Source organism: Jaculus jaculus, chromosome 18 (genome assembly GCF_020740685.1).
Source record: "Jaculus jaculus isolate mJacJac1 chromosome 18, mJacJac1.mat.Y.cur, whole genome shotgun sequence".
In the NCBI taxonomy this organism is placed as follows: Eukaryota; Metazoa; Chordata; class Mammalia; order Rodentia; family Dipodidae; genus Jaculus; species Jaculus jaculus.
Window position 1 is genome coordinate 20,164,857 of NC_059119.1, and position 112,974 is coordinate 20,277,830.

Below are 112,974 nucleotides of genomic sequence, written 5' to 3' on the forward strand. Positions count from 1 at the left end.
CTCAGCATTGCTTCGCCCTCCGCAAGATTTCCACCTGTGACGCCCCTACCCGGTGCCATCCTTGTTCCTTGGACACTGGTATCTGGGGCCCCGATCTCAGACTCAGCCAAGCCTGAGCAGCCACGGGGCGAGGGGGGGAACCCCGGGCTGCCCATTCACTCCTATATATGGTTACCCCAGAGTGGGAGTCTCATCCCTGAGCTAACGTGTGACCTAATCTGCCGACAATCTTGTCCAGTTGGGGCCCCACTTGGGCAGAGCCCACAGCCTGGAGCGTGTCCACTTGAAGGCAGCCATGCTGGGAGAAGACATGTCAGTGGTTGGAGGCGGGGCAGGGACAAGATGACCGGCCTCGGGGCATGGGAGCATGACCCAAACCCCTCCCCCGTCGCTGTGCCCCACGCCTGCGAAAATGTCCAGCTTCTCCCCAGACGCCGTGTAAACAAAGCCACAAGCGCCTTGCTTTGCAAAGCTCTTTTAATACAGCAGTGGGAAGGCTATATTTCCATAGGCAAGCCGTATACAGAGTCTCCAGGAATAAGGCACACAATGGAATGCCACCCGAGGCCCACCCTCTGGGGAAGTTGGAAGCCTTCTCCACTTACCCCCTGGGCAGGGCCCGCGGGCTCTGTTTGTCTTCTTAGCTAGACACACACACATGGACAGATGCAGACGCGGACGGGGTCACCACTGGCACCTCCCTAGACACCGCCACACCCCTCACTTGGTGTTAGTTGGTACACTGGCTACCACGTGGTGAGGTTGGGTTAGATGCTTGGTTAGACTAGGCTCAAGCCCGTTAGATGTGGGACGGCAGGTGTAAGGACTCTGGTGGACAGACTCAGGATCAAAGTGGGGCCCTGAGGCATGGCTCAGATGAAGAAACTGTCAGGAGGAAGAGGAGGAAGAGCCACAGGGAAGCCTGCCTCCTGCTTCCCCATCCCTGCCTAGGTCTTGCTGACTTGGTCAACGGACTGGCAAGACCGCAGAGGGCTGCCTCATCAGTCAGTCACTTCCTCTTCGCCTTGACCAATCTCTGCCCCCCCAACCATGAAATTAATAAAACCTTAATAACAGGATAAGAAGAAGTTGCAGGAGAACAGATTATGAAGTCGTTTGCCGTCCTCAGTGGCAGAAGCACAACGGTTCATGGTTCCCTTTTTCACTATGTTTCTATTAATAGCTCCCCTTAAAATACACATATGTATAAATACAGGTCAAGAGCATATTAATAAGCCTAAGCACTTGGATAATACGCTGGCTACTTAATACTGATATTTTCATCCAAAGGAAACAACAGAGAATAACAACATGGCTTAAAGAATTGTGAAGATTTTTTCTTCTCATCAGAATAATGTACCAACTTCATATAATAATTCTATGTAGACAATATTTTCTTCTTAATGTCGTTCAGTTTGCATACTTTTTACAGACCAAAGCAGAGTTAAAAAATAAAAACTAACAGGAAAAAAGAAAAAAAAGTTCTCACCATAAATATTTTCTTGCAGCTCAACCAGAAGGTTTGCAAAATACTTCCAGAAATCTGTTTGATATTGGATTGCCCTTCTAAAAGTGCTGATGTTTTGAAAATACCTCTTTTTGTTGTTGTTTTTTTTTAATCTCGAAAGCATTAAGCAATCCTATTTTTCTTTCTTTCCTTTTTTTTTTTTTATAAAAGATCTCCAAATATATACAGACAAAAATCACTGTGAAGACTTTTTTTTGGGGGGGGGTGGGGAAGCTACCAAATTCAGTGTCATTAGAAAAACTGGTAACCATGCAGAAATTTTAACATCTATGAAAATTTTTTTTTTCAAAATACACACATAGTATTTTTGTGGTTTTTTTTTTAAAGGAATTCTGTGTCAAGTATAACTCAAAATAAATACAAATTCACAAGTAGAGCTATTGAATACTTCATATGGGGTAAACACCATTCTCTCTCAACTAGATCGCTCGATCTACTGACTCCAAACGATTGTCCCTTTTGAACATACTACAACTTTCTTGTCCCCTGGGCTCCCAGGTCCTCTGAGCGTTTTGTTCTCACAGCACCTGGCCTGGTCAGTGCCATCTTGTGGCTGGCCACAGCTCCCAAATCCAGCTTGGACATTACAAGGTGCGAGTTAGGGCTGGAAGGCAGCCTCGGGCAAATGGCAGAGCAAGGGTGGCCAGCCCACAGAAAAGGACACCTTGGGGTCACGTCCCACCTCCTGCTGGCCCCAGCCACTTGGAGTCGTCTTTGTATTCCTTGTCCCGGGGTCCTCACACCCAGTTTCTCTTTGCAGCGGAGACAAGCACACTGGTCTCTTCAGAGGCCCAGCAGGGTGACTAACAAAAAGCTACTACCTGGGGTGCGGAAGACATGGCCACCAGCCACCCAGCTCATCCCATTGCAGCAACTGGGCTGAGGTGTCCTCGAGCAGCGGTCCTCAGAGGTGGCTGGGCGTTGACCGTCTGCACGGCGCCCCTGGTGGACAGCAGGGTGGTGCCCAGTGGTCAGGGCCGCTGCCAGCACACACTTATTAAGTGCTCAGAAGGTATGCCCCACCCACACCCCCCAAATCTATCCTGCAGCCTGCGGGCTCCAGGCGCGCCCTATCTCTTTCTACCCACTCCCTGGACCCTTGGTTAACACTTCACTGTAACTCCTCAAATTTACAAGGCGTTTTCATTAAACACAGGAGGCAAGGGGACACTGCGTGGGTGCCCTCGAGCCATGGTAAACACTAAGTTTCAGGCCCATTTCATGGCCTGATTCTTTTCTTTTTCTTTTCTTTTTTTCCACAGAGGCATAGTGTTGGGGCAGGGTCAAGAGACCCAGTCCTGGCAGCTGGTTCTCTCCCTCCCCGGGGAGAAGAGGAGGTAAGGCAAGCAGGGCTGGCTGGGGGCCGGCCAGGACAACACGTCCCCCTGGCCACGTGATGCGCCAAGAGGCCTCTGCTCCCTCGGCACGTAGAAAATCAGTCTCTGTTTTCCACATGAGAGATTCTGTGGCCCTCTTGGGCTTGCAGGGTGTCAGGGGCCTGATGGAGACCCAGGTGAGGAGGCGAGGTGGAGGGGGGTCCCTGGCTCCACTTCCGCAGGGGATGAGAACATCAGACAAGACAGGCTGCAGGGAAGGACTTATTGCTCAGCCTGACTTCCTAAGAGACCAGTCGGGACGGTGTGGGGGACAGCGCAGCTAAATGTCGGGGGGTCTCTCCCTCCCCCTCCTCTACCTCTAGGTTCCAGGAGAGGGAGTGGCTGGCCTGCTCCTATACATCAGAACTCACGGGGCCTCTTGCTCTCCTGTGCCCCTCTGTTCCTGACCTACGGGGAAACTGAGGCTGGAGATGAGAGGTCCTTATACTAGGTGACACAGGGTGTCTCTAGAATAGTGGGTCTGGCTCCTTCCTGCCACAGTGACTTCAGTGCCAGAGGCTGCAGCGTGGGGGGGGGGAGAGGCCAGAGGGAAGGGACAGGATTGGGGCTGACCAAACCCAAGCCTGCGGGACAATGCCTGATGGGAGTCGGTGCTGTCCAGTGTCCCCAGGACACATCTTGGAGCACCATGTCCAATACCTCCTGCCCCGCCCTCCACTGGACATTCCCTTGGGGGGGTGTTGGGGGGGGCAGATGTAGTGAAATTCCCAGGTGCGAGGCAGTAACAAGGGCGGATGAGGATCTGGGGCTCCGTGTGGCTAGGGACAGAGGCCCACCTCCCAGCAGCTGCTACCACAGGCCTGTGCCCACCACAGCTGTGGACTGGGGACTTTTCGCACAGGACAAGCTGGAAGGGCCTGGAGGGGAGAGGGCCTTGCTGGTGTTGGGGAGGTGGCCCCCCCCCGCAGGCCTCAGGATTCACAGTTCCCTTAGTGCACGTGTGGCCAATACGAAGCTGTACACCCCCAAGGGGACTCTGGGGAGGAGAGCCCGTGGGCACAGGAAGGCCTCCACCAGCTTCTGTCCTTCCGGGGAGCCCAGGCACACTCTGGAGAGCCCCCAGCTCCCGCTCTGCAGCCTGAGAGTCACGCCAGCCACGCTGTCAGTACACGAGACGAGGGCCCCAGGAGCCCCCCAACTCCCCACCCGCCTAGGCCCACAGGCCTGTGAGGTTGTCCCTCGGGTGGCACGGGGCGGCAGCAGGGAGCTGTAGGGCAGTGGTGGTCACTGTACGCGGCGACAGTAGTAGCCCAGGACTTTGCATTTCTCGCACAGGTGCTGCGGGTGCTCCTTGCTCTGGTCAGACACGTCCAAGCCATCGGGCTTCTCCAGGGGTCTCTGCAGAGAGAAGGAAAGGGACCAAGGGCACACTCAGAGAGAGAGAGAAGAGAAGAGGAGAGGGGAGGGGAGGAAAAGGGAGAAGGCCTGCAATCGTAGAGGTGGCTCAGCTGTGCCCAGGCATCCTGCCTCTCACCTGTCTGCAGATATCTGTGTCTGGGAGGCACAGGCTGAGGCCTTGAGCTGGAGGGCCAGAGCCCAGGCAGGAGCCTGACACCTGGAACCCCGGGCAGACACAAGGCCTGCTCATCAGCCCTATCTGAGCACCTGACGGACGAGGAAACTGAATCCCAGGGCACGGGAGGCTCCAGCCCATGGCTTCTAGCCCCTTGTCCCTCCTGCTCCAGCAGCCTCAGGAGTGAAGAAAAGATGACCCTTTGACATTGTCAAAGACCCCCAGCCTTAGGGTGAGCCAGTCCTTAGCTTCCTAAAGCTAACTGGGGGAGTCTGAGTTCAACGCCATCCCAGCACCTGGCCTATGCGTTGAGTGACTGCATATATCCAACCTGTTTTTTTTTTTAATATTTTCAAATTTTAATTTATTTATTTGTAAGCAGAGAGAAAGAGAGAGAGGAGACAGAGAGATAATGGGTGCGCCAGGGCCTCTAGCCACGGCAAATGAACTCTAGATGCGTGCACCCCCTTGTGCATCTGGCTTACGTGGGTACTGGGGAAACGAACCTGGGTCCTCTGGCTTCACAGGCAAGCGCCTTAACCATTAGTCCATCTCTCTAGCCCCCCAACCTCACTGTTTTCTAACACAGAAACTGAGGCCTAGAGGATGGAAGGGCCTTGCCAGACCTGTGGGGCCACTCATGAAGATGTGTGCTCCTCACCTATCAATGGGCCCTTCAGAGCACTTTGTTTGAAGAGTTACAGGGGATTGGGGCATCTTGGTTCTTGGTAACCTTGGCTTGTGTTTGGCATACTCCAGCTCAGTTCTCATGACCTGGGTTTCTCTATTCCCTCTCTCCCTCCTTGGGGTACCCTCAGCAGCCAGCAAAGAGCTGGTGGCTCCCCAGCAGATGGCCAGAGACACTGCTTTCCTTCCAGCTGCAGCCCCTGCTGAACCTCCTGCATGTGGAGGCATCCCCTGCTCAGACTTGGGGAGACTTGGGGGATGCTGGTTAGGGCCAACTGGGAGCCACATGCTAGAGTGGGAACTTTAGGTTGCTGTGGGATACGGGGTGAGAACCCGCAGATGCCCAGGATGGCCAGGGGAGGGCAGCCTGTGGCTGACAGAGCAGTTGGGTGAACGAAAGTCACCGTGTTCAAGAAGGTGAGGGTGGGAGCTTCCGGTATGGTTCTGCTCTTGCTTCCCACCAAAATCCAGCCCTGAGCTTGTGCACCTTAGTGGTGAAGAAAAGGTCTGGAAGAGGAGGAGGAGCCTGGGCTTGGATCCCAAGGGCTGGCCCACCTGCCGTTCAGTCTCACCAGGGGAGAAGAGCTTGGCTTCTTGACAAACCTGGTCCCAAATGTAAGCAGTATGACCTTGGGGTGGTCACCTGAACCCTCTGACCCCCCTTCTGGTTCCCTTCGGTAAAGCAGGATATGAACAGAAATTTTTCATGGAGTTGTTCTCAGCAACAAAAACTAGAAAGAAGGCAAGTCCCAGAAAGCAATGATGGCGTTTCTTCTTAGCATTAACGGAAGGGGGCACCGGCTGGCATAGGGCCCAAGTGGGAGGCAGGTGAAGGACTTCAGAAGGGCACCCCTGGGCTGGAGAGATGGCTTAACCATTAAGGCACTTGCCTGCGAAGCCTAAGGACCCACATAAGCCAGATGCGCTGCTACCCGTTGGCAGAGGACTCTAGCCTCTGCTGGTCCCTCTGTAGCCTGGACTGCCGGTGAGTCAGTCACTGTCTTTACCTCGGTGTGTCTGTGCGCGTGCGCGCGTGTGATGTAAGTGAGGTGGCTTTGTGACAGGCATCTGCTTGATGGGTTTGTATTGAAGGTATGCGGGATATGCAGAGTGGCTAGTGCCCAGAACATAGAGAGCAGGACACACGTTAGCTGTTATTAATGTCATGTATGATCAACAGTGTATTGAGGGGGTAGGGGCAGGCTGGGGGCAGAGGTACCCACGTGGTCCCTGTGAAGAGGCTCTTGCCCTAACCTCACCAACCCCAGCCCTGGGCTCCTGTGAGCTGCAATCCGCTTTGGCCTTGGCCTTGGCCTGCATGCTGTGGCGCGCTGCGTGGGTCCTGGCTGCGTGCTCAGTCTTGTTTGGTTTGCGGCCGTCGCCAGTCCACCAGTGGGGAGCTTGGGGGAGCTGTCAGGACAACTCCCTTCGGTGGAGGAGAAACGCCCAGCATCTGGGACTGATCTGCCAGGGCCCCCGCCCCCCACAGGGAGGTGGACCCATTAGTGTTTTCTTCTCTTCTGTGGGGGGGGGGGGCGCAGGCTTGGCAAGGAGAGCCACAGCTGGAGCCTGACAGGAAACAGATGTGGAGGCGGGGGCGGGGCTTGGAGGAGCACAGGCTTCTCAGGGGATGATGTGGCCCAGGTCGAAGCTGGGGAGGGGTGGGTAACAGCCCTTCTCCATGGGGGGCTGGGGACAGACTCCAGTGTCTCCTCCAGCTCTTCAAAGACGTAGGGATGCTGGGGAGATGGGGAGGGTTGCAACACCTCCAAGTGTCCTCCTGAGAGGAAAGCCTGAGAGAAGTACTGGGGGGCCGGCAGGAGGAGACGGGGGTACTGAGGTGGAAGCTGACCCCAAAGCTGACAGGCTGGGAGCCCTGGCTCAAACTTCATTCTCTCCGTGCCTCAGTATCCCCGAGGTAACACAGTAGTCGCTCAACAAACACGGGCCGCATGGCTGGGACAGGGAAGAGCGAAGCCCCAAGCTCGCAGAAGTTCGTCTAGACCGGGTTCTCAGAGGGCCCCTGCTCAGAGCGGGGGGGGGGGGGGGGGGTGGTCGGGAAGGCAACTTGGGCTTCGCTGGCAGGATGGGTGGGGGTGGTGAGGCAGCTCTGGAGGTCATCTAGGGATGGCCTGGCATCGTGGAAGGGACACAGTGAGGAGCATGCCCTCATGACACGGGGACAAATGCGGGGACACTAACACCTGACGGGAGTTCCAAGCTGCCACTCTACCCGGGTGGCAGGGTGGGTGAGACCCTGGACCCACAGCTGCCTACCTCCCGAGGCTCTGCCCCAGACAGCCACCTGACCCGTCGACGAGAACCCCGGCTTCTGTGCTGACCTCGGGTCAATCACTTCCGCCCTTTATGCCTGATTGCTGCCTGCGAACTAGGGAAGCATGTAGGGCTGACCTCGGGGGCTGTGTGAGAAGATCCACAGAACCTTCTAGTCCCTAGAGGTTACCGGCTAGGAACCCAGGTCAGGGAGGGCTAAGCTGGGACACAAACCTAGGCCTCCCTTGCCAGGGGCCCCAGTTCAGTAGACTATTGGCAAACATACCAGTTTACCCAGAATTGCCCCCTCCTTTCCTGGGGACCCTCTCCAGACTGACCCCTGTGGGCAAGCAGGGGGAACAGTGCTTGGAACTAAACCAAGAGCCTTGCTGCCCCAGGGCTCTCTCAGGGGTCCTCAGGCTCTGGTCACCGGCCCACCCCGGCCCCTTCCACTCTACCGCTTCTTCCCCTGGCTGTGTCCTCAGAGGCCAGGGACACTTGCCCCTGTGCTCCCTTCCTCGGGTGGCCACCCCTCACTCAGGACAGGTCTAGCTGCCCTGCTCCTTTGGGTGCCTGAGCAACAGACAGCATCCTCCTTGAGTGGCTTTCTCTCTGTGGCCTGCTTGGGTGGGTCTTGCGGAGAATGAGCCATCTCCCATCTCTTCTCACCACCCCATCCACTGAAATCACCAGATGCCCACCGGCCCCTGCTTGTCCGGGACATCACCTATCATCTGCTAACTTTAAGGTCTCAGCTGGCGTGGTGGCGCACGCCTTTAATTCCAGCACTTGGGAGGTGAAGGTAGGAGGATCGCCATGAGTTCGAGGCCAGCCTGAGATTACACAGTGAATTCCATGTCAGCCTGGGCTAGAGTGAAAACCCACTTTAAAAAATATAAAGTCTGCCCAGTGTCTCTGCTCTCAGAGTCTTGGTACAGTGGTCCTTTATCCTCCCTCCTGCCCTGGGGAGCCCTCTCTCCCTGTTCCCATGAGACCAGACAAGGAAAGACCAATATGAAAGAAATCTGACCTCTTCCTCACTAGAGGAAATTAAACGGAGCCCAATAAGGGGTGTGCCCTGCCCGCACTCTTTCTTCCCCATCCCGCACCCAGTTCCACCTCAGAGGCCCCGCCCACCACGGGATGCTCCTCCCCGCGCCCACCCTGAGGCCCCGCCCACCCACCTGCTTGTGCGGGTACACGTTGATGTGGCACTTGATGCACTCCTGGCCCATGTTGGCCCAGGAGTTCCCGCTCATCCATTTCCTCTTGCACTTGGGACACTTGTACTCGCCGAAGCAGCGTTTCTTGCCCTGGTACGGGGTCAGACCTTCACCTTTGGGGCGTGCCTGGAGGACAGGAAGCGAACATCGGGATTAGGGAGCCGGAGGCCAAGGTGAGGTTTCCAAGGACCCTTCCTTCAGTCTGTAAATCCTGCCTTGCTGTGAGCAAGCACTCTGGTCGCCGATCCAGAAAGTTCCAAGGTCACTGCCATAGCACACGCAGCTTATCCCAAGGTTGGGAGCCCCACCTCCACGCCTCCCAGGACAGAGGAGGCGGGGCTGAGGGGTTGCTCAGAGTTAAGGCATAAAGCACTTCCTTAGTACAGATGTCATAAAGGGGTGGATGGATGGACGCAGGTGTTCTCTGTCCCACCCAGCAGTGTGACAATACAAGTACAGAAGCTGGTGGGTGACTAAAATGGTCACCCTTGGCATGGGCTCCCCCATCTGATGACCACCATCATCTTTTTTTTTTTTTTATTTTTTTTTATTTTTCGAGGTAGGGTTTCACACTAGCCCAGGCTGACCTGGAAATCACTATGTAGTCTCTCAGGGTGGCCTTGAACTCACAGCAATCCTCCTACCTCTGCCTCCCAAGTGCTGGGATTAAAGGTGTGTGCCACCACACCTGGCTCTACTTTTCCTTTTTTTTTTTAAAAAAACAACTTTTTATTTATTTAGTTGACAGAGAAAGAGGGAAGAGGGAGAGAGAGAGAATGGGTGTGCCATGGCCTCCAGCCACTGCAAACAAACTCCGGACGCCATGTGTCACCTTGTGCGTCTGGTTTGCGTGGGTCCTGGGGAATCGAGCCTGGGTCCTTAGGCTTTGAAGGCTAGTGTTATGTATACACAAATACACACGTGCTCCGCCCTGGAGTCAGCCTCATCGTCCTCTGAGCCATCCCGAGGCTGTTCCCCGTTTACAAACACACCGAGCATGAGGGTATGTCCTCGTCAAAGGGGAACGCTCTGCACATCTCACTCATCATCTTCCAGTTCATTAACTAATAAAAGTCGCCCTGCACTCCCTTTTCTGCACATTTGCTCACACCACCCAGCCCTAGCCAGCCACATGGATCTACTTCTCATCTCCAGAATATCCTATTTTAGAGATGAGCATGCAACTGGGAACACACAGTAATTGTCCTTTTGTGTGCGGCCTCTTCGCTTTGTGGAATGTTCTCAAGGCTAATCTTCTGCATGTAGATGCCATGTCTTATTTACCTACTCATGCCATGATACTTACTTAGGTTGCTTCTAATTTAGGGTGCTGTGAACCAAGATGCTATGAACCTTCATACACACTGTAAGGATGGGTTTAAAACATTGATGAGGGCGGAGGAGAGAGCTCAGACAGTATGAAGTGCTTGCCTGGCAAGCATAAGGACCTGAATCCACCTTTAAAAAAAAAAAAGCTGGGGGCTGGAGAGATGGCTTAGCAGTTAAAGCGCTTGCCTGAGAAGCCAAAGGACCCAAGTTCAATTCCCCCAGGACCCACGTAAGCCAGATGCACAAGGTGGCGCGTGTGTCTGGAGTTTGTTTGCAGTGGCTGGAGGCCCTGGTGTGCCTATTCTCTCTCTCTGCCTCCCTCTCTCTCCAGCCCAACTACAGGATTTCAAAGGGTAAGGGTCCACACTGGTGTGGGATACTCAGTAGCTGACCCTGAGCCTCAATTCACACCTTTCACGTCAGTCATCTTTTCTCACCACTGCTCCCACCACGAGCCCTGACCTTTAAAAAAAATTTTTTTTTATTATTTTTATTTATTTATTTGAGAGTGACAGACAGAGAAACAGGCAGATAGAGAGAGAGAGAATGGGCGCGCCAGGGCCTCCAGCCACTGCAGAGGAACTCCAGATGCGTGTGCCCCTTGTGCATCTGGCTAACATGGGTCCTGGGGAACCGAGCCTCGAACTGGGGTTCTTAGGCTTCACAGGCAAGCCCTTAACCGCTAAGCCATCTCTCCAGCCCAAGCCCTGACCTTTATTTATTTATTTATTTATTTGAGAGCGACAGGCACAGAGAGAAAGACGGATAGAGGGAGAGAGAGAGAATGGGCGCGCCAGGGCTTCCAGCCTCTGCAAACGAACTCCAGACGCGTGCGCCCCCCTGTGCATCTGGCTAACGTGGGACCTGGGGAACCGAGCCTCGAACCGGGGTCCTTAGGCTTCACAGGCAAGCGCTTAACCGCTAAGCCATTGCCCCAGCCCTTGACCTTTTTTTAAAAAAAAATATTTTATTTATTTATTTGAGAGCGACAGAGACAGAGAGAAAGACAGATAGAGGGAGATAGAGAGAATGGGCGCGCCAGGGCCTCCAGCCACTGCAAATGAACTCCAGACGTGTGTGCCCCCTTGTGCATCTGGCTAACGTGGGACCTGGGGAACCGAGCCTCGAACCGGGGTCCTTAGGCTTCACAGGCGAGCGCTTAACTGCTAAGCCATCTCTCCAGCCCAAGCCCTGACCTTTTTGGACTTTGAGTTTGAGACGGGTGCGAACCATGCTGTCCCTGTCATGACCCAATGTGGCCCCCGCCTGGCAGTGACAGCATCATCACCTGGTGGCTTGTGGGAAAGCACAGAGCTCAAGCTCCACCTGAGACACACAAATCGGAGCCAGGGTTTTCACAAGCGCCCGCTGTGGTGGGTTGAATGCCACACCCCCCACAAAGCCTCATGAGTTTTGGATACTTTTGGTCCCAAGCTGGCGGCAGGTTGGAAGGTGGAGCCGCGCTGCAGGAGGTGTGTCACTGGTGGTGGGCTCTGGGGTGTTACAGCCCAGCTCCCCCTCTCTGCAGCCAGCTCACACCTGCGGCTCTCTCCCAGCTTCGACGGCAAGATGTGATGCGCAGCCTCTGCTCTGCCATCTTTTTTTTTCCCCTGCCACAATGAAACCTCCTCCTCTCAAGACCGCAAGGCGAAATTAATCCTTTGCTCCCATCAGCTGCTTTTGGTTAGGAGTTTTGCCCTAGCAACTGGGAGGTAACGGCCACACTCACCACTAAGCTTTTCTTGCTGTGATCATTACTTTTGCTTAAGGTGACAATTGCCATGTGTGGTGGTTTGATTCAGGTGTCCCCCATAAACTTAGGCATTCTGAATGCTAGGTTCCCAGCTGATGGAGATTTGGGAATTAACACCTCCTGGAGGCGGTGTATTGTTGGGGAGGATCGGGCTTATGGGTGTTATAGCCAGTTTCCCCTTGCCAGTGTTTGGCACACTCTCCTGTTGCTGCTGTCCATTTGATGTTGGCCAGGGGGTGATGTCCACCCTCTCTGCTCATGCCATCGTTTTCCTTTGCCATCGTGGAGCTTCCCCTCAAGTCTGTGAGCCAAAATGAACCTTTTTCTTCCCCACAAGCTGCTCTTGGTTGGGTGATTTCTGCCAGCAATGAGGACCTGACTGCAACACCATGCTAACCTTCCTTGAGTGACCAGAAGCAGAGCAGGCACAACGGTCATCAGCCCGTGGATCTTAATCCTCACTCTGTGACCTGGGACAAGTTAACTCCCAAGGGCAACGGAAGGAGCCATATAAAGAACTGTCCTGGGGTTGGGGTTCCGGCATTTTCCTCTAAAGCCTAGTAACTTGGGGGTCAATTCCCCAGTATATAAGTAAAGGCAGATGCCCAAGGCGGCACACATGTCTGCTTGCAGATAAATAAGGAGGGAAGGAAGGGAGGAAGGAAGGCCTCGAGGGAGGGAGGGAAGGTGGGTTCTAAGCATTAAATGAGATGATGCCTATAAAACGCTGAGAACAGTTCCTGGCACACAGATGATGCAGGGGGAATAACTGGTACTGTGATTATTATTTATTAATACAGAGCAATAGTGATATATAAGATAATTCTTTTCTCTGTTAACTGTTTCTTTTTAATATTTTTGTTTATTTTAATTTATTTATTTGAGAGTGACAGAGAAAGAGTCAGAGAGAGATAGAGAATGGGTGGCTCAAGGCCACCAGCCACTGCAAATGAACTCCAGACGCATGTGCCACCTTGTGCATCTGGCTTACGTGGGTCCTGGGGACTCGAGCCTCGAATGGAGCTCCTTAGGCTTCATAGGCAAGTGTTTAACTACTACGGCAGCTCTCCAGCCCCAACTGTTTCTTTCTTTCTTTTTTTTTTTTCCCCCAGAAACATTATTATCATTTGTTGATGGTGGACTAGAATTCCAGGCAAAACAGTAAAAGAAGAGAGACATGCTGAGCGTGTAAACTTAAAGTTGGAAGTAAATATGACACAACCCTCTGCTTTTGGGTCCCACTGCCCAATGTTTCTGGGATCCTCACTGGCCTTGCCAGCAGCTGTGATCTCCTGGGAGCAGGTCCGTCTGGGCTCCGGGCAGGTCTGACAGAGAGTCATGTTGTTGATGGAAGCGCCCTCTGTGGTCAGGAGCTGGTCTTTCTGGTCGTGTTGGAGAAAAGAGGCCACCCTGTGGTTCTGTAGGCCTCCGGTTATGTGTATCTCTCTGAGCCCTTGTGGGGCCAGCATCTCCCCCTGCCTGGAATCTGGTGTCCCGGCTCTAAGCAGCCCATGTCTACAGCCTTCCAGCTCCTACATTGAGAACTAGGCATCACTCACACGAGCTCTTCCTCCTGTGCTCTCGGGAGCATGTGCCTTCCGTGCTAAAAGGGAAGTGAAAGGAGGTTGCCCGCAAAGCCAAAGGACCCAGGACCCACGTAAGCCAAATGCACAAGGTGGCTCATGCGTCTGGAGTTCGGTTGCAGCGGCTGAAGGCCCTGGTGTGCCCATTCTCTCTGTTTCCCCCTTGCTGTCTCAAACAAATAAAATAAAAATAAAGTTTAAGGAAAAGGGAAATGACGCTGGGTGTGGTGGTGTATGCTTTTGTTGTTGTTGTTGTTTTGTTTTTTTCAAGGTAGGGTCTCACTCTACCTCAGGCTGACCTGGAATTCATGATGTTGTCTCAGGGTGGCCTCTAACTCTCCATGATCCTCCTACCTCTGCCTCCAGAGTGCTGGGATTAAAGGCGTGTGCCACCATGCCTGGCTTGGTGTATGCTTTTGATCCCAACACTTGGGAGGCAGAGTTAGGAGGATGGCCATGAGTTCGAGACCAGCCTGAGACTACAGGGTAAATTCCAGGTCAGCCTGGGTTAGAGTGAGATCCTACCTTGAAATCTTCCCCCCCCAAAAAAGGGAAATGAAGGCCAGAGACACCTTGACTGAAGTGGGGGTGTCTGGGACCCATCCCCAGCAGGTTCACCCGGAGATCTGGTTCTGTAGGCCCTTTGCTCAGAGAGTCAACAGGAACTGGAGCCCATCCGCCCACTCTGTAAAGTGCAGAGGGCAGGGTTAAGTCCTCCCAGGACGTTTGGAGCCAAGAGTGGGGTCCAGGCCAGGATTAGAGGTCCACTCTGCGAATGAGTCTGGGGATGGCTCTACTTCAGAGATGAGGGGCAGGGAACCCACACAGATAATGGGGGGCAGAGTGTGCCTGAATTCGTTAGAAACAGGGAACCAGGCACGAGAGAAGAATTCAGGGTGACTGGGGAGGCAGGCCACAGCTCAGAATTAGAACTCAGCTCTTGTGGAGCTGTCTGCCAGGTAGCCAGGGACAGGGTGCCCAGCGTCCTGCAGGCCCAGGTGTCTCAGCACAGCACTCCCCTCGCTGGTAGGTCAGGCCTCGGAGCCCCCCTGTGGACACCCCATCGACACAGGACAAAGCGAGGACCCTGGACCCCAGGGCCACACCAGATGTTGATGAAGGCCTGTCTCCTGGGTGTGCTGCCCTGACAGGTGCCTTAGCTCAGCAGGCACGCTGCAGCGCTAACTCAGCAACCATCATCCTTTTCGGCACAACGCTCCTAGAACCCAGGGAGGGTGCTCAGCTGTTGGAGGTGACAGAGTTGGAGACTGAGGCACGGACATTGGTCTGAGGAAGAATGTTCCAGAAACAGGAGGGAGCCCTGGTAGTCACTGGGTTCTCTATCTCTGGGCAGGCAGATTAAGAGGGAGAGAAGGTAAAAGAAGGTGTCAGGTGTGTGCACTTTCTGGAACATTCTCATGGAAAGGTGAAGGAAGATAGAGGAAGGGCTCCAGAAGCTCGGGGTGTGCTGGCAGAGGGCAAGGAAAGAGGGAAGAGGTCAAACATCATGAGGGACCACCTGTGCACTGGGCGTTTTGCTCAGGGCTCCTGGCGACTTGCTGCAGAAGCCTGTGGACAGGGAATATTTTCAACCCATGAGACAACTGGCGACAGTGAGCCTTGGGGAGGCCTAAGGACATCCAGGAATGGAGGCAACGAGCAGCTGCCTCTGCCACAAGGCCATACGCGCTGCCTCTTCTGCCTGTCACACTTTCCCAATATGTCTCTGTCACAAGGGTCAGGGCTCTGCTATATGCATGGGGAGATCCCCAAACAGGGTTCTTTTTTTTTTTAATTACTTATTTATTTATTTGAGAGCGACAGACACAGAGAGAAAGACAGATAGAGGGATAGAGGGAGAGAGAGAGAATGGGCGCGCCAGGGCTTCCAGCCTCTGCAAACGAACTCCAGACGCGTGCGCCCCCTTGTGCATCTGGCTAACGTGGGACCTGGGGAACCGAGCCTCGAACCGGGGTCCTTAGGCTTCACAGGCAAGCGCTTAACCGCTAAGCCATCTCTCCAGCCCCCAAACAGGGTTCTTATGAGAAAACTCCGAGAGCTTTCTAGGCAGCCCAGCCCAAGGTCGGACGACCTGATGTCCTCCTGCAGGGCAGACATGGCCTAGAGCGGCAGGCGAGGGTGGAGAAGCAGCCGAGGGAAGGGGAGACAGGCCAGCGGGCAGCGGGCAGCCGCAAGGAGCTACTTCCTGGAAAGCCAGGTCCCCGCGTTGCTTTTGCTGCCCACTGTGACAGCAGGGCCCAGACAGAAGAAGGCAGTTTCCATAGAACACCTCCTTCCGAAAAGGCAGGGCTCTGCAGGGCGCTGCCACCGGCCCCAGCTTGGCCGGCTGCCAGACCCCAACAGGCTCTCGTGACCAAGGTCCCAACCACATAACCCACCTCCTCACCACCAGCTTCTCAGGACTCACTGGGGCTCAGAAATCACTCCGGCGGGCACTGATGGGAGACCAGAGAGGGAGGCTCAGTAACACCCAGGGATCGGGGAGGGAGCTAGGGGAAGGAAGGTTCCTGGACCTCCCGATCGGGGTGAGAATGATGGCTGAAGAGCCACCTGGCAAACGGGAGGCTCTGCTGGGGTGGGGAGGGACGAGGGCATATCTGAGCAAGGAGGGGAGAAGCCACCAAGACAGCGCCTTGGGAAGAGGTGGGAGACGTCGGCTCTCTCTGGACACGTCACAATGACTCTAAGCTGGCTTCCCATCAATTCGTGAGCTCTCTTGAGGTTGGCTGAGAGGTGGCAAGCTCCCCAGCCCTGGGACTATGTAAGTGGAGGTTGGGCACACAGGAAGCTTGCCAAGGGGACTTTTTCCCTAGTTGGACAGTTGAGCCTGGTGGCTCTGAAAGTACTGTCGGCTCTGTAGTCCTCTGGACCTTGGAGCTGGTGAGGACCAGTGAGGCAGGCACAGAGAAGGCTCAGGCAGGCATAGCTCTTGCTACTGTATTTCTACCGGGTGACTTAGCCATAAGTCTCTAAAGTCTAAAAGGGGGGGGGGGGGATTATCTTCCGTCTCTCAAGCAAATCCATTTCTGAGTGACTATCCTAAGGCCAAGATCAGAGATGTGGACCAAAGGGGTATTTGCAAGGATGCTCATTGCAATATTATTTACAATATTTAGAACAACAAAAGAAAGACGGAGTGGCTGACATTCCACAACAGTGCTCTCGTTCCCCAGGTTACGTTACACCCATTGGATGCCTCACAACAAAGCCATTAAGCCATGATTTTGTCGTTGTTGCCGTTACGTGTCCGGGAAAATACTTAGAAAGAAGGCCGGAGATGGGACGGGCTATCAGTCTTACCCCTAGCTGTGAAAAGGGAAAACAGACAAGAGACCAGAGGGAGCCCTTCAGAAAGTTCCAGGAGCTGCCCCTGGCAGGAGGCTCTAGGGATGGCTTTATTTCTTCACATGCTTTGAAACCGTCTTTCAGGGTTAGGCCCTGACTTGCAAGATGCTAATGGCTAACTCACTCACTTCCTGGCTATGCCGGCCCCTCCAGCCCACCAGGGGGCGTCCAGTACTTTCCCAAGGTGGTGGAACCTTGCGGAGACAGTGAAGGGCCCTGTTCTGTCCACACTTGTCCCTGTGGGCATGGACATTGGGGTGGGCACCGACTGGCTCTGGTTGCTGGTTCTGTTGGACCATGATCCTGTCCCCAGCACAACTTTGCTCAGGTATGAAGGCATCCCTACCCCATGACTCCATCCCCTCCCCCATCTTAGGGGAAATCAGGAGTAGGCATGCACCCATTATCAGTCACTCAGCCTGAGTAGTCACCCTCCCCCACCCCCTACCGCTGCCTGCAATCCCTCCAGAGGGAGTTAGCCTTTGGATTTTTTTTTTTCTTCAAGATAGGGTCTCACCCTCACCGAGGCTGACTTGGAATTCACTATGTAGTCTCAGGCTGGCCTTGAACTCACAGCAATCCTCCTACCTCTGCCTCCCCAGTGCTGGGACTAAAGGCATGCCCTTTGAGTGAAGCCTGGTCCCTTTCTTTTTCCCACAGAGATGTCCACTGTGCGGCCTTCGGTAGACTGAGGTGGATGCTGGGCCCAGAAGAGGCAGCAGGACCTGGTGTCCAGGGTTGTGGCTGTCCCCTCCCCGCAGGGCACAGCTTCAGGCTGGATTCTGCTCTGGATGTCCAGTTCCAGCTGTAGGCCAGGCCCCCTCCCAGCCCTGTACAACGAGAATGACTGGACCCAGATTTCAGAGGCCACTGAGGCACGGCGACATGCTGATGTCACACACCCGCGGCCGCGCTGTCCAGGTGGGAGAGAATCCAGCTACGAAGCCGGCGGTCGGCCTGGGACCTGCTTTCTCAACGTCCAGCTCTGTGTCGGAGCAGCACAGAGTCCGTCAGGACAGGACAGGGAGAAGCAGGAAGAGATTGCTGCCGCCATGGGTCCTGGGAGGCTGGAGGAGCCCCTCCCCTCTCTGGACCTTGGTGTCCCTGTTTCTAAAATGAAGGGTGGGAGGAGTCTCTGGGTATGGCCACTTGATTTCCTGGAGTCCTGTCACTCAGCACCTGTCATCAGCACTGGGCAGCTCACTGAGACGTTCTGGCCTGAACTGGAGGGGTGTCTGTGTGATCTCCTGCTGACTAGGTGGCCCCGGCCTTGAGGACATCAGCCCTGGGTTTCAGCAACTGCGGTGAGCCTCCCACAGCGAAGCACTGGAGGCCAGCAGAAGCTGCATGGGGGCTGAGCATGGGCTCGTGTCTAGCCAGCGACTCTGTGGCTTGCTGGCCCTCTTTGGGACCTTCCCTGGAGGAGGCTGGAGTGTCTTTCTGAGTGTCTCCTCTTCTTTTTTGGTTTTTCAAAGTAAGGTCTCACTCTAGCTCAGGCTGACCTGGAACTCACTCTGTAGTCTCAGGGTGGCCTTGAACTCACGGCGATCCTACTATCTCTGTCTTCCCCTGAGGGCTGGGATTAAAGGTGTGCGCCACCACGCCCGGCTGAGCCTCTCCTCTTGTTGCTGCCTCTCATGAACCCATTAGGTGCGGCTACGCTGGTCATGGGCAGGAGTGGGGGGATGTCCCATAGGCCCCGACTCTTGGAGGCAGTTTCTTCATTTTCCTAGTGACAGAAAAAGGAAGCTTTGGAGGAGCTTGGGACCCTGGTGTTCAATGAACATCCACTAAGCACCAAGCACTTCCTAACCTGCCATCCCATAGCCCTTCCAAACGGCAGGAGAACCAACAGAGGCTAGGAGCGGCCCAGCCACTTGCCTGGAGCTCCACTGCTACGCAGTCAAGACTTGAGCCACACCCACTGACTCCGTAACACTTTCGACTGGTGCCTCGCTTCTCCCTAAAATTGTGAGAAAATGAGCACAAGCCTGCCTCCAGTCACATGACCCCTCCGACCTGTCACCCCTGGCTGACATGTCGACATTCATCCATTCAACCAAAATCTATTATACACCCTGTGCCAGACTTTGTGGAAAATTCCAGAAACAGGGAACTGGAACAGAAGAGAAAGTTTCCCCTGCCTTCATGGGGCTCCCAGTCTTCCAAACAGGATAGCCTTGAGACCCTTCACTGGGTCACACCCCCGGCCGAAGCCCAGATCAGATTCCTATCTCTGGGACAGCTAGCAGGGGCCACCCTGGCCTCCCAGGTGTCAGGCACAGGGCCAGTGAGTGCATGACGCTGCCTCAAACTCGGCACTCCACCCTGATCGCCTATGAGGAAACTGAGGCCCAGGGCAGCGAGCTGTCTGACCTGTGCGGGTCAGATCTGGGGGAGTCAAATGCCCACATTTGTACTTTTCCCTTGTGCCTTAGGGGACGTGCCAAAGCCCACCCCACCACTCACATGCCCACACAACATGCCCAGGCAGGCAGGAGGCCCCCGAGCCGCGGCAGCCCCGCTCGCTCGGGCAGCTGCAGGCTGTTTGACGCCGCCGCCAAGGAAGCAGCCGGAGGCAGCACAGGTGGGCTGGGCGCAGGCTGCAGGACGCCCGGAGGGAGGACGCGGAGAGAGGCCAGTGTGGCTTCCTCTGAGCCTCAACAGCCTCCTTGTCTGAGCACAGACGTTTGTCCGCGTCCCCTTGCCAGCCCCCTCCCATTTCTGGGTTCTTGCCACGGCCCAGCATGGGCCCAGAAGGCCTAGGCCCCTGGGCACCCACCCCTCCCAACCCACCAAAAAATGCCCTCCTGAGCCAGGGTCTGTGAGAGTGCAGGGAACAATGGGAGCTTTCACGGGGACAGGAAAAGGCCTCAGGAAAGCCCTGGGGAGGGGGCTGGGGAGGTGAGAGGAGGGAAGGGGCCGAGATAGAGAGAAGACAGGGAGGAAGCCGGGGAGCTGGGAGAGGCCAGGGCGCGAGGCTACCCGGGGCGGAGGGAAGGGAAGGCAGGACTAGAGGAAGAGGAAACACGCTGGAAGGGACAGAGCCCCACAGCAGCCACAAGGAGACACCCCCACCCAGAGCACCCCACACGCCTCCAGGCCGTGTGCCCAAAGCAGCGGGCTCCCTCTCCAAATCCCGCGCGCGCAGCGGAAGCAATCCCTCTCAAGCAAAGCTCTTTGGAAAGCAAGACATGTAGTCACAGTGCGCTGCCACTCCCTGGCTATCTGTTTCCTGCCCCTGGCTTCCCTCCACCCGAAGCCACAGGGAAGGGATCGGGGCTGAGGGCAGGGAGGGGAAGAGGGGCCAGCCGGAGGGGCGGAAACAGCCGAATCACAGGCCCTGCAAGAGATTCGCCTTTCCTCCCTCTCTTGCCTGGAGACTCAGGGTCTACTGGGACGGATATAAGGTCTGCGGTCACCCTGTGGTGGCTTGCTGGTGGCCACGGGCCACTTGGAGTGTGGGAAGCCATTTCTCCTTAGTGGGCTGCCAGGTCCCTGTGCATTCAGTCCAGTTGTCCCTGTGTGTCCAGCAGGCCCAGTCTCCTGACTGTTCCCCTCTTGTCCCATTATAACCACAGCCTTAGTTCAGCCGGTCCTCTACCAAGGACCTTGGCGGCTAAGATGACATGCACGAAGCAATCGGACCCCCTCTCTCATGCTCCCTTCTTAAAATTTACAAGGCTGGGCGTGGTGGCGCACACCTTTAATCTCAGCACTGGGGAGGCAGAGGTAGGAGGATCGCTGTGAGTTCCAGGCCAACCCGAGACTACATAGTGGATTCCAGGCTAGCCTGGGCTAGAGTGAGACTCCACCTTAAAAAAAAAAAGCAGGGTTGGAAAGATGGCTTAGTGGTTAAGCGCTTGCCTGTGAAGCCTAAGGACCCCGGTTCGAGGCTCGATTCCCCAGGTCCCACATAAGCCAGATGCACAAGGTAGCACATGCCACCATCATTTGCAGTGGCTGGAGGCCTTGGCACCCATTCTCTGTCTATCTGCCTCTTTCTCTGTCTGTCACTCTCAAATAAATAAATAAAAATAAACAAAAAACATTTTTAAGTAAAAATAAATAAATAAATAAATAAATTTACACCATAGGTCTGGAGAGGTTGCTCAGTGGTTAGGGTGCTTGCTTGCAAAGCCTAATGATCCAGGTTCGATTCCCCAGTAGTGACATAAAGCCAGATGCACAAAGTGGCACATGCATCTGGAGTTTGTTTGCAGTGGTTGGAGACCCTGGTGTGCCCATTTTCTCCCCCTCCCTTCTCTGCCTCTCGCTCTCTACATGCAAATAAATAAATAAAAATATTGTTAAAAATTTACACCAAAGGGCTGATGAAATGGCTCAGTGGCTAAAGACACTTGTTTGCAAAGCCTGGAAGCCCTGGTTTGATTCCCCAGCACCCACATAAAGTTTGATGCACACATGCATTTGGAGTTGGTTTGCAGTGGCAAGAGGCCTGAGGTGCCCTTCACCCCTTCCCTCTCCTTGCAAACAAATAAAAGAACATGTCTTAAGTTTACATTTGAAAAACTCAACTTCCTTCAAGCAACAAGTCTACCCCCATGCCTCTGCTCTCAGCTCTTGTGGTGCCCCAGGCCCTTGACCTTTTTCTATTATTCTTCAAAGGCAAAACTCAAAGGCTACCCTCCTCATCTCTCAGAGGTTCGCTGCCCTCCTGGGGTGTTCTCATTCTACTGTCCCTGGCTAGCTGAGGACCTCCAGCTGCCTGTTTCCCAAACTCCCAGGGGACTGTGTGGCCTGCACCACTTGCCTGGCTCTGGGTCATGTCCTGCTCTGACCCTGCCTCCAGCAGGCCAAACTCAGAGTTCATCCCACACTTCAAGAAATTTTGCAAACTATTCCCTGGCTCCTCAAAGCCTCTGTGTTATCAGACAGATAGACAGATGGACGGAGAAAGAGATAGAGATAGGTACTGCGTGTTGTTTCTCTCTAGGCACAGTCCCAGGCTGGGGCTCTGAGCCCATGGGCAGCTGGGGCAGGCACATGACATGAAGTGGGAAGTAGTGAGCAGAGAGGGCAGCTGGCCCTGGGCGAGGCTCTGCCCAGCCCCAGGATATTCCTCCTGGGCTGCGATGCCCACCGTGGCGCAGGGACCTGCCATCTCCTAGGCTTAATCTTTAAAGGAGGCCCTCTCTGGGAGGCCTGGCTGCATGTGGATGGGGAGGAGCCAGACCACCTAGCGGGGGGGAGGGGGGGGACCCTGCCCCAACCCTAGGGCCAGGCAGAAGTGGAAAGACCACATGAGGTTGGAGTCAAGTGGAGCTCTGGGTGCAGGGGCCACAGACAGCTGTGGGAGGAGGGGACGGGGAACCCAGCTCAAAATAGCGAAGGGGGAAGGGCACGGAGGTGGCCCTCTGCCAGAAACAAGATCTGCTCCGCTTTGGCCAGCGAAATGCTTAAGTCAGCAGTTTGGGGCCACTCTGGCAGAAGCCCCGCCTGGGGCTCCCCGAGCTGCTGGCTGCGGGGCCTGCCGTCCAGCCTCAGCTCCATGCTCGCATAAATCACCACCTTTACCTGACTAGCTCTGGCAGAAGGAAAAGAGAGCTGTCCACCTCGGAAGGCGCTGGGTTCGCACCAGGGCACGTAAGGAGACCCTGGCAGATAGGCAGCGATGGTGTCAAGGTGTCTGTGTGGCGACGCCGGCCAGGCGCTGGACTTGTGGCTTCACGGTGACCCTACTTCCAGCCCAGAGAGCTCCCAGAGCAAAGCAGCAGTCAGCCTGGAATGCGTGGCCCTCCGGCCATTGTCCCCTCCCCCTCACTGTTGTGTGAGCTCTCTGAGGGGCTGGTTCAGCGGGCTGTGGACTGGCATCGAGGTCACCTGTGGCAATGCACTCAGGCACAGCAGAGATTAAGAGGCCCCTGTGGCCAGCCCAGGCATCCAAATGCCAGCTCTTCCCATGATTCCCCTGTGCTGGCTAGTGTTGGAAATGAGAGAAGAGGCCGCTGGGTGCCAATTGGACAGCACAAAGCTAGTGTTCTGTTCTCTTCTTCTTCTTCTTCGGGGAGGGGGTCCTGCCGAGAAAGAGCTGCTCTCCAGGGGCCTGTCCTGGGGGGCTGGGGCAGGGAGGGCTGGCCTTTCCCCACTGGCACCCTGCTTCTTCACCTATGGGCTGGAAAGACGCTGCAAAACAGACCCCGCCCCGCCGCCCCCAAGGGCAAGGGTGCTTTGCACAGGTAGCTCGGCAGGAGGTGGAAGGAAGGCGAGCCCCCAAATGCTCAGTTAGAAGTAAGACCCTCAGCGCTCCTGCTGCAGGTCACCTCTGGGGCTCCTATGAGGGATCCAAGGCAACGAGAAGGTGGCAGATCTACCCAAGGTCACACAGCTAGGTCGGAGCGCAGCTAGCACCTGAACGCAGGAGAGGTTTGCTCCACTATACCACATGCTTTTGGAGCCATCTCAAACTCCGTCAGGTTTCCCTGCCCTTGTCTATGGGCAGCCCCACCACAGTTGTCAGGCTGGTGCCCAGAGGAAGCTCTCTTCCCAGGGCCGAGTGCTGACAGTCTCACAGAACCACCCTGGAGTGTGTGTCTTGGTCTTTTTTTTTAAACCAGGAAGCGAAGGCTCTTTCCTTCCCATAGCCACACGTCTGCGAAGTTGACTCTTGTCTTCCTGACCCCAGGAACCCAAGCTGCGGATCTAGAGCCGTGGCTGGCTGTCCATATGGCATGCCAAAGTAACAAGGACCACAGGCCCCACCTTTGGGTGGGGGTGGGGAGTCTCTGAATCTGTAGGTCTGTGTGGACCCAAGTCCCTGGATCTCTTAGCTCGTCTCTCAGGAATACGGTTGCTGATCAGGGGACCCACTTTGGGAAGGGTCACCCTCCCTGGGGTTCACCGCAGGCAGTGGAAGTGGAACCATGGGTCAGATGCTATCCTCTTGCCACCCTAAGTGCCCACTCTACAGCCTGGGAGACAGGCTTGCTCAAGCCACGGAGGAAGGTGGAGGTACAGAACCCAGGGCTCTGCAGCCCAGGGGGAAGAGCTGCCTGCAGACTGGACAGCACAAGCCTGGGGCTGGATGGAAGGACCAGGTCTATCTTCAGGGCAGGGCGGTGGTGTGGTGTGTAGTTGGGGGAGAGGGGCTGCTGGCTCCCTGGCCCGGCCTCAGCCCCAACCCCAACCCCAACTCCAGACCCGTGAGTCCTCGACATCTGGAAACCATCACAGGAACAATGATCGGGGAGCAGACCAGACTGCTGGGGGCTGCGGCCTGATTGTTTGGAAAGCAGAGGAACTGGGGTAGCCCTACCTCTCGCTCTCAGCTCCCCACAAGTGTTTGCCTTGGCACTGACACACACGGCTCCCAACGGGTCCAGCTGTTGCGAGCAGTCAGCTAGGGCAAGAGACACGCGGGACTCCTGGCCAAAGCTGTTGTCCCAAGGCCTGGATGGAATCCAGAAGACCCCAGCTCAGCCCCTGACTGTCTGCGAGACCCCTGGCTCGGAGCTTAGCTCTGTGGGTTCCAGTGTCTCTGCAGGGCCTGCCTGCCTGCTTCTCATGTACTGGCATGTGCCTGTCTGGCTTGATGTCTGGGCCCAAGATTCAACCCCTCCCCAAGCGCCCTGCATGTCCTCTGTGAGCTGGAAAATCTACACAGGGTGCATTTACCCAGACGGCTCCGTTTGTCCTCTTAACCAGCGTGTTGGGTCGCACTGTATATGAGGCCCTGAAGTAGTGAGTCTGGGCCCTCCCCAGGGCCTTAAGGTTCACAATGAGGTGGACAGGCCTATCCTCCTTCCTGCCTCAACACACCCACCACCATGACGGATGGCCAGAGATTCAGTTTCCCATCTTTCAGTGAGCGGCGAAGGCAGGCCAAGAGAGACAATGACTCATCCGGGTGCTAACCCTCGGAACTTCTTCTAGGCCATGAGCTGAGAGTTCGCATGGCCCACGTGACTTGGTGTTGGCATTCTGGGCCTAAAAATGCTAAAGACAACTTCCAGAACAAAAGTTCCACCTGTAGCCAGCACCCAGGCTCACGAAGCAGATGGTTTGAGTTCTGGCTCTGGCTTCCCTCCTCGTTCCAGCTCTAATCATCCTACTGATCTCAGACAGGCCCTGCGCCTTCAGGACATGAGCCTAGGGCTGGCGGATGGCTCGGTGGGTAAAGCACTTGCCACACAAGCCGTGAGGACCTGAGTTCAGAGCCTCAGGACCCAGTGGAAAGCTGGATGCTGTCACGCCAGCAGGTCTATGATGAGATGGGAGGCAGAGTCAGGAAAGCCTCTTCGGTCAGCTAGCCAAGCAGTGAGCAAGAGACCCCGCCTCATCCAAGGTACATTACAAGAGTCTGACACCCAGGGCTATCCTGTGACTTCCACGTATGTGCTATGGTACATGCCCACCGACACACCCACCCACCCACGCAGTGAGATTCACAGAAGGAATGAATCAGGCTGCCCACGTGCTTCAGAACTGCAACTCTTACTCCAGCAAGCCCTCCCTCCCAGGCCTCAGGGACGCGCCCCTGCCCGTCTCCGCTACCCACGGCCCCTGCACTCGGTGGCTCTCTGTAAACGCACCCAGAATGCTCCACCAGCTTCGTGTGTCTGTCACTTCTCCCTGCCCAGGCACAGAGGCCATGGAGGACCCTGATTTCCTGAACCCAGCATGGGTGCGGCGCAAAGTGGGATTGCCAGGGTCTGGTGAAAGGACCAGTGGTCACTGGGACTTGCCATGCTGAGAAATCAAAGGAGAAAGGCCAAAAAGGTTGTGAGGAGTGGGGGGACAGGAAGGGGGGTGGCCACAGCCTGGCCACTTCCTGGACAAGCATGCAGGCCGATGTACCCGCTCCTCAGTGTGGCTATTGTCCCTGATAGCCCAGAGAGCCAGCTCAATGGGGCCTCTGTCCCTCTGTAAGCGGGCTGCTCTGACTTGGTGGTGTCCCATCAGGCAGCTGGGAGGCGAGGGTCAACACTTCCTGTCCCCGCTGCACATGTTCTGTTCGGGGTGGTGGGGGAGGAGGACTTTCAGACAAGCACCCATCTGTGTTCCCCAGAGAAGAGCTGCCCAGCTGGGGGAGGAGGCGGGAGAAGGGAGAATGGCACTAAGGGACATTCTCAACCCTGGGCCTCAGCCCCTCCCAACTAGCCTGGGCCCTCACTGAGCTAGATCACAAACCTCCTCTCCTCAGGGCCTTGGTACTTGCTGCTCCCTCACTAGGCACCCCCTCCCAAGGGTCACAAACTCACATCTGTTCTCGGATTCAGCTCTCCTCAAGTTGCCAAATCCTTAGAGGCGGCCCCTAGCGACCCTACTTGACCATGACCTATCCATAGCATATCCATGCGGGTCTCTCTCTGCTCTGCGTCACCCCCAGCGGACATAAGCTGCTCTCCGGTCTCTCTTGTTCACTGCGGGGTGGTGCCTGGCACACGGTAGGAGCTCAGGGAGGACGCCACCAAGAAACACGAACAGAGAAAAGGGATCAACTGAATATTGACTTGTCTACTGAGGGAGACGCCAGAGGAGGACACAGCCCTATGTTTTGGGCTGGGGGTAAGGAGCCAGGGGGGTGTGGGAGGCACTAGGGAAAGTCACAGAGCAAAGAGTTCCCTGTGGATGGAGCAGCTGAAGCACAGCCCTGGGTGTTGGGAAGCCTGGGAGCTCAAGGCCTCGAGGGGCAGAGGCTAGGCCACCTGAGGCCTAGATTCCATCGCCAAGCTGGACTTTACCCCAGAAACAATGGGAAGCGAGGGATGGGTTTAAACTGGGGTGGCCAGATACCACTGGCATTCTGAGATCTCCTGGAAAGAGGCTGGCAGAGGGACTGGACGTGAAGACACCAGTTGTCGGCTCTCCACGACTGAGGAGGTGTGGCATGGCCTGGAGAGGGGCTGTCAAGGGCAGACAGGAGGCACAGTTGACAGGACATGGGGTGACCTTGAGGGAGGGAGCACGAGACTCCAAAACAAGTCTGCAGAGTCCTCAACCACTCTGCATGCTGTGCAGGCCAAGCAAGAGCTCCTCTGTGCCAGGGGTGGGAGGCAGGATGGGCTATGGCTGCGTTATACCCACATGGAAAAAGGGACCTGGTCCTGATTGGGCAGCAGGAACAGTGATGGGTGGGACAGACTTCTGGTGACCTGCTCAGTTATAAACATGTCACTTGGGCTGGGACAAGGTACCGTGGGACAGGGTTCATCCAAAGCTGGTGTGGAGGTAGAATAAGGCACCCTGGGGCTCTAGTATCCTTTCATGTCCATGCATATACCTCCTTCCCTGCAGATAAGCAGACCACATCTGAAGTGGAGTGAGGTCTTCTCCATCCTGGGACCTGACCACATGCTCTAAGGCCTCCTCTCTCCACCTCCCCAGAGGCCTGGCGCCACATCTCAGGAAGGGCTCCTCAGTCTGCTGCTGTCACAGCTCCTGTGATGTGTCTGCCCACCTGCCTTTCTAGGGTCAGCTCAAAGGTAGAGACCTCATGGAAGTCCCCTGCAGATCCCCTGTCCCCAGTTATCCTGTAGCTGGCCCTCGGGCATCTTCAGTGACCCTGATTAGGTCTCTAGCCCTGTGGCCCAGGAGGCAGAAATCCTAGGCATGAAGAGGGAGCCATTGGGGATCCTAGAGAGTGGAAGCCCTCAGACAGAGGGTCCTGCTCTGTTTACACAGGCTCCAAGTCTGCACAGAGCGTGTGCCCATGGGCAGCATGCCGGGATGCGTGCACAGGGAGCGATGCGTGCATGCCCTTCCGGCACACCTCAGTTTCAACCGGCCCTGTCTGTTAAGTCTGCTGAAAGGAGGTGGGTGGCCAAGAGTGAGGTAGTGGCTTTGTCAACCAACTGCAGGACCATGAAGGGGCAGTTGGCACAGTGAGAATAAGTCCTGACTACCAAGCTGGCACACAGCTTGTGCCTTCTGGCAATATGCACAGCAGTGGTGTGAGGGCGTGTGCGGCAGGCACACTCACACTCAGAACTGTGTGTGCATACGCGTGTGCAGGCATCCTCTGTGCCCATCTCCACAGTCAAGGCGGGATTGGGGCGGGTCCCAGGCTGTTCAGCCACAGGCAGCTCTGGATTTCTAACAATGACAAAGAGCTACATGGAAATGGGGAGTCATGCTGAAAGGGGAGAAAAAGTACGGAAATCCTTTTGAAAATATCTCCTGCAGGGACTGCTTGTGGCCCTACAGAATGTACTCTATCCACCTGGTGGCCCTACATCCCCTCATCTAGCGAGGACACAGCGAAACGGAGCTCTGGCGACACAGCCTTGGGGACCCGGCCTTGAACCCTGCTAATGCCACTGGTCAGCAATGAGAGCCTGGGACCCTCACCTCTCAGCATCTTAAGATTCCCATTATTCAAGTGAGGAGAGCAATGGTTGAACTCATGAGTGCAAACTTTGGAATGTAGTACATAGCAGCCATCATTGTCATCATAACCACCATGATCATCATCCCCTCCACCACCATTGTGACCATCACCATCATCACCACCACCTCCACCATCATCATCTCCTACACATGGCCATGACCATTATCACCTCCACCATCATCATCTCCTACACATGGCCATGACCATTATCACCTCCACCATCATCATCTCCTACACATGGCCATGACCATTATCACCTCCACCATCATCATCTCCTACACATGACCATGACCATTATCACCTCCACCATCATCTCCTACACATGACCATTACCATCATCACCTCCACTATTATCTCCTACACATGACCATCACCATCATCACCACCACTTCTACTATCATCTCCTACACGTGACCATTACCATCATGATCACCTCTACCATCATCATCTCTTACACATGATCATTACCATCATCATCATCAACACCTCCATTATCATCTCCTACACATGATCATTACCATCATGATCACCATTATCATCTCCTAGACATGACCACTACCATAATCATCACCTCCACCCTTATCATCTCCTACACATAACCTTACCATCATCATCTCCTACACATGATCATTACCATCATCTTCACCACCTCCACCATTATCATCTCCTACACATGACCATCACCATCGTCACCACACCCCCACATCATCTCCTACACATACATGACCATTACCATCATCACCACCACCACCACCATCATCTCCTACACATGACCATCACCATCATTACACCACCTCCACCACCATCTCCTACACATGACCATTACCATCATCACCACCATCTCCACCATCATCATCTCCTACACGACTATTGCCATTATCAACACCACCACCTCCACCACCATCTCCTAACATGACCATTACCATCATCACCACCACCTCCACCACCACCATCTCCTACACATGATCATTACCATCATCACCACCACCTCCACCACCACCATCTCCTACACATGACCATTACCATCATCACCACCACCACCAGCATCTCCTACACGTGACCATCACCATCATCACCATCTCCACCACCACCATCTCCTACACATGACCATTACCATCATCACCACCACCTCCACCACCACCATCTCCTACACATGACCATTACCATCATCACCACCACCTCCACCATCACCATCTCCTACACATGACCATTACCATCATCACCACCACCTCCACCACCATCTCCTACACGTGACCATCACCATCATCACCACCACCTCCACCACCACCATCTCCTACACATGACCATTACCATCATCACCACCACCTCCACCACCACCATCTCCTACACATGACCATTACCATCATCACCACCTCCACCACCATCATCTCCTACATATGACCATCACCACCTCCACCACCATCATCTCCTACACATGACCATTACCATGATCACCACCTCCACCATCATCATCTCCTACATATGACCATCAACACCTCCACCACTATCATCTCCTACACATGACCATTACCATGATCACCACCTCCACCACCATCATCTCCTACACATGACCATTACCATCATCACCACCACCTCCACCATCATCATCTCCTGCACATGACCATTACCACCATCATTATCACCTCCACCATCATCATTTCATACACATGATCATTTTCATCACCATCACCACCAGCAGCAACATTCCCACATGTCCATTACCATCACCACCACCACCATCATCACCAGCATCACCAACTTCACCATCATGACCATTTCCATACTCATCATCACCACCACCGTGATCACTATCAATATCATCACATCGTCGTCACCACCAGGACTGTCACTATTATTGCTGCCATCATCATCATCTTTGCACGCATCACCACTACCACCACCACCACCACCATTCTTTTGTAAAATCTCATACCCGAGGCCTTAGATTCTCTCTCCTCGACTCCATTAAACTTTTGAAAGCCTAGGAAAGCTCTAAAAAAAAAGCATAAAATCTAAACCAGAATGACAGTAAGGGAGTCCACCCAGTCTCCTTCAGTGAGCAGGCTCTGCTGTGAGAGTGACAGGGCTGGCAGGACATGTGGTCAGCCACTGCCCTTCCCAGTTTGCCAGGCTTACCCATATGGAATCTCACTGAACCCCCACAGGCACTCTGTGAGTCACATCCCACTGGCCCCTGGCATGGAAAGGCCCAGAAAGGTGTGGGGGCTTTCACAAGGTCACAGAGAGTGTGAGGACAGGATACCAATCCTCGCCTAAGACCTGACTCTTCATAGCCTACTCTCTGTCTCCTAGCTCCAGGCCTGATAGTTTGTAACATGGTGATGCCAGTCTTAAGAGAATGAAAGGCCTAAGGAGGAAGGGGGTGGCATGTCAGGCTGAGAGAGCCATGCTAAACCTGTGGAATCACCAGGCTACTGGTGGTAAGTGGGTGGCAGGGCTATTGTCTCTCATCTCAAGGAAAACCGAAGGTCATCCTGGGCCTACAGAATTAGGATGGTTCTGCGCAAAAAGCCAGGCCTGGGAAGGGCTGGCTGAAAGGACAGGCTGACAGCTGGGAGACAGGGTACCAGTTCTGTCAGGTAAGTCATGCCCTCCTAGGTCTGCTTCCCTATCTGGAATCAGGGGGTGGAGGATGGCGGGGTGTTTCAAAGGTCTTGGATGCCATAGCTTCTCATGTCACAGTGTAATGGACCACTCCAGGCACTGGCAGCTGTGTCATGCAGAGATGGACACAAAAAGCAACAGAGGGCTGGAGAGATGGCTTAGCAAATTGGGCGCTTGACTGAGAAGCCTAAGGACCCATGTTTAATTCTCTAGGTCTCACAAAAGCCAGACACAGAAAGGTGAGGCAAGTGCAAGGTCACACATGCCCACTAGGTGGCGCAAGCATCTGACATTCGATTGCAGTGGCTGAGGCCCTGGTGCACCAATTCTCTCTCTTTATTGCTCTCTCTAAAATAATAACAATAGTAAAAGCAATGGAGAGGTGCTGCAGGGGGTCTATCCTGCTGCCCTGCCTGCTGCACATTAGAATGTGTCCCTCGCGCTGTTCAAACTTCCACTCCCACATTGGAGTTGTTGGGGGAGGAACCGGGGCCACTGGAGCTCCTTGGAGGTCTCTGCTCTCCCTGACCCTGCCGTCATCCCTTCCAAGAGTGGCCCTCCAGGCTGGATGGAGTGGCTCAGACCTAAGCTTACATCATCACCATCATGTCTCAGGATGACAAAGGCCAGGCCCTGGGCCCCCTCTGGCCACGGGCCCACGTGGACTGACAGATCATCACGACCAAATGATAGAGGCACAACAGTGTCTTCTTGGATTCACTGGAATTTGGGGTGATGATGTGGCACCATGAGACTTGGAGACGCGTCATATCAAAGAACCACAGCATGCGTGTACAGGGACACGTGGAAGCCATTGTGAACCTCAATTTGAAATCACAAAACCTGGGGCTGGAGAGACGGATTAGTGGCTAAGGCACTTGTCTGTGAAGCCTAAAGACCCAGGTTTGATTCCCTAGTACCCACGAAAGCCAGATGCACAAGGTGGTGCATGCATATGGAGTTTGTTTTCAGTGGCTACACCCCATGCTGTGCTAATTCCCTCCCTCTCTCTCTCTCCCTCTCTCTCTCTCTCTCTCTCTATCTATCTCTATCTGGGTCTTTCTCTCTAATGAATAAATAAATAACATAAATTAAAAAAAAAAATCATGCTGGGCGTGGTGGTGCATGCCTTTAATCCCAGTACTTGGGAGGCAGGGGTAGGAGGACTGCTGTGAGTTCAAGGCCACCCTGAGACTCCATAGTGAATTCCAGGTCAACCTGGGCTAGAGAGAGACCCTACCTCGAAAAACCAAAAATAAAAAATAAAAAAATCACAAAACCCACAGCACCAAGAGTCAGAGCTGGCAATACGTAGCCTGGGCCCAGAGATCTGGGATGCAATGCCCACATGAGCGGAGCAGGGTTCCTGGACTTTCCTCTGCACCCACAGGCCCTCAGAAGGATCTCACGGCTTGCTCAGGTGCAGGCACTCCTGCCTGGGTGCCATAACAGTTCACACTTGGTAAGACCCTTTTGCCCTAGTTGCTCACTGTAATCACTGAGATAGCTGGAAAACTACCTAGGGCCCCGCCTGCTCCAGACTACCTTCCAGTACCACCAAAGTAAAGAAGGCAAAACACCCAAGGTTATACTATGTGAAGCCTGGGATGGAATTTATTGATCTGGCTCAACCCTTCCTCAATAATCAGGGCAACAGACACAGAAAGGACGTATAGTGTGTTCCCCAGTCTACACCAAGGTCAAGCCTCTACTTGTATCTTAGACCCTTCTTCTCCCTCCTCAGAAGACTCCTATCCCAAGGTGCATCAAAATATTTTAGCCACCATGCAAGGTGGGGCAAAGTGAGCCATGTAGCAGTGCCAGCTTCTCAAGCCAACCCCCTTCCCCACCCCCAGAAGCTCAGTGCCCGCCAGGCTGCTTCAAGAGAGGGCTACAAAGTTCCTCAAGGCCAATCCTCAATTCCAGGAGGCATGGTGGTCAGAATCCAGGGAGGACCCTTGCTGTCGCTAGCTGGCCGTGAGGTCTTCGACAAGTCTAGTGGCCTTTCTCTTGGTCTAAACAGACTCAAGGTGGGAGGCTGGACAGAGGACCTCCCAGAATCCCTTTCGGTTCTGCTTCTCAACCTCACGTCTGTTGAAGGGGATGGAATCCCTCAGTGTCTTTTACTGGTATGTTTCTGGATCAATTAGGAAATCAATTCTGTTTAACCCAAAGCATTCCAGTGGGCACTTTTGGCATTTTTCCCTGCTGTGTGGTAATGGAGATTCTGCAACAAATGCACTCAGCTTGCTCAGAGGGAGCTCCAGGCTTCCTGCACTGGCTGAAGTTGCTCCCTTGTCCCTTCCTGGTCCTAGGTCTGGAGATCTCACCGATCCTGTCAGCGTATGTATCTGAAATTCCACCCCCAGTCTGATGGCCCCTGGGTCCTAAACAGCCTATCAGGGCAGAGGCTTCCTCCAGCATGGTGGGATTTTCCAAGCAAGACCCTCTGCTGGCTCTGGGGGAAAGCCCATGAAGCTGACTTGAGGCTGGGGGAAGTGAGGGCTGTGGCACCGAGGGACAGTGGTCTCCAGTCTCTACTGTGCCCAGTCATGTGCCTCAGGCCTAGGGCAAGGCCCAGGACCTGCATTGCTTTTTTTTTTTTTTTTAAGGTAGGGTCTCAGTCTAGTCCAGGCTGACCTGGAATTCACTATGGAGTCTCAGGGTGGCCTCGAACTCACGGCGATGCTCCTACTTCTGCCTCCCGAGTGCTGGGATTAAAGGCGTGCGCCACCACGCCCAGCTTTGCATTGCAGTTTTGCAGTGTTGGGGATTGAATGCAGGCCCTTGTGCGTGTGAGGCACGCACTCTACCCTTTAGGCATAGGCCCCTTAGCGAGAGGCGAAGTCCCTCATGTGTGGTGCAGTCGCTGGTCCCAAAGTCGACACCTGTAGGCAAGCCTTCAGATCTCCACTGTCTCTCTAAGAACAAGCTCACGTCCAGGAGATCCACACCGCAGCCCAAAGACACAGACTGGGTACGTGTTGCTGAGGTCACGACACAAATGGGGCGACAGGCATAGCAATGGTACGGGGCATATTCAAGGTCACCACCTAGCTATCTCCCTGCCCCCGAACTCCCTTCACTCCAGACACCCCAGAAGTCAGCAGCACTGCCCTGTCCTGTCTCCAGTCTCCAACTTACCTAGCAAGGCTTGAGGCCTTCCCGGCACTCCGGGGGGATGCGGGGGACAGGCTGGCCATCGCTCTGGTTCTCTGGGGCCTAGGCCAGTGGTCACCAGTGAGACAGGGCCAGGCTCCTGCAGGCCTGGGATGGTTGGGGAGGACTCCTGAGGGAGGTGGCTTTGAGCTGGGCTCGGAGGGCAGACAGGAGGAAAGAGACCAGGGAAAGGCAGCCCAGGCTGGGACACCACGCCAGTGCAGGCCTGGTGGCTGGGGAAGCCCTGAGTGTGCATGTGTGTGTGAGGCTTGGAGGGTTGGGGTTCCATCCCCTTCATGCCAGCCCTCCCCTCACTTTACAAATGACGACAGGTGAGCAACCAGGGCCCAGTGGCCTCACCAGCAACCCTCCCCACCACCAACACTCCTTACTGAGTGCCAGGGAGGCCAGGCCCTGCATTAGCTGCTGCACCCATTTCACAGACACCTGGAAAGTCACGTCACCTGGCCAAAGTCACACTGCTGGGCAAACAATGCGGGAGTGAAAGCTGAGTTCAGCCGAGGGGGGCTCAGCTACCCTGAACCCTACCATCCTGCCGTCTCTGAGGTTGAGGGGATCAAAGGCCGGCCCAGCTGCAACCATGGGGCCTGCAGAAGCAGCGCTACCCCGAGATGCCCCCGGGTTAAAGCATTGTGAGAAGTCCAATCCAAGAGCCTGGTATTGGCTGCCCTTAGCAATCCTTCTACCAGTCAGTATATACGACAGGAAGAATCAGGGAAGACTGCCTGGAAGAGGCGACCCCGAGGAGCTATTTAGCCCTAGGATGTTAGCATGGTTTGGGTGACCCCCAAGGGTCCATGTGTTGGGAGTCTGGTCCCTGAGGTAGCAGCTTTGGGCCGTAGTAGAACCCAGGAGGAGGTCTGGAGGCCACTGGAGTGTTCCTTGGAATGGTAACAAGGTGGCTTCATGTGATCCCTTAGTCATCTGAAAGGCAGCCAAGTGTGAGCCTGCCTTGCCTCTCTCTCATGTTCCCTGTTGGATTCACTCACCTGCTCCCACACATGTTCCTGACACTGCCATGGCCGCATGGTGATGTAGCCAAGAGGTGGCCCTTGCCTGAACCCATGCTGGGTCATTTCAACTTAGCTGCCAGGATCATGTTTTTAAAAATATTTTATTTATTACTAATTTGCAAGCAGAGGCAGAGAGAGAAAGAGAGACAGAGAGAGACAGAGAAAGAGAGAGAGAACAGGTATGCCAGGGCTTGCCACTGCAAATGAACTCCAGATGCATGTGCCACCTGTGCCTCTGGCTTTACATGGTCTTTGGGCTTTGCAAGCAAGTGCCTTAACAGCTGAGCCATGTCTCCAGCCTTAAAAGTTAGCTTATTCATTCATTTATTTATCTGAGAAAGGGAAAGAAGCACACACACACAGAGAGACAGACAGAGAGAGAGAGAGAGAGAGAGAGAGAGAATGGACACACCAGGGCTTCCAGCCACTGCAGAGGAACTCCAGACGCATGCACCACCTTGTGCATCTGGCTTACACAGGTCCTGGGGAACTGAACCAGGGTCCTTTGGCTTTGCAGGCAAGCGCCTCAACTGCTAAGCCATCTCTCCAGCCCTCAGGATCTTTTCTTAATAAGCCTCTTTAGAAAGTCAACTTGGATGGGGCATGTGGTTACAGCAAGAGCAGGCTAAAGCCAGCGTGTCCCGGGGCCCCCGGGGCTGAGGCCTGAGGAGCGGGGATGGACAGCAGGGCGGGGAGGGGCTCCTCGCCACTGTGGCCCTCGGAAAGGAGAACCAGCAGCCGCTGGTGTGAAACTGCTCCCAAGCTCCTTCCTACCGGGCCGCCGGGCGGGGGTGTGGGACACAGGAAGGAAGGCTGCCCGCAAACCCCGTGCCCCACCCCCTCCCCACCTCTGCAGCTGTTCCCACTTGTCTATGTCGAGCAGGGTGAGGACTTGGCGAGCCCATCATTCTGCGGGGGGCAAGGGGGGGGGACAGTGGGAGCCGACAGCCCACAGGTGACATTGGGTAACTTCCAGCCACACCCCATCAGCCTTCCTTCTCGAGTGCTACCCTAGATAGAGCAGAGACCCTGAGGCTCATTTCTGAAACCCCCAAGTAGAACCCCAGGTTCTCAGAGCCATCCTTGGCCCCTCCTGAGTACCTGATGACCACAGACTCATCACCTGTCCCCTCTACGGCATCCCAGAGGTGGTCCCCAATCTGTAGAAAGAGGATGGAAGTGAAGACCCTGAGCCCTGGGGAGACCCCACAGCTCAGAGGCATGCTTCCAGACCTCTGGGACTCTTCAAACCACTCAGGAAGAACTGACAGTGACATAATTATGAAGAGAGCCATTGATGAAGACACAGTAACAAGCGCTCACCCACGAGCTGGGCATGCTCATGAGCAGTTCAGAAGAAGCACCACCCTCCCAGCATGCCGTAAGACTGGACTTTGCAGAATCCTCATCTTTTAAAACATGTTCTATTTTTTTATTTATCCGAGGGGGGGGGGAGAGAGGGAGAGAGAGACAGAGAGAGAATAGGTGCACCAGGACTTCTAGCCATTGCAAATGAACTCCAGACGTTAGTACCGCCATATGCATCTGGGTTACGTGGGTCCTGGGGAATTGAGAACCTGGGTCCTTAGGCTTCGCAGGCAAGTGCCTTAACTGCTAAGCCATCTCTCAGGCCAGAATCCTCATCTGTTTTTTTTTTTTTTTTTTCGAGGTAGGGTTTCACTCTAGCTCAGGCTGACCTGGAATTCACTCTGTATTCTCAGGGTGGCCTCGAACTCATGGTGGTCCTCCTATCTCTGCCCCCCGAGTGCTGGGGTTAAAGGCGTTTGCCACCATGCTCAGCCAGAATCCTTATCTTAAGAGGGAACCATGCCTAGAAAGATTGGTTGGCTTTTCCCATGATGCATAGTGGAGTCACAGGCAGCACTGGGGTGAGACCCACCAGCTTTAGGGATCGAGTTTGCAGCCCCAGCTCTGTGGAGGGCCTGAGAGAGGAGCGTGGGAAGGCCAGACCACACCTGGATCTGGGTCCCTCCCAACAGCAGCACCTACTCAAGGCCACTCTGCCACTGAGCAACACCCATCCTGAGACCATTCCCTGGGCACTCCTGGCATCCCATGTCTTGTGCCAGGCTCCAGCACACCACAGCCCAGGTCCCCAGCCAGCCACCTAAAGTTCCAGAAGCATCCCTGTACTGTTACCTGTGATTTCATTCTGAGCTCTGCCACCTGCCCAGGGTCCCCCAAGGAATTCACAGACATAGGCTGTTCACCTGCCTTCCCTCCCCTCTCCTCTTCCTCTTCCCTTCCTTTCCCTTCCTTGCCTTCTCCCTCTATAGATTTTCTTATATGGTGAGTTTTTTAAATATTTTATTCATTTTTATTTATTTATTTGAGAGTGACAGAGAGGGAAAGAGGCAGATATAGGGAGAGAATGGGCGTCCCAGGAACTCCAGCTACTGGAAACGAACTCCAGACGCATGCGCCCCCTTGTGCATCTGGCTAACATGGGTCCTGGGGAATCAAGTCTCAAACTAGGGTCCTTAGGCTTCACAGGCAAGCGCTTAACCACTAAGTAACCGCTCTAGCCCTCTCTCTATAGATTTTTAAACAATATTTTATTTATTTATTTGACAGAGAGAGAGAGAGAGAGAGAGAGAATTAGTGCACCAGGGCCTCTAATGGCAGCGAACTTCAGACACATGCGCCACCATGTGCGTCTGGTTTTACATGGGTACTGGGGAATCAAACCTGGGTCCTTTTAGACTTTGCAGGCAAGTGCCTTAACTGCTGAGCCATCTCTCCAGCCCCTATAGATTTGTTTTCTTAAATAGCATGTAGTCCTAGCTCAGGTGCTGTGGGAAAACCCTCAGTGTCCCTGACAGTTCATTGACAGGTCTTATCTGTTTTGTTACGATGATGAAATACCAGAAGCTCAATACTTTATAAAGAAAATGGGTCGGTTGAGGCCACGGGCTTGGAGGCCGAAAGACCAAACACCATAGCTGCAGCCCTGGCAAAGGCCCCATGGTGAAGGGTCCCAACGCAGGACCACAGTGAGGATCAGCCGCAGCGTGGAAATCCAGAGGAGGAGAGAAGTGGACTTGCTCTCTTCCCCAACAACCTTTTCCGGAGGACAAATCAGGGTCCCAGGAGTTACCTCAGTCCCTCTAACCGCTTCCCACGAAGCCCCACCTCTTAAAGGCCCACCACATTGACACACTGGGGACCAAACCCCGAACATGTGAGCCCTTGGGGACACATTCAAATCAGGTCCAGACCACAGCTGGTCTGGGCAGGCCTGTGGCTTTAAAGCTCTTCCCTCCTCTGGGAAGTGGAGGAAGGAAGCAAGGCTACTTTAAGAGGAAGGAATTCTGGGGCTGGTCAACCTCCTCCGACTCCCCTCAGGCCACTCAGCTCGCAGCTGCCAAGGGCCCTGAGGAGAAGCTCTGGGCTCAGGCCTGAGACTCTGCAGGGAAACCTGCAGGATACTCACAGCGCTTCTCTGGCTGTCCCTTGTACCCACCCCACCCATTCTGATTCCAGGGCGTACCCAGATCTGCTGTTGGGGTCAGGACCAGACTGCGGGGCTGGAAACTCCAGGCAAGGGTTAGACATAGCTAGTCAGCTCTGCCTGCCGCCTTCGGACACTCTAAACCCTCAGGGAGCCTCCGCTGGCCTAAGGAAGGAGAGGCAGGGTGGGCAGATGGGGGCTGGGCCAGCCTCTTCCTCCTCCCCATCCCCCCCCCCCCCCCCCCCCGTCGCCCCCAGCAGGGTTCTGAAACTACACCCCGCCTCTAAGGTTTCAGCTGCGCTAGGATTTGATTCTCCCCCAGCTCTATTTTTCTTTTTCTTTTGCAATCTCCAAGAAACCCGAGCTGCCAGCTGGGTGGGGGCGATGATTGCGCTCTGTCTGACATCTGGATCCCATTAGCAGCCTGGCCGTGCTGACTCAGGAACGGCACGCCCCTGGGCTCTGGCCCTTAGCCGGACACAGAGGCACAGGTGACGCTATCCTTGGGAACCCCTCAGGAAGGGGAACGGGGCTGTTCCCCGAGAAAGTCTTAGGCATGGGCGGTGGCGTGGGGTGCAGGGCTTGGAGAATTTCTTCTTCCAGGTTAAGACTTGAAAAGGGACTGCCAAGCTGAGTGTGGCTGGGAAGAAAGAGGGAGGTCCCAGGGAAAGGACACAGTGGGTCCTGTGTAACTTCCCCCCACCTCCGTCCGGTCCTCCCTTTCATTTCTCTAGAGGTAGAACCCTGGACTACAGACGCGGGATGATAACCCAGGAGTGGGAAGCAACTTGCCCAAAGTTGGACAAAGCAAGGCAAATGCCTGAACGCTGGATTTTGGCTTGTGAGTTCAGCTTGAGACTCTTTCTTTTGACTTCAATAAGAGATCCACTCTCACCAGCGTCAGAGTCCTTTTTGGTGGCCCGTGGACCACGTGTGAACTTTCCTGTCATCAGTGAGGTGCACCGTGGCCCCAGACTCGCCTCGGGCCGCTTTCTACCACAGGTGTGTCCCTGAACACTTTTGCTTGTGTAAAATCTCCTTCCTCTAAGAAGTTACTAAAAATTCTCCTTTCTAAATGTGTTTGCGTGAAGACAAACACCCAGGCTGATTCTCATTACGTATTATTATCATATCCACTTCCCCTTTAAATAAACGGCCTTTAAATAAGTAAAGGTGGAGCCACTTCTGTAGACCCCTAAAAAACCTCTGGGCTCTGGCACTGTCCCTGCGGTGGTTCATAGAGCCTCTCTTGGAGTCTGCATCACATCTGACATGGGGACCTGAGCCCAGAGCAAAGTGGCCCCTTTCTTCTCTTACTTGTTGTGGGGTCCCCAGATACCTCATCCCACCCCTGCTTCTGTCCCCCCCTGCCTGTTCTCTGGCTTTGTCGCTCTTGAGCAGCCAGGCTCCAAGCTGCCCTAACCTGCCCAAGCCTAACGTTTTCTTACTGCCTACATGAGCCTGTCACCTAATCCTGGATGGCTTCTTCTTGTCCTGCACACTAAGCCAGGACACAGCACAGCCTCCCCCCGCTGCTGCCTGTTTTGGCCACACCTCCTGCACTGCCCCCGAGTGTCCAAGGGTCTGTGGTACCCAGAGGGGCCTGAAAGTCTTCCCAACTGGGTCCAGCACCACTGGTTTCCCGGAGAGGCCCCCCTGGGCTTCCACTGTCCTACTGAAGATCTGCACAGGCCTGTACCCAGGAGATGCTGGGGAAGGCTATGCTTTGTGGCCCTCCCCCACTGCAAACACACACACACACACACACACACACACACACACACACACACACACACACGCCAGCTGCTGTGTCTCAGATGCCCCATCAGGAAGAAGATGTCAACACCAGACATCCAGGTGACCAGCAGGGACTGCCCAGGCTCTCTCTGCACACAGAGTATATGTCTGCTACCACAGGCAGTCCCCTCCGCCCTCATCTCCCGCCTCACCAGGCCTCTGACACCCTGAGGCTGGACCCGTGGGAAAATTTACAGGACATAACAACTTGGTCAGAACAGGGCCGCCAAGGATTCTGCCAACAAGCGCTCTGACTTCTTTATGTGCACTTAAAGATATTTTATTTATTTAATTTTATTTGAGAGAGAGAGAGAGAAAGCATGCGAGCATGGGTGTGCCAGGGCCTCTAACCACTGCAAATGAGCTCCAGACACGTGCCACCTTGTGTATCTGGCTTTGCATGGGTACTAGGGAATTGAACTTGGGCCGTTAGGTTTTGCCAGCAAGTGCCTTAACCACTGAGTGATCTCTCTAGCCCTATTTCCATTTTTTTTTAAAGAACCCCAAGGTCATGGGAAAAACCAGTAAGGATCAAAATCAGGATGCCAAGGGGGATGGCAGGGTCTAATGGAAAATGCCTGGGCTCAAAAAACCCAAATTTCACTCCCAGCTTCAATCCACAGCTGCGTGACTGTGGGTAAGCTGCTTCATATCACTGGGCCTCATCTTTATGAACTAGCAGTTGGGAATCAGTACATTATCTACCTGAGAGAGTTGAGGTGGCTGGAAGCTGTTACAATGATTGGCATTACTGTCTGGGTGGCATGGCTGGCACACCCATGGTGCAGACAGACACCTGTGAATGGAGGCCACAGGGCTGTTTTTATCAGGAACTGAGTGGTAGAGACTCTTGACTCCTACGCTTTCTCAGGCCAGTGGTGAGATCAGCTTGAGATTGGCCCTGGCCCTGGAACACCCCATGTGCAGTGATGTCCCTTGAGCAATGTTGAGTTTGTCCCTGTGGCATGCAATGGTCCTCACACTGCCCTAGGGATATGTGAAGAGCCCTGTCAGTTCTGATGAGTAGAGCTCTGCATATCTCTGTTCTGATTTTTTTTTTTTTTCCTGAGGTAGGGTCTTGCTCTAGCCCAGGCTGACCTGGAAGTCACTACGTAGTCCCAGGGTGGCCTCGAACTCACAGTGATCCTCCCACCTCTGCCTCCCGAGTGCTGGGATTAAAGGCGTGCGCCACCACACCCGGCTCTGTTCTGCTCTTAAGGCTGAAACAGAATAAACTCACAGGCTGCCAAGCTTTGGGCACCTGGGTCACCACTGGGGCCCCCAGTAGTGAAGACATTATCTGCACCCTTCCTGCTGACTCCTGAAGGTCTCCAGGCTCACGGGCAGCCTTGGGACCCTGCAAGGCACATTCTGCCCTAGTTAAACTCTGAAGAATTCTAAACACATTTGAATCATTGGAAAATTCTTCCACAGGACTGAAGATAATGGAAGAGAAAAAAAGATAATGACTGACAGCTCTCCAAATCTGAGGAGAAACTTTAATCAATTCATCCCAGCAGCTCTAATCAATATACCCCATCAGTTTCACCTTTGCAGGCTCCAATTAGGGTAAATGCAGAGCTTCAGCTAGACCGAGCACAGTATACCACAGGACCAAAGCCAGGGGCACCCAGCTATGCAGGAGCAGCCTGCTGGTCAGTTAAGATGTCAAGTGTCTCAGTGCTAAGTTCAGCTGTGTAAGGTGAGTCCAGACACAGCTAATAGAGATGACACAACATGGCAGAAGCATCATGAAAGAATGAATGCAAAGGGAAGCGGTATGAGTGAAGCATAGGTGGGGGCCTGAGGAGATGGCTCAGCAGGTTAACAGTGCTTCCTATGTAAGCATGAAGGCCCCCCCACCCGAGACTGCCCATTCTTCAGCACCTCTATTTAAAGCTGGGCGTGGCCACACACATCTGTAACCCCAGCCTTGCCGAGGGCAGAGACTAGAGAATGGTGGGGACTTGCTGACCAAAAATGACAACTCTAGTTTGAGAGAGAGCCTGTCTCAATGACATAAGTGTGCAGATAAGTGATGAAGGAGGGTTCCTGAAGTTCTCCCCTGGCCTCTGCATGTGTGTGTGTGTGTGTGTGTGCGTGTGACAAACACGCACACACCACACACATCATGTCACGCATGCTGCGCCATACACACTCTAAACACACACTCACACGCATGTGCATGCACACACACACACACAAAACACAACAAAAACACCAATGAAGTGTAGTTGCAAATAGACAAATAATTGAGAAAATAAAAATTAAAAGTGATAGGTGCAAATGAACTCCACCAATAATACACTAAATGTGAATGGATTATAGAAGCCAGTCAAAATGCAATGATTTTCAGTTCGGATATAAAAAAAACAACAAAACATCTATGATACGACTGTACACCTCCACAAGAGACTCGCTTCAGATTCAAATATACAGATCAAAAGTAAAAGGATGGAGCTGGGTATGGTGGCACATGTCTTTAGCCCCAGCACTTGGAAAGCAGAGGTAGAAGGAAGGATAACCATAAGTTCAAGGCCAGCCTGAAGCTACAGGATGAGTTTCAGGTCAGCCTGGGCTAAAGTGACACCCTGCCTGGAAACAAAACAAAACAGTAAAAAAAAAAAAAGTAAGAACACGGGGAAAGAGACATCTCATAGTGAGCCGCCATTAGAAAGCCAAACATACTACCAATTAGCAAGATAAGACCTCATGGTTTGTTTTCATTTGCATTACTTATTTATTAGAGAGAGAGCAAGACAGAAAGACGGGTGGGGAAGAATGGGTGCACCCAGACCTCTAGTCATTGCAAACAAGCTCCAGAGGCATGCACCACCATGTGTATCTGGCTTATGTGGATTCTGGGGAGTCAAACATGGGTCCTTAGACTTTGCAGGCAAGTGCCTTAACCACTAAGCCATCTCTCCAGCCCCCTTGTTCGTATTTTTTGTGTGTGTTGCTTGAGAATGAACCTAGGGCCAGTTGTGTGCTAGGAAAGGACTCTACCACTGAGCTACATCCACAGCCCCCAAATGGATTTTAAAACCACAACAGCAAGTGTTACTAGAGTTAAAACAAAGGTTGCTTTATAATGGCGAAAGAGTCAGTTCATCCAAAGGTTTAACAATTAGAAACAGACACACCTTATTAGTTACCTTTCTCATGGCTGGTACAAAATACCTGGCAAAGACAAGGTCAAGGGAGGAAGGGTTTATTTCTGCTCACGGTTCAGGGACTGTGTTCCGTGTGGCAGGGCAGGCGTGGTGGCAGGAGCTGGAAGCAGCTGGTCACACTGTACCCACAATCAGGAAAGAGAGTGATGCATGCTGGCGCCCAGCCAACCCTAGCTGTTTTATCAGTCTATGATCTCAGGCCATGGAATGGTGCCTCCCACAGTTGAGGCAGGGTCTTCCCACCTCAATTAACCTAGTGGAGATAATCCCCCCCATCCAGAGACTCCTTTCCTAGGTGATTCTAGGTCCTGTCAGGTTGTTGAAAACCAAGCATCATACAGGTAATAACGGAACATGAAGACACATGGAGGAAAAGAAAATGAACAGGATTGAAGAAAAGGGGGCGATTCGACAATAGCAGTTGGAGACATCAATATCCCCATTTCAAACAATGGACTGAAGACCTGAGTGGAAGTCAACAAGGCAGTGGAAGACATAAGAGAGCTGTGAGGCAGCAGATGTCTGCAGAGCGCTCTGCCCCGCAGCAAGCTCCGAGCGGGCGCCGGTCTCCAGGCCCCGCGCTGAGCTCCGCAGAGCAACCACAGTATATTGAGAAAGGGTGAGACAGTACGGAGCATGTTCACTGAGCATAATGGAATCAAGTCAAAATCGTTCAGACACTTGGAAAACTCACAAATATGTGGCTATTGAACAACACACTCCAGTGAGTCAAAAGGGAAATCATAAGAAACATAAAAAAAAAAAACCAGTCTGTGACACATGAAAATAAAGACACTGCACCCAAAAACTTACGGATGTGGCTTACAAGGAGAGTCATAGCTGTAAACATCTTCACTTAAAAAAAAAATAAAGGAAGATGTAGGCTGGAAAGATGGCTCAGTGGTTAAGGCATTTGCCTGCAAAGCCTAACCACCCAGATTCGATTCCCCAGCATCAACGTAAAGCCAGATGCAAAAAGTGGTGCATGCATCTAGAGTTTGTTTTCAGTGGCTAAAGGCCCTAGTGCACCATTCTTCCTCTCTCTCTGTCTCTCTCTCTGCTTGCAAATAAATAAATATTTTTTGTAAAGGAAGATGTGGGGGCTGGGGAGATCGCTCAGTAGGTAAAGTGCTTGCTACACCACTGTGATGACCACAGTGTGGATCCCCAGAACCCACCTAAAAGCCACAGAAGCCGGACGTGGTAGCATGTGCCTGTAATCTCAGCTCACCTATGGCAAAAAAGGAGGCAGAGCCAGGCTGTCCTGCCAGTGAGCCTGGCAACCACAGTGGTGAGTGACAAAACGTGATCCTGCCTCAAGCAAGGACCAACACAGGAAGTTGTCCTCTAGTCTCTTCGTGGGAGCTTTGTAACACACATGGAGAGAGAGAGAGGGGGACGATTTTTTTTTAAAAGAAGCTGGGCGGATGGTTACAGGTGCTTACATGCAAAGCCTGTCAGCTTGGATTGGTTTCCCCAGCACCCAAATAAAGCTAGGCACAAGGTGGCACATGCCACCAGCGTTTGTGTATAGTGGCAAGATACCCTGGCACACACATACATATACACATGCACACGAACACACACAGACAAGCAATAAATAAACAGATGGAAGCTATAATGCTAGGTGTGGTATACTCCTGTAATATCATCACTAGGGAGGTGGAGACAGGAGGATCAAGAGTTCAAGAGCAGCCCTGGAGACAAGCAAGTTCTAAACCAGGCTACGTTCCAAACAACCCTGTCTCAAAAACCCAAAACCAAACAGAACCCAAAGGAAGACGTGGCTGGGTATGGTGTGCACACCTGTCACTCACTACTCATGAAGCTGAGGCGGAAGGATAACAAGCTGGAGGCCAGCCTGGCCTTCACAGAGACTCTCTCTCAAAACAACAGGCTGGGCGTGGTGACACATACCTTTAATCCCAGCACTTGGGAGGCTGAGTTAGGAGGATACTATGAGTTTGAGGCCACCCTGAGACCACATAGTGAATTCCATGCCAGCCTGGGCTAGAGCAAGGCCCTACCTCAAGAAAACAAAACAAGGCTGGAGTGATGGCTTAAAGGTTAAGGCACTTGCCTGAAAGGCTGAAGGACCCAGGTTCGATTCTCTAGAACCCGTGTAAGTTCATTTGCAGCAGCTGGAAGTCCTGGCATGCCCATCCTCTCTATCTGTCCTGATCTCACTCAAAAATAAAAATAAACAAAAAACCCAAAAGCAAATGAGTACTAACAACAAAAGGAAAATGGATTAGTCAGTGAACGAGCATTGATCTTCCATCTCAAGAAGCAGGACTAAGGACTGAAAACAAACTCGTGCAAGCTCCTGGGAGGGAACGATAAAGTTCAGAATGGAGAACTGAGCACAGGCCTTGCAGAGATGCTGAGAAGCCCTTCTCTTCACAGCAGATTACTTGCCGATTCAGAATAGTACTAAGGTGGATACAGCCTGGGTGGCCATTGATGGATGGATGACGGATACATAGTGGAATAGTATTCCGGCTTAAAACCAATACAAGTGCCAAGCTATGCTACAACACAGATGAGCCACGAGGATGTTATGTGAAGTGAAATACACTAGTCACAACAAGGCAAAGCTTTCTATTCCCAGAAGACACCTGAAGAAGCCACGTGTTCACAGAGATAGGGAGTAGAGCAGTGGTTGCTGGAGTGGTGGAGTGATTTGTTTTCTAAATATTTTATTTACTTACTTGAGAGAAGCAGGCAGATAGAGACAACAGAATGGGCACATCAAGGTCTCCAGCTGCTGCAAAGGAACTCCACACACATGGCGCCACCCTGGGCATCTGACTTACGTGGGTACTGGGGAATCGAATCAGAGTCCTTAGGCTTTGCAGACAAGCACCTTAACCGCTGAGCCATCTCTCCAGCCTGAAGAATGATTTTTTTTTAAAAATGGGCTCAGGTTCCTAGATGCCTGACAGGAAGCAACTTATAGAAGGAAAGGATTTACTCTTGCTTACAGTTTTGAGGGGACACATCCCTTCGTGGCAGGGAAAGTGTGGCAGCAGAAGCAGGAGGCCTGATTGGTCACATTGCAGCCACGGTCAAGACTCAAGAGGATGAGCAGGAAGTGGGGCCAACCTATAAAACCTAACAAGGTGCTCCTCCAATAACCCACCTCCTCCCGCAAGGCTCCACCTCCTAAGGATTCCACAACTTTCCCAAACAGTGTCACTAGCTGGGGACTAAGTAACCAAACACATGGGCCTGTGGGGACATCTTCTATTCAAACCACACCACCAGATTTAAAAAAAAAAAAAAGGGTTCTGGAGATGAGTAGGAGTGAATTGAGATTCCTGGAGCTGATGTCCAAAGCTGGGCATTTCTAATCCCAGCACATCTCCAGTGAGAGGGGAGGCAGAGATGGGAGAATCCATCACGAGTATGTGGGCCGCCTAGCCGGTGACCCCTGAGAGACCCCTCCTCAAATGAGATGGAAGGTGAGGACTGACATTCTTGTCCCCTGACCTTCATACATGTGCTGTGGTATGAGCACACCTGGACGCATACATGAAACACTCACACACCCCTCAAAATAACGATGAAGTTGATGTCAGGCATGGTGGCGTAAACCTGTAATATCAGCCCCTGGGGAGCTGGTGAGGGAGATAGAGTGTTTGAGGCCAGACTAGACTATACAGCAAGACCCTATCTTTAAAAAATTAATAAGGAGGGAAGGAAGGAAGAATGAACGAAAGGTTAAGATGGCAAATTTGGAGCCAGGTAGGTGATTTGGTGGACAAAGTCCTTCCAAGCAAGATGGAGTCACCAAGTTCAACCCCAGACCCCGTGTAAGAAGCCATCAACTGTGGCAGGATTCGGTAATGCCAGCATGCTGGTGATGTTGGTGCGGATGCGGAGGCTGATGCACAGAGGCTGATGTTGACCCAAGATGGGAGGTGGAGGCGGGAGAATTTTCCAGCAGCTAGTGGTCATCACAGCAAAGAACAGCAGACTGAGGATCTACAGCAAGTAAACCCTGACTCAGATGAGGCGGACAGGTGCCGACTGACATCTGACCTCCACAAGTGTGTGTGTGTTGTGGAACATACACACCTGCACCCACATACTCACACACAAATAAATAGTAAGAATAATTTAAAAACTTTTAAAGATGGTACTTTTTATGTTATGTATACACCAAAATTAAAAAAATCAGTGGAATGTAATGAAACGAAATAGAAAAATGACAGAGAAAATCAGCTTAACCAAATGTTGGTTCTATGAAAACTTCACCATAGCTGGCAAACCCTTCACTCCAAGAAAAAGAAGACTCAAACTGTAAGAATCAGAAATGAAAGAGTGACATTATTGCTGGGCGTGGTGGCGCACGCCTTTAATCCCAGCACTCGGGAGGCAGAGGTAGGAGGATCGCCAAGAGTTCGAGGCCACCCTGAGACTACATAGTGAATTCCAGGTCAGCCTGAGCCAGAGTGAGACCCTACCTCGAAAAACAAAAAAAAAACAAAAAAAAAAAAAAAAAAAAGAGTGACATTATTATTGAACCTACTGAAATTAAAAAAAAAAAAAAGTTACAAGAGGGCTGGAGAGATGGCTTAGTGGTTAAGCGCTTCCCTGTGAAGCCTAAGGACCCTGGTTCGAGGTTCGATTCCCCAGGACCCACGTTAGCCAGATGCACAAGGGGGTGCACATGCATCTGGAGTTTGTTTGCAGTGGCTAGAGGCCCTGGTGTGCCCATTCTCTCTCTCTTTCTCCTCTCTCTCTCTCTCTCTCTCTCTCTCTCTGCCTCTTTCTCTGTCTGTCACTCTCAAATAAATAAACAAAAATAAACAAAAAAAGTTACAAGAGAATACTATAAAAATCGTATGCCCATACATCAGGTAAATTCTATCAGGCGTGTGTAAAACCACACACAGGACTTTTGTAGATGACAACAACCATGTCCCAGTGTCAAAAGGTTGGGTATGCCTGATTTAGATGAAACAGAGAAATTCCTAGAAATATACAAATGATAGCCATGGAGTCAAGAAGAAATAAATAATCAAAATAATACAGAACAAGAGACTGAACTGTTCAACTCTACCCTAGGCCTAGGAGATGGCTTAGTAGTTAAAAGGCACTTTCTTGCAAAGCCTGTTGGCTGGGGTTCAATTCCCTAGTACCCACGTAAAGCCAGATGCACAGAGTAGTGCACGTGTCTGGAGTCTGTGTGCAGTAGCAAGAGTCTTGGTGGATCCAAACTCATTTTTCTCCCTATCTCTAATAAATAAAATGGTTAAAAAAAAAAATCTACTCCCCAGGAAAACCCAGGCTCATCTCAGATGGTCTGGAGGTGAGATCTACTGAACATCTGAAGAAAAATTATGAAGACTTCATGACCTCTTCCAGGAGACAAAACCTGACAGAACACTTCCATGGAAACGGATACATGCACGGCATGAATGAACGCGAGACTGCGCTCAGTGAAAGAACCAGTCACAAGGCCACTCTGGCTACATGATTCCGCCGCAAGGGGATGCCCAGGGCAGGCGCATCGAGAGAAAGAAAGCAGATAAGCTGGTACAGGGGAAGGAAGAGCAAGAGGCAAGTTCTTCTTTTCAGTTGACAAAAAAAAATTCTACATCTGATTGTGGTAATTGTTGTGCAAGCCTTTGAGCGTACCAAAAATCACTGAGCTGCACTGTTTAAATTGGCAAATGACATGGTGAGTGAACTATGTCTCATTCAAGCTGTTACCAAAATTTTTTTAAAAAGCATCATATATTTACATATTCCACTTTTTTGTTGTTTTGTTTTGAAACAAGGCCTCACTGTGTGGCTGAGGCTGATTTTTCAGCTCACAACGTAGCCCAGGCTGATTTTAAGCATGTTAGGAATCCTCTTGTTTCAGCCTCCCAAGTGCTGGGGTGATAGACATGTGCCACCGTGCTTGGCTTACTTATTACCTATGTTGGTCTCTTCTATGACACTTCCTTTGAAACACAGGTCTCTTCCATGGTTAATAAAAATCTTTCTCATTCCTTTCTTCCCTTCAGGAAGCCTTGTGCACCTACTGGGCTGGGGAAGCCTCAAGCTGGCACAGGGATTGGACAGTGAGGGGGCGGGGAAGAGTGTGGCTCAGCACCTGTTCCCACAGCTGAGGAGACAGCATCCCATTACATCCCAACCCCTGGCGCACTCTCCTCTTGCTAGTGTCCACCTGATGCTGACCAGAGGGTGATGTCCGCCCTCTGCTCATGCCATCTTTTCCCCTGCCATCATGGGGCTACCCCTCACATCTGTTAGCCAAAATAAACCCTTTTGCCCCAAAGTTGCTCTTGGTTAGGTGATTTCTGCCACTAATATGAACCTGACTGAAATAGTGTGCAACACAGATGAGTCTGAGTCTGGATTTTAGGGTTCCGTTCCATCAGCTCCAGATGCCAAGATGATACCATCAATTTGCTGGTGTACATAAGTGGTGTCAATCACCATATCCTCGAAAAGCTTGCACGGATTTTTGTGATTATTTATATCATTTTTAATTGATCTTCCTAATTATTAAATATTAAAAAAAATTTCAATCCACCAAAAAACCCAGTACCGAGCTGGTGGGTTGCTCACTTCATGGCGATGCCAAAGAGAAAGGGCCATGCTAGGCAACCTTTACCAAGCACTTCCTGTTTACCAAGCACTTCCTGTGTGTTGATCATGGCCACATACTGTTCCTAGCTCCTGTCACAGAGCCCATGTGCTGGTCACTGCTCCTGTCCACCCCATTCTACCTCTGGCTCTATCACTGAAGCAGACAGGGGCTCTATAGGAATCCCAGAGACATCACCAAGTTTGGGTAGGGACCAGGATGAGAGGCTTCAGCCAGTTCAAGCTCACACAGACTCCACAGAGCACAGGGATCTAAGCTGGAGATGGCCTGGTTTTTCAGGAAGGCGCCATGCCCTTATCCTGCACCCCTCAATGCAGTCTTCTACTTCAAAGGGGCCACTCCTCCCACAAAGAGATGATGGTCTGTATCAGTGAAGGCCAGGGTTAGCTGTGGGTTGGAAAGCAGGAGGGACCAGCACTTAGAAGTCTCTGGCCTGGCTGAGTTAAAAATCCCAGCTCTGTGTTGAGGAGATGGCTTAGTGGCTAAGGTGCTTGTCTGTGAAGCCTAAGGACTCATGTTCAACTCTCCAGATCCCATGTTAGCCAGATGCACAAAAGTAAGGCAAGCACAAGGTCACACATGCCCACTACGTGGCACAAGTGTCTGGAGTTCAATTTCAGTGGCTGAGGCCCTGGTGTGACAATTCTCTCTCTCTCTCTCTCTCTCTCTCTCTCTCTCTCTCTCGTTCTTGATCTCTCTTAAAAAAAAAAAAAGGCACTTGTATACAAGGCCCAGGTTCAATTCTGCAGTTCCCACATAAATCCAGATGCACAAAGTGGAGTTGGTTAGAGAGACAAGAGGCTCTGGCATGCCCATTCTCATTCATTTATTTTCATTCATTCTTTCTCTTTCTGCTTGCAAATAAATAGATAGATAAAGAAGAAAAACTATTAAGAAATAAATCCAGGGTGAAGGAGATGGACACCAAGGACACTCAACTCCTACCAAACCAGAGATCCAGAGGCTCCTAAGAGCCCATGACAGAAATAGACCTAAAACAAACCCAACGTGGGTCAGAGAATTTCACAGAAGAGGGCACAAGTTGGGACATTATGCACAGAGACATTGCCTCTTCCCCACAACTGATGGCTACCCCCACAATGCATGACCCACAATCCCCATGGGGACAACTGGCATCCCCAACAATCAGGGTCCCTTTGAAGGGGGGCAGGGATGAGGGTAAAGATGGTACCAACATGTGCTATTTACCTACTGAGTATGTCCATAATTAATTTAAAAAATCCCTGAACAGGGCTGGTGAGATGGTTTTACGGTTAAGGCGCTTGCCTGCAAAGCCAAAGGACCCAGGTTCGATTCCCCAGGACCCCCATAAGCCAGATGCACAAGCCACATGCTTCTGGAGTTTGCTTGCAGTGGCTAGAGGCCCTGGCATACCCATTCTCTCTATCTTCCACCCCCTCCAATGAATAAATAAAAATAAAAATCTTTAAAAATCCCTTAATAGCTGGGTGTGGTGGTGCATGCCTTTAATCCCAGCACTTGGGAAGCAGAGGTAGGTGGATCGCCATGAGTTCAAAGCCACTGAGACTACACGGTGAGTTCTAGGTCAGCCTAGACTAGAGTGAGACCCTACCTCGAAAAACCCACATCAACAACAAAATCCCTTAATAAACTAGGGCTAGGAGAAACATACCTCACCATAATAAAATGTAAATTAAATACTAAAAAAAAAAAGTGAAAACAACAAAAATAAATCTTAGCTCCTCCATTGACCAGCTCGGTTAACTCAGTGCACCTGTCCCGCCTTGCTGAGCATGGCCTCTGTACACACAGGTGGTCACAAGCACTGCATGCAATGCTGTCAGAGTCCATGTGCCACAAGGCCCGTCCTGTCCTCATTCGAGCTCAGCCCTACTTGCCCATTTCACAGGTCACGCACAAGAGGCTGGAGAGGGAAGCTCCTGGGGTATCTTGGACCACTGGGTGCAAGAGTGCTCAGCTGGGGAGGGTTTGAGCGGCTGCCAGCTGGTTGGCCATGAGTCAACTTGGAGAACCACTCAGACCCTTAGCTCCCCTTGGCTCTTGTCCCACCCTGGGGGTGTAGTGGAGCTCAGCCAAGGACCTCTTCCTGCTTACTGTACCCATGGCGGGGAAACAACATCTGGGGCGCAGGGTATGAAGGGTATGCTGGTAGTGAGCTCCCACCCTGCAGAGTTCAGGTTGAGGAGGAGCACACATCACAGCATCCAGGTCTGGACGGAGCCCAGGATTCTGTCTTTCTATCAAGCTCTCAGGAGCCACTGTTACGGCTGGGTCTTGGCCATACTTTCAGCCTGAAAGCTCAGCACGGCCCTTTCTGAAGACGAGCCTAGGAAGCGAGGAGTACTGAGCTCAGGGCCCTGAACCTGGCCCCACCCAGCCCCGCTCCAGCTTCTAACATCTGGAGGGTAACACTGCGTGGCTTCTCGCAGTTGCCAGGATTCCATTTCCATTACATATATAAAATAAAACCAGCACCATAATATACAAAAACTGGAAAACATGAAAAAGAAAAAAAAAAAACAGTGTGGGTGGGGGGAAGCATTGCCGATAGACTCATACTGCCCTTACACAGCTGCTCCCTTCTCTCACCGGGATCTCATGTCTTTCTGGGAGTTGGGGGTCTTCCTTGGAGTGGGACAGGCCACAGCAGCCCGACCACATCATGTGTGAAGACACCAGGGAGAGAGTAGGGCTGCCTTAAGCACCCCAACCTTCTGACCCGTCCCGCACAGGTTAACAGAGAGGGGAGGACTGGAGCGATGGCTTAGCGGTTAAGTATTTGCCTGTGAAGCCTAAGGACCTCGGTTCAAGGCTCGATTCCCCAGGACCCACGTTAGCCAGATGCACAAGGGGACGCATGCGTCTGGAGTTCGTTTGCATTGGCTAGAGGCGCTGGTGCGCCCATTCTCTCTCCCTCTCTCTATCTGCCTCTTTCTCTCTCTGTCTGTCGCTCTCAAATAAATAAATAAATAAAGATAACAGCCAAAAACAATTTAAAAGAGAGAGAGAGGGGGGAGGAGGGAGTGGGAACATACCTATCCTGGAGCACAAATGGGCCAGACCCCCACCCCTCCTTGCTACGGGAGGAGGATGAGGCAGAGGTGGGTCTGAGGGAGGGGGCGCACATCTGGATTCCTGGCCCGCAGCCTGCATTCCTTCCCAGTGAGTGTATGAGCAGATGGGGCCTCCAGGGAGTCATGAGGAGTATGCTGGCCCCGGGCTGCCCCTCCACAATGGGACCCACCCTGCAAGAACAACTGGTGGGACCTGAAGGCCCAGAGCCTCACGTGGGGGGCCCGGTTTGGGTCCAGAATCCTCCCTCAGACTGCTGAGCAAGCAGCCTGGGCTCCAGTGGCCCTGCGCCCACCTAGCCCGGGGCCAGCCTGGCCTCACTGCCCAGTGGCAGAGGGAGGCTGGCCATGAGTGTCGTCTACTCACATCCCAGCACCCGTGCCAGTCAGCGAGCCACCTTACCTGGGGGCAGTCCTTGATGTAATGCCCCTTGTTGAAGCACAAGTGGCACAGGTAGTTGGGCGGGGGCCGCTTGCCGGGCTTCCTGGCCTCGGAGGCGAGCGTCAGCTCTGAGAAGTGCTCAGTGAGGGAGCTGAGGCCGTCGGCGATGTTGTTGAGGGAGCCGTAGGGCGAGGCGCTCTTGTACACGCCGCTGCTCAGCGCCTGCGGGGACAGAGGCAGGTCCCGGCTGCGGCAAAGGGGGCCTTCCACGAGCCCCTCCCCAGCCCCAGTGCATAAAATCCCATGGAGCCTTCAGCTGCCCTCAGAGCCCAACTGCAGATCCTAACTCTAGCTGGGAGTTGGGTCCCGGCTGGGGGTGGGGGCCCAGCCTTTACCATGGGAGCAATGAAAGCCACCTCCTTTCCATGAGGGTAAAGACTCATGCCTGGCTGTCATTACCATTACTCGGGGGCTTTGCAAGAGCCAGGAAAGCACTCTGCCCCAGAGCCAGAGCCCAGTCCCAGGAGTTTTTCTTGACACACAGCAGCAAGTTAGAAGGCATTGTGAGATGTGGGGTTCTGCCACTAACCGGTGAAACGCCATCAGGAAAGTCATTGCTGACTCTGTTTCCCCATTTTAAAAGGAAGACACATAGAAGCTTGCAGTGTGGTTCAAAGAGGAGCCCCAAAAGCTTGGGCCATCTCTCTGAGAGCCAAGAGAGACACACACAGAGAGAGAGAGAGAGAGAGGTGGCCACCTCTCCTGACTCCACATGACAGGAACCAGACATCCCGCTGAGCTCCAGAGCAGACGTGGCGCAGGCCCTCCTCGTGTATACAGCCTCTATTTATAGACATCACGGGCTCCAGGCGGCAGGGCACGCTGGAATTTAGTAAAGGTGGGGCCTGCAGCGGGGCTGGCAAGGAATAGCCATGGGCCCCCCCTCTTTCTAAGAAAAAGCCTAGGCTGGAAAAAGGTAGCTTCCCCAGGAAGGTGAACAGTAAACCTGGGCACAATGCTTGGGGTGCCCTGACTCCAACGCAGGTGTCCAAGAATGGCAAGAGTAATACACTATGGCTTTGGGGATGCCTTCGGTCTGAGAGAAAAGGCCTTGTTTTTAGGAATGCTCAGTCTGATGAGGAAAAGAGAGCAAAGATGGCAGACAAGGGCACTGTGGGGAGATGGTCAGTCCTTGGGGTTTCCTCAGTGTAGGAAGGAGAGAAGCGCTAAGAGCGGAGCCCAGGACATAGGGTCCACCCTCTCTTATCCCAAGCAGAACAGCTTCCACCCTCATGTTTCCATTTGTTTTTTTAAATATTTTTGGGCTGGAGACATGGCTCGATGGTTAAAGTGTTTGCCTGCAAAGCCTAGTGGCCTGGGTTTGATTCCCTGGTACCCACGTAAAGCCAGAAGCACAAAGTGGCACATGCACCTGGAGTTTGATTGCAATGCCTGGAGGCCCGGGCATACCCATTCTCTTTCTCTCTGTGTCTCTGTTTCTTTCTGCTTGCAAGTAAATAAACAAACATATTTTTATGTATTTGACAGACAGGAAGAGGCAGATAGAGAGAGAGAATGGTCACACCAGAGTCTCTAGCCACTGCAAACAAACTCCATATACATATGCCACCATGTGCATCTGGCTTACATGGGTATTGGGGAATTGAACCTAGGTCCTTAGGTTTTATAGGCAAGTGCCTTAACCACTAAGCCATCTCTACAGCCCCTGATGTTTCTATTTTTAACACTTGCCTCCTAGAAGACCCAGCCCTCACCATCCAGGTGAGATGGAACCTCAGCCATCTTGTAGTGTGACCTTGGTTCAGTCATTTCCCTCTTTGGGCTCCCTTGTATAGAACCTGGGATGTGGAAGGACACACAGCTGTCATGCCCAGAGCAGCCCCAGCCCAGCAAGCTAGCTTCCTGCAATGATGTGGGAAGGAGCCTCATGGGTACTGGTGACTGTTTTGCCACCCCCTGGTCTACCACGAAATTCAATATGCCCCAGAGGAGCAAATCTCCTGTGCTAGCCTGCATGAAGTCTGGGCCAACTCTCCAGCTCTTAGATGAGCTCAGGGCAGAGTGGATCCCTTGAGAAGCGGAGGCCACCTCTGCCACCTCTGGGATATTTGGGACAGCTCCGATGGAAGTCAGATGAGGTGACCAAGATGACAGGCCAAAACCCTGAGAACTGCATGCTTATTAACATAGCTCGTCCTCACCACAACCCGATGAGTCACTCCCCATTTTACAGATTCAACAAGTGTGTCCAAGCTTGTATTGAATAACCTGGGAAACTTGTAAGTCATACAAACAGTTTTCTGGGCCCAACCTCGGACCCACCGCAGTAGCTGCTTGGGACCAAGGGCTTATTTTGGTATGAGGTCCAATATCCATTACCAGTTACCATTTTAATGATTTTTAAAGTGGGCGGTTCAGTGGCACTAAGTACATTCCCATGCTTGCGCAACCATCACCACCATCCACCTCCAGAACCTTCCACCTTGCCAAACTGAGACTCTGAAAACCCACTGGACAGTAACTCCCGCCCCCCCCCTTCCTGGCCTGACCTGCTTCTGCCAGGTTCCCGGCCGGGGGAGCTCAGGCAGTAGCCTCTGCCCCAGTGGCCTTGGGGTGCCAACTGTAGGGTCTCTCTGTGTCTTCACCAGCAGACCCTGTCTCACATCAGGAGAGTGCCCCTGCCCCCACACGCTCATGTTGAATACTCAGCTCAGATAGGGCAGCACTGCCCCAGCCCCTGGGAGAAAAATTCATCCAAACAAGAAACTCGAACCTCCGAACGCTGTGACTCAGCCTCACGGCTGGGAAATGTAATTTCACAAATAAAAAATAACAATCCTCTGCTTCCCCTCCCTTACCTTTTCCTTCCTTCCTTCCTTCCTTCCTTCCTTCCTTCCTTCCTTCCTTCCTTCCTTCCTTCCTTCCTTCCTTTCTTTCTTTCTTTCTTTCTTTCTTTCTTTCTTTTTTGCTGGATCAGATTTAAGTCCACATGCATCAGACTGTTTTGGCAGTAAATTGCCAAGACGAAGCGGAGGTTCAAGTGGATGTTGGAAGTACACTAATTACACCCTGAAGGGTCCTCTCAAGGGTCCTCTCTCTGTCTTCCCCTGTGACCAAGCTCCTCGGTTTATGACAGCCCTTTGTGAATCCCAAGGAGCCAAAGGCCTTCACTCAAGCTGTCCCCTCACTGGCACCCCAGCCACTGCCTCCTGAGGGTCAAAGATCTGCCTCTTACCGGAAGCTCCATTAGCAGAGAAGCAAGACCAGCGCCCCACTAAGCCTCTTGCCCGGCTGTCCTGCAGCCTGTTCACGCAGCTGCCACCGCTGGCTGCCCTCGTTCCCAACTCAAGACAAACATCACCCACAACTGAGAGGTCAGAGAGCAGTCAGCTGACCTGACCTCATTCCCAAGCTACAGGTGGAGACACTGAGGTCTCTCGAAGCACAGGGATCCAGACGGGCCAAGAGCTGCGCGTCCTGTTCACCAAATCAGCACAGGGCAGGTGGGCCAGCAAAACATTTCCTCTGCAAAGCCCTATTTGAACGCGGGCCATGGAGGTAAAAGGCGATTCCAGGCTACTCCCCGGCCAGCCAGTGAGGACTGGCCTCACTGGCCACAGTGTTGCAGCAGTTAGAGGAAGAGACCTGTTCCCCGAGGCGGCCAGGCCGGGCCGGGCCTTTCAGAAGGGACATTCATTTGTGTCATGAAGTGCCACCCAGGAATGGGCTTGTTGCACAGGGCTGGGAAAGACACCATAGATAGAAGCAACAGCAAGAAGAGAGGAAGGCCAAACTGGACCAACTTCCGCTGGGGTGCCATGGTCGGGTGCAGACACCCTGCTCCTGAGAGGCCCCTTGAATGCACAGGGTGCCTGCCGATGGCTCCAGGCCCAGCATGCGGAGTGCAGATTAGGTGCTCCTGAGGCACTGTTGTTTCGGGGGCCGGGCCACCTCCGCGGACGTCCTTGAGCCCCCACCCCCACTCTGGCCAAGGGGGGAACTGTGACTTGTAGCTGCCTCATGGTGCTCCATGGGCTCTGATCTCTGGGACGCCTTCTCCTCTCCTCCATGAGGGTGGGTGCCCCCAAAGGCAAGATCCTGTGGCCTTGTTTTGCCCCAGACTGTCTGCAGTGCTCCTTCGGTGTTACTTGCCTGGGTGTGGTGCATCCCAGGCAGTGAGGGACGTTAGAGCCCCTGAACAGATGGGGCCACATCTTAGGCTAAGAACTCAGAGCTTCCATTGACTGGGTGTTGGGGGAGGGTAACCCCGCTTAGGTGGTGGGTGGAAGTCTCCAGGCCACAACGTCCTTCTACCCTGGGTAGGTGACCCCAGAAACTAGCAGTCCTCATGCCACATCTGGGGCAGCAAGCATCAGGTTTTCTATCCAGTTGTTGGCACGTCAAGGTTCTCTGAGCCAACAGGGAAAAGGAGATGGGAAGACACTGGTTGGTTTGGATCACATGGGGTGAGGCGTTACTCAGTGAGATCTCTCTCCTTGCTTACTTCCTCTGGCCCGGGAAGACGCTTTTCTTTCTTTCTTTTTTTAATTTTTTTTTGTTTATTTTTATTTATTTATTTGAGAGTGACACAGAGAGAAGGAGGGAGAGAGGGAGAGAGAGAGAGAATGGGCATGCCAGGGCCTCCAGCCTCGGCAAACGAACTCCAGACGCGTGCGCCCCCTTGTGCATCTGGCTAACATGGGTCCTGGGGAATCGAGCCTTGAACTGGGGTCCTTAGGCTTCACAGGCAAGCACTTGAACCACTAAGCCATCTCTCCAGCACAGAAGACGCTTTTTAATGAGCATTGTGGGTCTCACGGTATAAAGCTGGAAGCTGAGGCTCAGAGAGGCTTAGCAACTTGCCTGCACATAACACAGTCAGAATGCACTGGCCAGTTACATGTCACTCACACAGAGCTTCCAAGACTTGGTTTCCCCTATAGAATGGGGATTCAGGGGAAAACCCCAGGTTTGATGTCCTACGTGAAGCCCCTAGGCGCTGGGCAAGCTGCCACACCAGCGTCTGTGGGTTGCAAGATGAGACTCCGCTGTGGAACACGGAGTCAGGAGGCACAGAGTTCCAGAGCTGCGCTCTGCTCTCCACAGAGCGACCTGCCCAGCTGAGAAAGGCCGCAAGGACCATCAGAGGCTGCTGATGACGAGGGAGGGGCTGGTGTGAACTAGCTCCGGCGGGCAGATAATTTAGGAGACGTGGAGGGGTGAACAGAGATGGGATGACAGACAGGTGGCATAGCAGGGACATCAGGCAGAGGTGAGGTGCAGCACAGGCCGAGAAGAACACGGCATGGACAAAGCCACGGGAAAGGCAGGGTCCAGCCCAGTCCAGCGTCCTGCAGGGCATCACCAGGAGTCTGGGCAGATAGATGCAAAGGTTGTATCCTGCTCCCAGACTGAGAATGGCCCAAAGGAGGGACTCTGATTTTTATCTGCAGTGCCATGGGCTTCCTTTCATTAACCAGACAACCATATTCTTGGCACCAAAAGTCACCCCACCTACATCTCTGTACCCAACATGCAGACACAAAGTGCCCACACTGTCTGCAACAAGAAACCCGTTCATCTCGCCAGCAACTGTCCCAAATCTCCCATAGGATGTGCATTTCTTTCCCTAGGGCCTATCTGGAGCACGGCACATATCTACCTCCTGACGCAGATGGGTGGTCATGAGCTAGACACGGGAAATAAGTGGTCTCAAGGGAAGAAAAGTCACACCTTGACTGAAGGCTTCCCAGCCGCTCTCCACCCCACCTACGTGTTGGTGTCCAAGGTTGGAAGCTGACCTGTGGGCCAGGAAGGCGCGGGCTAGCCAGGAAGAGCAGCAACCTTTCCCCAGGACTTCCCACTGGAGGCCGCTCACCCAGCAGGTGCAGAATAGCTCACTGTACACAGCCAGTGCTCAATAAATGACTTCGACCCCAGTGAACACATCTAGTTCTTTCTGGTGAAGGAAGTGCATAGGGAGCAATGGGAAAATGACCCGGGGGCAGGGGCGCAAACAGTAGCCGCAGAGTCAAGCAGGCCCAGGGGAGACCTTCACCCCCCTCCTCGGCCCTCACCCAGTGTCTGTCAAACATCTCAGCAACCTGTCTTCTGCTCAGATAGCACATAATCATGGAGGACCTCACACCTTACACTGCTAGAGCACATTTATCAAACAAAAGTGGAAAGGCAGGCTGGAGAGATGGCTCAGCCCTTAAGGTATGTGCCTGCAAAGCCTAATGACCTAGGTTCAATTCCCCAATACCCATGTAAAGCCAGATGTGCAAAGGGATGCATGCATCTGGAGTTTGTCTGCAGAGGCTAGAGGCCATGCCGTGCCCAGTTCTCTGTTTCTCTCCTCTCTATCTACCTCTGTTTATAAATAAATAATTTTTCTTTTAATTGAAGAGAGAGAGGGAGACAAAGAGAATATGGGCATGCATGCTAGGGCCTCCAGCCAGTGCAAATGAACTCCAGATGCATATGCCACTTTGTGAATCAGGCTTTATGTGGATATTGGGGAATTGAACCTGGGTCCTTAGGCTTTGCAGGCAAGTGCCTAAACCACTAACCCATCTCTCCAACCCAATAAAAAAAGTAATAAATTTTTTTTGAAAAAAGCAGAAAGTGGACTGGAGAGATGGCTTAGTGGTTGAGGTGCTTGCTTGAGAAGCCTACAAACCCATATTTGACTCTCCAGGTCCCACGTAAGCCAGACGCCCAAAGTGACGCAAGCACACAAGATCGCACACGTGCACAAGGTAGCCCACACATCTGGAGTTCAATCTCAGTGGCTGGAGGCCCTGGTGTACCAATTCACTCTCGCTCTCTCACATTAAAAAAAGGGGGGGGGGAGCCAGTATGTTGGGCTTGCCTCAAAAAAAAAAAAAAATCAAAGCAGAAAATGAGACTTCTAGACTTCTAGGACTGGAAAGGACTGTGGTATTTAGCCAGCCCTGAGCAGCTCCAGCCTCTACAGGAAGGCGCCCGGATCCAAGAGCCACTGTGGTAGGAGGCTGCCCGTGACTCCCGCAAGCAGACCTGCCTATGTGATCCTGTGCCATATGCACTCGGCTCACACTGGGGACTGTCTTGAGATGCTAAGAGGCTCATGACCAAACAAGGTAAGGACCACCAGCACATCCCAGCCACTGCCGGGACTCCACGAGGGACAGGCTTTCACCAGCTCCCCTTCAGCTCACTGCAATGAATCCAGAAACCAGTAACTGGAGACCACAGGGAGGCTGAGGCTGGTCTGTATTCAGGTCACCCACTCTATCCCTGCCCGGCTAGCAGACATTCACTGAGCACCTATCACATCCTAGGCACCAACCGAGTGTCTGTGACAAGCCTGTTACGAGGAATGAGGTGGGAACCCTACTCTCAAGTGTGGACAACTGAGCTATTGGAGAGACACGTGGCTTAGTCCGTGGCCACCTCCCTGCTAAATCTGCTGTGCCTGGAGTATCACAACTTACCCATTGCAGTAGCAGCTAGAGAAAGGCCTGTTCCCCATAGAGGCCAGGCCAGGCGTCTCAGAAGGGACATCCATTTGTGTCATAAAGAACCACCTAGGGATGGGCTCACTGGATGGGGCTGGACAGAGCATCTTAGAAGCACCAACAAGTGCAAAAGCTGGGGGTGCTTGCAGCTGTCAGGTGGTTCCAGAAACCTCAAGATGACCAGTATGGCTAGAGGAGGACTGACTCACAAGTTACACACCACCACACACACACTCTCTCTCTCTTTCTCTCTCTCTCTCTCTCTCTCTCTCTCACACACACACACACACTCACACACACTCACACACGAGACAGACTGAACATGCTGGCTCCTTGAATACACTTCCTCCTCTGGACAATGGGGCTGCACCCCCCCCCCAGGCTGGGACATTGGAACAAAGTAGGAAGTGCTCAGGACTCAACTCTTCTGGTCTCCTTAACAGGGCCCGTGGGCGTGGGAGCACTATAGGAAGCTGATTGCTCGTGATCAGGGTCCTCAACAGGGCTGGGATCCAGAGAGAATGTCAGAGGCTAGATAGGAGGTCTCAGGTGCTAAGCCGCCATGGGGCCCAGGGGAAGAGCCAGGTGGGACTTAAGAAGATGGGCCACAGAGGCAGCTCTGGACTGGGGTGCAGGAGAGTTTTAAAGTCCAGGCTCTGGCGCTGACTGCTGGGTGTCTCCCAGGCCTCTGTTTTTCCCTCTGTGAAATGGGAGTGGTGGAGAATTAGCATCTAAAAACAAAGGCCGGGGCTCATGGAGATGGGGCTGCTGTCTCTGCCCATGTTCAGCTCTTGGTGCCAACGGTGCCTGGCTCCCCACCACTGCGAATCAGCAGTGCCTGGCTCCTTGCAACCTGACTCAAGGTGTGGCTTCTCCCAGGACCCAGGCCCATCCAGCCAACTTAATTCTGCCAGCCCCTCTCAAGTGATGGGCCTCCTGGGTCTGAGTCGCTGGTCAGATTCTCAGAGGAGCTCAAGTGGTTGGGGTATCTTCCCAAACCAGGTCAGACTAGACATTCCCCCCAGGACCCCAGGGCTGCCCACCTCCCATTGCACACAGATCACAAAGGCTGCAGAAGCCAAGTTCAGCCCCTGCCAGGGTTCTCCCACATTCAGGCAGGAAAGCAGCTCTGCCCCAGGCACCAACACTGGCCGAGCTCATCTCCACCAGGTATGGGCGCAGCTGACACCCAAACTTCCAGCCACTTGTCCAGGTCGGGGGCGTTTCGTTGTATGTTTGTTGGGATAGTTTTTAAAAAATATTATTTATTTACTTATTTAAGAGAGAAAGAGAGAGAGAGAGAGAATGGGCGTGCCAAGACCTCCAGTCACTGCAAACGAACTCCAGATGCATGTGGCCCCTTGTGCATCTGGCTTACGTGGGTCCTGAAGAGTCAAACCGGGATCCTTTGGCTTTGCAGGCAAGTGCCTTAACCACTAAGCCATCTTCCCAGCCCTGTTTGGATAGATTTTAGAAACAGTATCTCACTTTATAGCCCAGGATATCCTTGAACTCATGGTGATCCTCATGCCTCAGCCTCTCGAGTCCTGGGATTATACATGTGAGCACCTGCCTCCCGCCCCCAGGACCCTGTAAAGCAGGGCTCTATGATTACCCCTATGGGGGCTCTGACAGCCTCATCGGTGTGGAAGGGCTGAAGGCTCCGGGAGGTGGCTGTCTGCTAAGCCGCACAATCATCTTTCTGCCAGTCACACATGCCCAGTGGGTGAGCCACAGTGGCAAAGATCAGGGTATGCAGCAGTGCAGAGGACAAGGAGGACCAGGAGGCACTGGGCTTTATGGGTCTGGAAAGAAATTCCGAAAGTCTGGGGCTACGCAGCCAGGGAGAGATCTAAGTGCGGGCAGGTATCTTGTGCCAAAAACATTCTCTGGATGAACAAATGTGGGAAATGTTGGGATGCAGAACCATTAGCATATTTTGTACTGTAGGACTTCTCAGAGCCTTTGCTGAGCTAGAGAGCAACGTATAAACCAAAGGAAAGGACACTGTACTATCCCTCAACACCCACAAAGGAGGGATGCCGTTTGATAGCGAGGCTGTGCCTTCCAGCTACCTCTGCTCTCGGAGGAAAAGGGAAAGAGAACCGCTGCCCTCAAAATCCAACCTAGATGAAGTAGGGGAGCCTCATCCCCTGGTGTGGTGGAAATAAGGGCACAAGGGCTGCCTAGGATGGGCTCTGGGTACCTCTCCAGGGGCTTGGTGTAAGCTATACTGCTGGGAACTTATACTCCAAGTAGAACTTGGCAGGGAAGATCCCACAAAGACAACTGCATGTCCTAAATCCCACCTCCTCCCACAGGCACCTGGAGGGAAGATGTGCCCAGCTAAGGACCTCCAGAGTCTCTCTGAAGACATACAGCTGTGGCCACATGTGGATTCTGAAAGTGAGGTGCACCCAGATCTCATTCCAGAGGCCAGAGTTCTCTTAGGAAACTACAAGAGCCGGGCGTGGTGTCGCACACCTTGAATCCCAGCAAAGCTAAGAGGATCACCGTTGAGTTCGAGGCCACCCTGACACTGCATAGTTAATTCCAGGTCAGACTGGGCTAGAGTGAGACCCTACTGCCTCAAAAAAAAAAAAAAAAAGAAAGAAAGAAAGAAAGAAAAAAGAAGAAAGAGAGAGAGAGAGAGAGAGAAAGAAAGAAGGAAAGAGAGAAAGAAAAGTATCAGACACCCATGTCCATTGGAAGGTCACCTTCTGAAACTGCCTGCTCTCGGATGTGAAGTTTGTCACCTTCTCTGCTCCCAAGGCCAGAGGGCCACTCGGGACCCTTGGCTTATTGTCAGCTCCCAGGGCTGAGGTTCCACGGGCACAATGGGCTTCTGTGCCCCCGTGTCCTCACCTCCCCTAACGCCAGCTGTATTCATGGTGTTTTGCTATTGTGGAGGGAGCGGCCCGGGGGCGGTGCAGGAGGGGATGGGCTCTCGGCGCAGACGGGCCCGTGGTCAGCGGTCAGCATGCAAGTCACATCCGCAGGCACTGCCACAGGGCCTGCCAGGCCTCCTGCAGAATGGCAAGGCTGGTGGACCCTAGGCTTCTTCCTAGACCCCCCCCCCAACCACCCAGCCGCACAGAACTCGCTGCTCCCATGCCCAGCCCCTTGATGCCTCGGAGTAGGGGGTTTCTCCTCACCTTCTCAGCCAGCTGCTATTATGGAACCATATTAGGTCACCAGTTAAACCTCGGATGCAGCAAAGGCCCATCCCCAAGAGCACAGCTGGGACTCGGAGAGGGTTTAAGAGGCCAAGGGGGTGGGGGTGGGGGAGAATGAGGGAGCCCGAAGCCAAGAGAGCCTTCCGGAAGTCAGCAGGCCTGCAGCCTTACAGGACTCCGAGGAAGCCACGGGCCTGCGGGTGTGAGAAGTCTGGTCTCCTCTGACACACCCTCATTTATGACCATCTCCATCCTCAGATACATCACCCTGAGCAACCGCAGAAGCGAAATCTACCTGATGGGCAAGCTGAGGCTGAGAAAGACGGGGGGGGGGGGGGGGGGGGGGGGGGGAGGATGTTTGGAGTTAGTCCTAAGAGACTCCCCTGCCAATAGTTTTTCTAGCTCCTCTTATACTGTGTCCTTTCTGGGGAAACTGAGGAATAGGGCAATGAAGTGACAGCAGGCGGGCCTCACTGAGCCTCACTCAGCTGAGATCTTGGAGACTAGAAATTTCCAAGGTGAGGCACAACATCCTATTCCCATGGGGACCACTGAAATAGACCTCTTAGCAGAGACGATTCTGGGACTGGAGCAGTGGGAGGTTGGCAGGGGCTGGTCAGGGACCCCCCCCAATTTGGCTGTGGGTCACCACCACACCTCCCACCTCCACCCACTCGCTGGCCACTTACTTGTATTGTTGATGGGCCCCTCTAGCCTGTGGCTGGGAAACCCTTGGGACCCCACCCCCAGCCCTCACAGAGGTCAATAAGTGGTATGAGAACAAACAATATACAAGACGGGACACCAAAGAAACGGGCAGCCAACAGGTTTCTAAGGTCACAAGTCACCTAAAGCCAGTTCCCTGAAGAGGTGGCGGTTTTATAAGAAAGAAAGACCCCAGCCCAGAGCCTCGACATGGAAATATTTTCTCCTGGCTCCTTGGGGTACCTTTCCAGCTTCGTCGCTGACCACCATACCCAGCCTTCCTATACCAGTTCCACCCACACAGGTCAGCAGGGCAGCCTGGGAGGTGTTAGCCTCATGCCAAGGTTTTATATGTTCACAAGTCCCCCGGTAAATAATGGCATACATGAACAGATGTTCAGGAAGGGTGACCTTCTGCCTTCCTGCCTCACCCTCCAGCGTGTCCCAACATGCACAGGCCATCTTCCCAGACTACCTCTAGGTCGGCAGGAAAGCGACCCCCTGTGAGTCCCTCTACCTCTTGCATCTTGGCAGAGGGATGCCACAAGGGGACAAGTGAAAGTCACAGAGTGTCAGCAATTTCCCAATAAAGCTGGAGGAAGGGGGTGGTGCAGGAGGAGGTAGATCTCTTGGGAGAGAGGAGTGGACTTTGGGAAGGTTCTGCATTAAGACCCCCCGCCCCCCCCAAAAAAGGGGGGCTGGGAGGTCATGGCCATCTGTGTATTTATCTAGATGGGGACAGGCGCTGCCCAGTAGACTTTGTAACCGAATACACTGAACAGGCTGCCTTTGCGACATAGGCAGCCCAGGTTTTGGGAGAAGGCACTGGGCAGCTGGAACTCTCCCCCTTCCCCCCCACATCGAAGGATTTCCCTTTCATTTCCTTCCAGCCTGGGAGGGCAAGGGACAGCATAGCCTGCGAGGTCAAGCCCTCAAAAGCCACTTCCTATGTGGCTGGGGAAGGGAGAGCAGCTGCGGAGTGGAATGGGGGGGGGGGTGTCCCCAAGTGGGAAAAGCGCAAAAGCCCCCCTGACAAGTCAATGCTTTCTAGAGTGCCCTTTGGGGTCAAGAACCACCAAGCAAGTCCCGAGGAGGAAAAAGATCTCAGACCTTTCCAGAGGAGTTCTGAGCAGGATCGACATACACCCTCGGTCCCAGATGGTGGTAACCAAGAGGGGTGATAGGGTTGGGCGAAGGGAAAGACTAGAAAGGGGGGCTCCCTGCTCTGGCCGCACCCCGGCTGTCTGGAGAGAATCCGGAGACTCCCCCCCCCCCACCGCGCGCGCGCACACACTCACTTAGCTTGCTTGGAGCAGGGCTCCTGGCTTGGGGAAAGGGGGCGGGATGGCCCTGCCCAGGCCTTGAGCTGCTCTGGGGCCAGACTCAGCCTGGGAGGTGACGCGCACCGGGAGCCCCAGGGACTTGGGGCGGCAAGTTTGGCAGAACTGATGGAAACCCAGCCAAGTTCCCCAGACCGGCCGTGGACCGTGCAGAGAGAGCTAGCCCGGGGGGCAAGGAGGGCAGATGGGAAAGCGTCAGTGGCGGTGGGCACAGGGCGGGCGCAGGGTGCGCGCGCGGGGGGGGGCACCCACCTCTCCGCGCTGCAGCTGGAAGACGCTGTTGAGATAGCTGGAGTGCAGGGGCGAGCCCAGCTGCTCGGGGCGGCCCTTGCCGAAGGCCAGCTCCGGGGGCGCGGCGCCACCGGCCGGAGGCTCAGGCCGGAAGGCATCGAAGGCACTAGCTTGGTGCGTGTCCTGCAGCGACAGGTAGACCCAGTTGAGCAGCTGGGCCGGCTGGTACACCGAGGCGGCACTCGTGTCGATGGCCGACAGCAGGCTCATTTTGCTTCCCCCCCCAACCCCGGGCCGTGCCGGCCCCTCCCCAGGCCTCCCGCACGCGCCCTCCCACCCCTCCCGGCGGAGGGGCGGGCACCGGGGTGGGGGGAGCCTGTGCCCACTGCCAGCCACCCAAGTCCCCCCGACGGCGATCACCCCGCGCCCAGCGCGCTGCCCGCCACCGCCGCCGCCGCCGCCACCGCCTCCCCCCACGACTGCAGCCCCGGGGCGCGCGCGGGCGGAGGAAGGAGGCAGCGAAAGTTGGGCAGGAAACTTTTAGCCCCGCCCCTCCCGCTGCCCGGCCCCGCCCCGCCCCGCGATCCGCTATCTGCCACAGTGCTGACCCCTGGGAGGGGGGGGGGGGAAACGCTCCAAGGGGCGGAGCCATGGGGGACCACGCCCATCCCTGTCCCCGTCCTCGCTCCCTATTGGCTGTCTCATCCCCAGTCCTCGCTCTCCATTGGCTGGCTCATTGAATATGGATACAGAGGCGGGGCGAAGGGGGGGAAACCAGGCTGGTCTGCACATGCAGCCCCGTGCCTCCCCGCCCAGGGGCGGGCCCTCTCGAGCCCCACCCGCCCCCCGCTGGGTCAGAGCTTGCTTCAAACCACCGCCCCCCCCACCCCACATACACATACACCAGCCCTGGAGCTCAGAATCACCCTGGCTGGCCTGCTGCGGCCTCCCTCCCCGGTCTTCCCAGGCCCTCTCCAAATGGATCGTTTCTGTCTCCTGTCTTTTTCTCCTTTTCCTCCTTCCTTTCCTCTTGGGTCCTCCTTTCTGACTGTGGGGCGTCTGTGACTCTGTGTCCTCTCCTATCTCTTTGTGTATTCCTCTCTCTTTTGATGTCTTCATCCCTCTCCCCACTTCTCACTCTCTCTCTTCCTCCCCCTCCCTCCTCTCGCTATCACCGTAGGACCCTCCCCCTCTCCCTTAATTCCTTCCATCTGCAGAATCGCTTTGCGGGGCCGCCTGCTCCAAGGGGGGCCCGGGTTCCTGCCCCAGGAAGGACTCCTCCCCCTTACGCCTCTCCTGTTTCTGCTCCGGGCTCGCCCCGTTTTTCCCACCCTCTCCTCCATCCCAACTCGATTCTCAGCCTACCCCGGTCCTTTGGAGGGTCTCCAGGACCCTGTTTTGGGATAGGGGAATCTCAGGAATAGAGATCTGCCTGAGAGGAGTCCGCCCCTAGCCTTATATTCCCCAAGTTCCAGAGCCTTCACCTCTAAATCCGCGGGCCGTCTGAGCAACTCCAGATTGTGTGTGTGTGGGGTGGGGTGGGGGGGCTAGCAGGAGGGAGGCCCAGTCTCTGGGTTGCCCACACAGAGGAACTGATTGGCTGGCCGGACTTGCCCACCTAAAGTTGGGCGTTAGAGTCAGTCAGTCAGTCTTATAGTACCATAGGAAGGACCTGTAAGTGACCTCATCTCTGCCAGCCCCTGTTTTCTCTTCTGTAAAATGGAAGGGACAATGCGAAGCCCGTGAAGGGCCAGCGTGGGTTTGGTAAATGGAAGCGAAGAAGATGAGGGTCCTGTCTCCCCAACCACACATCTGCCAGAAGTTTGCCCGGTTACCTGTTGAGGGCAGGAAACCCCCACACACATCTGTGGGTGCTTGGGCTGGAGTGGCCTTCAGTGGTGACCAAGCACTGACCTTGGTCTCATCCACCAAGTGCCCCGTTTTTGATCTCAGATCACCATGTTTTGAAAGAGTTTGTCCATTGAACAATTTGCGGGCATTGATTCAAATGTCTGGTACACCAACCGTTTTTCAGCGCTTTTTCTCAGAAGACATATCTCTTAACTGGGTGTGGTGGCGCTTTCCTGTAATCCCAGCACTTGGGAGGTAGAGGCAAGACCAGAAATTCAAGATCACTCTCTGAGATTTGAAGTCAGCCTGGGATACAGGAGACATTACCTCAAAAAAAAAAAAAAAAAAAAAAAAAAAGGACATCTATTCACTCTCTTCTCTATTTCTTTCTATTTAAAAAAAATTTAAAGAGAAGATACATGGTGATTGGGGATATATATGATAACTTTTAATGTTTGTTTTTTGAAATTTATTTTTTTAATTGACATCTTTCCTAATCATAGACAGTAACCACGGTAATCCCAGCCCTCCTTTCCCCTTGGCAACTCCGCTCTCCATCATATCCCCTCCCCCTCTCAGTCAGTCTCTCTTTTATTTGGCTGTTATCATCTTTTCCTTCTATTATGACAATCTTGTGTAGGTAGTGTCAGACACTGTGAGGTCATGGATACTCAGGCCATTTTGTGGTCTGGCATCCAGAGTGCATTGTAAGGAGCCCCATCCTTCTTTGAGCTCTTGCATTCTTCCCACCATCTCTTCTGCAATGGACCCTGAGCCTTGGAAGGTGTAATAGAGATGTTTCAGTGCTAAGCACTCCTCTGTCACTTCTTCTCAAAACCATGGGCCGGAAAAAAAAAAACAAAACATGGTGCCTTCTGAGCCATCCCAGAGGTCAGTGCCATCTGAAAAGAGAAGCTTCTTTAAGCAGAAGTGAGAGTAGCATTAATATATGGGTAAGAATATTAAGAGAAGTGCTTGCCAGGCAGTTTGGTGAGCATGGTATATACATTTAGGCAGACACCAGCAGAAGTTACATCCCTAGGGCTCCTGACTTCTTCTGTCATAGGTTTTTAGTATCAGGCATACATTCCCTCCTTGGGGTGGGCCTCCAGTCCAATTAGAGGGTGGTTGGTTCCCCCCATAATGGACATGTCACTATTGCACCCGTTGGCTCATTTGGCCTGGCTGGTTAAACTTAAGGCTTGCAGTGTCCACTGTTGTTTATCTCCACTGATGATGTCTCTCTCCCATGGAGTTGCATGCAGCATAGCTTTTTCCAGCTTTCTGTCAGCTGGTCTACATGGAGGAGGTTCTCAGCTCAGTTCCAGCAGGATTTCTCAGTGACCTTGCAGCCCAAGCTTGTGGAGTCAGCAATAGGGTCTTGCCATCTATTCCTGGTGGGAAACCAAGAGCCTTGGCAATAGCCTGTAATATTTAGGCGGCGGGGGGTGGGGGGGGGCATCAGGGACCTCCCTGGCCAACAACTCACTGGAAAATTTCTAGTAACAATCTATGGCTTCTGGATATGTCGTCCAAAAAAGTAGGTTTCCATATGACTTATTCATACCCTCTTAGATTTTGATTAACCTTAGATTTTATTAGCCCCCCACACCTTTCCTTTATTCAATCTCTTCCCCTGACCTCACTTAGGCCTTTCCATCCTCAGTAAGCTGTTCTTCTACTTCTATATACAATACCATCCCTGTAAGTGTCCCCTTTCCTCCCTTCCTTATATCCCCTGCATAGCTTACTGGCCTCTGCTACTGAGTTTTACTCCAATTTGCATACAAGTCTGAACATGTGTAGCTAGAACCCACATATGACAGAGAACATGTGAGGTTGGCTTTCTGGGCCAGAGTTACTTCACTGAGTATAATCCTTTCTAGGTCCATCCACTTCCCTACAAATTCCATAACTTCATTTTTCTTTACTGCTGCATAGAACTCCATTGTATAAATGTGCCACGTCTTCATTATCCACTCATCAGTTGAGGGACATCTAGGCTGGTTCCATTTCCTAGCTATTGTGAATAGAGCAGCAATAAACATGGTTGAGCAAGTTTGTCTAAGGTAGTGCAATGAGTCCTTAGGATATATGCCTAGGAGTGCTGCAGCTGGGTCCTATCGTATGTTTACTTTTTGAGGTAGGATCTGGCTGTAGCCCAGGCTGACCTGGAATTCACTATGTAGTCTCAGGGTGGCCTCAAAGTCATGGCAATTCTCCTACCTCTTCCTCCCGAGTGCTGGGATTAAAGGCGTGCGCCACCACACCCGGCCTCTATGATAACCATTTTAGTCTTGGAAATATTTGTTCCTCTGAAATCTGCTGCTGGCCTCCAGCTTCCAAAGGTACAAGGTAGGATTTGTAACTACCTTCCCAAGACTTTATAAAGAGAAGTCACATCTTTCAACTGTATGACCATAGGGAGCTCGCTGTTCACTCAGAGGAGGCCCTGGGACACTCACCCTCACCAAGGCTCTCGGTGCCCTCGCCTTCCCGGTGAGGAATATTTCTTTCTGTCCCACTCTTACCTTGAGACCAGGCCTGGCACCTGCTTGGAGAGACACCTTCTCCGGTCCCTCCCGGGCCTCCAGAATGACTTGATGCGAGAAGGGTGAATGTCATTTCTAATCATTTCTGCCTCTTCCCTCCCCTGCCCGCCCCCGCCTCCTTCCGCAGCTCCTATCCAGAGCCTGGAGCGTTGATAGGATGGTCAGGAGAGCGCTGGTGAGGTCACAGGCAGCTGGAAGCATAGCTAGATTAGCTTTCTTTGAAGTGTCTTTTGGTTTAGATAGTTTTTCCTCCCTCAGCTCTCAGCCTGCCTGCTCAGCGCATGGGCTCCATATTCAGTAGGTGATCAATAAATGTGAGCAGCCGACCGGTTTGCCTGGACTGGAGCCAGCTGGTCTAAAGTCAGCTCTTCACCCCCACCCTAAGTCAGCTGCTGGGGACAAATGCTGCCGAATTCCCCCAGGCTGTAGAAAGGGGGTGGGGTAGGAGTTGGGGGGCCACAACAGATGCTCGGTACCAGGCCAGAAGTTTGAACCAAGCCCATTCCTGGGCCACTGTACCCAAGCACTCACACTAAGAAGCTTGCAGTGAGCCCCACGGAGATCCTTATTTACTTTAGGCAGCGCTGTAGCCCTGGCAAGGGAAAGGTCCTTGCCTGGTTCTGTCAGTAAGCCGCTAAGCCACCTTCTCCTAGCCACATTTGTCTCTCCTTCAGCGGTGCCCATCTGGAGGCTCTGGCCCATGTGATCGCCCCAGACTCAGAGGTGAGGCTCAAGTCTCTGCCCCATCTCTTTTTATTTTATTTACGTGTGTGTGTGTGTGTGTGTGTGTGTGTGTGTATGCACGCACACACATACCAGGGACTCTCAATACTGCAAGCGAACCCCAGATGCATGTGCATGCCCCACATTTTGGGTCTGGGTGCATGCATGGATGGCTGGAGAATTGGACCCATGCAGGCAGACTTTGCAAGCAAGCACCTTTAACTGCTGAGCCATTTCCCCCAGGTTAATATTAAAAAAGCAAAGTTCTGCTGGAGAGACGGTTTAGCGGTTAAGTGCTTGCCTGTGAAGCCTAAGGACCCTGGTTCGAGGCTCGATTCCTTAGGACCCACGTTAGCCAGACGCACAAGGGGGCGCACGTGTCTGGCGTTCAGTTTGCAGTGGCTGGAGGCCCTGCCGCGCCCATTCTCTCTCTGTCTCTATCTGCCTCTTTCTCCCTCTGTCTGTCGCTCTCAAATAAATGAATTTAAAATAAATTTACAAAAAAGCAAACTTCTTGACCATTTTCATGCATGTATATAATGTATTTTGATCATAATTCCCTCCCATTACCTTTTCTGTATCCCTTTATCCTCCCCACTGCCACCAAATCCATTCTTCTTTCCAACGACTCCCTCTTATTTTGATGTGTTTATTCCCCCCTTTTTACGCCTCCTCTGTAATGGATGATGGAGTGCTGATGGGTCTAGCAGTTTGCAGGTGTTTTGCAGGACACAGCAGTTGTTGTGAGGTCACCAATGTAATAGTCACTTCATGCCCAGAAGACAGCATTCCCCAGCACTCCTCCCTATCCTCTGGCTCTTACATCTGCTGCCTCTTCTGGAAAGTTCCCTGAGCATTGGAAGGTGTGCTAGAGGTGTCCCATTCAGCAGTGAGCACTTTATCTCAGCACTGTGATAAGTTCTAAGTCTTCCCGGTAGTCACTGCCAGCCGCAAAAAGAAGCAAAGGTGAGAGCAGCATTAGTCCATGGGCAGAAATGTAAACATTCAGAGGGCAATTTGATGGGCACAAAATATATCCATGTAGCAAAACAATGGTAGTGGCTTTGCCCTAGAGCCATAGGTTTTATTTTAACTTAAAAAATTATTTTAGAGAGAGACAGAGAATTGGTGTGCCAGGGCCATCCTGACCATCTAGTTCCGGTGGGCAACCAAGAGCAGCCGCAATAGTCTGTATTGGTTTGGGGGGCCTCAGAGGCCTCCCCAACCAACACCTGGCCAGGAGGACTCCCATACCCACCTGACTGCTTGCCTGGAGATTCCACCTCCACAGTCCTCAGAATGGGGCTATGGAGAAAAGACTGGATTTGAAGAACATGTACTTGTTGGGTGACCTTGGGCACCTCTCTTTAAACTGTGCTTTCCTACTCAATGATTGAGAAGGGTTAGCTTATCCTTGCCCACTTCTCCAAGGACTAACAAGGTCACTGGAGAGTGCCAACGGGATGGTGCTTTGCTATCTGCCAGCAGTCTCTCGGCAGGGAGGGCTGGCACTGACCATTTCCATAACTGCTGTTCTTCAACGTCTCTGGAGAAACAAGGGGAGAGGGAGCAGGGACATCCCTGATCCTGAAGTTGTCCAGGCAACAGGTACAAGAGGAACTTTGTTGTGGTTATTTGTGTTTTAGTTTTGGGGAGACAAACTTTTATTGGTCACATCTTTAGAGGCCAAGTACCAGCTAGTATCAAAGTGCCAGCAAAGGACCTTTATTTAACACTTGAATTATTATTTTTTGACATTTTATTGACAATGTCTAGACATACAGATAATAAACCATGATCATAATCCCCTCCTACCATCCTTCCTTTTCCCGTCTCCAGAATCCCCTCCACTGAATCCCTCTTTCTTTCCAACGAGTCTCTCTTCTGTTTGAATATTTATTTTACTTTATCTTATTTGTTTGCAAGGGGTGGGAAGGAAGAGAATGGATGTGCCAGGACCTCTAGTCACTGCCCATGAGCTCCAGACATGCACCACTTTGTGGACTTGGCTTTATGTGGGACTGGGGGATCAAACCCAGGCCATCGAGCTTTGCAAGCAAGTGCCGTAACTGCTGAGCCATGTCTCTAGCACCCCCCACTTTAAAAATATTTATTTATTTGGAAGGAGGGAGGGAGAAAGACTCTCTTCTATTTTGATGTCATCAGTTTTCCCCCTCCTATTATGCAGATCTTGTGCAGCTAGCATCAGCCCCTGACGTCATGAATATGAAGGCCACTTTGTGTCTGGATGACAGTAAGCCCTCCTCCCCTTCCTGTGGCTCTTACATTCTTTCTGCCGTCTCTTCTGCAGTGGTCCCTGAGCCCTGGAGGGTGTGGTAGAGATGTGTCAAGGGCCTTTTGCCTGTGTCGTGAGGTGGTGCAAAGTCTCACACAGTGGAAGGGCTATAAGAAGGGGAGCAGGAACAAGTTGGGCCAATCTCGCCTACAGGGTGGAGCCTGCATGGCCCGATCACCCTGGCCCTGGTCTGAGAGGCCGTGATGGAGTTTCAGACCAAGAGGTCTGAACTCAAAGGAGCAGGAAATATCCGGGGAGTGAAAGGGAGCGGGGCCTTGGTGAGGGGGGTCTGCCTGCACTGGGTGTCTACAAAGCATAATCAGGTGCAAATCCATGCTGCTGGTCCTCCGAAAAACAGTGACAGCTCCTGGTGGTTTATCACTGGGAGGATTTCACCCACCCTCCAGCATAGCTTGGCATGACACTCAATTCAAGAGTCCAGGGAAGTGCCCAGGAGGAGCAGGGCTGAGGTTCAGGCCTCCCTGGGCCAGGGGCATCGGGTGCCTTCCGACTGTATGTTGTGATAGAAGGTGTCAGTTTACAGCAGAGAGGGCACAATGACAACTGGCCTCCCTGACCCTGTCCCTGTCCCTTTCCCATCCCCCACTGGGAGCTTGTGCCTCTACACAACACCCGAGTCACCGCCTCACAAGGAACAGGGACTGACCCGTGAGGTGCAAATCCCTTGCCATCCAGCTTTCTAGGGCGCTGCATGGTGTCGCTCTGTGCAGCATGAGAAAAGAACCTATTTTTTTTTGGACGGAAGCTCATGCCAGCACACACATGCACACGTATATACATACACATGGGCCAGGTACCTTCTCACCTTTGGACACAGCCCCTTGTCATCAAGGGCACACAGCTTGGTGAACACTAGCTAGATTTTGCCCACACTGCACCTGATGCCCTTCTGCAGTGCACAGATGGTGAAAACATAAGGGTATAGGGACCATGTCTGGACCCTCACACAGGCTGTTCACCAGCCTTTACGAGACTTGCAAGGGCTCAGGATACAGACCAGTGGTAGCGTGTTTGCCTGGCATATGTGGTCTTGGGTTCCATCTTTAGTGTGCGTGCGTACACACACACACATACACACACACACAGAGCCACCAACCTTGAGCTTAGCCTTATACTGTATTGCTGTATGCTGGTTCTGAGTTGGGGGAAAGTCCTGGGTCTTTTAGAGACTGCCCCTTTCCTAGCTATGTGACATTGGCAAGCTGAGTCACCTGCCTGGAGGGTATCCTCAGGAATAAAATCCCCCCCCCCCCCGCTGATTCTGGGACCTCAGAACCATGCAAGGAAGAGTGAATGCCCCTGGGACCCAGTCTCTGAAAGTCCTCAGGAAGTGTCCACTTGGTCTCAGGGCTGCTTGACGGTGAGAGGTGGGTGTAAGAGGGGCAGCTTGCTAGCCAGAGGGGTCAGGGGTTCATGTGTGGCTTTGGCAAGCTGGTGGAGCCCCTGGACCTCTGGCTCTTGGAAGTGAAGGAGACAGGCTTAGGAAGACCCTCCGAAAAGCAGCGGCGGGGGGGGGGGAGACTCAGGCAGAAAGCCCTCAGTTCCCTCCTTCTAAGCTCACACTCACTTTCTAAAGGGAAGAGAGGTGAGAAAAGGCCACGTGCATTACGTTAACAGCAAGCCTCCACCTTTGGGGGGACCCCAGGCCTCCGGGCTTTTTTCTGGCCACTCCAGAGACGCCTGGTCAGCAGGGCTAGCGGAACGCGTCCTCCTGTGCAGGACAGTGGTGGGAGGCGGTTCTGGAATTCTGTCCTCTGCTCGTGGGACATCTGTTGGGGAGATGGGGCTTAAGATACTTTCCCTGAAGCTGAGCAAGCAAAGCTTTTGATGTTACTTGCGGGGGGGGGGGGGGCTGGGAGGGGGGGGCTTGTCCATATCAAAGAGCAGAAGAGGAGCCAGCTAGCGGAGGCCTGAATGAAGTCCAGACATCCACTGCGCATGACACTCAAGGTCCTTTTCCCCCAATACCAACCTCCTGTCCCCTTCTACCCGAATTGTCCCCCTATCCTGTACCACATGAGTACCTCCACCCTCCAGCCAAGTGAGACAACTGTCCCCTCCTGTAACGCCGGCCTTCCTTGTCCTTGTGCCTTTGCAATCATTGCTCTCCCCAGGAGACTCTCCTTAGCAGCCTTCCTGCACTCTTTCGCCCTTCAGGTCTGAACATGAGGCTTTGTCTGTCTTTCATGATCACAACCCCCACTCTCGCCCTCGCCCTTCCATCCTTGACTCTGGGGTATTCCTACGGTATTGGGACATGTGTTTAAACTCATCCTCTCTCCCCTGGCATCCCACCCAGCGCCACTATCGGACTGTAAGCAAGCACCCCAGAAGCTGTGAGCGCCTCTGGTAAGGCAGCTGTGTACAAGAGCAGGCCCTCTGTTTACTCAAGGGAGCAGTGAATAATCTCAGAGCCCTTGTGGTTGGCCGGCTCAGAGCCCGTGGAAAGGCAAGGGGCTTGAGCAGGGTCGCTCAGCACGCACTTACGGTCTGTGTCCTCTGCTAGGTCTAAATGATCTGATCGTGCGCTCCGGAGCTCACATCCTGGGAGTGTGGTCCCCACGGCAACGGTGTGCAGACAGGGCCTTTAAGAGGTGGTTAGAGGCTGGGATGTGGCTCACTGGTAGAGCTCTGGCCTAGCATGTTCAAGGCCCTCCGTGGATTCCATCACCATCACCCCAAAGGAAACACCATGGTTAGGTCAGAAGGGTTCTGTCTCATGAATGGATTAATGTTGTCATGGAGGATTGGGCTTGTAATAAAAGCCAGTTTGCTGCCTTCCTGTCTCTATTTTTTTTGTTGTTGTTGCTTGTCTTTTTAAAAAAGAGATCTATTTATTTTCATTTTTATTTATTTATTAGAGACAGAAAGAGAGCGTATAAGAGAGATAAAGACTGAGAATGGGCACACCAGGGCAAACCAACTGCAGATGCAGGCTCCATCATGTGCATCTGGCTTATGTGGGACCCAGAGAATTGAACCTGGATCCTTAGGCTTCACAGGCCTATGCCTTAACCACTGAGCCATCTCTCCAGCCCACCTGTTTTGTTTTTTATTTTTATTTATTTTATTTTATTTATTTGAGAGAGAGGGAGAGAATGGGCACACTAGGGCCTCTAGTCTCTGCAAATGAACTCTAGACACACGTGCCACCTTGTACATCTGGCTTACGTGGGTCCTGAAGAATCAAACCTGGGTCTTTTGGCTTTGCAGACAAGCGCCTTAACTGCTAAGCCATCGCTCCAGCCTTTGTTTTTATTTATTTATTTATTATTTTTTCAAGGTAGGGTCTCACTCTAGCCCAGGCTGTCCTGGAATTCACTATATAGTCTCAGGCTGGCCTTGAACTCACAGCAAACCTTCTACCTCTGCCTCCCGAGTGCTAGGATTAAAGGCGTGCACCACCACGCCCGGCTCTTGTTTTTATTTTTAATGGTGTGTGTGTATGTGTGTGTGTGCATGTTCATGTGTATATGTGTGAGCGTGGACACACATGTGCCGTGGCAAGCGTGTGGAGGTCAGAGGACCACATTTCAGATCGGATCTCTCCTTCCCACCTCACTTCAAGGCAGTGCTCTCCCTGGATCCCCTCTGCCATTGTTTTTACTGAACTCACCACCATCTTCCGGGAAACTCTGCTGTCTCTGCCTCCCATCTTGCACTCAGCATGGGCATACTGGGATTCCAGAAGTCCACCGTGGCTTTGGGCTTATGTGGGGTGCAGGGATCAAACTTTGGTACGCAGGCTTGAGAGGCAAGTGCTTATCCACTACGCCATCGCCTCAGCCCTGTGCCTCCACTTTGGAGACTCAGTCTCGCTATGCAGCCCAGATGACCCTCTGCGGCTACAGGTCCTGGTGACCTTCACACAGCCACACATGCTGCCGCCACCAAGTGCCGAGTCCAGCTGCCCCAGACTTCAGAAAGCCTTGAACTCTCAACTGGGCATGGTGGCTCACACTTATAATCTCAACACAGTGACTTCAAGGTCAGCCCGGGCTACAGTGGGTTCCAGGTCAGCTTAGGCCAGCGAAAAACTCTGCCTCAAAAAACAAAAGAAAGGAAGGAAGGAAGGGAGGGAGGAAGCTTTCAGCTCTCTTTGTGTGCATGTGTGTTACACATGCGTGTTCATATGTGTGTAGGAGCTGGGATGAACAGCCAAACCAGATACAGTTTATGAGAGGAAGGGATTCATTTCAAGCTTAAGAGGATTTTATAACTGTGGAAGGAGATGGTTCCCATTCATAAATACAAGCAGAGAGTGGGCGTGGTGGCACACACCTTTATTCCCAGCACTCGGCGGGGGCGGGGGGGGGAGGGCAGAGGTAGGAGGATCACCATGAGTTCGAGGCTACCCTGAGACTCCATAGTGAATCCCAGGTCAGCCTGGGCTAGAGTGAGACCCTGCCTTGAAAACCCAAAACCAAAACCAACCAACTAAACATACAAACAAAAAACCCAATGCTACAATGTGACTGCTTTGGAGTCTCCATGCTTTTGTAAGCATCCCTCACCCAAGCTCTGTCAGAGAGACCATTAAACTCGCTGTTTGGCAGCGTGAGCTCTCGTGGATCCCGCCTTCAGCCTGTGGTGGGCGGCCTGCCTGGGAGAGCGAGCGCTTGCTTGGTGGTTTCTGCCAAGAAAAGAGTTCACGCAGCAGGGGACTTATCTACACGTTTCGTCCCCATGACCTGTGGCTTTCTGGAGCCGGCATAGCAGGTTACCATAAACTTCGTGGTCCAAAACAATGAAAGTTGTTTCTATACAGAGCTGGAAGCCGCGTTCTGGAATCGAAGTGTCCGCAGCACTGCTTCTTCTCTGGACCTCCACGAAGAGAAGAGTCACTTTTTCCTTCACCCTCCAGCCCCTTGATGGCCACTGATGGTTTTTTTTTTATTCCCCCTATGGACATCCACATCATGTGCTTTATTTTTTTTTTGGGGTGGGGGTGTTCCAAGGTAGGGTCCTCACTCTAGCCCAGACTAACCTGGAATTCACTACATAATCTCAGGGTAGCCTCGAACTCACAGCAATCCTCTCACCTTTGGGATCAAAGGCGTGTGCCACCACGTTGTGTATTTTGAAACCTTCTCTTTTCTCCCCATGGAAACTTTTTTTTTTTTTCCCAGCTAGTCCCTCTTTTACTTCGATGTCTGTGTCCCACTGAGTTTAATTTGGGTTGCTTGCATAAGCATGGGTGAAGTGTTATTTACCAGAGCATATGAAGTGTACACCACTGAAGAAAATGTCTCCCTTTTCCAAGTAACCTATAGCTGCCATTAACTCCTCAGGGAAGGAAAGGGGCCTCATGCCCTCTTCGACCATGACAGCATGTAGATGTGCCCAATATTGTTCAGGCAGCCACAGCTGCTGTGAGCTCATGTAGACAATAGCCATGTCCCATCTGGAAGACAGTCTTTCACAGCGCTCCTCTCCAATCTCTGGCTCTTTCATTCTTTCTACCTCCTCTTCTGCGACGTTCCCTAAGCCTTGGAGCAGGGTAATATGGATGTCTGTCTATTTACTGCTCAAAACTCCACAGTCACTTGTTTTCTCTCTCTTTCTCTCTCTAGATAGATAGATAGATAGATAGATAAATTTTTTTGAGGTAGGGTCTCAATCTAGCCCAGGCTGACTTGAAACTCACTCTGTAGTTCCAGGCTGGCCTTAAACTCACAGTGATCCCTCTACCTCTGCTTCCTAAGTGCTGGGTTTAAAGTCATGCCTCACTATGCCCAGTTCTAATCTCAATAATTTATTTTTTGTTGTTTATTGTTATCTATTTATTTGAGAGAGACAGAGAAAGAGGGAGAGAGAGAGAGAAAGAGAGAGAGAGAGGGAGAGAATGAGCTCACCAGGACCTCCAGCCACTGCAAACGAACTCCAGATGCATGTGCCAACTTGTGTATCTGGCTTATGTGGGTCCTGGGGAATCAAGCCTTGAACCGGGGTCCTTAGGCTTCACAGGCAAGCGCTTAACTGCTAAGCCATCTCTCCAACACTCATCTCAATATTTTTAAAACCATTTTTATTTATTTGTTTGAAAACAAAAGGGGGAGAGAGAGAGAAGATATAGCTATGTCAAGAACTCCAGATGCATGGACGACTTTGTGCGTCTGGCTTTATGTGCATACTAGAAATCAAACCTGGGCTGGAGAGATGGCTTAGCGGTTAAGCGCTTGCCTGTGAAGCCTAAGGACCCCGGTTCGAGGCTCGGTTCCCCAGGTCCCACGTTAGCCAGATGCACAAGGGGGCGCACGCATCTGGAGTTCATTTGCAGTGGCTGGAGGCCCTGGCATGCCCATTCTCTCTCTCTCTGTCTCTCTCTCTCTGCCTGTCTCTCTCAAATAAATAAATAGAAATCAAACCTGAGACCCAGGCTTTGCAAGCAAGTGCCTTTAACCACTGAGCAATCTCCCCCTGACCCTGATTCTCAATATTTTGATAAGTTTTGAGTCTCTCCAGTAGTCATCACTAGCTTCAAAAAGAAGCTTTTCTGAACAAAGGTGAGAACAGCACTAATCTATGGGCATGGACAATGGCCCCATGAGTATGAGTGCCTGAGAGGGTCTGAGTGCCCAGCACCCACTTAAATGCTGAGCAGCCACTCACATCTATAACTCCAGTCCTCTGAGAGCTGACACAAGGGAATTGCTGGGGTTCGCTGGTCAGCCGGTCTGATTTTGCAGCTCTGGGTTCAGTGAAAAACTCTGTCTCAAGGAAGCAAGCAAATGAGCAATGGGAAATTACACTTGGCATCTTCCTCTCACATCCACATGTATGCACACTCACATGCAAAACACACACACATGCAAGACAAAAAAAAAGTCATGTCATGCATGGTGACCCACACTTGTAACCTCAACTATTCATGAACCCGAGACAGGAGGATCACAAGTTCAAGGCCTGCCCCAGCTACATAGGGAGATCCTGTCTCAAACTAAAACCAAGTCAGCAATTGTTTCAGTGGGGCGTTTGGATGGGGCTTCTCTGAGGAAGTGGCGCATGAAGACCCCAGTGAAAAGAGGAAGTAGAACTGGGACATCAGAAGCAAGGGGGCTGCAGGGCTGGGAGTCAGGAAGTTAAAGGCTTCAAGGTAGAAGTGGCTTGAGCATGTTCAAGGGACGTGGAGTTGGGGTGACAATTAGGGAGGGACTGGGACACATGCGGACCTTCAGAGTCATTGCGAAGATAGTGGCTTTCGATGGGAGAGGGCCACAGAGGCCCTGGGCGTGAGCTGAGCCAGACTGCAAGCAGGCCACAGCGGGACAGACACCACGGGGCAGATACCTCCATGCGGATCCAGGCAAGACACAGCAGGGCTGCACGTGCCGCTGGCTGCGTGGTGGGAACCAGAACTGGGGGGAGTCCGGATATACTGTGGAAGCAGAGCTGATGGGCTGAGGACAGTGGCCCTTCAGATTGCAAGCCTTCCATTGTGGATGAAGAGAGGGGTACCAGGGGCTTGATGGCTCACCAGGCTGTATGACACGGGACTTCTCAGCTCCCATAATCATGACGGCCAATTCCCATAGCAACCTCCCTATTACGTCTCTACACCTGTTTCTGCTCAGTTGTTTGTTTCTGTGGAGCACCCTGACCACTGCATACGCCTTATCTTATGTGCTATCACTGCTACCCCATGGTACCAGTGATGCCATCCTCCTCGGTTAAGTGGCACTCTCACACAGCAAGCCCAGACTCCCCGCAGCCTCCTGGTCCGAGTGAGGGCAGAGGACCCAGTGCTTGCCGGCTAGTGACAAGATGGGCCTGTCAGTGACCACGGATGCAATGTGCTAGTGAGTACTACGGCCATCCGTGGTGGGGACCCTGGTCTCTGAGGCTGCTCTGCTGCAGCTCCTGTGGCCTGACAAGGGTGGCCTGCCTTCTCCTCGATGGGTCTGGGAAATGCCCAGAGACAAGCTTCCTCAGGGGCTCAGCTCCTAGACCCACCAATCAAAATGAGCTGCAGCTGTGGAGTGTGTGTCACCAAGAGCAGCGCCCTCCCGAGTTCTCCCTTGCTGCCTGCCTGCCTGGGTCGCTGTCCGGGCCCGACCTCATTGTAGCATTAGAGACCTCTCCTGTGCAGGCGCCACCAGCTTGTCTCTTGGGGGGACAGACTATGACAGCTCCCAGCCCCCAGCTTCGCCCCAGCAACAGTGCTGTCCTACGCTTGGCAGAAGACCAGGCTGGGTGGAAATTCCTGGCCACGCATGAGCAACCTTACTCCAACCATGCGTGCCCTCCACTGTATGCCAGGGTGCCCCCTTTCTCCAGGTCCTCTTCAGAACCTGTAAAAAGAAAACGTACTCTGCCATCTGAAGTCAGACCCAAGGGAGACCTTCGTGACCCTTGGGTCATGATCAACATTCACCATTCAAGGCTTTGATTAATGGCGTGCTGTGGGCTTGTGCTTTCAGAGTTGGTTACTGTCTGGGGAGGCTTTGTTATCTGAGACTGACAGACTCTTCAGGATCCATGTAGTACAAAGGAAACTTGCCGAGCCTGGAGTTTAGCAGATGGAAAGAATCCGAATGGAGGGAAAGGACGTACCTTAGGTATGACACTGGAGGCTCATGCTGCAACCCCACAGACACATGGGACTTCATGAGAATGGAAATCTGTTGTGTTCCGAAGCACACTATGAAGGAAGTGAAAGGGCAGCCCACAGAATGGGAGGAACCATTTGCAAATCACATGCTCCATAAGAGACCTGTGTCCCCAAGAGAAGAAGAGCCACTTCTGCTCCTTTGTAAGAAGCTGAATGTTAATGTTTTAAATTTTTTATTTATTTGTGGGATGGAGTGATGGCTTAGTGGTTAAGGTGTTTGCCTGCAGAGCCTAAGGACTCATGTACGACTCTCTATGTCCCACATGAGCCATACATACAAAGTGACACAGAGTGCAAGTTCACCCATGCACACGAGGGGGTGCACACGTCTGGAGTTTGATCGCAGTGGCTGGAGGCCCTGACACACCAATTCTCTCTTTCTCTGCCTTTCTTTCTCACTTTCACTCTCTTGCATCAGAAAAGGGCAGCCTGTTGGGCTTGCCTCAAAAAAAAATTATTTGTAAGAAGAGAGAGAGACACACACACAGAGAGTGAAGATGGGCCTTTGCCACTGCAAATAAACTCCAGATGCATTTGCCACTTTGTGCATCTGGGTCTATGTAAATACTGGGGAATCAAACTCAGGTGCTTAGGCATTGCAGGCAAGTGCCTTAACTGCTGAGCCATCACTCCAGTTGGAATGCTAATTCTTACAAGTATTTTTATCTATTTATTTGCAAGGGGTGGTGCATCAGAACCTCTGGCCACTGTGAATGAATTCCAGATGCATGCACAATCTGGCTTTACATGGCTACTGGGAAAGTGAACCCAGGCCTTTAGACTTTGCAGGCAAGTGCCTTAACTGCTGGGCAATCCCTTGAACCCAAGTACCTCATTTTTAAAATGAAGCCAGGGGGCTGGAGAGATGGCTCAGCAAGCATTCCACACAAGCATGAGAAGCTGAGAAGGCCTGAGGCCACTGGAGTATGATTTCCCAGAACCCAAATTAACAGCTAGATGTGGCCACACACATCTGTAACCCCAATGTGGCTGAGGGTGGGGACCAGAGACCTTCTGGGGGTTCCCTGACTGAAAAACAACAACACAAATATGAGCACTAGAAGCCACTCAACAGCCTCTTCATAAATGTTGTACATGCATCTGCACACACATGCACAACACACACACACACACACATATGCGTACACACACACCAACAAAAAAGAACATGGGCAATAGATATGAGAAGACATTTCTCAAAGGAAGGCATTCAAGCCTCCAGAAAGCACATGAGAAAATATTGAACATCATTGGTCACTGGGGAAGCAAAACAAAACCACAACGAGGAGCTGAAGAGATGGCTCAGCAATTAAGGTGCTTGCCTGCAAAACCTAAAGACCTGAATTTGATGCCCTGTACCCACATAAAGGCAGACATACAAAGTGGCGCATGCAACTGGAGTTCATTTGCAGTACCTGGAAGCTGCCCATCCATTCTCACTCTTCTCTGCTTGCAAATAACTAAAAAAAAAAATTAAAACTATTGTTAAAAATTTAACATTTGGGGCTGGAGAGATGGCTTAGCAGTTAAAGCACTTGCCTGAAAAATCTAAGGACCCATGTTCGACTCCCTAGATCCCATGTAAGCCAGATGCACAAGGTGATGCATGTGCAAGGTTGCACACACACACAAGGTGGCACACATGTCTGGAATTTGATTACAGTGGGTGGAAGCCCTGGTGTGCCAATTTTCTCTTTCTTTCCCCGCCTCCATAAAAAAGGCCAGTCTGTTGGGCTTGCCTCAAAAAAAAACTTTTTTGACATTAGAACAGATTAATAAAAGACAAGCCACGATGAGATATACTTCATCCCCATGAGAATGGAGGAGGACATGGGAAAATGAAGTCTACACATTGTTGGAAATCATGGAGACATTATAGACCAAAGCCTGGAGGCTGTTTAAAGAGTTAAGACAGAGCCAGGCATAGTGGCACATGCCTTTAATCCCAGCACTTGGGTGGCAGAGGTAGGAGGATTGCTGTGAGTTCAAGTGTACCATTACTGAGACTACATAGTGAATTCCAGGTCAGCCTGAGCTACAGTGATACCCTACCTCCAAAAAAAAAGAGAGTTAAAATATAGACTTAGTACATGACCAAACCATTTTACCTCTTGGGATCCATGCAGAAGAACTGAACACAGGGATTCAAACAATTGTGCATAGATGTCCACAGCAATAGTGCCCACGGTGACAAGAGGTAGTGAAGAGAAAAGGCCCATCAACTGAACTGGCAGCGAGCGTTAGCATTATTCCTCTAAGCAAAGGAGTAAAGTACCCGTATGTACACAATAAAGATAAGCCTCACTCAACATTAGAGTGAGAGGGAAAAAAAAAGCCTTACAGAAAAGGTCAATTTTGTGGGATTCCATTAATATGACTGCCCAGAGCGGGCAAGCCCATAGACACAGAAAGTGGTTTGTTAAACAGGGGCTGGGGAAGGCTGGGAGAGAAGGGCAAATGACTGCTTCATGGCCTGTTGTTTCGTTTCAGACTGATGAGAATGTTCTGGAATTTGATAACAATGACGGTTGCACAAGTCTGTGACTACTCAATTGTACGCCTTAAAAGACTGAATTTTCTTTTCTTTCTTTCTTTCTTTCTTTTTTTTTTTTTTTGGTTTTTCGAGGTAGGGTCTCACTCTAGCCCAGGCTGACCTGGAATTCACTATGGAGTCTCAGGGTGGCCTCGAACTCATGGCAATCCTCCTACCTCTGCCTCCCGAGTGCTGGGATTAAAGGCGTGCGCCACCACGCCCGGCAAGACTGAATTTTCTGTAAGTGAATTCTATCTCAGTTTAAAGAGGACTGAGGGCTGGAGAGATGGCTCAGTGGCTAAGGCGCTTGCCCACGAAGCCTGAAGACCCATGTTCTACTCTTCAGGTCCCACATAAGCCAGACGCACAAGGTGATACAAACACGCAAGGTTGCACATGTGCACAAGATGGCACATGCATCTGGAGTTCAATTGCACTAGCTGGAGGCACTGGCACTCCAATTCTCTCTCTCTCTCTCATAAAAAGATATTAAAAAAAAAAAAAAAAAGACAGAGAACTGAGTGGAAGGGGCCAAGTCATGGTGAGACCACCTCTCCAGGGCCCCTTATGGGTAAGCATGGGCTGACTCCATCTTGGGCTGTGTTGGGAAGGAATGAGGCAGCCAGAGACATAGCATGCAGCCTGGTCGCAGAAGCTTGAGGCAAAGAGAAGTTTCCACATAGACAGACGCGGGATTACTTCCTGGTGCCTGTTGATATAGGACACGTGAGGAAGAGGAAGTTCGGGGGCAGTCACCTGGAGACACCGTGGCGCCCCTCCCATCTGCCTGCACTCAAGCCTCCCCCAGTCCCCAGACTACTGTCCCTCAGGGGTCAGGCTCCTTGTACCTGCCCCAAAGCTCTCTGCTCACCTACAAGCCGGGCATTGGCAGAACCTGACCCTCACTTGGGTCCAATTCTAGGAAACTCTAGAGCAGCCGGGCTTCTGGAATCATTACCTCTGGCCAAATATTTACCTCCATCCCAACCAACTGACCTCCAAGTCCAAGCTGGGGAAGGGGCTGTTCCTGGTCTCTTAAGGATGGTTCATGCCACTAGGTCATAGGATCGAGAGGACTGGGGAACACTATCTCCAAGAATTCAGGCACATGGTCTGTGGCATCTGCTTTTCTCTGGGGTGGGGATTGGGGTCTCATTGAAAGCTCAAGAGTCTGAAAGGAGAACCCTCTGTTGTCCATGTTAGGTCACAAGGTCAATGGAGACCCACAGACAATCGCAATGGAGTGTGGATTCCCTTTATGGACACAGAATGGGGCAGGGACAGTTCTCAAGCAGAGGGAAGAGGAGATTGAAGTCACCTATAGAGTTGGGAAGAGGGCGGGATGGTGGGAGTGTCACATGCGGTGATGTGGAGTTTCGGGATTGGGAGGCATGGCTTCTGGGAGCGGCTCAGCCTCAGTTGAGTCCATCATTCAGAACGTCTTCAGCAGAAGCCAGCAGGGACCAGCTCCGCAGCATGCGGCCCTGTGGGAGCCTGCCTCAGGCTGGGCCCTTTCACATTCCCAGAGCATCCCCACCGAGGACTTCCTCGTCTTGTTTATCTGAGGGGAACTGGAGGCTGTCAGGGTCAAAGGGGCTCACCCCAGCAGGAAGACACTGGCTCCAGCTTGGATGTCTCCCTCCATGTGTCCTGCCGCTCCATCCGCCTGCCCCTTAGGTGTGTGAGTCAGGGTCAGGTGCGGAGCCTGAATGTGGGTGGTCAGCAGCTGAGAGTCAGCAAGCGATGGTCCAGTACACATGGCCGTCCGCAGACATGGAAAGTCCTATGGGATCCGGTGGGGTGGGCGACATGTGTGCTCGGGATAGGGGAAAGTTCATACCCTCCAAGTAAGCACGTCCAAGAGGGAGCCAACCTCTTCCCTGTGATGGAAACCATGTGTTTCTGAGTCGTAAACTGTGGCTGACCTGGACAGTGGCCAGAGCGTCTGAGGAAGAAACTTTCCCGATGTCCCTCTGACCCCCAAATACCCCCACACCAGATGTAAGGCCCTTCAGTGAGGTCTGGCTCGGAGGGGACAGGCCTGAGAGTGGCCATTTTGTTCCGGAGACATCTTCTGGAAACGTGATCCCTGTTTACAGGTCCCTGGAGGGTTCAGATTTCAGGCCAACGGAGCTGAGCTCTCCTGTGCACTCCATAGGGCAGACTGGGCCTGACGGGTCGAATGTCCACACCTACGCCCAGGGAGACTTTGGAAGGTCAGATATGCCTGTGGAACAAGTGGGGGACACTTTGTGGGCTCTTAGCTCCACTGTGTTGAAGATCACAAGTTGAGATTGAATGTTACCCCGGAGGACAGGCCACAGCAGGCAAAGCTATCCTCCATTCAGTGTCCTCTCTCGGACCTGATAGACACCTCACTATTACCTCTGGCATCTGGGGAACACGTTCATGGTGGACATGACCTTTCCCTCACCCAGCATCCCAGGACGTCTGCCACCCAGTGTCTGGGGAATGGCCACATCTCCAGCATGGGGAGGCCCTCAGTGGTCTCGGTTGGTTTGCATGGCCCCAGCCCTGGCCACGGTAGTGGGTGACTAAAGCGGTCAAGACACAGCAGTGGTGGCCCTGAACGTGAGGTCTGGCTCAGACATGGGTGCAGGACCACAGTAGGGAAAGCAGAGGGAAGGCCGGGCCTCGAGGACTCCACATCTCAAAGGCCTAAAGCAGCACTGCGCTTCTGTGACGCATGGCTTCGGGTCCCCTGGCCCCTCCCAGAGATCAGCTTGCCCTCCCTCCTGAGCTGGCAGGGAGTGGGCCCAGCTTACTTGCTGGGACAATTCAGAAACAGGATTGTTCTACATTGTTTTCCTGAAATTCCTTCATGAGCCCTCTGGCCTTCCGGGAAACTTCTTTGGAGATAACCCTTGGGGTCTGTGTCCTCTCTATTTTTAGCTTCCTTGTTCCCCACTGACGGGTCCTGGGGTCACTTCACTTTCTCAGCATCTGGGGGAAATCCAAGTGACGGCACCAGACTGCTGTGGATTTTGTCCTGTGACTACCCAGGAACGCAGCATAGGATGAGATCATGGCAAGGTGCGGGACAGGGTCTCAGGAATGGACACGTGGATTCTTGGGACAGGGATAAGCCTTCCTTGATGTCTAGCTGACTCTAGTCATTTCATGCTTATGAACAACGCATTCTCGACGAGGCTCAATCCAGCTGGCTTCAAGTTTGTAATCACTAGCACCACATGCATTGCTAATGACACAACTCATGACCCGAAACATCCGAAGCATGGATGCTGGGATTTACATAGACCCACCCCCAGAGTTCACATTCAGGAATGCGACCGTGTTTGGATGGCTAGGGGTGGTGGTGGCTGTGGGGTGGCTAATGGGAGGTGGCTGGGTGTCCACACAGATAGACTGATGCTCTTATCATGGAAGCAGGTTTGTTCCAAAAACAAGCCCATCCCTTCTTGCCCTGTCTCATGCATTCTATTGCAATGCAACACCTTTTTCCACAGTGTGGTGAGGCCTGAAGCTCCTCACTGACCGAGCCTGACCCTGTTCAAATGGAGAGGCGCTGCTGGGGTTGTGGGTGGAATTCCTTCATTAGGAATTAGGCCACTCAGCTACAGGAGATTCTCAGAGCTCTCAGGAGGAAGGACATTCCTTATTTTATAACCTTTTTAGGGTTTCTAACCAGAGATAAGGCTTGCTAGTGTCAGGGGCTGAGAGAAGACGCAGGTTTCGAAGTCATCAGTCCAGCATTATCTGTTCCTGCTGTCTGGTTTGCACGCCTTGAACCTGCGTGGAGAAGGAACTGCAGGGGTGTGGTTACCTGGTCACTACCATGTTCTTAAAGGAACAGTGCCGATGACCTAACATTCCATGCCTTTTGTTTATATAAAAGAAAGGGAAAGGAAAACATTTTATAGGACAAGGGTTAGAGAGAAACGGGGCCCTGACCTAAGTAACATTCTCCAGATGCAGCCCCTGGCTCATGGCCTTCCTGGCTTCCAGAACTGTGAGCCAGATATACTCCTTTTGCAAGGGGAACCACCTCCCAGCACCCCACACTCCCATCGTGCACAAAGGACTCAGTCTGGTAGCCCCAAAGGGATGGAGACAGCAGCTTTGCCAGTGGGCATGAGGGGCGGTGATGAGGTGAGAGAGGCAGCTCAGAGACAGAAGCAGAGAGACGCGGTTGAATGCTCGCCCCTGAGCAGCGAGTGCCTTGGGCCATTTCCTTTTCCTCTCGAAGGCTACTCTCCTTATCGGCAAATAGGAATTACGCCAGCCTTTCAGGGTTATCTCGAAGGTTGAAAACCTAGTATTTGGAAAGTAGCTAGCATGTAGACAGAGTACAAAATATAACAGTTGGCACTGATAACAAAAAGAAAAGAAAGGAAAAACAAAGGAAAGAAAGGAGGGAAAGGGGAAGTTAGAGGACAATTTAGCCTGTGTGCTTGCAGAAGGGCCCACAAAAGTCCCAGAGTAAGGAGGGGGGGCAGCGGGGGTCTGTTTGGCTCTGGGGATAGAGGCAGGAAGGATGAGGGATGGAAAGTAATCTCTGGAGAGCACAGGCTGCTCTGAGTCCATCCCATTCACCAGCTCATCTGACCTCCCCCAAAACTCCGATGACCATCCCTACCTTACGGGGAAGGAAACTGAGGCAGCGAATGAAGCAACTTGTGTGAGATCTTGCAGCAAGCATGTGGCGGAGTTCCATCGCCATCCAGGCTGCAGATTCCCACTCCTAAACTCTTTCCCATGGAGTCGGTGGCAGGAGATAAGGTTAAATGCACGCTGGGTAGCTGTGGTTATGGGACGAGCCGTGTGAGCTGTGTCTGGCCAGCAGGGAGAACTTACTGGCACTGGGCTGGGGGCAGTGGGAATATTGCCTAACCCCCTAGCAATTGGTTAAATCGCTGTGGAGCCATCCTTGTAATACATTTTCATCTCATCCTTCCCATGGGAACAAAAGCTGTGGTAGGTTTTACAATGATGGAAACCAACGCGCTGGGGGTTCCTAACCCCAGTGGGGGGATGAGCTGGTGATGTAGGAGGAAGAATGATGGCTAAAATAAACCCCAAGAGAAACAAACATCTAGGGGTGGAAAGACCTTAAACTAGGCTCTGATGAGGAATTGGGAGCCATCATTCCCCAAAGAAGACAATCTTCCACTGGTCCAAAGGGTGTTTCATGTCAAGAGTGGTGGTGGCTGCTTATAATCCCAGCATCCCCGAGGTAGAGGCAGGAGGATTGCTGCAAGTTCAAAGCCAGGTCTACATGGTGAATTCCAAACCAGCCAGGGTTATGTGGTGAGACCCTGTCTTTGTGTCCAAAAGAAAAAAACAGCAACAAGAAGAAAGCCAAAGGGGGTTGACAATAGCCCCAGGGGTCTGAGAAGTGGCAGTGGTTAAAAGCACTTGCCCTGCTAAGGCACCCATGGGAAGCCAGACACGTCTAATCTCCAGGAGCTGCAGCAGTGGAGGGCGGAGTCAGGAGAATGGTGACGCTGGGGTCAGTTAGTCAGACCTTCCCATCCACAGAGCAAGAGAGACCGTGACTCAAACAAGGACGAAGAAGAGGAGCAAACACGCCAAGGTTGTCCTCCGCTCTCCATACGGGCGCTGTGGTGCATGCACGCACACAGGCGCACAGAATGGGGGGGGGGGGAGAATTTAAAGAAAGAATGAACCCAGACATGGTGGCGCACACCTTTAATCCCAGCACTCAGGAGGTGGAGGTAAGAGGATCACCATGAGTTCAAGGCCAGCCTGAGATGACATAGGGAATTCCAGGGCAGCTTGGGCTAGGGTGAGACCCTACCTCGAAAAACCAAGGGAAGCAAAAGGTGAGTGCAAGGAGCTGGACGTGGAAAGGGCACATGGATGGAGGAGAAGAGATGGGACAAGAGCAGAGGCCTCTACTCTTGTTCCCAAGAGTACTCTAGTACTCAAGAGTACCTTTCAGAGACTAGCCAGATGTTGAGTCTTGCTGTCTATTCATGGAGATACATTTTTTTCTTTTCTCTTTTTTCTTTTTCTGTCAATTTCTCAGTATCCATATAAGCCAGATGCACAAGGTGGCGCGTGTGTCTGGAGTTTGTTTGCAATGGCTGGAGGCCCTGGTGTGACTCCTCTCCCTCCTCCCTCCTCCCTCTCTCTCTCTCCCCCTCTTTCTCTTGCTCTGAAATAAATAACTAGAAATAAAATATTTTTTTAAAAAAAGTTAATGGAGGGCTGGAGAGATGGCTTAGTGGTTAAGGTGCTTGCCTACAAAGCCAAATGACCCAGGGTTGATCTCCAGTACCCACGTCAGCCAGATGCACAAGGTGGCACATGCATCTAGAGTTCATTTGCAGTGGCTAAAAGCCCTGAAATGCCCATGCTCTCTCTCTCTCTCAAATAAATATGATATTTTTTTAAAGTTAATGGAGGGGCTGAATGAATGGCTCAGTGGTTAAAGACACTTGCTTGAAATGCCTACCAACCAGGTTCAATTCCCCAGCCACTCATGTAAAGCCAGATGGGTGTTCTTTGCAGCAGCAAGACACCTTGTTGCATATACACACACACGCATACACACGTGTGTGCAAATTTTAAAAAATTTAGGGGACTGGGGAAATGGCTTAGCAGTTACGCCATTTGCCTGCAAAGCCTAAGGACCAGGGTTTGATTTTCCAGGACCCACATAAACCAGATGCACAGGGTGGTGCATGCATCTGGTGTTTGTATGCACTGCTAGAGGCCCTGGGTGCCAATTCTCTCCTTCTCTCTATCTGTCTATTTCTCATAAATAACTAAACAAAATGTTTAAAAGAATTTAAAGCGATTGAAACATACGGTGCTAACTAGAATCTAGAATACCCCAGGGAATTTGCTCCACTAAAAGCTATAGAAATTTATCCGTTATAAAACACACCGAGGGCAAAAAGATGGATCTTTGGATAAGCACAACCAAGAAGTACTGTTTGTGTGAGAGACAGAGTCTTGCTGTACAGCTCAAGCTGGCCTAGAACTCATGATCCTCCTGCCTCAGCCTCTCAAGCGCTGGGAGTATAGGGATGCATCGCCATACCTGGGCTGCCATTGTTCTTACATACTATTGAACCACCAGGGCAAAAATGAAATTTCCCTACTGGAACATGTACTGCAAAATTTCCAGAAGCATTTACACAGCCTGCTCTATGTCCCTTACCACACAAGTAGGAAGTACCCATACTCTACCTGCATAAGAAGACAGCTCTTTTTCTGAAGGAAGACGCGGTTGCAGATTGAGGAAGAGTAGTAAAAGTAGGGATCAGAGGAAATTCACTTATTTGTATGGTCATTATGGAAACACTATGGTAGGTTCTCAAAAAAATTAAAATAGAAATAGTATATGATCCAGCCATTCACTGCAAGCTGAATATAACCAAGGGAAATGAAACTAGTGTGTCAGAGACCCTAGTCATTGCAACATCCTTTATAATAATCATGATATGGAATCATGGGCTGGAGAGATGGCTCAGCCATTAAGGGCACATGCTTGCAAGGCCATCATTCCCCAATATGCATCTGGAGTTTGGTTGTAATGGCAAGAGGCCATGGAGTACCTATTTCTCTCTTCCCTCTGTCTCTCTCTGCTTGCAAATAAACAATAAATGCAAATGCTTTTTATTTTTATTTATTTAGAGAAAGGGAGAGAGAAATAGGCAGGGAGAGAGAGATTGAAGTAAGTAGGGAGAGAGAGAATGGGCATGCCAGGGCCTCCAGCTGCTGCAAACGAACTCTGGATATATGCCACCCCTTGTGCATCTGGTTTACTTGGGTCCTGGGGAATCAAACCTGGGTCTTTTGGCTTTGCAGGCAAGTGCCTTAGCCACTAAGCCATCTCTCCAGCCCAAATATATATATTTTTTGGTTTTCCAAGATAGGGTCTTGCTCTAGCCCAGGCTGACCTGGAATTCACTATGGAGTCTCAGGGTGGCCTCGAACTCACGTCAATCCTCCTACCTGTGCCACCCAAGTGCTGGGATTAAAGGCATGCGCCACCACACCTGGCTAAATATTTTTAAACACATATGGAATCAGCTCAAGTGACTACCAGTAGATGAATGGATCAAAAAATGTGGTATATCTACACAATAGAATACTTTTTAATTTTGTTTCTTTTTAAAATTATTTTATGTTTTGAGAGACAGACAGAGAGAGAGAGAGAGAGAGAGCAAATGTGACAGGTCAGTCCCTGAGTGTCATCCTTGCCTTCTGTCTTGTTTGGGACAAGGTCTTTGTGTTTGCAGCTCCATTGCCATAGGCACACTGGGACTACAGACTCCCTGCATTATTTGGGTTCTGGGGTCCTAAATTCCAGTCACCCAGATTTTGCTGCAAGTGCTCTTAACCACTGAACCATCTCCTCAGCCCCTTCAGACGTTTCCCCACAGTAAGATGCCAAATTCCTAGCAGCCAGGTCCAGGCGAGAAGAGGCAAGCTCACTCCCCGACAAGATGAACAGAACCCAATCAGCGCAGAGAGGGGCGCTCAGCTGTCCACACGGCAGCCACACACACACGGCAGTCACACACACACACGGCAGTCACACACACGGCAGTCACACACACACACGGCAGTCACACACACACGGGAGTCACACACACACGGCAGTCACACACACACGGCAGTCACACACACACGGCAGTCACACACACACATGACAGTCACACACACACATGGCAGTCACACACACGGCAGTCACACACACACACGGCAGTCACACACACACGGGAGTCACACACACACGGCAGTCACACACACACGGCAGTCACACACACACACGGCAGTCACACACACACGGGAGTCACACACACACGGCAGTCACACACACACGGCAGCCACACACACACACGGCAGTCACACACACACGGCAGTCACACACACACGGCAGTCACACACACACGGCAGTCACACACACACGGGAGTCACACACACACGGCAGTCACACACACACGGCAGTCACACACACACGGCAGTCACACACACGGCAGTCACACACACACGGCAGTCACACACACACATGGCAGTCACACACACACATGGCAGTCACACACACGGCAGTCACACACACACGGCAGTCACACACAGAGCAGTCACACACAGAACAGTCACACACAGAACAGTCACACACAGAGCAGTCACACACAGAACAGTCACACACAGAACAGTCACACACAGAACAGTCACACACAGAGCAGTCACACACAGAGCAGTCACACACAGAGCAGTCACACACAGAACAGTCACACACAGAGCAGTCACACACAGAACAGTCACACACAGAGCAGTCACACACACACGGCAGTCACACACACACGGCAGTCACACACACACACGGCAGTCACACACACACGGGAGTCACACACACACGGCAGTCACACACACATGGCAGTCACACACACACGGCAGTCACACACACACGGCAGTCACACACACACGGCAGTCACACACACACATGACAGTCACACACACACATGGCAGTCACACACACGGCAGTCACACACACACACGGCAGTCACACACACACGGCAGTCACACACACGGCAGTCACACACACACGGCAGTCACACACACACATGACAGTCACACACACACATGGCAGTCACACACACGGCAGTCACACACACACGGCAGTCACACACAGAGCAGTCACACACAGAACAGTCACACACAGAGCAGTCACACACAGAGCAGTCACACACAGAACAGTCACACACAGAGCAGTCACACACAGAGCAGTCACACACAGAACAGTCACACACAGAGCAGTCACACACAGAACAGTCACACACAGAGCAGTCACACACAGAACAGTCACACACAGCAGTCACACACAGAGCAGTCACACACAGAGCAGTCACACACAGAGCAGTCACACACAGAGCAGTCACACAGAGCACCCATGTAAAGCCAGAAGCAAAATGCTGCACGCAACTGTGATCCCAATGCATCTATGGCAATAGGAGTTGAAGTCAAGAGAATCTGGAAGCTTGTAGATCAGCTACACTGGCACAGGGGTTAAGTGGCCAAAACAAAATAACAAGGGAGACCCCGTCCCATGCAGGGTGGAGAGAGGACAAACACCCTGAGGTTGTCCTCAGACTTACAAACACATACATGCGTACACACACACACACACACCATACACATCCACACATGCATATTTACCATATAATGAGACTGAAAACTCAGTAGATTAAGGAAATGGAAAGACATGACAAACCCCGGGAGAACATGGCTGTAACACACATCTCCCATGAAGGTCTCACCTCTTAAATTATGCGAAGAAAGATGGATGGGCGGGCTGGTAGACGCCTTTAATCCCAGCACTCGGGAGGCAGAGGTAGGAGGATCACCATGAGTTTGAGGAAAGCCTGAGACTACATAGTGAATTCCAGCTCAGCCTGGGCTGAGACCTTACCTGGCAAGACCCCACGTCAACACACACACACACACACACACACACACACACACACACACACACACAGGGAAAGACAGCTGATTAGATTTCCATTTGCATAGAATGCCAACATTTATGAGAGATGAAAGCATGTTTGCATACTAATGAGATGGGTGTGCTTGTTTATTTTTCCATAAAGATTAAACCCTGGCTGAGTATTTTATACTGCAGGACATAGAGGGTCTTTAGTGTTGTTTAGAGCTGGCTGATATTTTGACTTTATGGTCGCCAATGATGACTTGCATAATTTTGCAGATGTCTACTAGGAGTCATTTCAGAAATTATTAAAAATTCTGTCTTAACCCCAAGCTAATTTTTATTTAACAGTGTCTTATGAAACTCAAATTTGTTTGTTTGTTTGTTTTTTCAAGGTAGGCTCTCACTCTGGCCTAGGCTGACCTGGAACTCTCTTTGTAGCCACAGGATGGCCTCGAACTCATGGCGATCCTCCTACCTCTGCCTCCCAAGTGCTGGGAGTAAAGGCATGCGCCACCATGCCCGGCACGCTATTGTGTTTTTATAAGAGCAGAAACTTCGTACATACCTTTAAATCACCGTGGTTCATAACATGAAATGGTTTTGACTCTGAGCGGAGCGATGGCGTGCGCGGTGCGAAGTGTGTGTGTTGCATGTTCAGAGCCAAGGCTACAAGTAAAGTATCGCAATGTGACATGGGCGAGTGCTTCCAGAAAACCTCTGGCTCGTTGCATGTTTGCTTGTAAACTGGTTTGAGGTCATTTCATATCAGAAGCCTTCCATAATTGCCGGTGTTCAGTGACTCTCCCAACCCCCTGTGGAGTCACCACCCGCAGGTTAGGAAGCCATAGTGTGTTCTCTGCTCTTTCTGCCATTAATCAAGTGGGAGAGTTGAAGAATATCATCAGCTATTTCTCTCATCAGCTACTTAAAAAAAGAAGAAAAGAAAAAAAGAAGCTGGGCGTGGTGGTGCACGCCTTTAATCCCAGCACTCTGGAGGCAGAAGTAGGAGGATCGCCATGAGCTCGAGGCCACCCTGAGACTACATAGTGAATTCTAGGTCAGCCTGGGCCACAGTGAGACCATACCTTGGGAAAAAAAAAAAAAAAGGTACTACCATAGGATGTATCTCACCAAAAAATAAGGGTGTAGGGTTGGAGAGATGGCTTAGCGTTCAAGGCGCTTGCCTGTGAAGCTTAAGGGACCCAGGTCCGAGTCTCCAGGTCCCACGTAAGCCAGATGCACAAGGTGGCGCATGTGTCTAGAGTTGCTCTGCAGTGGCTGGAGGCTCTGGCGCGTCCATTCTCTCTCTCTCTTTCTGTCTCAAAGAAAAGTAAATTTAAAAGAATTCTAAAATAAGGGTGTCAACCAGGAAAGACAAGGAGCTGGGCTCCCCGAAGCAGGAGGTCCAACGCAAATGAAAGGAGACATAAAAGCGAAAGGAGGTCCCCGCAGCCAAGCGTGCAGGGGGGAGAGCGGCCAGCTGCAGGGAGGGAGGAGCCGCTCACAGACCCGACCCGAGGCCTGGATTCCGGGATGTGTCCGAGTGGACAGATTACACAACGAAGTGAGTGTGGGGGGTGAAAAAACAACAACAAAACTCCAGGGTTTCAAAACCCCAATTGAATGAAACCATCGTGATTAGTTCCAGAAGGGAAAAAATGCTATTCAGGGGAGAAGCGCCCATGGCCGTGGTATAGCATGGATCTCGACCGCTTACGATAACTTGGCACAGTTATAATCCTGAAGCTGGCTCTAACAAGAGTGATGCCACAGTTCACATGTGAGAGAGGCAGACAGACAGACGGGGAAAGCTAGGTAGGCGAGACCAGCCCCTCATCTTCCCTGGGGGGAAAAAAGTCATTGGAAAAGGCTTAAAATACAATCTTCAAAAAAAGCATCAATACAAGCAAAGTATTTTGAAATAATGGAAACATATACCAAAAGAATTAGTGTAAAAAAAAAAAATTGAGAATGGTTGCCTCTGGGGAAAAAGAAGTAATGGGGACAGGGTTTGGAGCTAGGTTTTGTTGTAACAAAATAATAAGTTGTCTAAGTAACTGCATCCATGGATAACTGGGATGCCAGTTTTAAAGGGAAAAAGGTAAAGGAGAAGCAGGAAGAAAGCTTGTCCGTGGACTGAGGGGCCACTCTGAGGCAGCGCTCTTCCAGATGCCACCTGGTCTGTCTACTTAGCCACAAAGTGCTGGTACTGCGCTCCTGTGCTGGCCAGCCTGGGGCACCCAGCTAGCAGAGGCCTGTTTGTCCGCGCTCACCCCTGCTCCCGCCCATCGGGCAGCTCTCAGCGGTGCAACTGTTTTTCTTTTGAGCTGGTTCCTCTAAGGAGGAAGATGCCGTTTCTTTCCCAAAGTCTTCCTCTTGCCTTGCTGACTCAAAGACATAACTCTGTCAGGGGTTTAATGCGATCCAGATGGAAGGCTGCACTTGGCTCCGGAGCTGGCTCTGCAGAGTGCTGAGATGCGCAGATAAGCCCGGGCCCCGAGGAAGCCCAGGGTGTCAGAATCCAGCAAGGATGGGGGAGTCACTCGGGGATGGTCGAAGCACCCTCCTCTACAGCTGTCAGGCTAGCGGCCAGGGCTTGGTCCCTGGGCCACCAGCCCAGCAGCTTCACGTCAGAGACGCACGCACCCCACCCATTCACACGAGGCCGAGCGCCCGGTGGCAAGAGCCTTGGTGGGCACGGGGTCCGGTGCTGAGTCAGACCCCCCAGTTCTTTTTGAGGAGTTCAGTCTGGAAAACAAGGCAGCGCGATGGACAGAAAGATGGGAAACAGGTTTGGATGATCCTGTGGGATCACACATAGCAGAGCGGAGGCTGAGGACAGGGAACATGGACGAGGGACACAGGCATGGAGGAGTGGGCACCACGCTGCGTGCTGAAGAGAGGTTGGCACAGGCGGGTGGCGGGGGAGAAGACGGAAGGGGAAAAGCCAACCCTTGCAAAGCAGAAATAGTGGGTGCAGAGGGAGAGCGGTTGAATGATGGTGAGTCCTGGGGGCAAGAGGAGGACTCGTAGAGTTGTTTGGGGGGCAGCCCCTGCTCCCCTTCCATACATTGTGGCTTCAGCCTCTGAGCCTATTTCCTCATCCACTTAATGAAAGGTGTTTTTTTTTTTTTTTTTTTAATTAAGTAACTGCTCTTTTTGATGCTGGGAGGTATTGAGGTAGTGTCTCACTCTAGCCCAGGCTGACCTGGAATTCACAATGGAGTCTCAGGGTGGCCATGAACTCACAGAGATCCTCCTACCTCTGCCTCTCTGTGCTGGGATTAAAGGCATGCACTACCACACCCAGCTAAGTCACTACTTTTTAAAAAATCGTTTGGGCTGGAGGGATGGCTTACCGGTTAAGGTGCTTGCCTGCAAAGCCAAAGGACCTAGGTTTGTCCCCCAGGACCCACATTAGCCAGATGCACAAGGGGGCACATGCATCTGGAGTTCGTTTGCAGTGGCTGGAGGCTTTGGTGTGCCCATTCTCTCTCTCTCTCTCTCTCTCTCTCTCTCTCTCTCTCCACCTCTTTCTCTGTTAAATAAAAATAAAATATTTTTAAAATTTTTTAAAAATAGTTTATGGGCTGGAGAGATGACTTAGTGGTTAGGGTGTTTGCCTATAAAGCCAAAGAACCCAGGTTCAATTCCCCAGGACCCACGTAAGCCAGATGGACAGGGTGGTGCATGTGTCAGAGTTCATTTGCAGTGGCTAGAGGTCCTGGTGCATCCATCCTCTCCCTTCCTCTCTCTTTCCCACTTTTTCTATCTCTCTCAGATAAATCAAATAAAATTAAAATTTAAAAAGATTAAAAAAATTTTTTTATTTATTTGAGAGACAGAGAGTGTTTATAGTGTTTACATTTGTATTGCTATGTAAATCTTGTTTACTGTATAATCAGTAGTACACTATAATTAAATTTCCTTTTTTGTTTTTCTTGTAGTTAATAATTGCTTTATTTTCTTCTTCTAGTATTTTATATCCTTAAGTTCCTCCATTTACTTCAGGCTACAGTAAAATCTGTGGAAGTTTTACATTATGAGTCCCACAGCCATGTGTGTTCAGTCTACCATCTTAAGGCTGAAGTCAGGCGCTGAGGAGATGGCTTAGCAGGTTAGAGTTCTTGCTAAGTAAACACAAGGACCTGAGTTCGATCCCCAGCACCCACATAACAATCTGGGTGCCTGTAACCCCAATGCTGAGGGAGGTGGAGGTAGGATCACTGGAGCCTAGGAGTCAGCAGACTAAACCTGGGGAGCTCCAGGTTCCGTGAGACTCTCAGGGAAATAAGGCAGAAGAGCCATCGAGAAGGATAGCCAACGCCTTACTCTGCTCTACACAAATGCCTGGGGGGCATGTGCATCTGCACACATGTGTGCATCTACCACACACACACAGAGAGAGAGAGAGAGAGAGAGAGAGAAGAATCTGGGACTGGGGAGATGGCTCAGCAGTTAGCTGCACTTCCTGTGCCAGCTTGAGGGCTGAGGTGGGCTGAGACTGCCAGAGTTCGAATCTCCAGATCCCACGTAAACAGCTGAGCGTGGCACATGAACCTCAGAGGAGCAGAGATGCAACACCCTGCAAGTTCCAGAATTAGTAAAGAGTCTCTACAAGGAGTGATGGGCTGGGATACCTGATATTCCGCTCTGGCCACAGTAGGCAAGCAACCCCACTGTCAGCTAGCCATCCTGCTGCAGGCTGGCCACATACAAGCAAATAAATAAATAAATAATGAAGTCAGAATAACTCTTCACCTCTTAAGACTGGAACCTCAAACAGACCAAAAACAACTTATTAAATGTCAAGCACTATAAAAACAAAATCATCATTTCCATCATTTTAATTTTATCATTTTATTTAAATGTAGTCACTCTTTCCATCTCCTCCCATGCTAATGACTGTCCAACCTCTGTAGCCTGTGCTTAGAAGCTCATTTTCTAGATTTCAGCATCTCTTTTTAAACTTAAACATGTCTCGTGAAGCTGCTCATTGCTTCATGGGCTAGAGAGACAGAGAAAGACAGAGAAAGAGAGAGAGAGAGAGAATAGGCATGTTAGGGCTTCCAACCACTGCAAATGAACTCCAAACACATACACCACCTTGTTTATCTGGTTTACATCCTTTGGCTTTTAGTGCCTTAACCACTAAGCTATCTCTCCAGCCTCACAAGGTTTATTTATTAAAGAACATTTCTTTACTCTAAAAGTCTGTTCTGGGTGGGGAGATAGCTTAGTGGATAAAGTGATTGCTGCCTCTTGCAATTACCTTCCCATTGCTGGACAAATATCTGACCAGAAGCAGCTTATGGGATGAAGGGATTTATTTCAGGCTAACAGAATCTAGGGGAAACATCATCAATTGTGGAAGAAGCTGGCTCACTTCTATGGGTCCAAGCGACAGACACCACCAAACAGACATGAAATAGGAATAGCCAGAACTCCAACAGGCTCTTTACACACCCAGTAGGGTTAGACTACAAGATCTGTCCCCAGTGACATCTCCTCCAGCCAGCTTTTGCCTGCTGGACCCTCAAGTAGCAAGCTTAATCACAAATATCTTGCAGTGCTGGAGAAATGGCTTAGTGGTTATGGCACTTGTCTGCAAAGCCAAAGGACCTAGGTTTCGATTCCCCAGGACCCATGTAAGCCAGATGCACAATGGGGCACATGCATCTGGAGTTCAGTTGCAACAGCTGGCAGCTCTGCATGCCCATTCTCTCTTTATCTGCTTCTCTCACTCTCTCTCTGCTTCTCTCTCTCAAATAAAAAAGAAAAACAAAACAACAACAACAAAAACCTTGCTGGGCGTGGTGGTGCATGCCATTAGTCCCAGCTCTTGAGAGGCAGAGATAGGAGGATCACTGTGAGTTCGAGGCTAGCCTGGAACTACAGAAAGAATTTCAAGTCAGCCTGGGCTAGAGTGAGAGCCTATCTAAAAAAACAAAAAACAACAAGGGAAAAACAAACAAACAAACAAAAAAAAAAACAGGCTATGGGGGAGGGCACATGACTCACATTCAAAACTACCACACTGGCCCAGCATGGTGGTGCACTCCTTTAATCCCAGCACTTGGGAGGCAGAAGTAGGAGGATTCTTGAGAGTTCGAGGCCACCCTGAGACTACATAGTGAATTCCAGGTCAGCCTGAGCTAGAGCGAGACCTTATTTCAAAAAATAAAAAGCCCGTTCCTTTCACATAGTTTGGTGTTAAAATACAACTGCTTATCATTCATGGTGGGAAGATGGCTCAGTGGATAAAGCGCTTGCATCACAAGCATGAGAACCTTTGTCATGTGTCCACAGCACTCACGAGCAATGCCAGGCAGGGCCGCATGTGTCCGTAATCCAGCACTGGGAGGTGATTAATTTCTCGAGCCCAATTTGTGAGCTCTGAGTTAAGTGAAAAACCCTGTCTCCAAAGTAATGTTGAAGGCTGCAGAGATGGCTCAGCGGTTAAGACGCTTGCCTGCAAGGTCTAAGGACCCAGGTTCCATCCCCCAGGACCCACATACAACCAGGTGTACAAGGTGGCACATGTGTCTGGAGTTTGCAGTGGGTAGAGGCTCTGGCATGCTCATTCTCTCCCTCTCTCTCAAATAAATAAATAAATAAAATGTTTTTTTTTAAATTAAAAAAAGAAAGCCAGACATGGTGGCACACACCTTTAATCCCAGCACTGGGGAGCCAGAGGTAGGAGGATTGCTGTGAGTTCAAGGCTACTCTGAGACTCCATAGTGAATTCCAGGTCAGCCTGGGCTAGAGCAAGACACAACTTGAAAAAAACAAAACAAAACAAAAAAAGTAATGTTGAGAGAGCAATCATGTAAGACACCACCCAATGTCCATCTTTGGCCTCCATATGCATGTGCAGTCATGAATAATCACACACACACATATGTGTACTCGTACTGAAACATATACATTTACATACACCACACACAAAATTATGAAAATTTGACAAAACGATAGGTAATTTTCATTGAAAGGCTCCAAGCATCATACTGTTAAAACCGGAGTGAGGATCAGATAATATACATTAACGGGCCTGTTGGCAAAGAAAAATAAAAAGTTGGGAACCTTGCTGTGTATTTTCGATGGGCTGGTGTACAGTGTGTTTCCAGGCTAAATTAGTGTGCTTTTAAAACTGCTGCTGTAACTGAAAACTGAAGTGAGTAATTTATGAAGAATAAACATTTATTTAGCTCTGGAAGCTCAGGAGTCCAAGAGCCACTGGAATCTTGTGTGGGGGGCGGGGGAGGGGCTTGTGCTGAGCTCAACATGTCAGGGCGCGTCACGCAGTGAGTCTGCAAGCATGCTGGCTCTGTCTCTCTTCCTCTTCCTATAAAACCACCAATGCCCTGATTAGTTTCAAGACCTACTGTTTTTAAGGGTAATCTTACACAAAACATCTGAATCTATTTGCATCTTAGAAATAAAAATTTTAAGGAGGAGTAGTAAGCTTGGAAAGTTTGATCAAGGTTAAAACAAAAAGCCACTAATGCCATTGTGGGGGCCCCACCCTTGTGGTCTCATTGAATCTTCATTACCTTCTAAAGGCCTCATCTTTAGAAACCACTGATGTATGACTGGGGATGGAAGTCCCAACCCATGACCTTTCAGAGAACACAGTCACACCACAGAGCAGACCCTTGAAGTCCAAACGTTTAGGAATCAGTGGGCTAGTTGGTAGTAAATGAAATCCAGGTGGCCTCTGACTTGAGCTGCAATGGCTTTCTGGCCCCTCTGAGCTGTGGAGACCAGGCCGGGACAGTGGCCAGCAAAGGCTAAGCTCGGGGCTCTATGATGAACCGAGGGATGAGAAGGTGAACTTGGAAGAACGGGGCCCACCCACCACTGGGGTGCAGGCTATAGGAGAGGGCTGGAATCGTGGGGGTTGGGAGGTTGGAATCAGTCTTATCTTTTCTGGGAGACACTGTGTTATTGCGACTCCACGGCAACAAAGGGAAGAAGAGATTTTGCTGTATTGAGAAGGTTGGAACTGGATCATGCAGTAAGTCACAGAATGGCATATAAGGGAGGGCTGTTTGATGCTGGAACCCCAAGAAGGCCCAGGCTGAGCGTGCCGCAGAGGTCTGGCATGCCTTCATGAGAAGATGAGGGGCGGAGGAGTCTCCCAGTACCATAGGGACCCCTGAGGTCAGGCCTTGCAGGAGTTTGACTGTGATTGTTTAAATGTATGGCCGCATAGACTCAGATTTAGCTTGCAACCTCAGCCCCTAGCAGACAGATCTCTGCTAGAGGGGCCATGTCCCTGGGGTGGGGGCAGATCTTGGAGTCCAGCCCTGCTTGGTGTGTTCAGAGCAGTTGGAGCTCTGGCAGTTGGTGCTGTGCCCCCACACACAAGGTAGGGTCTCACTCTGGCCTAGGCTGACCTAGAATTCACTACGTAGTCTCAGGGTGGCCTCGAACTCATGGCGGTCCTCCTACCTCTGCCTCCCGAGTGCTGGGATTAAAGGCATGAGCCACCACGCCCAGCTTTGGTGCTGGTTTTTCTCTCTGTGCTATGCTGATCTGTGAAAGCAAGCAGCGTCTCCTGCCATGGATGGAACTTCCCCTGGCTGTAGCAAGCTGGAAACAAACCCCTTCCTCCTATAAGCTGCTTTGGGTTGGATGCTTGTCTCAGGAACTGGAAGCTGACTGCAGCAGGCCTGAAGGTGGCTGGGATTGCCCTTCCCCACCGGTGCTCCGTGAGGTGCAGGGAGGTGTCGGCCTGGAGGAAAAGAGGTTTCTTGCCAAATAATTTGGAAAAATGCTAGGTAAGTATGTCATACAAGCTACTTTCTGGTTGATTTTTTAAAAATTATTTAGTTATTTGCAAGCAGAGAGAAGAGAATGGGTGCAGCAGAGCCTCTTGCTACTGCAAAAGAACTCCACATGCATGTGGCTTGTCATGCAGCTGGCTGTACATGGGTACTAGGAAATCAAACCCAGGCCATCAGGCCTTGCAAGCAAGCATCTTTGACTGCTGAGCCATTTCTCCAGCCCATACAAGCTGCTGCTTCTTTCTCTCTTTCTTTCTTTCTTTCTTTCTTTCTTTCTTTCTTTCTTTCTTTCTTTCTTTCTTCCTTCCTTCCTTCCTTCCTTCCTTCCTTCCTTCCTTCCTTCCTTTCTTTATTTCTTTCCTTAGAAGAGAGAGAGAGAGAGAGAGAGAGAGAGAGAGAGAGAGAGAGAGAGGGAGATGCAGAGAGAGAAGGGCCTGTGCTTTGTAAACAAACTCAGGATGCATGCACTACTTTGTACATCTGGCTTTACATGGATGTTGGGGAACTGAATCAGGACAGAGAGGCTTTTGTAAGCAAGTGCCTTTAACCATTTAGCCACCTCTCCAGCTCCAAGCTTCTTTCCTATTAGGGCTTCTAACATGGTGGTGCCAGCCATGGATTGCCAGAAATCACGTACGTTTCCCCAAATGACAGACCCTTGATCTGCCATGAATAGGGGAGAGACTCAGGTGGAGTCATTGGAAAGCCTTGGTTCTGGGGCTAGCCTGTCTTAAGAGGAAAGGCCGAATGTTGAGCACGCAGATTTCCTGAGCAAGGCCTCTGGGGGCCAGGCATGAAGAGACAGAGTGGCAGCCATGGTTTACAAGGCCCTGGTGGACAGGAGCCTCCACTGGGGGCTGAGCTGAGCCCAGGGCCCCTCCTCTGCTTTCAGAGACCCCAGAGAGGATGCCGAGCCTGGTAGTGGTCCAGCCAGGCAGCCCAGCACAGCTGCTCGACGCCCTGGCGTTCAGATCTGGGAGCTGCAGGCCAGGCTCACAGAGTTGTAAATAAATCCACAGGGCTCTCCAAGCTCAGCCTTCCTCTTCCAGAAAGCTCCTAACTCCCATCCCCGTCCCCCATGCTCCCGCGGGGGCCCATTCCTAACCCATGTCTCCCCGCACCATGCTTCCTCATGTCTTCCCAAATAGTCACTTTCAAGTTTATGGGGAAGGGTCAGAGCATGGACAGCTCTATGTCAGAGAGCCAGGAGCTCAGGGGACCATGTCCACAGCCGCAGGCACAACAATCGGTGACGTAGAGTGACAAGGAGAAATAAACGGTGACACGGTGGACAGGGACAACTACTTGAGGGTGAGTTGAAGATGTGAACTGCTTGGCCTGGAGGAAGGGACTCTATAGGAGTCGAGAGGAAGGCCTGGCCTGTAGGTGGCCGCAGTAAGGAGGAAAAGATCAGTTTGCTTGGCTAGCTCGCAGATCTGCCCCTGCCCTGCCCTGACTGCTGACTAATGTCTCAGCGATTCCCTAGACTGGGGAAGGGCTGCCGCCAAGGATTCTGGGAGGGTCAGGTCACGGGTCTGGGGTAGGAATGGGAACAAGAGAACTGACTTGCCAGGCATGCTGAGCTTTCAAACAGTAAATCATTGAATCTTCACTACAGCCTGATGGATGAACTATTATGGAAGAGGAGGAGGAGGCCAGAGCTAAGCACTTAACACAGCGATTAATAGAGAACTGGGGGTTGGGGGAGATGGCTTGGTGTTCATGGCTCAAGCTAAACGATCTGGGTTCCATTCTGAGCCCATGTGAAAAGCTGGAAGCTTTCCGGGCTCCTGTAACCCAGCGCGCTGACTCTGATGGTCACACGTGGTTGAAGGGGACAGGAGAACTTCCTAGAAGCTTAGGTGAATGCAGCAAAGGAGAGCAGAGCGAGAATCCAGAGAGAGAGGGCTGGAGAGATGGCTCAGTCATTACAAAGAGTAAGGACCCAGGTTTGATTCCCCAGTACCTACATAAAGCCAGATGCACAAGGTGGTGCATGTATCTAGATTAGTTTTCAGTGGCTAGAGGCCCTGGTATGCCCATTCTCATTCTCTCTCTCTCTCTCTCTCTCTCTCTCTCTCTCTCCCCCTCTTCTGTCTCTATCTCTCTTTCCCTCTACCTCTGCCTCTTTCCCCATCTGTGAGAGGAAGGAAGGAAAGAAGGAAGGAAGGAAGGGAATACAGAAGAGGAAACCCTGCCTCAAATGAGTTTGACAGGTAAGAAGCAACCTGAAAATTGTCCTCTGACCTCTCACATGCAGATACATCATGGCACACACAAAAAATAATAAAATAAAAATTTTCACAAAGACAGAACAGATTTGATCACTGGCATTCTACCTCCCAAGCCCTCATCCTTAACTGTTCTTTCTGCCTCTCTGGTTACAACCCCAATGATGGCAAAGAAATTTCTAGTACTTTCCTGCAATGTATCCATTCTGTCTAGGCCTACACTCTTGTTATCAGACCCAGTTTCCCTGGGAAGGTCATCTTAAATGGACCCAAAGTCAATTCGCAAAGGCATTCACCCATGGTTTCTTCACCCATGTGGTAGATCTTGCTTCTGGCCATCAGACATTTCCATCTGCTCGTGGACACTAGGAAGGCCCTTCTCTGGAGTTAAATATGACCTGTCTGTGGTTGGACAAGTGTTAATAGCTCTTGGTACTACTTGCAGGTGCGGCCTCATTGGAAGTCTTCCAATCATTGGGGTGTGCTTTCGAAGGGGAGATTGGACCTCTGGCTCTCCCTCCCAGCTCTGATGAGGTGAGAGACACACACTTCTGTCACAGTGGGCTGTCTCACCACAGACCCAAATGCAGTGAAGCCAGCCAATCACAAGCTGAAGCCTCCAAGGCTGTGAGTCAAAATGAACCTTTCCTCCTTTTCTAAATTTATTTTTTATGAGAAAGAATGAGAGAAAATTGGCACTCAAGGGCCTCTAGTCACTGAAATTGAACTGCAGACACATATGCCACCTTATGTGCATGGGCAACCTTGCTCTTGCATCACCTTGTGCATTTGGTTTACATGGGTTCTGAGGAGTCAAGCCTGGGTCCTTAGGCTTAGCAAGCAAGTGCCTTAACTGCTAAGCCGTCTCTCCAGCCCCTTTTAAGTTAAAATATTTCAGGGTTTTTTTTTTTTTTTTTGAGGGGGGCAGTAACGGAAAGCTAACATATCAAGTGACTTCCTTTGACCAATGAAAAGTAAGAAGATGTTTTAAAGGCAATGTGACATTTATTTCTCCTGTGTCTAGATGAAGCTTGACTTGGCCTGGAGCCACAAGCTATAAGGATTAGCAAGGCTCCTTGCTGACAGGCGAGAAGCAAGTAACACAAATAAGAAAAAAAAAATCCTTCGTTGTGGGAGACACAGATATTTGGGGATTCTTTGTTACTGCAGCAAAACCAAACCTATTCTGGCTGAATCACGTCTCACTGAGCAAGCTAGTCTGCTCAAGGCCAGTGATAATCTAGCCCCTTCCAAGTCTTCCCTAAACTCAATTGCCCCAATTTTTTTCTGCTGTGCCTCCAACTTGTTGACTTCTCAGCTGGTCTTTTCTCTGAGCCTCATGGCCCAGTGATAATGGAACGGGATCATCCAGTAGCACTTTGCAAAGCCTTTCTCCTAAGTGTGCCATCCAGTGACACACCCCGGTCATACGAAGTCAGCAAGCAAGCAAGGCGGCCTTCCCCCGGCTTCCATTCTGACCTGCCTCTTTCTAATTCCTTTGTGCTTTCAGTTAACGGGCCTCAAGATTCTGAGCGATAGTGATTTAGCCGAGATTGGTTTTTAGTTTAGTTTGTTTGTTTGTTTTGGGCACGGGTGTGTGTAGCAGTGGTATGGTATATGTGTGTGTGTGCGCAGATGTGTGAGCCCTATGCGCTCACCGATGGAGGCCAGAGGAGAATGCTGGGGTGCCCTCTCTATTGTTCTCCCTCCTTGTTTCCTTCAGACAGAGTCTTCATTAAAACCTGAAGCTTCCATGGCTCGCTGACCAATGAGCCTCAGAAAGTTTCCTATCTCCATCCCCCAGGACTGGGGTTACAGGCATGCATGGCCATGCCCAGCTTTTTAAAAAATATATTTTATTTATTTGTTTGTTTGTTTGAGAGAGACAGAGAAAGAGGTAGAGAGAGAGAGAGAGAGAGAGAGAGAGAGAAAGAGAGAGAGAGAGCATGGGTGTTCCAGGGCCTCCAGCTACTGCAAACAAATTCCACACGCATGCGCCCCCTTGTGCATCTGGCTTACGTGGGTCCTGGGGAATTGAACCCGGGTACTTTGGCTTTGCAGGCAGATGCCTTAACCACTAAGCCATCTTCTTTAGCGCCATGCCCAGCTTTTTATGTGGGTGCTGGGGCTTGAACTCAGAGGCCCTCATGCTAGTGAATCAAGTTATTTTGCCCTCAGAGCATCTCCCTGGGTCCCTAGACTTCGATTATTTTTATTTTTTTGTTTGTTTTTTCAAGTTAAGGTCTCGCTCTAGTCCAGGCTGACCTGGAATTCATTGTGTAATCTCAGGGTGGCTTTGAACTCTCAGTGATCCTCCTAACCTCTGCCTCCCGAGTGCTGGCATCAAAGGCATGTGCCACCATGCCCAGCTTGACTTATGATTTTTATTTTGACACTTCTGCTGGGTGACTGCAGGCAAGCTCCTCATAACTTCTATTAGCCTGGCTTCTCAAATGAAAGCAGGAAATAATAAGATAAAATACATAAAAATTGCCAGGGGTGGTGGTGCACGCCTTTCATCCCAGCACTCGGGAGGCAGAGGTAGGAGGATTACAGTGAATTCGAGGCCACCCTGAGACTCCATAGTGAATTCCAGGTCAGCCTGAGCCAGAGTGAGACTCTACCTCAAAAAACAAACAAACAAATACATAAAAATCTATCTTGATAATAGATTTTTCTTGTTTCTTTTTTACTGAGATAAGGTCTTATGTAGCCCAGGCTGTCCTCAAACTAGCTATGTATGTTAGAATCCTCTTAAACTCCTAACCTTCCTGACCCCATGTCCTGAAGGCTGAGATTATAGACACGCGCCCCCACACCATGTCTATGTGGTGCTGGGGTACGACCCAAAGCCGCATGCCAGGCAAGAACTCTACCCACTGAGCCACACCTCCAGTTCTAGAGAGTTCTTAAGTGGTTTTTGTTTTTTTTTTTGAGGCAAGCCCAACAGGCTGACCTTTTTTATGCCAGAGAGTGAATGAGTGAGAGAGAGAGAGAGAGAGAGAGAGAGAGAGAGAGAGAGAGAGAGAATGAGAGAATTGGTGCGCCAGGGCCTCCAGCCACTGTAATTGAACTCCAGATGTGTGCGCCCCCTTGTGTGCATGCAGGACCTTGAGCGCTTGCATAACCTTGCACATCTGGCTTATGTGGGACCTAGAGAGTCAAACATGGGTCCTTAGGCTTCACAGGCCTTAACCGCTAAGCCTTCTCTCCAGCCCTGGAGATAGTTTTAAGAATTAGGTAAAGGGGGGGGATTGCTGGAGAGCTGGCTCAGCCGTAAAAGGTGATTGCTTGCAAAACCTGATGGGGGGGAACACATCCCTGATACTGAAAACTTAAAACAGGGATAGTCATGAGCCCTAGGGGTGTAACATCTGCTGTCTTGAAAAATGTATATAGTATGCTTATCAAACTGCCTAGTAAGCACTTCTCTTAATATTTATACCCTTATATTAATGCTACTCTCACTTTGGGTAGAGAATCTTCTCTTTTCAGATGGCAGTGACTTTGGATGACTCAGAAGGTATCATAGTGCTGGAAAGAAGTAGCTGGAGTACTGAGTAACTTCTCAATCACAACTTCCAAGGCTCCAAGTCTAAGGCAGAAGAGGTGGTGGAAAGAATGTAAGAGCCAAAGGAAGGGTAGGACTCTGTACAACATGCTCCCTCAGACATAAAATGGCCTGGATATCCATGACCTCACAGTGCCTGACAATACCTACACAAGACCATCATAAGAGGAGGAAAAGATCATGACATCAAAATAAAAGAGAGACTGACTGAGATGGGGAGGGGATATGATGGAGAATGGAATTTCAAAGGGGAAAATCAGTGGGGGGGAAGGAGGGTATTACCATGGGATACTTTTTATAAACATGGAAAATGTTAATAAAAATTGAGAGGAAAAAAAAACCTGATGGCTTGGGTTAGATTCCCTAGTACCCACGTAAAGCCAAATGCACAAATAGGTGCATGCATCTGAAATTTGTTTGCAGTGGCAGGAAGTCCTGGTGTGCACATATTCTCTCTCTCTCTCTCTCTCTCATATAAAAAAATGAAATAGTTAGGCTAGGTGTCATGTCCAGCACTACCATGGTGTCTGATGGGCCTCACAGATGCCATTTTTCTTCATTTTCTCCCCACTCCAACCTCCTTCAAGGTCACACATGAGGGGAAGAGAAGTCCTTTCTGAAATGAGCCCCCAGACAGCTCCAGTGCTTTTGCTGGGCCTCAGTCTCGAGACCTGGGCCAGCCAGGGCACCTTTGAACCCCAGTTCCAGGACACAGCTGTCTGAGCCTCCTTCGCCACCACAGGGGCTGCCCCATGGGACTGGGAGACAGGGAGGGGGACTGCAGGCTGCAGATGTTCAGAGCTCAGAGAAGGCTGCTGAGCTAATCCCAAGGCCGCTGGTGAGGCTGGGCCAGAGCTCAGAAGTCAGCTTTCAAGGGGCCTCCACTGCCCGCCATGGCCTGCGGCTGGTCTCGAGTTTCCCAGGCCCCCCCAGCTCAGGAACAGCTGTGCGGTTTCCCCTCCCTGCTTCCGACTTTCCTCTTCCCCCAAAAGGAGTCAGGGAGACAGCCAGGGGTCTGGACAGAATCCAGAGGCTCCAGCCATTCAGCCCAGTTCACTGGGGAGCCGGGGGCTCAGGCACCTGGGGTTTCTTGGGCCTTTCAACTGTCAGGCATTTCCTACTACTCACTTGGCCAGAAACTTCTGTCCCAGCTTTGATGTGTGGAGCTTTTACCACTCTGTGGTTCTTTGGCTGGTTGGGCCTCCCAGGACAGCTTCTCCCAGCCTGGTAGGGTGCAACCTGGCTCTGAGTGGGGAGAAGCTCTTGGCTTAAGGCAAACCTCACCTACAAGCCATTTCAACTTCCTGTTGCCTGCAGGTCCCAAATGGTCCTCTCATCGTCCTTCCCCGGGTATTAGTCCCACAACTGTCTTTTCCTTGTCCCCGTCACGCCCTTCTATGCATGAATTCACTGTCATTTCCCGAGTGTTACAGGGAAAACATATTTGGTTTTATCCACAACCACTTTGCTTTTGCTCTTCGATTAATGGACCAAAAAAGGGCAATAAAAAAAATCTCCACTTGTTCATGGACAAATATGAAGTCAAAGTAGGATGGGAACCCAGCATGACTGACCCTTGGGTCGCCAGAGCAGGTGGGCCGCTGTGCGATTCCCCACGTGGACACTGAGCCCCGCTGGGCCGTGGCTGTGGGCCACTTCAGCAGACCAGACTGTGTTTGGCAGAAAGAGAGAGAGAGAGAATGTGACAGCCAGCACCAAGGATGCCCGCCCGCTGCGCTGGCTCTCCTCAGCTTCACAGCAGTGAGCTCACACACAGCACGTGATCTTCGTGTCCGGCTTCTCGCACTGAGCCTGATGTCTTCAAGGTTCATTTATGGGATGGTGTGTGCAAGCACTTTGTGCCTTTTCCGTGGCTGTATACCATTCCATCGCATGTGAACACCACAATTTGTCTGCTCGCGGTGATGAACACAGGGCTCTTTCATTGGCCCTGTTACTTATTTATATATTTATTTTGATTTTTTTTTTTTTTTTTTTTTTTTGGTTTTGTGAGGTAGGGTCTCCCTGTAGCCCAGGCTGACCTGGAATTCACTATGTAGTCTCAGGGTGGCCTCAAACTTATTGTGAGCCTCCTACCTTTGCCTCCCGAGTGCTGGGATTAAAGGCGTGCGCCACCACGCCTGGCTTTGGTGGCCCTGTTTTGAAATGGAAGTCTTTGGAAACCTGGAGTAAGGCTGATTATCACTGCTCAACCCTTTGGGAAATGGCATAGCCTATCCACACTCTTCCTAACCACAGGGTGGCAGGCTGTTTGGAGGACTCTCCCAGCTTACCCAGGCAGCTGTTATGGTTGCCATGGTGGCTTACTGGAGCAGCTGTTGATCACAGTCGGTGGGCTTTAAACAGCACCTCTGAGCTGCCTGTCCTTCATACTCCTAAGCCAGGGCAGAGGCAGAAGAAGATGAGAAGAGGAAAGGAAGGCAGAAGGAGATGAGGGTAAACTTGCAGAAGCTTCTAGATGGTGGTCGAGACTGATAATGTGCAGAGTCTAGTCATGGACCCAATTCCCAGAAGCCACCTGGGCCCTATCAGCTGAATGGACTGGTCTAGATGGGGAAACCGAGTCTGAGGAACAAGCAGCAGCTTGCCCGTGGTTTTGAGAACATCAGCCTAGGCATGGCATGCCTCCTAGGTGGGATCATCCGCCATTCCGCAGGAAACTGACTTTGGTCACACGTGGGGAAGATGGAAGAGTGGGTGCTGGATCTGAGCCCTGAGTACCACCTGGGTCCCACCAGCTGCTCCTGCAGGCCTCTTGTGCCCAGCCTCTCCTCCTTGTTAAAAACAAGCACCTGAGTTCCCCAACAGTTATCTGTGGACCCAAATGAGACGTGAGCTGTGAAGGGTGCTCGCAAGTTGTGAAGCCCTACCATGGGTGTCGTTCCGTCGGCCTGTAAGTCGTAAGAACGTGTACATGTTTGTCCTGCGTTGACATTGTGAGCTGATGTGTCCCCTGTGAAGTTCACGCGTGAGAATCAAGCAGGTCATGATGTTTGTGTTGGGCTG

The 112,974-nt window shown here is 51.8% G+C and overlaps 1 protein-coding gene across 1 annotated transcript; it reads right to left on the reverse strand.

Annotated features, from left to right (window-relative positions):
• Positions 1 to 459: 459 nt before the first annotated feature.
• Positions 460 to 66,651, reverse strand: Zcchc24 (zinc finger CCHC-type containing 24). Its single transcript, XM_004657995.2, has 4 exons — positions 66,344 to 66,651; positions 53,369 to 53,569; positions 8,584 to 8,748; positions 460 to 4,263 (listed from the first exon to the last, which is right to left on the reverse strand). Exons 1-4 carry the CDS (start codon positions 66,590 to 66,592, stop codon positions 4,150 to 4,152), a joined length of 729 nt encoding a protein of 242 aa, XP_004658052.2. The 5' UTR covers positions 66,593 to 66,651; the 3' UTR covers positions 460 to 4,149.
• Between the last annotated feature and the right edge of the window lie 46,323 nt (positions 66,652 to 112,974).

Coding starts and splice junctions, on each gene's coding strand:
- Zcchc24 (XM_004657995.2), bottom strand. CDS start 66,592: ATGAGCCTGCTGTCGGCCATCGACACGAGTGCCGCCTCGGTGTACCAG. Junction 53,570..66,343: donor TCCAGCTGCAGCGCGGAGAG/GTGGGTGCCCCC, acceptor CTGTCCCCGCAG/GCGCTGAGCAGCGGCGTGTA. Junction 4,264..8,583: donor ACGTGTACCCGCACAAGCAG/GTGGGTGGGCGG, acceptor TTCTCTCTGCAG/AGACCCCTGGAGAAGCCCGA.